This window comes from Mytilus galloprovincialis, chromosome 3, assembly GCF_965363235.1.
Source record: "Mytilus galloprovincialis chromosome 3, xbMytGall1.hap1.1, whole genome shotgun sequence".
NCBI lineage: Eukaryota > Metazoa > Mollusca > Bivalvia > Mytilida > Mytilidae > Mytilus > Mytilus galloprovincialis.
The window spans coordinates 110,641,750-110,768,907 of NC_134840.1; the positions used below are offsets into that span (position 1 = coordinate 110,641,750).

The window sequence follows — 127,158 nt, forward strand, 5'->3', positions numbered from 1 at the left end:
ATTTGCATAGGGTTCCGTTTTATGTAATACAAATAGTTTAAACAAAACCATATTTTTTACAAATCCATTTATCTTGAAACACATGTATTTTGAAACTAAGAATTGATATGATATGGCCTGATTAGTTCTAATTAACTCACTTGGTGAGATTCTTGTTAAGGAAAACATAGATGTTACACATTAAACAATAAGTGTGATCAGATCAATAAAACATATTCATAATGACATATAATACTATAAAGGTAAATAACAAATGTTCTTCAGAAAGCAATCTTATTTGGGTTTTTTATATTTTGTTCAGAAAGCAGTTACTGTAAATGTATCAATGATTGTGAGGTACTCCTGGGGTATTGTGTAAATGTATCAATTATTGTGAGGTACTCCTGGGGTATTGTGTAAATATATCAATTATTGTGAGGTACTCCTGGGGTATTGCAATGATAAAGAGCATGCATTTTGTAATCTGGTACATATTTCTGTATGCAGTGTTATTTAAAATTGCAATAATTGAACTTGCATTTTTATTAATTTTCATCAATCTCATTAATTTCTGAATTTAGTTACCTTGAAAAGTACCCTTAATTTATACTTTTCACGTGATCATAAGACAGGTGTATCATATGAAATGCATTTTGAAAGTGAGAAAAAGAAGACAACTCCATATTATAAGGTATATTCCATTGTAACTTCATGACAATTTTTTTTTATGTCCAGGCAGTATGTGAAGAATAATAATCCACTTCATGATGTACACTAATGAATTTGTGAATTATCAAATATAGATATGAGTAGCTTTTTGTTAGTGGAATCATATTACATAAATTGCATGATTGATATATGGAAGTTACTTTAGAAAATTATTTGTTAAAGACTACTTATCTAAAATATAGTCAAAATAAAATACAACAAAAACCAACAATGGTTGATAAGTATTCAAGAAAATACAATATAAATATCTTGAGGATAGCAGGAATGAAAATATCTATACCAGTATAAATGACTTGTGTTAAAAATATTTGTATTACTTGAAAATATCATTCCTGAAACATGCATAGCACTTATTGCTTTTTAACTTGTATACCAATTCCATCTTGACTAGTTTATCACATAATAGTCATATAAAAAAATACTATCAATATACCTTATAAAAATTAAATACTCACTGACAATTTGACTTTGGCTATTAACAGACTGCCACACAAAAGTTTTTATAATTGAATTGTTTCACACAATAAGCAAGATAGTTCTGTTGTAGGATTTGTTCTCCTTTACAAACAAATCAGTCTTTGTACACTATGTTTGTTTCTATGATTAATTAAATGAGAAAAAGTCTGTGCCCATAGAAGATTATGCTTATTGGTTTAAAAACCACAGTAGTACAAAATATAAAAGCTAACTTCAAATATATTTTGCACCATACATTTCACATTTGAAGTGACCAGTACTCATTTACACAACAGTTTTTATGCCCCACCTAAGATAGAAGAGGGGCATTATGTTTTCTGGTCTGTGTGTCCATTCGTTCATCAGTTTGTCCGTCCATCTGTCCTGCTCCAGGTTAAAGATTTTGGTCGAGGTAGTTTTTGATGAAGTTGAAGTCCAATCAACTTGAAACTCAGTACACATGTTCCCTATGATATGATTTTTCTAATTTTAATGCCAAATTAGACTTTTTACCCCAATTGCACAGTTCACTGAACATTGAAAATGATAGTGTGAGTTGGGCATCCGTGTACTGAGGACACATTCTTATTTACTATAAAATGTCTTGCCTGCTATACTTCATGTTTGAATTTTGTTGAAAGTCTTTCATATAAAGTTGGGTTTTTATCAATGTTCAATGTTATAAAAAGGTCTAAGTCAGATGAATCCTGCTAGTTGTCAAGTACAGCAAAAAAATTTTCCATACATCAAAGAAAGTTGACCTTTCCCTTATTGCTGACCACTGAACCATGAAAATGATGTATAGGTTAGATAATCACTACCTTACAGACATATACACTTAGCAATCACGCAGCACAACAGATCTAGTTTATTTTTGGCTTGTAATATTAGAGAAATGGACTTGATCACAAAATCCTTACATTGATCAATGGAAAATGAAAGTGAGTTCAAGGTCAGAGCTTCTAAGCTACACTGCTCTTTTTCATTTTATAAATTGCTTTGAGAATCAGTATCTGTGGATAGGCTTGACAGGAAACACACTCCCACCAATAATTAATGATTTCTTGTTTCTGTACTAGCTTTCTATAATCTGTAACTACTGACTATTTAAAGCACTTAAACATGTTAACATCAGTTATATATATAAATATAGTGACAAAATATTCAATATTACAAATGGCTTGCTACAATATAGTACAACTTCTTGTATTATCTTCTGAAGAAATACAAGGACAAGTAAATCCTGGCTGATGCCTTGAACCAAACTGTCGTTGACAATCAACGATATACTGTTCATACATACTGTCTAACATGTATGCTGCTTTGATCTGTTCTTGTCGAGCTGGTACCTCTAAAGCTTTGGCACATTCCAGGGAACAAGTCCAATGCATAAAAGGAACACATGTGTTTCCAAGGTAAGGATTCTTAAATGTGATCACTTTGTACCCTGGAATAAAACAAATAAACTAAATATGAAATATATAATAAGTCAAATAGTTAAACACCTAATAAAAAGAAATATGGAGTAAAGGTTTACTTTTACAAATTGAGACTTGGATTGAGAGTTGTCTCATTGGCACTCATACCATATCTTCCTGCATCTATACTATTAACTGTCAATGAGACAGCAACCCAAGACTAAAAAATCAAAATATATCTGAGGCCAACCTACTTGTAAGAAAAAGATAAATTACTACAATAAATATATCAGAAGGAATATTTTTTTTCATTCATAAAAAAGATTGATATATACATGTATAACAAAGTGTGTCATTAGCGGAACAGGAACTGCAGACCCTTTGAGAGCACGTTTAAGGTTTGCGGTGAGGTTCATGTGTGGTTTACTATTGTTCGATTTTTTTCTTGTGACATTACTGTTTTTTGTTATTCATCGGAGTTGCGGTTTTGACTGCCATCTTTATATCTTCCTGAAAAGGATATGGACTCGATAATAAAGTGTACCATTACAAATGCTAAATAATATATATGTCAAATCATAATGTACATAAATATAAAAGATATGTTCTAGTGAATCCATTACAGTGAAAACACATAAAACCCTACCCAAACCTTGATCTTAGATAAACCTACCTTTAAGATATATTCTAGTGACTCCATTACAGTGAAAACACATAAAACCCTACCCAAACCTTGATCTTAGATAAACCTACCTTTAAGATATGTTCTAGGGACTCCATTACAGTGAAAACACATAAAACCCTACCCAAACCTTGATCTTAGATAAACCTACCTTTAAGATATGTTCTAGTTACTCCATTACAGTGAAAACACATAAAACCCTACCCAAACCTTGATCTTAGATAAACCTACCTTTAAGATATGTTCTAGGGACTCCATTACAGTGAAAACACATAAAACCCTACCCAAACCTTGATCTTAGATAAACCTACCTTTAAGATATGTTCTAGGGACTCCATTACAGTGAAAACACATAAAACCCTACCCAAACCTTGATCTTAGATAAACCTACCTTTAAGATATGTTCTAGGGACTCCATTACAGTGAAAACACATAAAACCCTACCCAAACCTTGATCTTAGATAAACCTACCTTTAAGATATGTTCTAGGGACTCCATTACAGTGAAAACACATAAAACCCTACCCAAACCTTGATCTTAGATAAACCTACCTTTAAGATATGTTCTAGGGACTCCATTACAGTGAAAACACATAAAACCCTACCCAAACCTTGATCTTAGATAAACCTACCTTTAAGATATGTTCTAGGGACTCCATTACAGTGAAAACACATAAAACACTACCCAAACCTTGATCTTAGATAAACCTACCTTTAAGATATGTCTTAGTTACTCCATTACAGTGAAAACACATAAAACACTACCCAAACCTTGATCTTAGATAAACCTACCTTTAAGATATGTTCTAGGGACTCCATTACAGTGAAAACACATAAAACCCTACCCAAACCTTGATCTTAGATAAACCTACCTTTAAGATATGTCTTAGTTACTCCATTACAGTGAAAACACATAAAACACTACCCAAACCTTGATCTTAGATAAACCTACCTTTAAGATATGTTCTAGGGACTCCATTACAGTGAAAACACATAAAACACTACCCAAACCTTGATCTTAGATAAACCTACCTTTAAGATATGTCTTAGTTACTCCATTACTGTGAAAACACATAAAACCCTACCAAAACCTTGATCTTAGATAAACCTACCTTTAAGATATGTCTTAGTTACTCCATTACAGTGAAAACACAAAAAACCCTACCCAAACCTTGATCTTAGATAAACCTACCTTTAAGATATGTCTTAGTTACTCCATTACTGTGAAAACACATAAAACCCTACCCAAACCTTGATCTTAGATAAACCTACCTTTAAGATATGTCTTAGTTACTCCATTACAGTGAAAACACATAAAACCCTACCCAAACCTTGATCTTAGATAAACCTACCTTTAAGATATGTCTTAGTTACTCCATTACAGTGAAAACACATAAAACCCTACCCAAACCTTGATCTTAGATAAACCTACCTTTAAGATATGTCTTAGTTACTCCATTACTGTGAAAACACATAAAACCCTACCCAAACCTTGATCTTAGATAAACCTACCTTTAAGATATGTCTTAGTTACTCCATTACAGTGAAAACACATAAAACCCTACCCAAACCTTGATCTTAGATAAACCTACCTTTAAGATATGTCTTAGTTACTCCATTACTGTGAAAACACATAAAACCCTACCCAAACCTTGATCTTAGATAAACCTACCTTTAAGATATGTCTTAGTTACTCCATTACTGTGAAAACACATAAAACCCTACCCAAACCTTGATCTTAGATAAACCTACCTTTAAGATACAGTTAACTCTCGTTGTCTCAAACTCGGTTGACTCGAAATTTCGGATGAGTCGAAGTTTTCACGTGGTCCCGAACTTTATTCCATACAAAAGTATGTAATTCGACTCCTGATGAGTCGAAATTGGATGAGTCGAAATTTCGGTTGAGTCGAACTAAATCTACGGTCCCAAGGTTAACAAAAGCATTCAAAATTCATTTTTTATCTCGAACTAATACACATATGTCAAAACATGACCTCCAGGATTTAAATGGATTGAACAGTTAATCTGACAATACACATGTAATTAAATTTCCGGTCATTGACCACTGTATTGATTTATGACATGCTATTTCCATGAGTGTTTACCTAAGATTATCTTTTATAGAATTTTGATAAATAATTAGTGATACATTGTTAATGTTCATGAAAAAGTATTTAAAATGTTTACAAAACAATTAATTTGTGATTTACACTAATGAGCTTGGGTGTGTATAAAGTGAGGATTATGGCTTCCGTTGATGATCACCTAAAAACTACTCAAACGGCGTCTTTGATCTTGTTACATTTTCTTTTGAAGAGAAAGAGTGAGATAAAACAAAATAAATAGAAATCAAAATTTTCTAAATCTTTTGTATCCGAGAATAAACAATTTTGTCAGCTTTAACCGACCTGAATAACGAAACTCGATTGGAATTTACACTCTTGGAAAAGCCATAGGATTTTTTTTTAATTGAAACAATTGAATAAGTAAAAATAATGTCATTATAATAATAAAAGACTGTGACATACAAATACATCGATCTGATACTAGAATATCGATCCCCTTGTCATATTCACCCGGATTTATTTTAGCTTTACCAAGCTAAGCAAGAGTTGTGTCCCTTAGATTGTCGAACTTCCGGTGTTCGTTTGAGTCGAACTACGTGTATCTCGAAATATTTCTCTGGTCCGGCTGACTTCGACATAACGAGAGTCGACTGTATGTCTTAGTTACTCCATTACTGTGAAAACACATAAAACCCTACCCAAACCTTGATCTTAGATAAACCTACCTTTAAGATATGTCTTAGTTACTCCATTACAGTGAAAACACAAAAAACCCTACCCAAACCTTGATCTTAGATAAACCTACCTTTAAGATATGTCTTAGTTACTCCATTACAGTGAAAACACATAAAACCCTACCCAAACCTTGATCTTAGATAAACCTACCTTTAAGATATGTCTTAGTGACTCCATTACAGTGAAAACACATAAAACCCTACCCAAACCTTGATCTTAGATAAACCTACCTTTAAGATATGTTCTAGGGACTCCATTACAGTGAAAACACATAAAACCCTACCCAAACCTTGATCTTAGATAAACCTACCTTTAAGATATGTCTTAGTTACTCCATTACAGTGAAAACACATAAAACACTACCCAAACCTTGATCTTAGATAAACCTACCTTTAAGATATGTCTTAGTTACTCCATTACTGTGAAAACACATAAAACCCTACCCAAACCTTGATCTTAGATAAACCTACCTTTAAGATATGTCTTAGTTACTCCATTACTGTGAAAACACATAAAACCCTACCCAAACCTTGATCTTAGATAAACCTACCTTTAAGATATGTCTTAGTTACTCCATTACTGTGAAAACACATAAAACCCTACCCAAACCTTGATCTTAGATAAACCTACCTTTAAGATATGTCTTAGTTACTCCATTACTGTGAAAACACATAAAACCCTACCCAAACCTTGATCTTAGATAAACCTACCTTTAAGATATGTCTTAGTTACTCCATTACAGTGAAAACACATAAACCCCTACCCAAACCTTGATCTTAGATAAACCTACCTTTAAGATATGTCTTAGTTACTCCATTACAGTGAAAACACATAAAACCCTACCCAAACCTTGATCTTAGATAAACCTACCTTTAAGATATGTCTTAGTTACTCCATTACTGTGAAAACACATAAAACCCTACCCAAACCTTGATCTTAGATAAACCTACCTTTAAGATATGTCTTAGTTACTCCATTATAGTGAAAACACATAAAACCCTACCCAAACCTTGATCTTAGATAAACCTACCTTTAAGATATGTCTTAGTTACTCCATTACTGTGAAAACACATAAAACCCTACCCAAACCTTGATCTTAGATAAACCTACCTTTAAGATATGTCTTAGTTACTCCATTACTGTGAAAACACATAAAACCCTACCCAAACCTTGATCTTAGATAAACCTACCTTTAAGATATGTCTTAGTTACTCCATTACAGTGAAAACACATAAAACCCTACCCAAACCTTGATCTTAGATAAACCTACCTTTAAGATATGTCTTAGTTACTCCATTACAGTGAAAACACATAAACCCCTACCCAAACCTTGATCTTAGATAAACCTACCTTTAAGATATGTCTTAGTTACTCCATTACTGTGAAAACACATAAAACCCTACCCAAACCTTGATCTTAGATAAACCTACCTTTAAGATATGTCTTAGTTACTCCATTACAGTGAAAACACATAAAACCCTACCCAAACCTTGATCTTAGATAAACCTACCTTTAAGATATGTCTTAGTTACTCCATTACAGTGAAAACACATAAAACACTACCCAAACCTTGATCTTAGATAAACCTACCTTTAAGATATGTCTTAGTTACTCCATTACTGTGAAAACACATAAAACCCTACCCAAACCTTGATCTTAGATAAACCTACCTTTAAGATATGTCTTAGTTACTCCATTACTGTGAAAACACATAAAACCCTACCCAAACCTTGATCTTAGATAAACCTACCTTTAAGATATGTCTTAGTTACTCCATTACAGTGAAAACACATAAAACCCTACCCAAACCTTGATCTTAGATAAACCTACCTTTAAGATATGTCTTAGTTACTCCATTACAGTGAAAACACATAAAACCCTACCCAAACCTTGATCTTAGATAAACCTACCTTTAAGATATGTCTTAGTTACTCCATTACAGTGAAAACACATAAAACACTACCCAAACCTTGATCTTAGATAAACCTACCTTTAAGATATGTCTTAGTTACTCCATTACTGTGAAAACACATAAAACCCTACCCAAACCTTGATCTTAGATAAACCTACCTTTAAGATATGTCTTAGTTACTCCATTACTGTGAAAACACATAAAACCCTACCCAAACCTTGATCTTAGATAAACCTACCTTTAAGATATGTCTTAGTTACTCCATTACTGTGAAAACACATAAAACCCTACCCAAACCTTGATCTTAGATAAACCTACCTTTAAGATATGTCTTAGTTACTCCATTACTGTGAAAACACATAAAACCCTACCCAAACCTTGATCTTAGATAAACCTACCTTTAAGATATGTTCTAGTGACTCCATTACAGTGAGAACACACATTAAACAAAGAATAAATGTCAGCTATATAATCTTTCAGTATGCCCGCCACATCAGGGTCATTAAAAAAGTCTTTACGAGTTCCAATAATTGTCTTAGCTGCAAGAAACTGTAACATGTCCGGAGAAGTCGCTGGAAGGACATTTGTTCCTGAAGTCGGAATTATCCGAAAGTCTACATCTGTGTGATACCACATAAAAGTTGACTTGAAATAATTATGGTTGCCATGGCGATGGACGGTTTCAATGCCAGGCATCTCTAACAGGAAGCCAGGAAGTGCATCTAATTGGTTGTTGTCTAACAGGATTGTTTTTAATTTTGAACAGAAGGCAAGTGTATATGGCAACGAGTGAATCTGCAAACGGTTATTTGTTAATGCTAAATATTTTAATTTTCGTAAACGTCCTATATCTGGAGGAATGGCCTCTAAACAGTTATACTTCAATGAGAGTATTCTCATATTGTAGCACCGAAATAACTGGAAAAATTGAGAGAGAAAAAATTATTCATATAACACACAATATATAAAACAAATATAAATATATGTATCTTTTTCATAGTTCAGGTGCTTTGTTCATGAAAGATATTCACACATGCATGTACTGTAAGTAAGGATCTTTCTTCATGAATTGTTGTGCAAAAGAAGAGCTACTTATCACTTTCTACAATGATTGCCATTTTGTTTAATATGGTCTTTCTCCTGAAGTGAACTTACATTGAATTAACAGTTTGTCTCTCAATCTATATCATGTATATGGAAGACATAAAAAAAATCACCTATGCTTGAAATGTTGTATATATTTTTACTTTTTTACACTTCATTTTCTAGCTTTAAGCCACTTTATTGAAAGAAATTAGTATGAAGTTCTCTCTTAATCCTTTATTATATACAATTATATTGTAATTTTTAAATGAAGAACAGTAATAAAAGCCTTATTCCCATGCTTTTCGTTTTTTTCACGTATGTGCCTTTATTTTTTGCAATGAACTGATATTTCATAACTTTTCTTTTTAATTACATTTACATTCAATTTGGGTGAAATAAATTACCACTTTAACATGAGCAACATGACAGGTGCCACATGTGAAGCATGATCTGCTTACCCTTTTGGAGCACCTGAGATCACCCCCAGTTTCTGGTAGGGTTCGTGCTGCACAGTCTTTATTTTTGTAAGTTGTGTTTTGTGTACGCTTGTTTTTCTGTTTATCTTCTTCTTTTTTAGCCATGGCTTTGTCAGTTTATTTTCGATTTATGAGTTTGAACATCCTTCTGGTATCTTTCAACCATCTTTTTCAAATAGTTGTTGTGTAGTCATGGTCCATCCAAGATTTATAAATTGTAATTTGACCTCTTTTATAATTCATCTTCCCCATATATTTTTGGTAATTTATATAATTATTTTTTAGATGCATTGTAGTATCAAATTTACTAACCTCTTTAGGTAATGTTCTGTCCTCACGAAACTTAAATATACTATCTAAATGGAACTCTGTTATCTTGTAAAGCTCCACATAGGTTGTCAATAAGTTGTCTGAAATTTGTCAACAAAATTACATGTATATTAATCATAATACCACAAGGTGTTTCAGCTAACTATGTGTATCACTTGTGATGGTGAAATTTCACAATACATGCCATGAATCAACTATAAAATAACCATATGAATGATGTGTATATTCCAAAGACATATTTGGCAGTGATATTGATAGTTTTTTTTTTCAAAACTACCTCTACCTTTTTTTATTGGGAAAATATGTGTCTTTTTTTATCAAATTGGGAAATTTATAATAAACCATGAATTTGACTGAAACTTCAATTTGCAGACCCCCTTTCAAGAGTCAAACCCTGCTTTGAAACAAAACCCCTTATTGTCAGTGATGATACATAAATAGACCCTCAAATCTATAATACATGTATAGTCATTGTAGGCATGAAAAATGTATAAATGAGTGTTTTTCAGTTTGCATTCATGCACAATTACTACCGAGACTGCACTAATTGGGAAAACAGTTGTCTTTTTGGGAATAATTTTAAGCCATTTTTTTTCCATATTGGGATTCGTCACCAGGGGAAAAAGCCTTTATTCTCCAGTAATTTAAGGCAAACAATATCACTGTTTGGAAGGATTGGGAACTGAATGAAAGGTTGATGTTTTTTTCAAAGAAGGGGCTTATATAGACATGTATAGAGTATACAATTCATTTGAACTTTGTTGGATAGTTGTCTCATTGGTAATCATACCACATTTACATATAAACATGGGGATTCCAAATTTTTTAGACTGCTTCCTTTCTTAATGGATTTATTTAGTACAGTCATGACAGTGTATTCTATAGGTAATTACATATACTTGTGAATCATAGTGATATCAGATACAATCAACAACATATATAATTTACTCTGCTTCATTTAGAATCACAACACTAAAATGAGTTTTTACTGATTCAACAGTATGTAACTTGTATACATATATAGACAAAAATAACACACTGTCTTATGTTAAACTTGAACAGTTAAATCAGTTCAGGTATTTATATATAGTTTTTGTTGCTGTGAAAAAAATGAAAATGTTTATACTTATTCTTTAGCTATAAAGACAAAGTTAACATGCAGATACATGTACTAATCAAACATATTCAAAATCTGCTGCGGAGCTTTTAAACTAAACCACAACACAGTGGATCAGTACAATCTGGATCCGGTTCCATAATCCTCTGTGGGAATTGAATCCAGATCTAACTTACATATTGCACTCAACAAAGTGTACTTGAAACTTAGGAATCAGATCAAACTAAGGATTTCAGATCGGGATACCTAATGCGTTAGTGTGACATGCGATCTTGCAGAAACAGTGATTCTGAAATACAGACCTATAGGTAACCTATGATGTTGCTTTGAGTCGTGCTTACAAAGCTGAATCAATCGTTTTGGTTGGCGATGAAGACACACTGACAGGTACCATAACTCTTGTGGAACTTTCTGAAAAACAAATAAAACATATTTTCATCTGAATTTAGAAAAACAAATAAAACATATTTTCATCTGAATTTAGAAAAACAAATAAAAAACATTTTCATCTGCCTAAAAGGATTTTTGCTTAATCATTCAATAAATAAAACTTATAAGCATACATGGAAGTCAAATGCAACAGTCTTTACCTACTTTAGATAATATAAATTCAATACTCATAGGTTTTCGTGGTTCTGTTCACAACTTTGGTTGTTTTATGTACAAATTAAAATAAATTACATCCAGACTACTCTTTAATCTTCAGCCCTGTGTGATCTTTTGATCATACTTAATACATATATTTTGACATCCAGATGTATTCTGTAGGTTTTTGTATTGTTGTGTTGCTGTCCCAGTAATATAGCCTCTTAATCATAACATAAGTGTTACAGTGAAAGGTCAACCTTATTTCAAAAATGTATTCAGGTACATGCATGTGACATGTATTCAACTAAAAGCATAAAATTAGTTTGGTACATTGTACTATATTTGAGATTCTGAAAAAGAAAAATATTTTTAATATATATACTTAAAGATTTTATATCTGATTTTCTCATACATTTCTGGTGATTATCCTTTAAAAAAACATATTGAATCAATTAAATTGAGAATGGAAATGGGGAAAGAAACAAAAGGAGCAGAAAACATCCAAAAGGCAACAGCATGAAAAATGGGACTACAACCCAGAGAGAAAATCTTGCACTCAGAGACGTGTTTCAGCTGGCCCATAAACATACATGTGTAAACGTAGAAGGACGATTGAGGATATACATTTGTACATGTATACACCAAAGGGGAATGAATCGTAAGAGTTGGGTGTAACGTTCCCAGCCAAAACTTGTGAAAAGATTCTATTCTTAACTTGGTATAGAATCTTTTCACAAGTTGTGGCTGGGAACGTTACACCCAACCATCTTTTTCATTGTTCAATCACATGTTCTCTGTTTTGCCAGCGAAACATTTTGCGTACTTCCTTACCGTTCAGTTATGTTATAACTGTTAACAGATGTATAGTATTCGCTACATTGAAGACCTGTTGGTGACCCTCTGCTGTTGTTTTTTATTTGGTCGGGTTGTTGTCTCTTTGACACATTCCCCATTTCCATTCTCAATTTTATACCTATTTTTCTTATCTATCATGTCTATATAAAAGAGACGGCATGAAGTTTAAATGTATGCTTAATTACCTGAACAATATCATTAATATCAATGACATCATCTGAGCTCTTTTCAAGTTTATCTTGAATCTGCTTCCTCAACCCATACCAAACTTCAGGATGACAGGAAAACTTCTTGAACAATAGAAGTTCAAATCCATGATATATATTGGTCATTATTTGTATTTCCTGTGTCTGAAGTTCTTGAAAAGTTTTCTCATCACACGAATTTTGGCTAAACCTTACACGACTGACTCAGTATGATATGCCACCTCTTCATCATCATCCTGTCTGTTGACTATTGAAAAAGGGGAGATAATCATGTTATTTACTTCGAAGTTTTGTTTTGCAATTCTGAGTCTCCTTTATAATGAACAAATATTAAAAGTCCAGGATATGATAGGGAAATTGTTATTTAATCTTTTTTAAATAGAGAAAATAATATATTTGCTTGTGGACTAAGCACAAATTAATCCGGAATTCACACGCTTTGTGCTGAATATACACATATCCGTGCACTTCCGTTTCACATTCAAGGTCAAGCGAAGCACAGACCGCTTCGTGAGTATACCAAAAAGTTCTGGCTATGTCTGTTTGTAGCCGGCAATTAATATTGCTCTGTATATATTTCCCTGATAAACTTCACACATAGAAAAATTTAGTTAGTTAACTTATGTCCTTTCAATAAGAATTACTTGCCAAAAACGAAGCAAGCAAATAAATTTTTTATGTCCTCTTGTCCAGTCTTGACCTGTTGACTCGGAGGCTCTGTTGGTTGGGTTTGGCATGAGACAAATTATGACGTTCATAAAGGCTATTTTGATTTTCAGGAAACAAAAATTTTAAATACCCATTTAAGACGTCAATTATTTGAACTTGTTTAGATATAGAAGGGTAGCAAAGCCCTTTACAAATTACTTTAGTCGGGCATCAAACAGCTACTGTTAGCGTCAAATTTATAAAATATCATTGTCGTGATTTGTCAGAGATGACAGCCCCAAGCTATTTGGTATATCATAGTCCAAATAATTATGACGTCTGTCCAGGCTATAATATTTTATTTTCTCTCTTGAACGCCTTCCTACTACGTAACGCTGAGGCAATTTTTTACATCTGGACTTTGAGCGCAAATTTTGGGGGAACTTTGAGGCCTAATTTTTACATGAAATTTTCATTGCCAGCTAGAAATTTTTACGTAGTTACAAAGTCCTACTTTTTTTTGTACTTATTGATGCAAAACACTTCAAGAAATATTCAAAAGAAATGATTAAATAAGATAGGATTCCATTTGTGGTGGGCAAATATTTATTTTGTTTTCAAATTGGTTTCCCAGAACTCCCAGGAAACGTCACTTCTGGCATTGTCTGGTGAATATAAAATATTAAACTCGGTAAAATTTGATAGACCAGAATTTTAGGAACGTTCGATTTACAGTATCCGGAAATTCGGGTCGGTCAATTTGGAAATTCTGTGAAGTCATTGTGCTGAATTAATGGGGACTAAAGTTTATTGGGTGTGAACAGACCTGATACCCTCAAAATAACATTTAAATTTTGAGTTTAGGTGACATTTCATAGACTACAAATATAATAAGATAAATGACCTGCAGGGTAAAACAAGTTGAGATTACTCTGACGTCCAACATAAATATGAAAAAAAATATAAATGTACTCTGCCAGTCAGGATAGTGTTGTGTTATTCTATAACCATGATAACATTAGTTTAGATTGGTGATGTTATAGAAGTAGTATTTTTCATTGATTCATATCCATTTATCTTTACAGATCATGCCTGAGTACGGAAGACAGATGATTTATCCTTATACTGGGTTTGGGAAACTAGCCCGATTTAACTACAGATATAGATGGCACAATGACAGAATTCTGAGATTCAGAACCTACTTGTTACCATTTGTTATTTATCTGGGTTGGAAAATCCAGTCTGTATGTAAGTGATTGTTTCTAATTAACTCCATTTTACTCTTAGACATCTAGTGAACCAACACAGTTTAATTTTTACTTTAGGTAGAGACTATTAATTTAAGAGGATAAATTAAGCACTGAAGTAAAAACCTGGTATGTTAAATTTGACATCACAATGTTCATGCTAAATTTAGAATTAAAGGAAAATGACAAATAATAATGAATTCTTTTCACACAATATTAAGTATTTATATATGTTTGTTTTAGTGAGGGGTGGAGAAGACATGAGAGAGTACTGGAGAAACAAGAAGACAGAACGTCGTAAGTTTTACTTCTTTAACAGTTGGCCTAAAGTTCTATCTCAAAAGATCTTTTTTGATCTCAATATTTAGTCTTAACTTTGTTCTGGTGTAGAAAAAACAACTGATTGAACTGCAAAAGAAGAAAAAAAACTTACATTCAGGTTATTTGGACTCGGTTGGATTGGTATGTCAATTGAATTCATATTACATCTCCTCATTTTTATACTGACTCTGTTTGATTGTTTTCTCATTAACATTCATGCTAAAAATCAAAGATAACATAGTTGTCTGAGTATATTTATTCAGGTTTACCAAATTTGAGTGTGTATAGTACTGTCTTTTATTCAAAATTCAAATTGCAATTCAGCATGTTTAGGGTGCCAATTATACATACTTTAAGTAAGAAATAAGAGAAAATCTGGATTTGGCTGTGTTCATTTATGTTTGTTTTTAGAATTGTATTTAACGATAAGAAGAAACTCCAAGAAAGTGCTGTGGTCATGTGTAAACTACATAATGTAATCAGATATAGGTTCTGACTTTGGTGTTTCATACTGCTGCAAATTTTTTGTTTTAGCTAATGGTCCTTTAAACTTGTTAAACAATCATAAAATTGCAATGAGACCTTTATCATTAATCTGTATGACAATTTCACCATGAAAATTAAATTTTTATTTTCTATGAACTGAGATTATACCTGGCTAATTTGTATTTTGTATTTTCTCATTTCAGATAACTGGTTTGCACCTGTATCAGAATGATTGTGACTTGTAGAGACAATTTTACTTTCTTATTGATAAATTATCTGTGTTTCGTATTTCATACATAGAAATAAATTGAGTTTAAGATATAGATATTTTTATATTAATATATATAAACCTGTATACTTTGGTAAACAGTTTAGAAACTCATTGACAAAATGGTTTAGGTTGAGGTTAGTTAACCCTATCAACACTATTGTGGAGGGTTGAGCCAGTGTTATCATTAAGGCTATTCCATTAAAATTTATGTGGGAGGGTAGGAAGGGACTTGCAAAATATCCTTACCTCCAAAAACCATTTGAGATAATTTTGCTTAATGCCATAAGGGTAACAGACACTTACTGAAAAAAGACCTATTACCCACATTCCATATTTAAAACTTCCTTTGTACCCACCCACATATATTTTAATGGAATAAACCTCAAGTGACACAGTTACTAGCATATGTTTCTTGGTTTCACTATGCAGATCTCGGCCTAAGTTTAAATTGCAGGGAATATTTCATCAACAGTATATGTGTAAGAGCTAATTAAATTGCCTAGGTTTTCACAGATTTAATTGTCCCACCACCAATAAGACATACTGTATTGCTTATTTATTGTGCAAATTCTCTGGAGTACTGAATTTAAACCAAATAACTATTTATATACCAATGTATAAACAGAAGAAGATGCATGATTGCCAATGGGACAATTCTTCACTAGAGACTAAATGATGTAGAAATTAACATCTATGAATCAGCTACGGCCTTCAATAATGAGTAAAACCCATACTGCATAGAAGTCCGAAAAGGCCAAGAAATGAACTATATTGAGCATTCAACACCTTTTAGTTGCCATCAGTGGATTTATAAAATGTTCATTTAAAACGTACTCTACCTGTTGTATGATATAGCAGTTTTAGGTTCTTAACTCATTTGTACCAAGAAGTTGTAAAATTTGATGATAAATTAACCAGAGTCGGATAAAGGGAAACATTTGGTTGATTATATACTGAACCACTGGAGCAGGTCTCCTCTTAGCTTAGGTAGTCAGTGGGCCCCCTCTTATGAACATTTCTGAATCCACCACTGTAAACAATGATCTGGCTAGTTTTGAATCAGCTGGAGTATGCAGGACTGGTAATGTATAGCCAATGATAATTTGGATAACCGAATCATCTGATATAGAGAATTTCTATAGTGTTGTCTAAATATTTGCAAGGAGGTTCTAGGTTGCTGTAAATCAGCTGGAAAACCAGCTTGAATAGACAGAACTGTTTTGTGTTGTTAAGTATGCTGTCCTCCTGTATAAACCAATGATTTCAGCAGCTGTAAAAGTTAAAACTGTTAAAGTTTTGTTTGGTATGTTGTCTAAATGTTAGTCATGAGAAGGATCTAGGTGGCTGTAAACCAGCTGAAATAGACAGAACTGCTTTATTGTTGTTTAGTATGCCAGGGCCGTAACTACATTGAGGCAAATGAGGCAAATGCCTCATGTTTAAATTTCAAAAAAAAAAAAACTAAAACAAAAGATTTTCTTCATATGATTGTCTTCATATCAAATTGTTTTCACTGAAAGTGTCTTGCAAGAAGCAAGTCCTCTTCACTCTCTGATGTCGTCCCTGCATATTTTTCGTAATCCATGTTTCTATTTTACTTTTGGTTTTCAGAGTTGATGGTCTATTGTTTGTACTTTTGTGTCCCGGGTTTGTCTTTTTTCATTTATTGTCCTACTTAATGACTAGTCTGAGTGTTGATTTTCATTTGTAAATGTATCACACTGTGTAATGTTGCATGTCCACCGATGTCCAGGCATTATGCGAGAAAATATTTTAAGACTATACGATGCTACTGGACACAGAAAAAAGTGGTCAAACTGACTTTCTTGTATATAAAACCATACCCAATTTTTCTCAGTATGGATTGCAAAATTAGGTTTTTTCTGTAGGTGAGATATGCACAGAAGTGATAGATATGTATTATAAATATAGAAAATTGAATATCATAACCAAACAAAACAAAACAAAAACTGTATCATATACCCAAGCACCTGTGGATAAAACTAGATAGCTGACATGGTTTAAATTAAAGTAAGACCACCAATTTCCCGGTATCAAATCATTTGTTGAAAAAAAAACATCGATGTATTGCCATATGACCTTTTACATTCAAGGGTTAAATTTGCATTAATTCGTGTTCAGACCCTTTAACAGAAAATAAAGGAATATGAAGTACACGTGCACGGAAGCTAATCGCACACAATGTCAATGTATTGAAAAAAATACAAATGATCAAAGGTCAAAGTTTTTATTCCTGTTCTTCATCTTGATAGTTGCTGGAGGGTCTTCAATAATGAAAGAATCATAAATACCGTAAAACAAGGTCAATATGGTCCCTAGTGTCGCCTTGAGCAGTACTAGTATTTAACGTATATTACTGCACTAATGACTGTCACTATATTTAAATTTAGTCATAAAAAATCTCAAGTTAGCACAAAATTATACAAGACAAGAACAGACAGACAGATCCGGTATTACAGCTTTTACATTAATGCTAGCAAGACAAATCTTTGTTTGGCTTGCTTGCTTTGTTTGTATCAATGTTTGCTCAAGCATGGTAATTAAGATAGGCGGGGCTTCAGCTTGTATACATCATACTTAAATTTCATTGGACGTTATGTCGGAGGTTAAGGACACTAAATTTTAAAACATCACATGACATATTCTCACATGTTTCCTTACCTGTAAAAATACAATACAGACAGGATTCTACTTCGTCGAAATTATTTTCCTATTACGCCAGTTCATTTTCACAATCGTAGAAACGGAATACAATTTTTTTTCAGAGATCCAACTTAAAGACTGTCGTCAAGCACTTTTAGTAAAATAGCTATTCGAACACACCTACTCTGATTTTGTGATCCATTGGATAGGTATTTAACTTGACCCCTATATTTCATCTTTTAGTACTGTGATTTTTTTTATGTTATGAAGTCAACCTGTAGCTTTGCTATATAAAATGATAGAGTCTGAAGCGAGATGATGTATCAAATACTCTTGTTTTGTACATTTTCAAGACAAAATATTCATCTCAAACACACCCTAACATAAAAAAGGTGCACTCGATTTTCTCTTTTCGATACAATTGTTTCCCATTTTTTGGAATATTTTCTTGAGTTGCATAATAGAAGGACAGACATGGAAATAACTGATTGAACTAATAGATTGATATGTTATAAAAACCATATTAGGTCAATTAATGTTGAAGGCCAGTTTCTCAGCCTCATACAAGAAAAAATTTGTATTTTTCTTTCATTGACAAATTATTGTATTTTTACAGATGAGAAAACATGTGAGAATATTTGTCATGTGATGTTTTAAAATTAAGTGTCCTTAACCTCAGACATAACGTCCAATAAAATCTAAGTATGATGTATACAAGCTGAAGCCCCGCCTATCTTAATTACCATGCTTGAGCAAACACTGATACAAACAAAGCAAGCAAGCCAAACAAAGATTTGTCTTGCTAGCATTAATGTAAAAGCTGTAATGATCATGAGAATTACGATTTTTACTTTATCCTACATATCGCTCTTTTAATGTTTTGAATTTCCCTAAAAGTCTTAAATAACAATGAATCTATGTTTTTGCTTTGAGACCAAAATTATGATTTGTCGAAAAAATAGCTAAAAATGATTTACGTTTCTATGTAAGAAAGAGTCCGGGAAACGCTCAGAATGCACGATTTTGCGTTATTTTTCTCAGAGCTTCTAGGGGCCTTCAGCGGCCCCTAAGCCCCTCGCCAAAAAATTTTCGCCTCGCTACGCTCGGCAAACATATTTTGCCTCAGTATTAAAAGGGGCTAGTTACGGCCCTGTATGCTGTCTTAATGTTTTTTAAAGACATTCTGGAACAATTGGAAAATGCACAATTGATAATATAGTGTTGTTTGAATGCTGTCTTAATGTTTCTGTCAAAGACAAGCTAGGTAACTGCATGAAATAACTGGAAAAGGAAGATTTATTATAGTGTTGTTTTGTATGCTGTCTTAATGGGTTTGTTGAAGACAATCTGGGTAACTGAAAAAAATTGGAAAAGGCAGAATTATTATAATGCTGTCTTAATGTTTGTAGAGTGAATCATTTGGAAAAGGCAGAATTTTTATCGGGTAACGTTGCCGAGTATACTGTTATGTTTATGTCAAGGACAATCTGGATAAATGAAACAACTGGAAAAAAAACTATTATAGTGTTTTTAGCATTTTGTTTAAATGTTAGTGTTGAGGGGGGTCTGGAGGACTTCTAGTGTGTCTCTTGGAATGATGTATAAATGTTTGTTTCAAAGAGGACACCATTTAAGATTACACTTTAGCTGTCCTACCGATTTTAACTGATTCACAGATCATCCATGGTTCACACATTCATCGGTATTTAAGACTACACTATAGCAGTTCCTGTTCAAAGCTATATCCTATTTGACACAAACATAAGAACAACAAATCCAGTCTATACAAGCTAGATCACAGCTATATGCAGATTCTCTTTGACACAAACATGTAGACAGAAAAGCAGAAGTATTTTTTATTCCAGCTGGTTCACAACTGCCCAGATCATTATCGGAAACAAAATTATGACAACATATTAAACAGCACTATGGAAGTCCAGTGTATTCTAGATGGTTCACAGCTATCCAGATTCTCCTTGTCATAAACATTAAGCCAAAATTCCAAACAACAATATATAAGTCATTTTATTCCAGTTACTTCAACGTGTTGTCTAAATGTTAGTGTTCAGGAGCATCTGTATAGCTGTGGACCAGCTTTAAAAGACAGAAGTGATATAGTGTTTTTTAGTAGTCCTTATGTTTGTTTTGGGAAGGATATATAGGTAGCTGTGAACTGCGGTATTCACAGGACTTATATAGTGTTGTTTGGTGTGTTGTCTAAATATTACAAGATGGATCTAGGTAGCTATTATTCAGCTGGAATAGTAAATTTTATACAGTGCTGTTAAGTATGTTAATATTTGTGTCAATTAGGATCAAGGTAGCTGTGAATCATCTGAAATAGATAGACTTGTAAAGTGCTGTTTATTATTATGGTATAAATGTTTGTGACAAGAAGGATCTAAAGTAGCTGTGAATGAGATTACTTCTATAGTTTTATTTGACATGTTGATTTAATGTTTGTTTGAAAGAGGATCGGGGTAGCTGTGAACCAGCTGGAATAGACTGGACTTCTGTAGTTCTGTTTAGTATGTTATCATCAAGATTGTGTGAAGGAGAATATAGGTATCGCTGCATGTGAACCAGCTGATATTGCAAAACTAGAGGTTCTCGAGAGCCTGTATCGCTCACCTGACTCTACTTGGGTTTTTGAAATCATATTAAAAAAAAAGATAAAATTTGGCTACAAAGTTACAAAACTTGGTAATCACCTCATAAGGAACATTCATGCTATGTTGGGTTTCATTCCATTCAGTGGTTCTCTAAAAGAAGACTTTTGTATGCATTTCCCAAAGGTCCTATGTTAAACTAAACCCCCCGCTGGCGGCCATCTTGGATGATGGATCGGCTACAAAGAAACAGCACTTGGTCAGCATCTCATAAGAAACATTTGTGCTATGTTTGATTTCATTCCATTCAGTTGTTCTCTAAAAGAAGAAATTTGAATGTATTTCCCATAGGGTCCTATGTTAAGCTAAGTCCCCCCCCCCCCACTTGCGGCCATCTTGGATGTTTGATCGGCGACAAAGTAACAACATTTGGTCAGCATCTCATTAGGAACATTAATGCTATGTTTTGTTTCATTCCATTCAGTGGTTCACTAAAAGAAGTCATTTGTATGTATTTCCCATAGGGTCCTTATGTTAAACTATTAAAGTCCCCTGCTGGCGGCCATCTTGGATGATGGATCGGCTACAAAGTAACAACACTTGGTCAGCACCTCATAAGGAACATTCATGCTATGTTTGGTGTCATTCCATTCAGTGGTTCTCTAGAAGAAGTTCAAAATGTAAAAATTTAACGCGGACGACGACGGACGCCAAGTGATGAGAAAAGCTCACTTGGACCTTCGGGCCAGGTGAGCTAAAAAGGGCGGACGCTGCGTCCTGTTCAAACTTTGTAGCTAGAACACTGTCTGGTATGTTGTCCAAATCTTAGTATTTAAAGGATCTATGTCTTAATGCCGACCATGGTGGCTTCCAGTTCGTACTTTATCTATTGGCTACCAATATTTCTTCCTCTAAAACTGCTCAAAATGATTGAAAACAAAGATTTTCTGTTTCATCTGTAGAATGTCAACTATAACGTTTGTGATTTCCGTCCAGGTAGAACATAAGAGCAAAACTACTTATACGATTTCGGCTAATACCAATTAGAAAAAACTATCAAATTAAAAATTGTCAGCATAACAAATTCTATCTACCCTCAATTTTTTTTTATATAAATACTCGCAACCTGTTTATCACCCCTCAAATAGTGATTTTTTTTAAGTATTTTTATATTTCTTTGTCATTGTTTCAAAAACTAGAGCTACTGATTGAAAGTGCAAACTGGAGAAATTATCAGCATGACAAGATGTATAATGTATCCGCCCTGGTAATTTTAGAAAATAAATCTAATCTGGCACACATTTTGGAGTGATCGCCAACAGTGGCGGATCCAGAAATTTTCATAAGTGGGGGCCCACTGACTGACCTAAGAGGGGGCCCGCTCCAGTCACGCTTCAGTGATTCCCTATATAAGCAACCAATTTTTTTCCCAAAAAGGGGGGGCCCGGGCCCCCTGGGCCCCCCCTCTAAATCCGCCTCTGGCCAATGATTTTTTTATAGGAAAACAGAAAGGCTAAAAATGAAAATTGAAAAAAAAGATCAGCAGGACTAGATGTATCAAACTTGGAGACTTAAAATATCTGTGGATTTTTTTTTTTTGGGGGGGGGGGGGTTATTGGCCGTGAAATGTCATGTTTTTACAGTTTGTTACCGTTATCATGAAATATACCGAAGATAGGTAAAAGGTGCAATTTCAAAATTAAATGATCGTCACGATAAGACAATAAACAATGAAAATTTCAGAAAATAAAACTGTTAACCTGTTAGTTAATGTCCCTTGTATATACAAAATTCAAATGTTTTTCTGTGTTGTTTTTTTATGAACTAGGAAAAGTGAAAACTGCAAAAATGATATATCTACTCTAAACGACCTTTTTTGGAGTAAAGCCCCTAAAATGATGATTTCAAGTTATATTTTGAAAAGCAATTTAACATAATTGAAATTGTCATTTAACTCTTTATATAGTTATTACTCTTTCATAGTGCTACTGACTCAAAAGTGGCTACTGCTGAAGATACAAGTGAGTGAGACAGGGTCTTGAGAGTTCAATAATCTCTAGTGTTTTATTCTGTTTGTTTTTTTTTATATAAAATATAGATCTCTGATTTTTTCATACTTCATATGAAGTAAAAAGAAATCAGAGATTTGTATTTTAATTGAATTGAAATCCTTCAGTGCAAGCAAGCATAAAATCCGTATTTTTTTTTTGTCAAGCAAAAAGCGAAATCTTTTCTGGAACTTTACATTAAAATAAATTGCAGAAACTCTGAGTCAGAACATTTTTTTTATCTTCTCTCTAATTAAAAGTCATATCTTCGAATCATGGAAAATGCGCGGTGTTATTTTTTTCTTCTTTTTTTTCTCGCAAATTCATACCCCATTTCCCTAGAGTTAATTTATTGTTCTTACAGTAGTTTTAATTTTATACTGAATAAGGGAAACATAAGGACTTAGTCTATACTGGGAACAATATACATGCTCTTGGTCTATCAGTTTAACAAATAATATATACAGTTGTTCAGTACATCCAGTTTCCTGACAGTATTTGTTTCCGATATATTAAATTGAGACTTTATACTGACAAGTTGAATTGGTGAATGGTTAGGATCTTATAGTTTCTATAAATTTAGATTCTATTAATTTATAGAAACTATAAGATCCTAACCATTCACCAATTCAACTTCAGTGGCGGATCCAGACATTTTCAGTGATTCCCTATAAAAGCAACCAAATTTTTTTCCAAAAGGGGGGGGGGCGGGCCCCTGCCCCCTCCCTAAATCCGCCTCTGAACTTGTCAGGGAGCATATATTTATTTCAAACTGAGACTACTATAACTGTCTCAGTCTTAAGGCAACATTTGAAAAAAAATTAAAGCATAGTATATATAAAGGAACAAGAACTTCACCATATAGTTATTATTTCATTTTCCAAGTTTTTACTTATATTTTTAATGGATATTATTTACACCAAGATTTTTTACAGAAGATGTACTAAAGTGTGATTTAGTATTAAAAAATACTTGTTTCAATTTGATGTTAATTTTTTTCAAAATACTTAGAATTAAACATTTATTTACACTAGAATAAATCATTTCGTCAATTTTGGTCGGATCTGCAATACCTAACATGGTATATCCATTGTAAATTCCAAGATGGCAGCGTCCATATCAACATTTGGCATTTCTGATAAAGTATTTCACCAGCTGATCTTAGGCCATTAGTACACATACAAAGCTGTATTTACTACTTATGAGAATATGTAAGCACATAAGCTACTAAAGGGAATTAAAAAAAGTTTCATACGGTTGTATTTGTAACTAGAGTACAGAAAATCAAGAAGTCCTTAAAACTTGTGACCTCGGGAACTTATTTTCTGTGCATTTTTGAATTTTGATATTTTCTTTGCTTATTTTTTTTGTTTGCTTACCATTACAATTATATAAACTATTTACTGTCTTTCTTATCTATGCGAAGCAAGAAAATATCAGCTTAAACAGATTGGGAATACCCCCCCCCCCTTTTTCCCCAAAAAAACAAAATTAAAATAATGGAAGTCTGTCCCTCATGCGAGCGTTAATTTTACTGCTGTAGAAAAGAAAAACAAAACTTAGATTTTTTGTAATAAAAAGGGAAAAACAACTATTTGGAACAATTCTTCTAATATGGGGGTCCTACTATTTTTTATTATAAACGAAGATGCAAGTCCAGGAACATTACAAATGTCTTGTCAGATCCGGACATCCTGGCATTTAAATTTTTCAAGGGGTGATGCAGATAGGATTCCTCTAGATTTTTCATCTATTTGAAGGTGATAACTGATTATTTATAATGCTGATTATTTTTTAACCAGACGATATAGTATGATAAAAATCAAAATGGAGATATTTTATAGTGTCTTTAACAATATTAAGTGGGTAAAATTACTAGATTCAACTGGTGTCAATATATATCAATTAAATTAATTTGCATTGAAGTCTATGGAAAATCTAGATGATTCTTATCCGCATCAACTCTCAACATTGTTTACATAACACAAATTCTAATCATTGATTGGTCAGTTACATGTGATGTCACTGCAGATCTGAGACTTGTAAATGTTTTGACCATATATTTTTATCACCGGTATAAGGAAATAATTCGTAAATATAACTCAACATGCAGACATCTTATACGTTCAGGTATTTCACATCCAAAATTTTATGGAAATATTCTTTATAAAGCACAAAAATGTCAGTATTCTCCTCAGAAACTAACAAAACCTTTAAATAGACTTATTAAAAGGGGATATAGTTACGATACTGTTGTCAGGTCATTAAAGATTGCATATTTTGGCTTTAACATTGATTCACTGATAGGGTCTTTGCATCGGAACTAAACACATTTATTTCTAAAAAAACAGTTGTTGGCATGACACGGGTTATGTTCTTCTCATATATTTTATGATAGTATGATACTAAACCCCTAACGGGAGGGATTGTACCTGATATTCATATGCATGGATTTTTCTAGCATTCCACAGGGTCCGGTATTCGGACCCATTCCCAACGGCAAAAACCCTACATTTTTCCCAATTTTGGCAGCAAAATTCCCAAATGATCACAAAATTCATTTTAATCTTTATTATTCATGACAGAGATGTTTATTTTATTCAACCGCTAGCTTTATGTAAAAAAATCGCCAACAAGTAATGTGTAAATCCAAGTTGAAACATATTGAATGAAAACAACATTGACAAACAATGGCTGCCATAAATAAATAAACAGGAAGTGTGGGAATAAACTAAAACCAGGTCAAATCCGGAAACGGACAAGTATATAAATCCGAGTTTGTCAATCAAATACAGTAAATAAAAAATGAAAAGAACCAAACATGTGACAGCTATCATAGCAACACTAAAATTGAAAACTAAAAGATATATAAAAAAGAAAATAGAAACAGGATATATTTTATACAGAACTTAAAATATTTTATTTCACAAATTTTCATGTCAAAATCAAAAAAATGTAACAATCCTTTAAGAAGTTGGAACTCATTATTTTAATACTCAAATAAACTGAAATGCCATGTTGTTATATTTAAAAAACAAACAAGGTGTAGTCCTTACTTTATTTTCACCAACAAAAAATAATTTTATGAACTAATCACACTAAAACTAACATCTGGTATATTGGTTGTTTTTCCCAATTTCATTGAAAACCGCGTTAAAAAATTCCCTAAACTGGCCTAGGTCCTTTTTCCCAAAATACCCAGATAAACCCCTGATATGATGAAGACATAATCTTTCAATCAGTTTAATTGAGGTCTGGAGCTGGCATGTCAGTTAACTGCTAGTAGTCTGTTGTTATTTATGTATTATTGTCATTTTATTTATTTTCTTTTGTTACATCTTTTGACATTAGACTCGGACTTCTCTTGAACTGAATTTTAATGTGCGTATTGTTATTCTTTTACTTTTCTACATTGGCTAGAGGTATAGGGGGAGGGTTGAGATCTCATAAACATGTTTAACCCCGCCGCAATTTTGCGCCTGTCCCAAGTCAGGAGCCTCTGGCCTTTGTTAGTCTTGTATGATTTTAATTTTTAGTTTCTTGTGTATAATTCGGAGTTTGGTGTGACGTCCATTGTCACTGTGCTATTATGCATATTTTAGGGGCCAGCTGAAGGACACCTACGGGTGCGGGAATTCTCGCTACATTGAAGACCCATTGGTTGCCTTCGGCTGTTGTTTGCTCTATGGTCGGGTGGTTGTCGCTTTGACATATTCACCATTTCCTTTCTCAATTTTATAATACCTGATATAAGTACAGTTCTTTGGAAAAGTTTATTGAAATAATATAAGTATGTGCTCATTTGTACTAAATACATTTTTTTACAACACCAAAATTTTTGTATCACTTGAAATGTACTCCTCATTAAAGGGATATCTTAGTCCTTACATTGAGGGGTTGTTTCCAACCTATTAAAAACATTAATAATTGAAAAAGAATGTGAAGGAAATTTTACATAACTTCAGACTAACGTGAATTGTTCCTTTTGGGGTTCTGTTTTCCAAAGAAATTTTATGATGAAATTGGCCGTTTGATTTTGTCAATTTAAAAAAATTACTCCAGACACAAATACCTGAAATAAATCACAGGCAAACATACGCAAAAGTCCATGCAATAGCTTTCTTTGTAAGATGCATGCAACAATTGCACTCATTAATATATATTTGCATGGTACAGTCAGGATTCTAATTCGTTAAAATTATCTCCCCATTACACTAGTACATTTTCACAATTGTAGAAATGGAAGCCATTGTAGGTATGAAGAGCTGCCAATTTTGCTCTTGAAAACCGATAAATTTATCCACATAGCACCATTACGATCCTTATACGTCAGTTGTATTTTAAAAGACAAATATGTATCTACTAGCTAATGAGCATCAGTTAATGATCTTGTCTGCATTGATTCAACTTAAAACTATTGTCTGATCAGTTGTCAGGTGGAATTTTCAAAAATTTTAAACATTTAAAAAAATTCTAATTAAATATTTTCAGTGGTTGAAGATTATAAACACACAAAAAATTATATTTTTTCAAAAATATCCATTTTCATCATCCAACATAAAAGACTTGTCAAGTACTTTTAGTAAAAAAAACACCTACTCTGTTGTGTGATTCATTAGATAGGTATTGCACTTGACCCATATATTTCATCTTTTCGTACTGTGATTTTTTATGTTATTAAGTCAACCTGTAGTTTTGATATATAAAAATGATAGAATCTGAAGCAAGATAATATATATCAAATACTCTTGCTTTGTACGTTTTAAAGACAAAATATACACCTAAAACACGCCCTTACATGAAAAGGTGCACTCAATTTTCTCTTTTCGATTAAATTGTTACCCATTTTTTAGAATTTTTTCTTGAATCACATAATGAAAGGGCAGACATGAAAATTACTGAACTAATAGATTGATATGTTCTTCGTCTATGGTAAAAAAAAATTTTAAATTGGAGGTAATAATCAAATAAAATTGAGAATGGAAATGGGGAATGTGCCAAAGAGACAACAACCCGACCATAGAAAAAAACAACAGCAGAAGGTCACCAACAGGTCTTCAATGTAGCGAGAAATTCCCGCACCCGGAGGCGTCCTTCAACTGGCCCCTAAACAAATATATACTAGTTCAGTGATAATGAACGCCATACTAATTTCCAAATTGTACACAAGAAACTAAAATTAAAATAATACAAGACTAACAAAGGCCAGAGGCTCCTGACTTGGGACAGGCGCAAAAATGCGGCGGGGTTAAACATGTTTGTGAGATCTCAACCCTCCCCCTATACCTCTAACCAATGTAGAAAAGTAAACGCATAACAATACGCACATTAAAATTCAGTTCAAGAGAAGTCCGAGTTTGATGTCAGAAGATGTAACCAAAGAAAATAAACAAAATGACAATAATACATAAATAACAACAGACTACTAGCAGTTAACTGACATGCATTTTCTACATCCAACTTGATAGATACCCATGTCGTCGACGTGATATCTAATTGTTCAGCATTACTATGTAATAGATAAATTGAAAACTTATGCAAACGGTGTTTCTAAAATAAAACACTTCGTAATTGAGAAGAAAATTGTCGTTTTATTTGTTTCTATTAACTTTTAAAGTTTATTTTATTTTAGTAAACATTACAGTAAGCATTTATCGCCTTCTCTAACAAAGAGCTTTGATTCTTTTGTTCTATTTCAACTGGGTTTCCGCCTGGGTACATATATGAACAGCTTTAATTTGTTACCATACATGTGATGGAATGTGAAACTCAGAGAGTAAAGACCTCAAATCAGGTGGTTAACATTTATGTGTAGAAGTTGAGATCCACATATAAAACAACAAAATAGAATACAAGACAAACAAACAAATCATGTCCAAATATATATATATAAAGGCTTCAAATAAAAAAGGGACAAGATTATTTCATATTTTTTTACTTAGTATATTTAAAAAATTCCTATTTATTATGATTCATGATTTTTTTTCCCTTCATATTTTTAAGCTAAACAAAGTCAAGTCTAGGTGAAAAAAATAAATAATGAAAAGTTGATAAATATCTTCAGTTATGTGGCCAATACTCTAGCTGAAAATGTTGACTTGACAACCTGTCACTACTGTGTGAAATGGTCCAATCAAATCTTTTTTTAAATTAAAGATCATCAACTTGTATCCTTATGAGATATCAGTCAACTAGACTTGTAGTAGGGGTTGTCTTTTCAGTAATCACATTTATGCCGAAGTAAACCAAAGTCCTAAAATTCAGAATTAAATGTTAATCACTAAATTAATAAGTGATATTGGGTAATATATCCATGTATGTTTTTCTTTATTAGGATGTTATAACCCAATTTGATAAAAAGATTTCAGATTTATCATAGCATATATACATGTACATTGCATTTTCGAAATATGGCTGTGTTTAAAAAAACAAAATTACTCAAACTTTTCCCCTTACAAAAGTTTTGAGGCATGATATGGCTGGACCTGGGCAATGAAATTAAAGTTTTGTGCATTCTGTTTCTCAAAAAAAAAAAGGGATTTTAAAACAATTTTTAACCATGCAGAAATTGAAATCACATCTTCCTAAAACCTCCATGGGAATTTAAAGTGCTTGAGATCTGGTGCTTTATATAATGGTTTTGGGTCTCAAATACATGTACATGTGGAATAATAAATAAAATAAAGTTCATTCAATACTGTCCCTCAGTTAAACTGTGTAGAATTAAATCATTTGTTGTTGTGCAGATATCGACTGTCCGTTACATATTAACCAAAACAATTGCGTTAATTTTGGGATGACCTAAGGGGAACAACTCAATGATTCTTCCAAATTGGTTTTATATTGACATCTTCTGCAGTGTTGAAAAAAATGAACAGATATTATGGCATTGTTTTTAGCAGAGTCCATCATAACTTCTGTTAGTCACACAACACCTTATCATTATGTAGATATTTTTTGTCCATGTAAATTAATGCAACTATGACTATATGATAATTACTGAAGGGGAATAACTGTGTAAAAAATACACCAATTTTTCAACAGGAACAGATATTATGGCGTTTATCAAAAAGTCATTGGGATCTTTGGTTTTGAGGAAACAAATATTTGTTGACAACCTTACAAAACTCTTCTTTTTTTTCAGATTGATATAAATTAGGTCATCATGCCTATCAAGGATTTAGTTGCTTCCCTGAGTGACAATCCCTACTTTGGAGCAGGAGCAGGATTGTTTGGTATAGGAATGTTTACTGCCTTAGCCAGGAAGGGAACACAGATGGGTATGATACTATTCAGAAGGCACTGTATGATGAGTCTAGAGGTAACCAGCAAGGACAAGAGTTACTATTGGTTATTGAACTGGATCTCTATTTGTGGAACACATACGCAACATTTGAGTGTAGAAACATCATTCAGTCAGTCAGAAACAGGAAAAATAAACACAACATTTGACTTTGTACCAAGTCCTGGTAGCCATTTCTTTAGACATAAAAGTACATGGATTCGAGTTGAAAGAAATAGAGAAAAACAAATGGTTGATTTCCAGAGAGCTGCACCATTTGAAAGTGTAACTCTGACAGCTGTTGGTTTCAATAGAAGTATTTATTTTGACATTTTAGAAGAAGCAAGACAATTAGCGCTTCAAAAACAAGAAGGTAAAACTATTATGTATACAGCCATGGCTGCCGAATGGAGGCCTTTCGGATATCCTCGGAGGAAAAGACCGATTGATTCTGTTGTATTAGATGAAGGAATATCAGAGCGTATTATCAATGATGTTAAGGAATTTACCCAGAATTCCAAATGGTACATGGACCGAGGGATACCATATAGACGTGGATATTTATTGTATGGACCACCTGGTTGTGGTAAAAGTAGTTATATAACAGCATTAGCAGGTAATTTTAATAATTTTGTAATTGCAAAGTATTTAAAATGGAAGTTTTAGTTTCTCACTTCGTTATCTCATTAGAATTTTTTTTTTTTAAATGCAGCAATTTTTTTTTATATAAATTGAGTGAAATAGTTATTCATACATGTAAGTGTTAAATTCCATGTTATAACTTTCATTTTAACACAGAGAAGAAGACAAGTGGTGGTATTCTTACAAATTTGTGATGTAGAGTTTATTGAGGTTGCACTGTATAAAACCATTACATCTATATGTAACAATTCCATCTGTTTATTATCTAGATATAGGAAGATGTGGTGTTAGTGCCAATGAGACAACTCTTCTTCCAAGTAACAATTTTAAAAAAAGTAAACCATTATAGGTCAATGTACGGCCTTCAACATGGAGCCTTGGCTCACACCGAACAACAAGCTATAAAGGGCCCCAAAATTACTAGTGTAAAACCAACATTAAACATGTTAAAGTCAGATTCTAGAGACTTATAATACAATATTGATTGATTGCTTTCAGGTACATGTATACTGTGTTTCAGTTGCTACATTATGTACAAATGTACATGCTGGATATTAATGTATATCAGAATGAATTTAGTAACAAATCAGCTTGTAGTTCTGACAAAGTTGTCACTTGGTAATGTTTTTCATATAAAACTTTGTTAGCTGGATAAATTATAGAATAACTAATCGAAGAATTCAAATAGAGAAAAATATTCAACGAGTGACCGAACAACACATTAATTCACGAATGTGTGTAGCGCATGAGTTAATTATCAGTGTTGTTCGGTCACGAGTTGAATATTTTTCGATATTTGAATTCTTTAATTAGTTATTCTTTTTATTACATTGGCAAATTGTTTTTATACGACCGCAAATTTTGAAAAAATTTTCGTCGTATATTGCTATCACGTTGGCGTCGTCGTCGTCCGGCGTCCGAATACTTTTAGTTTTCGCACTCTAACTGTAGTAAAAGTGAATAGAAATCTATGAAATTTTAACACAAGGTTTATGACCATAAAAGGAAGGTTGGTATTGATTTTGGGAGTTTTGGTCACAACATTTTAGGAATTAGGGGCCAAAAAGGGCCCAAATAAGCATTTTCTTGGTTTTTCGCACCATAACTTTAGTTTAAGTGAATAGAAATCTATGAAATTTTGACACAAGGTTTAAGACCACAAAAGAAAGATTGGGATTGATTTTGGGAGTTTTGGTTTCAATAGTTTAGGAATAAGGGGCCAATAAAGGGCCCAAATAAGCATTTTTCTTGGTTTTTGCACAATAACCTTAGGTTAAATAAATAGAAATCTATGAAATTTAAACACAATGTTTATGACCACAAAAGGAAGGTTGGTATTGATTTTGGGAGTTTAGGACCCAACAGTTTAGGAATTAGGGGCCAAAAAGGGACCCAAATAAGCATTTTTCTTGGTTTTCGCACCATAACGTTAGTATAAGTAAATACAAATCTATGAAATTTAAACACAAGGCTTATGACCATAAAAGGAAGGTTGGTATTGATTTTGGGAGTTTTGGTCCCAACAGTTTTGGAAAAAGGGGCCCAAAGGGTCCAAAATTAAACTTTGTTTGATTTCATCAAAATTGAATAATTGGGGTTCTTTGATATGCCGAATCTAACTGTATATGTAGATTCTCAACTTTTGGTCCCGTTTTCAAATTGGTCTACATTAAGGTCCAAAAGGTCCAAAATTAAACTTAGTTTGATTTTGACAAAAAATGAATCGGTTGGGTTCTTTGATATGTTGAATCTAAAAATGTACTTAGATTCTTGATTATTGAAGTTTTTTGGTCCAGTTTTCAAATTGGTCTACATTAAGGTCCAAAGGGTCCAAAATTAAACTTTGTTTGATTTCATCAAAAATTGAATCCTTGGGGTTCTTTGATATGCCAAATCTAACTGTGTATGTAGATTCTTCATTTTTGGTCCTGTTTTCAAATTTCAAATTCTTTGATATGCTGAATCTAAACATGTACTTAGATTTTTGATTATGGGCCCAGTTTTCAAGTTGGTCCAAATCAGGATCTAAAATTATTATATTAAGTATTGTGCAATAGCCAGTCTTTTCAATTGCACAGTATTGTGCAATGGCAAGAAATATCTAATTGCACAATATTGTGAAATAGCAAATTTTTTTTTAATTAGAGTTATCTTTCTTTGTCCAGAATAGTAAGCAAGAAATATCCTATTGCACAATATTGTGCAATTGCAAGAATTTTTTTTAATTGGAGTTATCTTTCTTTGTCCAGAATCAACTTAAATCTTTGTTATATACAATATACAATGTATATACACTTTTTACTACCAACTGATAAATTTAAATAATCTTTACCATTCAGTGATAACAAGCAGTTTTTTTACATCTTAATATTTTATGATGTATTTAAATGAGTAGTTATTGTTGCAAACTCCATTAGAAATTTGAATTGATATCAGTTTTGAAAAAGGGAAACAGGGATGTGAAAAAAAAAGGGGGGGGGGTTAAATTTTTCTCATTTCAGATTTCATAAATAAAAAGAAAATTTCTTCAAACATTTTTTTGAGAGGATTAATATTCAACAGCATAGTGAATTGCTCAAAGGCAAAAAAAACCTTTTAAGTTCATTAGACCACATTCATTCTGTGTCAGAAACCTATGCTGTGTCAACTATTTAATTTTAGATTTAAAAAGTTTGAAGAAGAAATCTTTAATTGATTTGTAAAATCTTGGCATTTGTTTTGTGTAAAAAAAAACCATGTAATGTCAAAAATTTGATCACAATCCAAATTCAGAGCTGTATCATGCTTGAATGTTTTGTCCATACTTGCCCCAACTGTTCAGGGTTCGACCTCTGCGGTCGTATAAAGCTGCGCCCTGCGGAGCACCTGGTTTTTAAAGAAATTAATGTAAAACATGTAAGGAACTATATCTTTTTTCTACGTATTCACAATTTGTTTTTTGATCCGCTGTTATCGACGTCTTGACAACGCCTATTGTTGTATGACATCAGAGAGTGAGATAACGACGTTTATTTCACATGTGAAATTATCTGTATTTATTTAACTGGGAAATCAATGTAATTCATTGCAACCAATGTAATAATATAATACATCTGTAAACTTCACTGCTAATAATTTACTTCAATGCATATTTTACAGGATCTTTAGATTACAGTATATGTGTGTTAAATCTGAGTGAGAAAGGTCTGTCTGATGACCGACTGAATCATTTACTGGCAGTAGCACCAGAGCAGAGTATTATACTATTAGAAGATATAGATGCTGCTTTCTTAAACAGAGATTTAGCTAAAGAAAGTAAGATCAGTTTACAATAAAAGAGGAACAAAAGATACCAAAAGGGACAGTCAAACTCATAAATCAAAATAAACTGACAACACCATGGCTAAAAATGAAAAGGACAAACAGATAAACAGACAAACAATAGATGATCCTACAGTTTTTGAGAGGAAGTTTTCTCTAGCATTTTATCTCAAAGTCACAGTGAGTTCCTCAACAGGGAGCAAAAGAAATGCTTACCCCCACCTGAAGACAGCCATAGGCACTGGTTTGAATGCATTCTTTTAATCTTTTTTTTTTTACAAATTTCAGGAACAGTATTTTTAAAATAATTGATTATAGTATTAAAAAAATAAAGGACAATGTGGTTTTATATGGACCAAACAGATAATGATATTACATTGTACTGCTACTCAATGTAAATACAAGACTTGGCTTCTAAAGGAATTTTTCTCAGTTCCATTCATGTATTAGAACTAATATATAAACAGACATCATAATAAATAACCCAAACCTAACTGATAATGTGGAGACCATATATGATACAGTAAAATGTTTTATGTCAACAGTAGTTTTGATCTGTTAAAACTCTTTCCTTTAAACAATTAAATAGCTTAAATTAATTTTGTGTAACATTATTGATGTTAAACAAATGCCTCTCTTATTCCAGATCCTGTAGCTTACAGTGGAATGGGACGTTTGACTCTCAGTGGATTACTGAATGCTATGGATGGTGTAGCCTCAGCTGAAGCCAGAATTATATTTATGACAACGAATTATTTAGAGAGGTAATTTGTTTAAAGATTTCTTTACAAAATCATAGTGTGATTCAGTTAACAGCTTTAAATGTAGGTTTTCACTGATTTTTATCTCCCTTTTCAATGGAAACGGTTATGTAAGGGAGACAACTCAGAAAGGAAAAATAAACAAAATGTCTTATATTGGTAGCATACGATGAGGCAAAGATTCTTCTGTGATAGAATTATATTAATACTTGTTCAGTTTCATAAAACATATCTTGAATCAAGATTGTTTACAGTACTGTAAATATTAATCAGGATGTTGAAAACATTTTGATCCTTGGTTATGGTAATCTACATGGAACTAAATATATATTAAATTTCTGAAAATAGGATTCTACCATACAGTAATGAAACATTTGTTAATCTTTTGTATTTTTAGCTCACCTGGCCCGAAGGGCCAAGTGAGCTTTTCCCATCACTTTGCGTCCGGCGTCCGTCGTCGTCGTCTGTCTTCCGTCGTCCGTCGTCCGGCGTCGTTAACTTTTACAAAAATCTTCTCCTCTGAAACTACTGGGCCAAATTGAACCAAACTTGGCCACAATCATCATTGGGGTATCTAGTTTAAAAAATGTGTGGCGTGACCCGGTCAACCAACCAAGATGGCCGCCACGGCTAAAAATAGAACATAGGGGTAAAATGCAGTTTTTGGCTTATAACTCAAAAACCAAAGCATTTAGAGGAAATCTGACAGGGGTAAATATGTTTATCAGGTCAAGATCTATCTGCCCTGAAATTTTCAGATGAATCGGTCAACCCATTGTTGGGTTGCTGCCCCTGAATTGGTCATTTTGAGGAAATTTTGCTGTTTTTGGTTATTATCTTGAATATTATTATAGATAAAGATAAACTGTAAACAGCAATAATGTTCGGCAAAGTTAGATTTACAAATAAGTCAACATGACCGAAATGGTCAGTTGACCCCTTTAGGAGTTATTGCCCTTTATAGTCAATTTTTAACCATTTTTCATAAATCTAAGTAATCTTTTACAAAAATCTTCTTCTCTGAAACTAATGGGCCAAATTAATCCAAACTTGGCCACAATCATCTTTGGGGTATCTAGTTTAAAAAATGTGTGGCGTGACCCGGTCAACCAACCAAGATGGCCGCCACGGCTAAAAATAGAACATAGGGGTAAAATGCAGTTTTTGGCTTATAACTCAAAAACCAAAACATTTAGAGGAAATCTGACATGGAGTAAAAATGTTTATCAGGTCAAGATCTATCTGCCCTGAAATTTTCAGATGAATCGGTCAACCTGTTGTTGGGTTGCTGCCCCTGAATTGGTAATTTTGAGGAAATTTTGCTGTTTTTGGTTATTATCTTGAATATTATTATAGATAGAGATAAACTGTAAACAGCAATAATGTTCATCAAAGTAAGATTTACAAATAAGTCAAATGACTGAAATGGTCAGTTGACCCCTTTAGGAGTTATTGCCCTTTATAGTCAATTTTTAACCATTTTTCGTAAATCTTAGTTATCTTTTACAAAAATTTTCTCCTCTGAAACTACTGGGCCAAATTAATTCAAACTTGGCCACAATCATCTTTGAGGTACCTTGTTTGAAAAATGTTTCCGATGACATGGCCATCCAACCAAGATGGCCACCACGGCTAAAAATAGATCAGTGGTAAAATGTAGTTTTTTGCTTATAACTCTGAAACCAAATCATTTAGAGGAAATCTGACAAGGAGTTAAATTGTTAATCAAGTCAATATATATCTGCCCTGAAATATTCAAATGAATTGGACAACCGGTTGTTTGGTTGCTGCCCTCCAATTGGTAATTTTTAAAGAAATTTTGATGTTTTTGGTTATTATCTTGAATACTATTATAGATAGCGATAAACTGTAAACAGCGATAATGTTCATCAAAGTAAGATCTACAAATAAGTCCACATGACCTTAATGGTCAATTGACCCCTTAAGGAGTTATTGCCCTTTATAGTCAATTTTTAACAATTTTCATTAATTTGGTAAATTTATGTAAATTTTTACCAGATATTTTTCTCTGTTACTAATGGGCAAAGTTCATTATAGATATAATTGTAAGAAGCAAGAATGTTCAGTAAAGTAAGAACTTCAAACACATCACCATCACCAAAATACAATTTTGTCATGAATCCATTTGTGTCCTTTGTTTAATATGCACATAGACCAAGGTGAGCGACACAGGCTCTTTAGAGCCTCTAGTTTTATTTGATTAATTTGTTCATATTTAAGATTATGTATATGATTTAGGCCATGGAGAAATGAATGTCGGTTTTCCCTAATATAACATGTAACAATTATTGAGGCTGGCTGGATGGAAAGACCTTTCAATTTATTTTACTTTTTGTGAAAAATTAATTTTGCTGTACAGAAAATGTTGTAAACCTAACAGTATTTTTTTTACACTCAGACTTTTGGCTATAAGATATGTATTCCAAATAAATGATCGTTGAGCAATGTTGACACACTGTAGATATTATCAGGCAATTTCAAAAACATCATTGAAAATTGTCAAAAGAAACCCATCTTTGCTAGCCAAGGGTTACGATCCACTCCCGCTCTCTTCACGTGAAGAGAGCGGTAGTGGATCGTTACCCGTGGCTAGCAAAGATGAAAGAAACCAAGATATCACTTCTTTTTTCATCTGCCAAAAAAAATGCCCCAGAGAGTATAAATTGCCTCCTCAGTCCTCAGTGTTATTGTACACTTTTGCATTCTTATAAGCTATGCTGGCCATGGTTTCCAATAGATTATATATAAATATAAAACTGAATATCTGTATTTCAGATTGGACCCTGCTTTAATTAGACCTGGTCGAGTGGATGTTAAGGAACTGATAGATCACTGCACTACCTCCCAGCTAGAGAGAATGTTTCAGAGATTTTATCCCAATGAACCTGAATCAAATGCTCAAATGTTTTCACACAAAATACAATCGTTAGGTAAACATGTGAGTGCTGCACAAGTGCAGGGACTTTTCCTTAAACACAAAGACAATCCCGAGAATGCTTTGAATGATGTAGAGTTTTTATGGGCATCTTGATATTAGAAATAAATATTTTTATAGAAGTATTTGTTAAATTGATTTAAGAAACATGATAGGAGCTATAAAGGGGAGCAGGGACTTCCTACCTTACCTTACTATACTTATTTAACTGTCTGTTCAAAAAAGAAAAACCAATCACACCAAAACAAAAAACATTGATAAGACAAAAATTCTAATGCACTACGAAACAAGAATGTGTCCCCAGTACACGGATGCCCCGCTCGCACTATCATTTTCTATGTTCAGTGGACCATAAAATTGGGGTCAGAACTCTAATTTGACATTAAAATTAGAAAGATCATATCCTAAGGAACATATATACTAAGTTTCAGGTTGATTGGACTTCAACTTCATCAAAAACTACCTCGACCAAAAACTTTAACTTGAAACTGGACAGACGAACGAGCTATCGTAGGTGGGGCATAAAAACCTAAATACTGAGCAATACAATCCCCTTCCACGCTACCACCCTAACAGATAATGATCTTTGTATATTTTATTTATCTGTCATATTTTGTGGATGGATGGTAACCAATGTTTTTAAGTTTTCTGAATCTTCATTAACCATTTTGATAATGACCAATAGAATGACCAGTAAGTTGCAATTGTTTGTTAAGTTGGTCAACATTGGAATATGATGAGATAGAAGAAACATTATTGACACAGAAACACCAACAACAACAAAAAAGAGTCAGGAAAATAAATGATAAATCTATTAAAATTATTAGACATGTTAGATACATGTCACTATTCTAAATAACAGGCCGACACATTTCTTGACTAGTCCCAAGCAACTATGAACATCTTGTACCTATGATGTTGAAAAAGAAGGTGAGGGGATGTCAATTTATGACACAAAATCCTTAAGTTAAACAAAGGCAAATATCAATACGGTTACGTTTTATTGCTGTCCTTCATCATAAGGTCATAGTGAGCCTAACAAAAAAGAGCATAGCCTACAACTTCAAGACATCCCCTGGAAATGGCTTGAGTTAAATTTTTTCCTAGATGGTGAAAAACTACATCTTTACATTGAAGAACATGAATGCAGGAATATCAATAAACTAACACCCTAAATTATGTACAAAAAATGAACAACAAAAAACAAATATTTAATACATCAACAAAAAACAACCACTGAATTACAGGCTTATGACTTGGGACAGGCACATACATACAAAATAAGGCCAGGTTAATCATGTTAGTGGGATCCCAACCCTCTCCCTGGAATCTGGGACAGTAGTGTAACAGTGCAATATAAGAACAAACTTTAAAAATCAGTTAAAGAAGGCTTAACTCATCAGATGGATACAAAATAGAAATACTACACAGAGTGGACGTGGCCAGGTACTTGTGTATCCCAATAAAAAAGGGACACTAGATACATTTCTGAGAGTACTTGAAGTTACTGACAACTAGTTCAAAGCCATTAACAACTCATAAAAAAATCATGCATCTAAGACTAAATTATTAATCAGTACCCATCCAACATCCAATGAATTTAGTGGAAAGACGTCATAAACGGTAAGAGAAAAACATGACCTTGTGATACAGAAATGTTTTACTGCAAGAAATTTAGAATTAGTTTCATACAACTGTCAAATTCAAGGAAAAAGTTTTTTTTCTACCCCTTTTTTGTATGCAACTGGTTGTGACGTACTATGAGTTGATGGTATTAGGAGTGACATATGGCTGTACTCCTGACTTTTGTCTCCCTTTTGTTTATTTACACCTTGTTATGTTTAAGCCTTTTATAGATTACTATACTATATGGGTTTTGTTCATTGTTGAAGGCAGTACAGTGACCTAAGTAGCTTTGATCTACCATATTTTATTTCATGTGGACAGTTTTCTTGTTGCAATCATACCAAATTTTATTATTTGGTGAATGGAATACCAATTGTATAGGGCACATGTCTGTCTTGCAGAGTTTCTTTGGCCTTGACCATGACCATAAGTGTTCTTGGTTGAGTTCTTAGATGCTATAATAATGGAGAAGGTCAACTATATTTGGTGAATGAAATTATTGTCATAGGAAAAACTTCAGCAGGGCTAGACTATGTATCCTTGAGAATTAAACAATGGCACTGGCCTCAGATAAACCCTAATATAACATGATCATATTAACATGATTAAAGTATATATAGGGGGGGGGGGGAATTCTGAGATAAGTGCCTGTGGAATTGAATATGAAATTAAATATAATCAACACAATGTATTTTCCTTCACAAGAAACAAAATCATTAAGATAATGATCAATATAAAACTCTCTAACACAGAAAAATGTTTATGTGATGAAAAAAAAAAAAGAAAACCATTGCTACATGAAAGGAATGAAGACATTTTTATATTTTGACCCTCTTTTGAACTGGTCTTGTATGTCATTATGATTGAAGATCATTACCATATAAACATGACCCCTCTTGTTTATCTTCTAGTGCTTCTACATAGAACACATCTTACATATGTAAACACTGATTAACATAAGGTGTTTACTGGTAAAAAAATGTGTTTGGTGGTATACATGAATGTCATAGAATCTGTTGTATATCAATAAAAAGTAAATGAACAAAAAATGTACTGTAAGGCAGCAACCATTTGATTTTCTAGGGGGGCTATGGTTTTTTTTTCTGTACAAACTTTTTTTTTCGCCTGCGGCGAAAAACAATCTATTTTTTTGCGACAAGTCAAAAACAATTTTTTTCTTTCAATTTTAGCATTACATATAGTGGCAGCTGAGGGAGTAACAAACAATTTTTTTTTTTTCAGAATTCAAAACAAATTATAACTGGAAACAAACTTTTTTTTCCAAAAAAAATCATAGCCCCCCCCCCCCCCCCAGAAAATCAAAAGGTTGCTGCCTAAGTTCAACTTATAAAAGTTGTCTTTGTCAGTAGACAAATATCTAAACTTTTGTCAAGGTAAATTGTTAAATCATACGTTAGTCTACTAAGACAATAAATTCAGAGTTACCATAAATCCAGGGGCAAATCCATCCATTTTCAAAAGAGTGGGGGGAAAGTCCCAATACAGGAAAAAAGGGGGTTCCAACATTATGTCCCTGTTCAAATGCATTGATTGTCCAAAAAAAAAAAGGTGATGAAACAAAATGAAGTTCAAACTAAATAAATTACTGGTACTATATGCCATTGGATGCCACTTGCCAAATTAATTTTTGGTAATTTATATAGCTACTATTGTGAATTATGCTATTTGTTATCAGTTTTAGAATTTTTAATGCTTTTGCAATATTGTTCAAATTGTAAATTAAAAGAAAGTTTTACTAATGATACTTAGAAATCGTATTTGAAATGTGGAATAAGATTGAAGTTAAAAAACACTAAGTAATACTAGTATATCACTGAGGTAAAGAGCTTTTACATATCAGTGGAAAAAATGAGATCACCACTTTATAGTAAAATTTCTGTAAGCGTTCAATGATAGCTCAAAATTAAATTATTTATTATGTTAAATAGCAACATAACAACTTAACACTATAAGCTTAGTAACACGTGCACCATAAAAGTGACAAACATAGAAAATAATAAAAATTAAAACAACAAATCAAACACACCCCTAATTTTATATTTGAAGTCAACACTTTACCATCGATAGAAAAATACTGCTATGTTTTTCAACTGTGATTTGTGTACTGTCTATTATTCTTCAAGCAATGGTGTAACTGTGATGGTTTGACAGGTTTTTATTACTTTATTTCTTAAAAACAACAAGACTGTAGACAAGAATAGGACTTTTAGAAAAAACACTAAAATGAAAACACCCAAAACAATTTTTGAAAAAGCATTCACACTCAAATCAATAAAATTATGAACATTGAGTATAGATTTAAATAGACTTTCATATTTCATGTAAGATAACAGAAGTTACAGCCCTCCGCTAGAATTGGAATTTTTTTTTAATGAAAAATGAGATAATTAGACAAGAATTACCAAAAATATGGGGAATCTAGTAATACAACAAACAATATGAAAAACAGCTTGCTAGAAATAAGGAGATGTGATATAAGTGCCAATGTAGAGGTGGATTTAGGGAGAGGCAATAGGCCCCTCCCTTTTGTGGAAACATTTGGTTGATAATAAAGGGAGTCCCTGGTCAAGGCATGACTGGCACACCCCTTTTAGTCAGTCCCTTATATAAATATTGGATTATCCACTGCAATGAGATAACACTCCATCCAAATCCCAATGTGTGAAAAGTAAACCATTATAAGTCAATGTACGTTTTGCAACACAGAGCCTTGGTTCACAACAAACAGCAAGCTAAATGACTCGTGTAAAACAATTCAAACAGGAAAAACAATGGCCTTATCTATGAAAAAAACTAGAAATGAGAAACACTTATGAACCACTTCACCACAACAGGTACCTAGTCACACTCCAAAGACAAAAACCAGCTAACGGTCCAAGTTTGTCAGTTCAATGCAGGTTGGTGTCTTAAATTTTAATCAACAAGGATTATCGTATCCTAACGAAGGTCATGATTCTCTATCTAGCTCACTCTGCAATTAAAAATGACTACCTCTAAATAGACATTAGTGCTGGAAGTCACATTTAACATGAACCAATTGTATCAAAAATGAGGAATCTGCTGTGATTGTCAAAGGACAAAATGAACAATAACAAGTTAGTGTAAACAGCCACCATCAATGAGCAAATAGGTGTTTTGCATTTATTAAGCTACATGAAGCCTCAGGAGTGAGTAAGTATGACAAAATGTGAAACAATCATTATATCATTTGAATGTTGCTTTGTTAAAAGGATTTGTTAAAATACCTCTACAATTCATTTAAACCTTTGTTAAATGTGATAAACAAGCGCACATTACTGTAAATTTAGTCCCTTATACAGACAATCTCATTTTCAGTCAAACAGGATGTAAATAAATGTCCCTGTCCTGTAAAATAATATTTGATGAGACAGCAATCCTGTAACTCAAGTTTAACATGTACATGTGAACTTGTATATATGTCATTAAACATTTGTATTTGAAAACTGTTTACAAACATATATCATTGTTATTGTTATTTTCCAGGTGCTGTTTTTATGTTTTTAACTTGTTAGCCAATAGGACATATGATATGTTACCAAACTAAATAATAGAATGCTGTAATGTGGTGCTGTAAGGATTGTGTGGTAGGTGAAACATATTCAGATTTTATAGATAAAACTTTGTACTACAAATGGCCATCTTGAGGTCTCCTGTTTTCTAATGCTGTAAACTTTGTTTGAAAGGTTAAAAAGTTTACAATTTTGAGTCAAATATTAGTATTCTACACCTTATACTATAAAGCTTATTTTTGATACTGATAGAAACGGTTATACTTTTGAGAGGGGCCATTATGTCAGGCAACCTGCAGGAAAAGTTTTTAATTTTCAAAGCCTTTTTCTATCAAATTTTAATATTTTAGCATAAATTATTAGCAAGAAATAATTACTGGCATAGGCGGGAAAAGTTGGTGTTTCCATACTGCAATCTCAGGGGTGGATCCAGACATTATTGAAAAGTGGGGCGGGTCCCAACCCAGGAGAAATGTGGGTTTCAACTATATGTTTTCCATTCAAATGCATTGATCTTCCAAAAAAAGGGGGGTTGCAACCGGAGGAACCCTTCCCTTGGATCCGCCACTGACTCCCTACGTTATTATTTTATATTGTGATTAGATCTTTAAAAAAGTAATATGTAGGTACCATAAAGTTTGCAGTCTTTTAAACTAAAGCATACAAGTTGATATTATGAATCAATCCAAAATTGCAATTACTTAGTTTTCTTTTCATAGAAATCAGACAACAGTTATGCTCAAAACTTCAAGTTATATTCTTATTATAAATGTCTATATATAAAGGCTACATTTTTGCATTTGGGCCCTGATGTTAAATGAGTAATCTATCATGTCAAATTAAAAGTTTAAAAGTGAGAAAGAATTTCAGTCATGCAGTATAATATTACATAATGATGAAACAATAAACTGAGGTAAAACAAGGTCAAATTAGTAATTTACTAGGATAAGTAAAGCACTTATCTATAAATGATAAAGTTTGCATATGTATTATGTCACCTGGATGTGTATTGCCTGTAATTATAGATTCTCAATACACGACATATTAGCCTCAGGACTTGACCAAAAGATTTTCATTTGATTCATAATATAAATCTTGATGTGTTTAAGGATAAACTTTATTGAATTGGAAATTTTACTTAAAATGTGATTTATTGTCAGGTAATATTTCTTTATTTTTGTTATAATTTCAACTTTGATGCAAAATTCTTCATACAGTGAACTTGTTTGGAAAATACTGGTGGTATACTGACTAATTGTGAATAAACAAAATTAAACTTAGTGTACATTTACCAAGTTTGTCAATTTTATTGTTTTGTATTATGTATTTATGTTTCTTGAATTATAAACTATCAACACAATGAAATGAGTTAAAATACAAATTTGAAGAATTTATTGTGGAATGCTATCAAAAAGTTTAGTTGTCATTAAGTTTTTTTTTGTTAAGTGACTTTTGTCACCAGACACCTATTATGTTTCATAAATGCTTTTTTACTTTTTAGAAATGTACTAGGATACAAAATTCCTTTTTGAAGTAAACTGCCTTCACAATTATTATTTTTTATTACTTTGTTCTTTTCTTTTTCCATAAAAATAATTTTATAGCCTAGAGTTATCTCCCATTTTGCAGATAAACTGTATTAGAGTTGAAATTGTGATAAGCTAATTTAATTAGTAAAGTCATGTAATTAGTTTTCTGATAACCTTATCAGATAATAAATAGAGTTTTCTTAACATAATATCATATATTAATCAACTGGTTAATGAAGTAAACCAATGCTTGTTATTTCTTGACAGAGTTCATCATCTTATTTTTAATACATGCAAATTTGCATTAATGTGTTTTAAAAATAAGAAACCAAAAACTGGCATTCAAATTCACTACAGACTTAGTTTGTGATGAAGTGTCTAGATGGATTTCTTTTCATCACGAAATAGGCAGTCCAACATTGTAGTCACAAATGTAAACAGTCAAAAAGATTATTGTACAATTTGTCTTTTTCATGGTATCCGTTCAGATTAGAAAAGATGTGATTATTTGGTCAACAGAAAAATGTTATGTTATTTATTTGAATCAAAACTAATTTATACATTTCATCTAAATATTTATTACCAAAAGAATTATTTACTAAGTACTTCTCTATACCTTAAAAATGAGATGTTTTTGAGCTATTTAAATTTTCTTTACGAAATTTAATTCCTATCATTTAAATACAGGTAAGAGTGTTATGTCATTTTAGGGAGTTTATTAAAAAATATACTTTATCATTTACGACATGGTTGAGAACTACTTGTGAAAACATCTTATTAATGCAGTGTGGTTTAAAATACAAGTATTTATACCAACAAAATCCTTATGTGGGATGACACACACTTAAGTTTGGAATTTTAACGTGTAATATGTGAAAAATCTGTTTTTAATTTCACACAGTGTGTTAAGTAGTTAATTAGTTGTTGTTTATTAGTATGTGTATCTATACTAACAGGGTGTAATGGAGACGGGGAGAGGAATTTATTTGCAGAGAAGACAGGCGCTACGGAGAAAAGGATTTGTGTGGCACAAAGCTAAGGTAAGCCGTACTTCTAAAGATTTGTGTAGGCATGAGATTAACGTCAAATCTGTACACTTTTACTTTTAAACAGGGCTTTCCTAATACCTATAATGAAGGACATGTACCCGATAACTTAATATAAGCATGGTGCTTCAGCGACGTCCAGCATTACGGAGGAAAGGTTTTGTATGGCATAAGTCCAAGGTCAGTGTGTAACTATTAAGGATGTGATTCTATGAGGATTAGCTTCTTTTAGATACATGTAACAACAGGACTGTTCCTCCTGTTACAGGTATAAATCAAGGATTAACTAAACATAGTATATGCATGAACTTCCATTTATAAACTGGATTTTTGTGAAAACTGAATAAAAGATAAAATATTCTCAAAAGAAGTGTTGTAAAGTTAAATTCTGTAAGCAGTAAATAAAGAAATAAATGTGAAAGTTTTTTTTCATGAAACTTCTGTGGTTGAAACATAATAACTACAGAGGCTGAAATGATATGGTGTGTAAACTGGCCAAGGGGGCAAGGTTACCTCAAATTGATGAATCCCAAGTGAAATTTACTTCTTAAATTGACTTCCCCTCTGAATGGAGTGATTAAAAAATGTTTGGCACACAGGAAAGTTAATCTAGAGTTTAAGCTTGTGCTGTATGAAATAAGCTTGCAATGGCAATTTAGAGATCTCTTATTATTGACCCTGGTGTATCTGTCTAGGTATAGGTAAACATTTTATTAACCTAAATAGTTAGGAAAGAGAAACTCAATTTCAATGCAAATGATAAGGTGACCCCATAATGGATCTAGTTTACTATTGCGCTCTTTTTATAAAATTTTTTTTTTTTTTTTACTGAAATGTTCATGACTTATAGATTGTCATGACCCCCAATAACACATCTCAGAGACATCTTGGCTAAGGGCCTGTGTTTATCATTTACTATAATCAAAAATAAGTTTTCTTGATTAGGTTATCTTTTCAATTTCCTTATAAGTTACATTACTGTAATTTGTCTGAGTTTTTATAAGCTGTGACATAGGATACATGATGACCATGACCTCATTTGCATTGTTCATCCATAAATATTAAGGTTCATTATAGGGGGATCTCTCTCTAAATTTTTACAAGTATATAATCAATCTTTCCAGTTTCAACTTATTTTTTGACTATTGAAAATCTTTTAAATGTTTTATTTTAGAATTTTCTCGACCTTCAAGTATTCATGATCATTTATGATCAAAAGACATTTTCAGCCTTTGTTATGTAAATTGTCATCACATGTAGTATATTATGTTTAGGAGAGGTATTTGTGAAAAGTACCGGTTGAGAGGAGGTAAATAATTCTGAACCTCTCTTTACAAATATGAACTACTTGAGTTTCTAGGAGAAGGAAAATACTTCTCTCGACAGGTTTTTTGCAAATACCTCCTTTAAAACATAATATATTTGTTTAATTCAAACAAATTCAATAGCCATAAACCTTAAAGAAAACAGGATACTTATATAAGGTGTAATTCAGGGAAAATAAAAGTTTTGCTTTTGCCTTTGAAGTTTTTGTATTTGCATATAAATGTATTTTACTATTACATTTTTATTCCTGAAATCATTCATAAGGTATTATGCAACCAAAAATTAAAAACCAAAAATCAGGAAAAAGTAATTCAATTGTAAATGAAAAAAAACTAAAAAAATGAACCAATAAATTAAAATTAGAAAGAATATCATGACATTTCATCTAGGTTCACTGTCTATTAACCATTGACAAGTTAAACTAGAGTTATCTCCCATTATTGCAGATCATTTGACAAGTTATATTGTTTTTGATTAGTGTTGTGTTAATTGCAGTTAATTAATACAGCTGATAGACCAGGTGTGTTGTTATTTAATATCATATAAAGACAATAGGTTTACATAACTTCTGGTTGGTCTTGCTAGAATATTTACATATTTTAGTGTATGGGATATATAGGTCTAAAAACTTATGGTTGTAGCGTATGGCTTCCTACAATATATAGATATTCAAGTGTATTGGATAACTTTATTAAACATATTTTCTGGAAATGAACTAAAAATTTCTTTCTGTGTATTTATGGTGAGTAGATATTAAAATTTGAACATTTAACCTCAGTATAAGATTTTTTTATGCTTTCTTTTATGTTGGAATAGTTTCTGGAGAAAAAAAAATGTCTGTTTTATAGTTATACCCCGCATTAAAAAATGTAGGGGTATACTGTTTTACCTATGTCTGTCCTTCTATCTGTCACCCTGTCCATCCATTTTGTATCATTTTACACATGATATAAAAAAGAAGATGTGGTATGATTGCCAATGAGACAACTGTCCACAAGAGACCAAAATGACACAGACATTAACAACTATAGGTCACCATACGGCCTTCAACAATGAGCAAAGCCCATACCGCATAGTCAGCTTTAAAAGGCCCCGATATGACAATGTAAAACAATTCAAATGAGAAAACAAACAGCCTTATTTAGATAAAGAAATGAACGAAAAACTAATATGTAACACAAAAACAAACGGCAACCACTGAATTACAGACTCCTGTCTTGGGACAGGCACATACATAAATAAATAATGTGGAGGGGTTAAACATGTTAGGGGGATCCCAACCCTCCCCTAACCTGGGACAGTGGTATAACAGTACAGCATAAGAACGAACTATAAAAATCAGTTGAAAAAGGCTTAACTCATCAGATGGACAAAAATACAAGTGGACGTGGCCGGGTACATCCCAACAACAAAAAGACACTAGGAACAGATCTGAGAGTACTCGCAGTTATCTGACAGCTAGTTCAAAGCCACTAACAACTAATAAAAAAATAATGCATCTAAGACTAAAATTAGCCAAGTTGAAAATTTTCGTCACATTTTTCTCAAGAACAACAATACAAGGATTTCTGAAATTTGGTGTCAGTGTTTTTATAAGTCAGCTATACGGTGTGATGGGTTTTCCGATTCATCACTCAACAACTTCCTGTTTACAGAAATATTTCGGTGGGGGTATCACCAGTTAGCAGTAGCTCACAGTTTTACTTGTTTGATTTATTTGTCACTGGGTTTTGCAAATTTTTTGTATGGAAATATGTTGCAATTTTTTGGTAGGGTTTTTTGTTGGATCCCTTTACAGAGGGGGAATAGGACCTATGTTGGGACTCGGGGATCAAGTATTTTTTAGCTCAGAATTTCGGGATTGACCCTTTCAGGATCCAGGATTTCTTTTTTCGAAAGTCAGGAAGTCAGCATTTACATTTATTAAAATTCAGGACCTCTAAGGATTTCAGGCTTAAAATAATCCCCCCCCCCCTTTTACATGCCTGCATTTCACAAAAGTCTTTTGACTTAAATTCATGGTACTACACCTCCTTTGAAATGGTTTGTTAAAGCTTGTATAAAATTTGGGAGATTGATATGCAACATTAGAATCTCTTAGTGAAAGTGATCTAATGAGGTGTCACTCAAAGGTAATCTGATAGTTCTTAAGCCAAAAGCTGAACTATTTAAGAAATCCTTTGCTTATTCTGGATCAGTATTATGGAATGGACTACCACACAATGCGTAAAGCTCAAAACACTTTCACTTTTAAGCTAAGTATCAAGAAGTACCTAACACAACCCTGATAAGAAATATTTGCTACAATGTATATTTGTATATTTTTAGCTCACTTGGCCCTTCCACAGCTAAAAATAGAACATAGGGGTAAAATGCAGTTTTTGGCTTATAACTCAAAAACCAAAGCATTTAGAGCAAATCTGACATGGTCAAAGTGTTTATCAGGTTAAGATCTATCTGCCCTGAAATTTTCAGATGAATCGGACAACCCGTTGTTGGGTTGCTGCCCCTTAATTTGGTAATTTTAAGGAAATTTTGCTGTTTTTTGGTTATTATCTTGAATATTATTATAGATAGAGATAAACTGTAAACAGCAATAATGTTCAGCAAAGTAAGATCTACAAATGAGTCAATGTGACCGAAATGGTTAGTTGACCCCTTTAGGAGTTATTGCCCTTTATAGTCAATTTTTTAACCATTTTTCGTAAATCTTTGTTATCTTTTACAAAAATCTTCTCCTCTGAAACGACTGGGCCAAATTAATCCAAACTAGGCCACAATCATCTTTGGGGTATCTAGTTTAAAAAATGTGTCCGGTGACCTGGCCATCAAAATCAATATGGCTGCCACAGCTAAAAATAGAACATAGGGGTAAAATGCAGTTTTTGGCTTATAACTCAAAAACCAAAGCATTTATTGCAATCTGACATGGAGTTAAATTGTTTATCAGGTTAAGATCTATCTGCCCTGAAATTTTCAGATGAATCGGACAACCCGTTGTTGGGTTGCTGCCCCTGAATTTGGTAATTTTAAGGAAATTTTGCTGTTTTTTGGTTATTATCTTGAATATTATTATAGATAGAAATAAACTGTAAACAGCAATAATTTTCAGCAAAGTACGATTTACAAATAACTCAATGTGACCGAAATGGTCAGTTGACCCCTTTAGGAGTTATTGCCCTTTATAGTCAATTTTTAGCCATTTTTCATAAATCTTAGTTATCTTTTATAAAAATCTTCTCCTCTGAAACTACAGGGCCAAATTAATCCAAACTTGGCCACAATCATCTTTTGGGTATCTAGTTTAAAAAATGTGTCCAGTGACCCGGCCATCAAATCAAGATGGCCGTCACGGCTAAAAATAGAACATAGGGGTAAAATGCAGTTTTTGGCTTATAACTCAAAAACCAAAGCATTTAGAGCAATCTGACATGGGGTTAAATTGTTTATTAGGTTAAGATCTATCTGCCCTGAAATTTTCAGATGAATCGGACAACCCGTTGTTGGGTTGATGCCCCTGATTCTGTAATTTTAAGGAAATTTTTCTGTTTTTGGTTATTATCTCAAATATTATTATAGATAGAGATAAACTGTAAAAAGCAATAATGTTCAACAAAGTAAGATTTACAAATAAGTCAACATTACCGAAATGGTCAATTGACCCCCTAAGGAGTTATTGTCCTTTATAGTCAATTTTTAACAATTTTCATAAAATTTGTAAATTTTTAATAACATTTTCCACTGAAACTACTGGGCCAAGTTCATTATAGATAGAGATAATTGTAAGCAGTAAGACTGTTTAGTAAAGTAAGATGTACAAACACATCACCATCACCAAAACACAATTTTGTCATGAATCCATCTGCTTCCTTTGTTTAATATTCACATAGACCAAGGTGAGCGACACAGGCTCTTTAGAGCCTCTAGTTTATTTTTTATTTTCATTTGATTTTTTGACTACATGTATACATCTTAAACAGCATTATATCTTATGTTAATAACAATACATTGAACTACATGAGTGTAAATTAACTATGTGTAAATATCTGTTTTGATTGTATTGTAATTTGTATGTGAGGGCCTCAGGGAAGATTAGTTTATTGTAACTAACTGAGTTTACCCTCTTTAAATACAGAATTTATTATTATTATTATTATTATAAAATAAAATTGAGAATAGTACACCTCTCTAATAGTTAAAAAACCTCTGATAGTGGCAATACAGCCTTTTGAAAGTGCACAGAACAATAAAACAATTATAAAGAATTACTAAAAAGACATTTAAAGAATTAACATTTTCTAATCTCATTAGAAAAAAAGTTGAGCAAATGATGCATACAATATTGCCATCTGTATGGATGAAAAAAAAGTTTTAATGTAATTATAATGAAGTATATAACTACAAAGAAAATATTTGTGATTGATGGTGCAACTGACTTGCACCAGGTATACATGGTATCCGCTGCATGTTTTTATAATTAACAGCATCCTGCAGTAATAATCTATCATAATAGATATAATGGTCAGTGGTATGCTCATCTCAACTCAAATTGAAACTATCAAGAAAAAAGGGGGAAGGGTCAAAGGAAATTTGATCGATTCTTCTAAATCTTAATTAAGTATAAATGACTGAAGATTTTAAATTGAGAAACTTCTTCGATTAACAGCATCCTGCAGTAATAATCTATCATAATAGATATAATGGTCAGTGGTATGCTCATCAGAACTCAAAATGATGGCATCAAGAAAAAAGGGGGGGGTGGGTCAAATGAATTTAAACAGATCCTTCTTAATCTTTAATTTTTGATTAAATGGCTGAAGATTTTAAAATTAGAAACTACTTCAATGGTCAGTTGTATGTTATGCTGAACACAACTCAAAATGAAAGCATCAAGAAACTAGAGGCTCTAAAGAGCCTGTGTCGCTCACCTTGGTCTATGTGCATATTAAACAAAGGACACAAATGGATTCATGACAAAATTCTATTTTGGTGATGGTGATGTGTTTGAAGTTCTTACTTTACTGAACGATTTTGCTTCTTACAATTATATCTATAATGAACTTTGCCCATTAGTAACAGAGAACTATATTTGGTAAAAATTTACATAAATTTACCAAATTAATGAAAATTGTTAAAAATTGACTATAAAGGACAATAACTCCTTAAGGGGTCAATTGACCATTTAGGTCATGTTGACTTATTTGTAGATCTTACTTTGCTGAACATTATTGCTGTTTACAGTTTATCGCTATCTATAATAGTATTCAAGATAACCAAAAACGGCAAAATTTCTTTAAAAATTACAATTGGAGGGCAGCAACCCAACAACCAGTTGTCCAATTCATCTGAAAAATTCAGGGCAGATAGATATTGACTTGATTAACAATTTAACTTCTTGTCAGATTTGCTCTAGATGCTTTGGTTTCATAGTTATAAGCCAAAAACTGCATTTTACCCCTATGTTCTATTTTTAGCCGTGGCGGCCATCTTGGTTGAATGGCCAGGTCATCGGACACATTTTTCAAACTAGATACCCCAAAGATGATTGTGGCCTAGTAGTTTCAGTGGAGATTTTGTAAAAGATTACTTAGATTTATGAAAAATGGTTAAAGATTGACTATAAAGGGCAATAACTCCTAAAGGGGTCAACTGACCATTTTGGTCATGTTGACTTATTTGTAGATCTTACTTTGCTGAACATTATTGCTGTTTACAATTTATCTCTATCTATAATAATATTCAAGATAATAACCAAAAACAGCAAAATTTCCTCAAAATTACCAATTCAGGGGCAGCAACCCAACAACCGATTGACCGATTCATCTGAAAATTTCAGGGCAGATAGATCTTGACCTGATAAACATTTTTATCCCATGTCAGATTTCCTCAAAATGCTTTGGTTTTTGAGTTAAAAGCCAAAAACTGCATTTTACCCCTATGTTCTATTTTTTGCGGTGGCGGCCATCTTGGTTGGTTGACCAGGTCACGCCACACATTTTTTAAACTAGATACCCCAAAGATGATTGTGGCCAAGTTTGGATTAATTTGGCCCAGTAGTTTCAGAGGAGAAGATTTTTGTAAAAGATTACTTTAATTTATGAAAAATGGTTAAAAATTGACTATAAAGGGCAATAACTCCTAAACGGGTCAACTGACCATTTTGGTCATGTTGACTTATTTGTAGATCTTACTTTGCTGAACATTATTGCTGTTTACAGTTTATCTCTATCTATAATAATATTCAAGATAATAACCAAAAACACCAAAATTTCCTCAAAATTACCAATTCAGGGGCAGCAACCCAACAACCGATTGACCGATTCATCTGAAAATTTCAGGGCAGATAGATCTTGACCTGATAAACATTTTTATCCCTGTCAGATTTCCTCAAAATGCTTTGGTTTTTGAGTTAAAAGCCAAAAACTGCATTTTACCCCTTTGTTCTATTTTAGCCGTGGCGGCCATCTTGGTTGGTTGACCAGGTCACGCCACACATTTTTTAAACTAGATACCCCAAAGATGATTGTGGCCAAGTTTGGATTAATTTGGCCCAGTAGTTTCAGAGGAGAAGATTTTTGTAAAAGATTACTTTAATTTATGAAAAATGGTTAAAAATTGACTATAAAGGGCAATAACTCCTAAACGGGTCAACTGACCATTTTGGTCATGTTGACTTATTTGTAGATCTTACTTTGCTGAACATTATTGCTGTTTACAGTTTATCTCTATCTATAATAATATTCAAGATAATAACCAAAAACACCAAAATTTCCTCAAAATTACCAATTCAGGGGCAGCAACCCAACAACCGATTGACCGATTCATCTGAAAATTTCAGGGCAGATAGATCTTGACCTGATAAACATTTTTATCCCTGTCAGATTTCCTCAAAATGCTTTGGTTTTTGAGTTAAAAGCCAAAAACTGCATTTTACCCCTTTGTTCTATTTTTAGCCGTGGCGGCCATCTTGGTTGGTTGACCAGGTCACGCCACACATTTTTTAAACTAGCTACCCCAAAGATGATTGTGGCCAAGTTTGGATTAATTTGGCCTAGTAGTTTCAGAGGAGAAGATTTTTGTAAAAGATTACTTTAATTAACGAAAAATGGTTAAAAATTGACTATAAAGGGCAATAACTCCTAAACGGGTCAACTGACCATTTTGGTCATGTTGACTTATTTGTAGATCTTACTTTGCTGAACATTATTGCTGTTTACAGTTTATCTCTATCTATAATAATATTCAAGATAATAACCAAAAACACCAAAATTTCCTCAAAATTACCAATTCAGGGGCAGCAACCCAACAACCGATTGACCGATTCATCTGAAAATTTCAGAGCAGATAGATCTTGACCTGATAAACATATTTACCCCATGTCAGATTTGCTCTAAATGCTTTGGTTTTTTAGTTATAAGCCAAAAACTGCATTTTACCCCTATGTTCTATTTTTAGCCGTGGCGGCCATCTTGGTTGGTTGACCGGGTCACGCCACACATTTTTTAAACTAGATACCCCAATGATGATTGTGGCCAAGTTTGGTTTGATTTGGGCCAGTAGTTTCAGAGGAGAAGATTTTTGTAAAAGTTAACGACGACGGACAACGACGACGGACGACGACGGACGACGGACGCCGGACGACGGACGCCGGACGCCAAGTGATGAGAAAAGCTCACTTGGCCCTTCGGGCCAGGTGAGCTAAAAAGGGGGGTGTGTGAAATAAAATTTAACTGATCCTTCTAAATCTCTTTAAATTCTGTATCGAGCTTCAAAGATCTTAAATTAGAAACCTCTTATAAACAAACTTTAGTCTATAAATTTTACATTGACACATATTTGTGATAATAACTAAATTCTTTGTGGGTCCTTATTACATTACTGGAGCAGAACTCTTAAATACCCTGACCAGGTGAAAAGATTATATGGTCAATTTCACCTGATTTTATAGAACAGACACCTTGATCTGATTATCTCCTCTTAATCTTAATTAATTGGCTGTTAGGTTCACCTCCAGTGACTTTTCGTATATCTATAGGTGGTGTATTGATCTATAAATTTGGCTGATTAGTTTGCACCTGTAAGGTGATATTAAAACAGGAAATAGTTTAAATACAGGTAAATATTTTGACGCTTACATCAGGTTTAATTATTTTCAATTTCAAATGCATGTTTTAATAAGAAGGGCATGTCAATGAGTAATTTAGAAATCTAGAAATTTAAATGCATATTTTCTTTTTCAATGTATTAAATCATGCCATGCAAATAGTTTTCTGATTGCACAAAAATACAATGTTAACTTTCTTTACAAAGTTATAAACATTGTAGCTATAAAAAAAATCTTTTATTTAATGAAGCTCTTGACTTTTGAAATTTTTTTATGAGTTACATCAGAGAAAGAAGGAGTTAAAAAAAAATCGTTGATTAAATGATTCACTTGAATTTTTTCAATTTTTAATAAACTGTTTCATTGCCACAAGATGGAGCTAAAATTTTGTTCTTTGATTAAACGAATCGCTTGACTTTTTTCTCAATTTTCTATTAATTATATCAGAGAAAGATTGCATAACAATCGCCTAAAATTCTTCGGCACTTAACGGTAATTGAATCCGTTTCTTCATGTCAATCTGCACTAGTTTACAGAAATAAAAGTTCTAATCACTTTGTGTTTTACCTGCCACTATCTTATCAAAGAGAGTTTTGTTTGACCTATTTTCATGTAACACGAACTGCATACCTTGTTGAGAGCCTGTTATTCATTCTAATTAAAATAATATGTAAATTAATTGGATAATTTATACATTGAAACAGGGTAAGTCTGATAATATTGTATAAGTTATGCTTATCTTTATATATTAAATTCCAATTCAAATTTGCTTAGATAAAAAAAAATACCTTGTGAATGCTAAATAAAGTAAATGGATGTTTTAAAGCAAAGCTGAAGTCAGAATAACTTTAATCTTATAATGCAATTCAATTTATTCTGAAAAATAACTTAAAATAATTTTGTCCAAAATGAAAGCATAAATATAAACATTTACCCTGTTTCACTACTGATAGGGTCTCATATATTTTTTCTTTAAATTGATTGATTTATATGGTGCATTATAAAACAAAAAAATCGCTTATGAAACTTGAATGCTAGTTACTGTGATTATGACAAAAAGATATCTAAGAATAAGTGTCATGGAATAAACTGTAATTTTATAATTATTTTTACCCTAGCATTGTTCATTGGTTCCAAGAGTACTATGATTTTTGTATGCTCAACAAAATAAATATAGTATTCAGACTTTTACACAGAACAAGTAATATTTTAATAAAATATTTGTATGCTTTTTTTCAAACCTACAAAAATTGATGCCCTCAAATATGAAAGCCTCCAAATCATTTATTTTTACATACCTACCCAACAGGTTCATTTACTAACATTCCAATTTCTTCACATTTTCTAATAAAAATAGTTTTGCAATTATTTCTTTATCATTTAATTCAGTTTTTGAAATGATCAACAACGCTGAAATATTTTTACTTTTCTTGTGAATTGAGGAAAATAAGATAGCATTGAAAAAGATAAAATATATCTTGAAATAAGAGAGTTTTTATTATTTAGTGATATAATTATGATGACATTAATGATGTACTAATGAGACACCAACCTAAATAGACACAGCAAAAACAAAAGACATCTTGAAGTTTGTGTGTATTTAATACCACTTTCAATATATTTATGTAACTTCATGGCAGTCAGTCTGCTTGCTGCAAACTAAGAAATTATTCAAAGTGATTGTTGTAGAATGGACAAAAATGTGAGATTGATTATTGCGACTTCAGACAGGGCTATGAATCAATCAAATTAAGGTCATCACTCAAGAAATTTTACTTTGCCATCATGAGCTGATTGGCCATTATGACAAAAGTGTGTCAGAAATCATATCTGATATTCTTCCTAAGTCTTAATAACCTTCCATCATTGCCGAACTGAACAAAGAAATAACATGACGGGTGCCGTATACGATGCAGGAAATGCTTACCCTTCCGGAACACCTGATTTCACTTCCGGTTTTTAGTGGAGTTCGTGTTGTTTCTTATTTATTATTTAAAACTGTTGATGTAAATGTCCTTTGGTTTGATGAGTCTTTGTTAACTCCTTGGTTTTGATTGTTATTGTCTTCAGAAACAGATTGAAACATGTATATGTGTATCAGAATGCAAACTCTTATTATTGTGATATTCATCCAGTTGTATTACTTAAGTATTCACATTAATAAAAAATCTATTAATGATTTACCAATTTGCAGTTATTGGTTGAGGAATTAATTGAATATTAATTGAGAACTATTAGCTTGTAACAAAAAATGTGGATATATTTGAGTCCATTATACCATATATTCAAAAGATATTAGGGAGACAGTCCATTATTATTAATTTGTAGAAATGTAAGTGTCCAGTGATTATACTAAACTTTGACTTTGACCAGTCTGACTTGAAGATCCTTGATAAAACATATGTTAGAAAGAAATTGAGCAGAAAGTGGAAATGAGGAATTAAGTAGTACGTGTAGTTCCAATTTGTTGATTTATTGTTGATGTTTAACACCACATTCATCTAACTTGCTTATATCACAGCAGCAGGATTTTATTGGTTGAGAAGGCTGGGATATTGAGCCAGAATCCTTCAGGTTTGGCAGGCAAACAAGAAATCCTAGTAAATTAAAATTTGTGTTGAGCATGCTGACCCCCTCTAAAGAGAATCCTACAGAACACAAAAATATGTGGCTTCACGAATTGGAATAGACTTAAACAAAAGTTTAGATTACAAACAAATAATTGCTTGTAAGTGGTTGGCCACTGTTGTATAACAAGGAAATTTCCCTGAAGGATAATTGAGGGAAAAGTGGTGAGCGTGAAAATAAGTGGTTCCTATCAGTACTGTATATAATACATAATTTGTGACTTTGTGTTTTCAGTGCATTATGAATAAAAGTAAACTTTTTGTCTTTTCCAGTCCTTGTCACGACTGTCAGAGGGTGGAGGGAATTTATCGTTAAGTGCTGATAACCTGTCCTCTTGGAGACCAAAGAGTCGTAAGTATATATCGTCACATGCTTTAAACAGTGAAAAGTGCTAAGCTAATCATAATCATGTATCCCTTTTGCTTTCAGTTAAAGGATTTTATCCATTGCATATTTGTAGGTCCCACAATTAATAGCCATTTATCCTGACTCGAAGGAATTAAATTGACACTAATGGCAAAGATCTTTCTAAACATTTTTTTTTATGAAACAAAAGTTGAATCTTTCTCAAAGTTGCTTTTTATATACCAACATGAAACTGAGTATTCAATTGAGAGCTTAATTGTATGTTCTATAAATAACAAACAAAAAAAAAGATTGGTTAAGCAATCACTTATTGTAATTTTTTTGTTTTTTATTTATAGACCTTGAAATGGAAAGATATGCGGTTGATGTATTTAAATAAAAAGTTTCACTTGTCAATCAAAATTAAAAGTACATAATTACAAAAAAAAAATGTTTGAGTTATCTCCCTTTGTATGATAAATGATACATCGATGATTTAACGTAATCCATCAATATCATGCCTGAAGCTGTGACAGGATTTAATCATTAGACAAGTTTTTATAACCTTCAGTAATAAATCAGCTGATTTCTGTGGTCCACTTCTACATTCATCAGTGAGAAAGGTTTAGTTAGAATGATTAAGGTTTTTCAAAAATGATAAATTAATCCTGAAGAGTTATGTAACCAGAATTAGGATTTTTAACAGCAGTTCAAACTAAAACTTTCATTGTGGGAACCTTGCCAAGTTTATAATATCTATTTCAAACAAAAAAGTATTTGAAGCTATTTAAATTGTTTTACGTTTTTATGTTGCCATGAAATAGTTTGTCTACATTGTACTAAAAACCTGTAACATTTCAAAGATTTTATAGAGAAGTGTTTTATTTTTGGTTCTTATCTTTTTACTTTGTTTATATTGCATTCCCTTCAAGTTGAAATTTTATAAAAGATGTTTGTATAATTTTAATCTTGGATTATTTTTTCCTTACCAGTTTTTTCTGTAACAATACATAACAGTCGTAAAAATAAATACATTGTGGTTTTTATTTTAAGAAAATTTACAGGCTGATGTTTATTTTAGATTTATATTGGGATATGATCGTTAATGATTTAACTAGGGTGTATAACAGAGTTGATAATTTATGAGGACTTTGTAGTGAAATGTTTTCGGTTAAAATGATTATTATGTCATGGCAAAAAAATTAAATAGCCTTTGAAGACTTCATAATTATTTGGACTAGATGTATCAATGATGTAACCATGAGTCTTATGTGTGAGTGGTAAAGCTCTTTGCTTCTGGCAGAAAAAAATACATGCCTTTTCTCTATGATCTCATTTCCAACAGAATAAACCAATGTAAAGTAGGGAAATGCACTAGTGCACATGTACTAGAAATTCTAAATGCTAAAATGACAACATGCTTACTGAGTACTGCATAGGAGGCTCACAATTAAGGAAACTGGGCTGCTTTCTTTTTCAAAACTTTAATATTGAAATATTGTAAACTTGGTTATTCCTTTACTGTCACCAAACACTAAATGTTCTTTCTCTATTGTAACATGAAACTAACAATTAGGATATGTCATATGTTGTTTCATTATAAGGTCTAATGAAACAACTGATTTCAAATTTTCTTTCACTTTAAAGTGTAAAATTTATAAAGCAACTATAAGTTTTTGTTAAAAAAACTTAATATTAAAGCTTTTGTTGAAAAAAACTTCATATTAATATTTTCCTTGTGTGTCCTAGTATTGAGCAATTGGTAGAACAAGAGCTTTTGAAAAAAGGGAATTTGGGCAGAGGAATTCTGACCTAAGTAAGACGGACTTAAAAAGTTAATAAAAACTCGATCACCTTTAGATCTGCCCCATCAACAAAAACCCATCTTAACTTTGTGTACTTAAGAATGTGTCATACATGTTTCCGTGCATGTATTCTTTGTTGTGTATGATATTACTATCGTATCTTATTGACAAGGCTCCTTCTCAAACAAGGCAGATAAAAATCACAAGGTTAATAGTTTAGAGTATTGTACTGAATTGTCTGTCAGAAACAAAATAAGAGTCTAATTCATGTAATCTAATAAGTAATAGGATCAATCAAGGGTTTAAATATTAGTCAAAATATAAAGCTATTTATAGTAACACGGGGACAGCTGTTTGTCAGGTTTGTCAAAATTATTTTCTCTCGTTTTTTTTTCAAATTTAAAAAGTTTTGTTTTTCAAAATGTAAGTAAATAGTCAAAGTAAAATTGTATACTTATGTAAAATACTTGTTATATTTTTTACCAAAGATAAGATTGATTTAGAGTTTTATGAATGAAGTCTGTATTGATTTTAGATTTGTAAAGTTTCCGTATTGTTTACCGTGTTAAAGATCAAACTTTGGTATATTTTTATTCAAGGATTAGAACTTTAATGAATAAAGACCTAAGAACTTGAAGAACTTTAAGTATATTATTAACGTTACAAAGCTAAGTCACTCTGCCTGCAAAAAGTTTTAATTCTTACGGGGTATTTTACTAAACTTGTTTTAGAATTTGTGATTTGTACCTCACAAGATGTCACAGTTTTCCCAAATATTAGTTTTACTGACTCTTTTCTAAACGCTCATGTAATGCCTCAAATTTACTTTCTGGTATTTAATGAAATTTTTTATTCGCAAAAAACAGATAAAAACCAATTTTTGGTCATGGCAAATTCATTGACAAAAAAAACATGATCAAACATAATGAAAACTCGACAATATTATTTGACCTCAAATTTCTCAAATTCAGTGTCTTAAACTAAATTTATTAGATCCAGTACATCTCATACATGATATTGACTTGCTATTGGGTACATATTCAATTCAGAAATTTTTGTGTGGCGATTTTTAAAGAATAACTGAAAAATTTCCAAAATGATGTTTGTGGTTTAATTAGCCTCAATTCCTACATTATTTGGCAATCCTGAAAAAAAGTAAGTTTAACCAAGGAAAGAACAGAAATTTCTGCCAACATTACAGAACTAAAAAAATAATAATGAGATGTGGTATTATTGCCACTGAGACAAGATCCACCAGAGTTCAAATGAAGTGGTTGCAAGCAATTATACATGTATTTTTTTAACTCAACTTTTTCTAAGGGGTGACCAACTGAGGTAAAACAATTCTAAAAGGGAAGAATAGGAGAATTTTTGTAACATGAAAGGAGACCATTTAACCCATTATTCTTACAAACTATTCCTGGTTAAAAAAACAAATTATGGTTACCATGGAAACATATAAATCTTCAGAGTTTTAGTACAAGTTGGGTCATTTCAGCCTTAATCAAATAACAATTTCCCCCAACATGTACCTCTTTTTCAGTTTGCTATACCAGAATCTTTCCTTCACACAGTAGTTTGACATATTTAATAACAAATCTTTTATTGTACAATTTCTATACATCTACAGTAGTAATTATGTAGAGTAAAGATGTGTGACAAATTTGGTAAGTCTTTATTGGTGAGAAAATAAATGTTTTAGGCCGTCTGTTTTGAAGACAAATATACATCTCTAGTGACTAGAAAAAAAGAATAAAGTGTCAGGTAAATTGTGATTATCTGATGATCTCAGGTATTGAGATGGTTTGACAGCTGGAATAATTAATTGTGTGAGTGTAAATATGCACTCAGTACACACCTGAAATTTTGAAATTACCTGGGGTACAATACAAAAACAAGGGGACCATGTAAAGAAGTGGGCATGTATCTATAAAGTTGAGGTGAACTTGTATCATAAAATATTTAATGCCCATAAAGGTGCAAGCAAGGGCTGATTGTGCGAGGGCTGTATAGCCAGTCAAGGTCATTAAAAACTTTCACCTTATAATAAAAGATAGGCGCCAGATTGAAGGGAGGGCACCAGTAAAGGGTACGCATTTGAACTGTTGAGGTGAACTGGTATACTAAAAGATGGGGACCAGGTGTAGGGTAGGCAGTGCACCAGTAAAGGGTATGCATCTGAAATGTTTAGGTGCATGAACATGTATAATAAGAGATAGGCGCCAGATATAGGATAGGGCACCAGTTAAGGGTAATCATCAGAAATGTTAAGGTGAACATGTATAATAAAAGATAAGGGCCAGATATTTGGTAGGGCACCAGTTAATTAGGGTATTCATACAAATTGTGAGGGTAAAAAATGGAAGCAAGCCATAGGGGAGGGGCTCAAAAGACAATAAAGATAAAATTTATCAAAGGAAATAGAAAAAGTGTTAAACAAACTTCACTGAAAAGGTATCTACTCTAGATTTTGGACACTTATATTGTCGAATTGTTCTTTCAATGTTCGTGTTCTCTTTACAACAAACTCACAAAAAAGTTTCATTTTACTTCTATCAATATCATATCCATTGTATTTCATTCAGATTTTTTCCTTTTTCACAATTTGAAGCATGTTAGACATAAAGTGGAGTATTGACTTCATATTGTATTGGAAGTATAAGATGGTATAGTTACATGATAAGTATAGAAAAGAAAAGAGATCAGTGTTGACCTATAGATCGTATCTTGAGTACAGAAATATTGGTGTATTTATTGTTATGGTTCAATAAAACCTGCCAGAGGGTTATTCTATTGTCTACCTGTATTTGTACCTGATCATAAACAGCTGATTTTTACCTGGATTACATTATTTACCTTGTAGATATAAACTTTAATGAATTTATTAAATACATAAAAAAAAATTGGAAAAAGTTGTTAAGATATGGACTTGCACAATTTCTTATTTACTCAGGCTTGAGTTAAGTATTCAATTCACTGGAAAATTTATTTGACGATTTGTTGACGGTGTTTTATTTATAGATGTTTTGGGAACACGGAACTACTGTAGACAAGGTAGGGTTGTTAATGATTTATACGTAATTGTTCGAAATGATGTTCAAGTTTTTAAATTGAAAAAATATTGGTTGTTATAAAGTTTGAAAGTTTATGGGGGTATTGTGTACAGGCATGAAAGTTTACGAGAGTATTTATATAGAAATTGAAACCTCTCTAGACAGATGTCAATTTTTTTGGGGGTATATCTGCCATGATATTGATCTAAACTACTGTAAAACGAAAATAAAAGTTGAATAAAAGATTGAATAAAGTGCTATTAAGACTTGTATTAATCTGTATTAAGATATTACAAAAAAATAGTTATCTGATGAAAGGGAGTCAATCGTTTTAAGAAACGTAAATTTTATTATTTTTAGTTTCAGGGGAGTGATTTTTTTTCTGAGAAATAAAATAAAACTTAATTACATACAATATTTGAAAATTTGGATTTCAATAAACAAATATGTAAAACTTATTTTTTCATAATAAGAACTAACTAGAAAATTAGCTGCAGATTTGTATAGAAAAATTTGGATCAGCATGAAGTTATAAAAAAAATACTAAATGTTTATCAATAGACATTTATGGTCTCCTTTAGCAATACATATGATCAAAATTGCAATATGTTGTGTTTCATATACAAATTGTTTTTCTTTTTTTTGCAATGGCATTGTCACTTTGTTTTCGACTTGTAAGTTTGTTTAACCCTTTCCTATCTTTTGCTTCTCTTTTGCAACAGTATTTAAGAAGTAAAAGCATAAAGCAGGCTATCTCCATATAAAATTATCATGTGATTTATGTCATTTGGTGCTAAGCAGTAGGCTTCAGTCCTCTCTATTTTAATTCTAGCATCACTGACGAGTCTCATGTAGACAAAGAAGCGTGTCTGGCGTAAAAAAATATAATGCTTTGTATTTTTGATGAGTTTGCACATAATTTAACATGCAATAAGCTACATAATACATTGGAGTAAAGTGAAACAGAGACTGTGCATTTAATAAAGAACAATGAATATAGTGATAGAATATCCTCAGGTTTTTGTCAGCTGTTTTATCCCTGTATAAAAAGCAGATGATTATCACCTGTTTTACGTCTTATCTTTTTAATGCAGATTATACCAGGATTTATTGTTTTGTTTGGATTAATTTCCTTGTTGATGCATGAAATGTATTGACATACCAGAAGGTCTACATTAAATATACACCTCTTTAAATCATTATAATCAAACACACCTTTGATGCAATTTTTAACTGGACTTAACTTATGGTTTCACATCACCGGGGCTCAGGTTGGGTCTGTCTTTTCTATGTAGTCACTCTGGGTGCAGGATTTTTTTGCTGTGTTTAAAACCCATTGGTTGCCTTGGCTGTTTTCTGCTCTATGGTCGTGTTGTCTCTTTGACACATTCCCATTTCTGTTCTCAATTTTACTGTAGGCAGCTAATTCCTATCCTCTCTACCTGCTCACCAGGGGTAGTATGTTCATAACAACTCAAATTTAAAAACTCTTACTTGCTCACCTGGCTGAGCCCCTCCGAGGGCAGCCCATATAAAGTCACTCAAAACTAAACTCTCTTCCTGCTGACAGTGGACAGTAAATAACTAGCCACCCAATTTCAACCTTTTTACTTGCTCACTGTTGGCAGCCCATTCATAGCCAATCAAATTTAGCCCCTCTTTCTACTCACTATGTACAGCTCATTCCTAGCCCTTTTCTGAATTTACATTATAGAAACACTCAAAGCAATAAATTAGAAGCCAAGGGTGTATAAATAACTGCTGAGAATGTAAATTTGAATATTTTTGCTGTCTTTGTATTTTGGGTTATTTGGTGCCTAAGATGAATGTGCCAAATTTAAATAAACCAAATTAAACATTTTTTGAAAAAGAACAATGCATAATTTTGAGATATTTATATGTAAATCTTAATAAAACACAATACTTTATGACCTTTGAAAAAAAACAAAACAAGTGTGCTAATTATATAATTAGAAAGATAAGATCTTGTAACAGTTTAACAGTTTGATTTATTACCTGGTGTACCTAATGACGAAATTAACAGATTATTGTAACAACATCTAGATAGATAAAATCTAAATATTAATTAATATTTTAATATATTTTCTTTCTTGACATTATCAAAAACAGTTTTGTCTTTAATAGTCAACAACAATGAATTGAACAAAGAGTTTCTTCATGCTTATATCAAAATGACATATTGAAGCTCAGCGCCAAAATTTGACATACCAGAAAGTACCAGTTACTTATTATTTCTTGCTAGCTCTGCTAGTAGAATATATAAAAAATGGGGAATAAATTTCAATGAATTTATTTGTAAATGTATATAGTCTTGATATAAATAAGGAAACATATAATATAATGTCAATTAGACAGCAACTCAACACTAAAAATAATTTAATAGTGTCTTGTGTCTTGAGGTCAATAATAGGTAGCTATTTTTACATTGTGTAGTGATATACCCTTTTGTCGGTGCTTTACTTTTGCGCCAAAAAAATCTTTCATTTGCGCCACAAACAATATTTCATTTGGCCAAAATAAAACCTTTCAATTGCGCCAATATTACAGGTAAATACAGGTAAATAGTAAAAAACAAAAACTTTTGATAATACAAGTTTTTGTTTGCAAAATTAAATATATTCCTCAGAAATCAGTCGACATTAAACCACACAAGTAATGTTAAAACCGCAATGAAACATATATAATTATAAATCTTAGTGACTCTCTGTCTCAGCTTCAGTAATGAGTGTGGCATTTAACTCACCCCAATTATCCAGAGAAGTACTCTAGAGACAAATCGTTTAGACCAATGAATATATAACGCTTCCGTTATTGCTTACCTGAATTACATGTAAAATGGCGCAAATGAAGTTTTTATTTTTTGGTGCAAATGAAATATAACCTTGTGGCGCAAATGAAAGATTGTAATTTTCAAGAATTGGCGCAAATGCAATGCGCCCCCTTTTGTTCTGAGGTGGTGTTAAGCAAACACCAATCAATCAATTGTATTTACTTTAAGCTCACAGAAGGGAAAATGATATAAAATGACACCATCTGTAATGATGAAGATCTAATGACAGTGTTTCACCACTAGTAACTCCCTTTTGTCATTTTAGTCATTGTGAGATGTTAAAATTGAATATATGTAGTTAAATATAAAACCTTGAGCTTATATACTTATTCATACTGTTTGTTATAATTCAGGGTGCACTTTAATATTAAAGTATTCATCCATTCTTAAACCAAATCTACCATACAGAGCAGACTGTGTATTGACCTCTAGTGGTCTTGTGGTGTTTATTTAGGTCTCAGGTTGCTGTCCCATTTACATGTATATACATTAATTTACACATCTCCTTTTACACATATTTTTACCAAGTTTACTCATTGTGTTGTTGAAAGATAGAAATATTTGTTTGTAAATAGGCACTTTAATTGACAAATCAAGAGGCTGTTGGTCTAGAAGTGGTTATTCATGTCAAATTTGTGGTTCAATGTAAGAATGATCATAAGACCAATGACAGTGACTGTTTTTCTTAAAGATTATTAGTTCTTTTAATAAATTTTTGTCCTTCTTTTGATAAATTTTTGTCCTTCTTTTGATAAATGTTTGTCCTTTTAATGATTGTGTCAGATAAGAAGATAGTTTGTGTTTTCTTTGTGGATAGTTAGCTTCTTATTCATGAATGTTTTTGTACCCTGGGATAAGAGAATGAATGTTTTTGTACCCAGATAAGAGAATGTTTTGTTAGTTATGTTTGTCTAATGGCTGGTTTGTCATCGAGGTTAGTATTTTGTCATACCTATACAGATTGTCTACTTCCTGTAATTGTATTTATTTAGGCTATCTTTCATCAAATATTTTTTCCCAAGAAAAGATACTAGTTTTAACCAGCCAAATGTACAAGTGCTTGTCCCAAGTTGCAAACCTTGACTTGTTCTCGTTTGTCAATTCCTAATGTTATTTTGTTTTTTTGTGTTTTTTGTTTTGTTATTTTGAGATGTTGATATTGATGGTTGATCATTGATAGTATCAATTTGCTCTTTTTTCCACTCTAAATGACCTTGACATTGTTTATATGTACCCAGTATTCTATTGCTGAAGACCAGTCTCATAACTATGTGTCCTTGAAATGCTGTCTCATTGACCCTATACCCCTACATCTCTTTATACTTTTATGAGGTAATGATTTGTAATAGATTTAACTATTGGTCCCAGGATAGATGTAGTGCTGTGACTGGACCATAAGTTTGTTCTCTTACTGTAAATTCAGAAATTAATTATTGCAATTTTGATATGATAGACCAAAATGTGACAATTATTATTGCAATTTCAGGAAAAGCTGCATACAGATATATGTATCAGATTTCTGAATGCAAGTTCTTATTTTTGGGATACTAGCTCAGTCACATTATTTGCAATAATAAAAACCTTGCAATAGTTTCTAAATCTACAGTATATGTTTGTTCATCTTTTGCTGAAAATTTGGTCACCATATATAAACAAGGTCCATTAGTTTCTTTGAATATTTTACATATTCATTAACACATATTTGAATATTCATTAACCCAAATCTTATATGTAAATAACAAGTTAATGACAGTTGTAATGATATTACCTGGATAAGCTTGTCAATGACCAAAGATAAATTACTCATACAGGTGTAATGTAAATACCTTTTTTACCTGTCGATGACCACATGTCCTACAGGTGCGATGCATATTTTATCTACATGAACTTGTTGACCATAGATAATAAAGTCGGAGATATCTTCTACAGGTGTTTGTAACATTATCTTTGTTATTTATTTACATTTGAAGAGAATGAACTGAATCAGAAATAAAGACAGAAATAATTTTAGAGTTAACTCCCTTTGTGCATGAATTTATGATAGTCTAAGATTTGAAAAGACTTTTGATCAGAAATTTCTTTCTGTTTTTGCAATGATTTGTATCTTGGTTATTGTAATGCAATATGTTTTTTTTTAACATTTGTACAGAAAAGTGCTAAAAAAGAAGTTGACCTCTGAAACCATAATTAAAGAAAGAAAAAAGAAGAAAAAAAACAACATATATACTTATTTTTAGTCTAGACACAACCATGACAAATTTGTCCAAAAAAATATCTATAAATGTTGATCAACTGATGTTTATATGAAAAACACCTTATTCAGCAAATCTGATCATTTTTATTACAAAAAGAAATCAGCGATTTCGATTTTAAGTAAATATTTAGACAACTGTTTACACCCTGTTTCTAAGTGATAAATGTTTCAATAAAGATGTCTAATTGTCACCTTACATAATTTTATAGTAGCCCCCTTTAAAACTGATCCTGTTAATCAGATTTATAACCTGTGATGTGTATGGACAATAAGTAAATAATGGGGAGACAACTTGTGTCAATGAAATGATTTGTAAAGAGTTTCTAAAGGTCTAATTTGTTAAAATCAAGGACTTTTATATAGTTGGTATAGGATTGGAATCTCGTGGACTGTTTGAATACATCTATGCTTATAATAATACAAAGCTTTAGTTGATTTGGATCTTATAGAAAAAAGTAGAGTTATAGTTGATAAATTCCCAACATTTGCTTCGTTTTAAAATAGCTGTTTTAAAATACCTTGTGAAAATCATTGTACACCAATATTTCAACAAATTTACATATATAGTACAAAAATAATTAGATGTTTCATTATAACTAAGTTTATGATTTTAAATTATTACATGCTGTTAATTGATGTTCCTTTTACCTAAAATAACTCTAAAAGTCTTTCAGTGAGAAAGGATTGATGAAAAATAACATAGATAAGAGAAAATCAAGCTGAGATTTTTACATTCACACATAATTAAAAGATATAAATCTGAGAAAAGGTTGAGTAAATCTGGAATTAGGTAAGATCATAGCAAAGCTTGGGTTGATCTAAAACAAGACTGAGATTGAGAGAATGAGAATGAGATGAGATCATACAAGATTCTATAATTAACATGGTAAAACAGCTGCATGATATGATATGACAATGTTATAAACATCTTCTTTGTGTCAGATAATAAAATAAACAATCAGGCAAACATCTGCATTGAGGCTGGGGATGGAGGTATGAAATGAGAATCATTTGACATTGATATTTATAAAAAAATAAATGCTAGGACACACATCTGCACTGATGCTTATGATGGATGCATGGGTATATACATGTGCTGCAAACTTCTGAATTTTACTGATAATACAGTCTTTTTCCTGTTCATATTATAGGCACTTATATATTGAGAAGGAGGGTAAAAGTGTGATCAGTTTATAATGTTAATTAACTAACAATTAAACAAATTACTCAATAGCAGCAGGGGCAGGGATGACAACAGATAAGAATACCTTCAGTCCCTTAACATTTTGAAATTTCATTTATTGCCTTTTTTTGGTAGATCATGGCCAAACATTATTTTTTGCTTTCACAGTATTTTTTTCTCCATAAAATTGCAGGTAGCCAGTCTACCTCCTTATTTTCTCAGTAATATCTTTGCTATTAAATAAACCTCTTCATTACCCCACAAAAATATTGTCATTGTTATATAACCTCACAAGAAGTTTTTATTGTAATACAGTCCCCCCCATTATCCCCCTAAACAATTCCTGTCTTATATTCACCTGGTCTTAAGAGGTTTGTACTTTTTGCATCTATAGATGTTTAATTAATCTGCTCTGCCATAAAGTTTTAACTGGCAATTATTTATAAAAAAAAGTTTGTTTTTGTAAAACTATATAACATTGTGTCAGAATTCTGTTTTAACAGAGAATAATATGATATTTCAATAATTTAGGCAATAAATAATGAAATCTATTTTTTTCATTAATATTTTTCATTAGTTATTGTCTAAATTATTGAAATATAATGAAAAAAATGTGGGGATGACAGTTTATTTTAGCTTTAGCTGTAAATGCATACTGCTACTTAATTCATCTCTAGAATGCAGAAAATTAAAAGGGACTTATAAAAATTAACTTTTCAAAGGGTTTTAAATTATATTCACGGTCATCAACATTACATATCTATACCAAAGTTATCTTTGAATGATGAATTAAAGTTTAATAGGGGTTAACATAACACAAAAGGAAGTGGATGTTGTGAAATTAAAGAATCTAATTAGCACAGACTAACATACCGGTAGTCTAGGCAAACCACATCTGGTAGACCACTTTTGACAGACGTCCACGGTTTAGATACTGTTATGAACTTTTAACAAGTTAGATAATTTGATATAGTGTTATTAATCACACCCATATTATTTTTTGAAATTTAATATTACAATTATCGCACTGGTAGTTATACTTAAGTTTGCCATCTTTAGATTGTTTATGAAAAAATAGGGGTTGCAAATATATAATTATAATATTGTGAAGTTATTCAGATTACTGTCAGATGCAATGGTTTAGAATATCCATCAGTTTATCTGTAAATATTTTTTTACAATCATCTATGTCACTTTTGAGAGATTGGTTTACCCTCACAGGTAAATGATTGAAATTCCTCAGGCTAGTCCTGTGATGCAATACCACATAAACCTAAAGTAATTACATATCACTTGATTGAAATCTTTTAATGTCTGACTTATTAGTGAAGTGTAAATCTTTTGAACAATCAAACTCTTTTCGTTGAAATTAGTATTTTGTCTAATTTATTTGGTCATGAAGCTTTGAAGATCAATAAACTTATAGTTCGCATGAACTCTTAGACAACAAAGAAGTAGGTAAAATGTACTAAAGATTATCTGCATTGTAAAAATAAATGAGGTCTGAGTTTTCCTCAGAAAAAAATGAATCTGGCCCATGGATTGACATAGTGTTTGTAGCAGGTGTGCATCCAGGATTAAAAAAAGGGGGGCATCTAGAAAACCAATCTTTTGAGTGTAACTTGTAAAAAGTCTATGCATTATCATGTAGCTCCAATAATTTGGTGAGAAAATGTTCTGAAACTTTCAAAGATCTGTAATCAATACAGAAGTCCCCAAACGAAAAATAAAAAATACCTTTGAAAACACTGATCAATGAAACACCTTATACCTTTGTTAAATGTTAACTTTTGGATAGCTTACCCATATATGATAATGATGCATTGGTCTTAAAAAAAATGTGTGGTGATTAAAAACGACTGAAACTGAATGATTGTATTCAAAGTTTATTTGTACATAAATGTTCATTTGGGAAAAAGGCAAACATTTTTAGCAGTAATCCTTGTTGATGGCAATGGTCCAGCCAAAACTATTATAAAGTTCAGTCTTACCCAGTTTGCCAAGGAGAGTAAACACTTTATGTTTCAGTAAAACTTTATGTATAACATTTGAGTTTGTTTCTGACATCAGCATGTACATTATGATAGAAATAAAAATCTTGAGTTATCTCCCCTATAGAGAACTTTTTTGAACATAAATGCAAATGTAGTTTATGTTTTGAATTCGAGAATAATGCAAAGGACAAGGTACGATAAGCATCAGAGAACGGCCCCCTAATTTCGTTCAAATTAAAAGTGACTTGCTATTAAATATAATACATTATTTTTAAAGTTTAAAACCTATATTTTTGTAAACATCAATAGATTTTTCAACTTCCGTTGATATTATTCATGCCCTGTTGCTGTAAAGACCTCAAGATTCTGGAAAAGGGCAGAAAAATGGCAGTTTCCAAGCCTTTTTCTGCATTTTAAACTATGAGCGTACCTACGACCCACGATAATATTTATACCAGGCATTCCTTGAACATAAATGTTGATGCAGTTCAAATATTTTAGTGGGTCGTAAGTACGCTCATAGTTAAAATTCAAAAAAGTGACAAAAAATCGTCGTTGTTTTCATTGAATCATCGAAATTTTTAACCGAACTGCGGACCGGAGATGATTTCCGGTATATACTAGATCCGACGACGGAAATGTATTCTTGCTACGCTATAATAATGGCTAGTTTCTTTAGGAAGAAAAATAAACATATTTGAGACAGGAAAACAGGATATTCCTTTACTCATTATTCTTGAATTTAAAGTGACATTTTAGCAGACCGTCGAAATATGACCCAAAATTAGACGGAACTGTGATAAACTTCAGAGAAATACTGGGAACGTAATTGTGAATGAATATAATAACTGGTTCATACTCAAAAAGTGCATATACGTATTTTGTTTCATAATTGACAAAATCGTCGCCCTGGAATGTTTTAATCTCCGTTGACCTTTTTGTGAAAAGTGCTTTCTTTCACGTCCGCATTTCTACCAAGTATGGCATGCCAAGTTAACATTTTAGACAATCATTTAATAAAAATACAGATGGCGAAAATAAACTACAGAACTGTGAATAATAACATACATTGTTATTCATATCACATAAGTAGACACCATGTGACAATTTTAATTAGTTAATTGTGTAAGTGTAACAATAATCAAGATTAAACAAAACTATCCAACACTTTTATGATCTAAATTATGTATCTTGAGTTAATATTTTTTTGGTCATAGTGTTGAATTTATTGGACTTATTATTTGTAATTGTCACCTGCCTTCCCGTTGTTCTATCTTGACGACAACGCGTGCTACTTCGTATTTCTTCTAAAATAACAGCACTACATGTATAATGAATTTAAACATATTCAAAAGAATAAAAGCTTCTTTTATTTTTTAATCAGATATTTACACGTCAAAGAAAATAAAATAAGTATTGAATATGAAAGGAATAAAACTCATCATAATTAAAGATATCTTGCTTGTAAGACGTGTGTTTCGCATACAAAAGACTCATCAGTGACGGTCGAATAAAAAATGTCAAATGACCATATTAAAAAGGCTCAAAATTCCGATTTTTTTTTTTTTGTGAATAAAGGTTATTTATTCCTGAATATATTATCCGTAGTTTTTGCAAACAATATACAGTTTTGTTAACAGTTAATAAAAGTGACTATTTCAATAATAATTCGTGTTTACACAAAGTGCTAACTTTTGGACATCATGTTGCTGCATGGGTTGTTTGTTTCATTATTTTTTATTGTGCTATACCTTAAAAGGTTACAGTCCGTTGGAAGACATATTACCCTAACTTGACACTCCGATCCAACTAGTTTTTGTTCTTACCCCTTAATGCAAATTGATTAACGGAAATCAGCAAATACCAATTTTTAAGTCTTAAGTTTGACCATCCCGGTGTCAGAACCCACGATATCAGGCGTTTTAATTCATTTATTATATTTATTAAATTGTACAATGAATTAATAAAAGGGTGCATACTGTAAGAATCCATCTTATATGAATCCGCGCTTAAACATACACATCCACCCACAAGAAATAACTTTTGCAACATAGAGTGGGAGGCCCATATTCGCCGGGGACACAATTTCGCCGTTTTATGATTTTGAGGTATAAACACTTCAAAGGATGGCTGAAATGGAAGAAAATATGCCGATAAATTATAATTTTATAACAAATATGATTATTTTTTAAACTTTAACAAAATTACGGCACTAACTGCAAAAGATCGAAAAACGGACAACAATTTTCGGTCAATTTCCTGAATGAAAAACAGGATTTTCAAAGATTTTTTTCTTAGTAATTTTTTGACTGATTGGCCTAAATTTCTGTTTTTTATACCTTTGAAATGTCTGCTGTTCATCTATAATGAAATTTATTTGATAAATATTACAAAAAGCTGCATTTATTTGGTTTTAAATAGATGTGTAAAAACGGCGAATATGTGCCCCCCATTGACAAAACTTCAGGAAATTTTAAGCACCCTTTAATTTAACTTTACAGATGATTATTTTCAAACAAACATGTTTTCAAGCTTAGGAATGTTTTGCATTTGAAGTTATCTTCATATAGAAATATCAGTATACTTCAAAAACATAACTATTCTTCTTCTTTTTTGGAATTTTATTCTCATACGCACTTGTCCCGGTCTACACTTATTTAGTTTTTATACATTGACATGATATTTGGCATACAGTGTATAGCCATGACTCAAATATCATAAGTCTAATTTTGTTTATTTTCTTTGGTTACATCTTCTGACATCAGACTCGGACTACTCTTGAATTGAATTTTAAATGTATGTATTGTTATGCATTTACTTTTCTACATTGGCTAGAGGTATAGGGGGAGGGTTGATATCTCATAAACATGTTTAACCCCGCCGCATTTTCGCGCCTGTCCCAAGTCAGGAGCCTCTGGTCTTTGTTAGTCTTGTAGTATTTTAATTTTAGTTTCTTGTGTACAATTTGGAAATTAGGTATGGCGTTCATCATCACTGAACTAGTATATATTTGTTTAGGGGCCAGCTGAAGGACGACTCCGGGTGCGGGAATTTCTCGTTACATTGAAGACCTGTTGGTGACCTTCTGCTGTTGTTTTTTCTATGGTCGGGTTGTTGTCTCTTTGATACATTCCCCATTTCCATTCTCAATTTTAATATCATTATGACATTTACCGTTGATCTCAAGGTCCAATTAATTGACCTTTAACTTTCATGGTTAAATGATTGTCCAACCCTTAAACCATATATGTTCTTACAGGCTATGCCAGTTTCTTTACTGCACAATAGGCTTAATTTCTTAGGTCAATTAATGCCTCGTTAATAACTCCAAAAATGATTTATACACCCCCCTTTTTTGCCTTGATAAGTCGTTTCTAATTCACCATAGGTTTTGTACCCATGCAGAGGACACATTCCAACCCCTACATCATATTAAATCGTAATTGCCTGGATTAGACATTTTATTCCACACAATGTCTGTAAGTGGTACAAGTCACGTCTCTTTCGTTCCATTAACTGTTAAGTATCTTTAAAAGCTGTTCAAACTCATCTCAAATCATTAAATCCTATATATTCTTGTTTTCATGAAAAGACTTTCACATTGAAACAAAGATTTTGTAGTGGTCTACAATTTAAAAAAATGTTTGATGTTGCTTAGCAAGATGTGGGATTCTATACTCGATATAGAATTCGTCCAAAAAATAATGATAATCTAGATGTTTATATTATAGTGTAACACCGTATTAGGAAGTATATTCTTAAAAAATAACTAAGCTCATACTTATAAAAATATAAAGAACCTATTATTGCATAGTTGATATGCACTTATTATGTAACTTAGTTGTTGATCAGCGTGTAGTGACCTACAATTGAACTAAGTTTTCATTTCTAACTAAACATGTTCACAAACAGACAATCTGCATTGCATTCAATTTAATTTGTTCAATAAAATGACTTATTGATTTGTAGTTGGCTTTAATTCAAACATGTTTTGCTGTTGCTAAACAACACTTGTGTTGCTATGCTCAATACGGAATTTGTATTTAAAAGAATAAAAAAAAGATGTATATGAAAAAATATTGGAATGAAACACCAAATGGAAAGAAAAATCTTCAAACAACAGCTTAATTCATACTTAAGAGGGGCAAGCACCAATTTTTTTAACCGTTGCTAGGCAACATTTCTGTTGCCAAGGTTGTTTTTAAGCATATAATAAACAAAATCAAAGGGTATTTTCATTTGTGACTTCAAGTTCTTCTTGGACAAACAATATCATGTGCAAATATTTAAATTTTTACTGATAAAGCAATTAATATGTGATAATTTTCATTCTTAATAAAAACCGTTGCTAGGCAACCTTCCTTTCACCGGAACACAATGAAATCATTATTTTTTCAAGTGTCTACACTAAGACCATCATTGATATCAATTTAAACTTATTTGGAGAGGGGGCCAAAAATAGCCCTTATCATACCTTGTCCTTTAAATACTTGATATATTTTCAATACATATTTCCTCCTAGAAAAACTTAGCCTTTCTGAAAAACATGTCAGAAAATCATATAATATTTGAAGAAGCATGAGATAAATATGAAAAATTACTATACTTTTGATAAATTGATGAATCCATATTATATTGTATATGATATATTTTACATAATTACTGAATAAATTTCACATGTTCATTCAAATGTCAATTAAATCAACATATACTCTCAAATAACTAAAGCAGGTTTGTCATAAACAATCAAATATTATATTGAAAAGAAATGAAATACCTTTATCATCATGAATTTCAGAAAAATATAAATATATGTTATATAGATTGAAGGGTATAAGTTTCAAGCATTTTTTGTCATACATCATATGTTTGAATTCATTGTAAGATGAATGAAAATTTCAAGTGTTCTCTGTTTAAAGTGTTGATTTTGTATAATATGTATGTAAAAGGTGTTTATTTACAATGTCAAGATTTCAAAGGAACACGTTGGCTTGATGTTTAAACCTTAAGGGTCAGTGTACGATAGGACTCGGTCAGAAAGTTCTGAACTTTTTTCTATGTCAATTTAAGGTATTTCCAAGGTGTTTCAGTTTTTACTAATGTAGGCTACATATATATGTTTTATTCACGTCTTTTTTAGTTTTCAATGATTTAGAGATTTTTAAATTGTATAGAGATAAAGATTACATAGGTTCAATCTGATTGAACTTTGCACCTTATTTTTTTTTTGTCTTACACAATTTCTGTATATATGTACTATGTTCCTTTTGAGTCCATTTTAAGGAAAATGTAAACATCTTTTTCTTGTATGGACACCAGTGAGTCTAACGTTGAAGGATACACTTGCTTGAAGATACTTGTTTTGAACTTGGATTGCTGTCTAGTATACATTTCCTTTAAATTTATTCATTTTTACAGGAGTTTTATCCTCCTTCTTTGATTCATTTTTTGTTTTTAAATATAATGATTGTTTGTCATAAATGTACTAAAATATGGTGACAAAGACAATTTTTTATGAAACTAATCATGTTTTCCTTTAGGGATATGCAACAAGTTATAGTTCAATACAGTTTAAATTTACAGGAGAGTAAGGGTTTAACCAAAAACAAAAATAATTTCAAAAACACCACAAGCAATTAAGTGGTTGAATTAATGGTCCTATTTTGTATAATCTTGAACAAATTCTTCACCACAAAAACAGCAATTATAATCATTATATTGCTGTGAACACCACATCATACCCAATATATAAATGTCTCTTTTTTATATTTGATCATTGAAAATATTAATATGTAAATTGCACTTGCTCACACCAATTGTTCCTTTGAAAAATTCACTGAATAATATGATTTGTTTTGGTCTTATTTATATCAATTAAATAATTTTCTACAAAATGAAAATCTCAACCTATGAATATATTTATGCAGTCTAAAAAAGTATGAAAAACTAATATATCTGATCAAGGACAGCAACCCATCATTACGTTTTATACATTGAAAGGTACAAATTATTAATTGTTTGCCTAGCATCCATATTTGCTGCTTGACAGTCTCTAATTCAGAGGCGGATCCAGCCATATTTAAAAAGGGGGGTTTCCAAACCCAGGTTAAATGGGAACGTTCCAACTATAGGCCCCCATTCAGATGCATGGATCCGCCACGCCACTGTTATTTATAACCATCAATAAGTTACACAATTGTACTGTAAAATGGATTTTTTTAGGGAATTTACTTTTTCTTAAGTGCCAAACATATTCCTTTAGTTATCATGTCATGTGTTACTTGTCCCTTCATTTTGATCTTCCTAAATAAGTAAAGGACAGGGTATGATGAGGCTACTTTTACGTCCCATCAATTCCAAAAATCAAAAAGTATGATGATCAATCTACCAAATTACACCCTTTTGGATGTTCATAAAAGATGAGTCTAATTTATACAGTTTTGAATTTTGTCTTACAATTATTTGCATTAAGACTTCTCGTTTGAACTGTTTTACATTGTCATTTCGGGGTCTTTAATAGCTGACTATGCAGTATGGGCTTTGCTCATTGTTGAAGGCCGTCTGTGACCTATAGTTGTTAATTTCTGTGTAATTTTGGTCACCTGTGGACAGTTGTCTCATTGGCAATCATACCACATCTTCTTTTTTATATTTAAACTTCTTGAATTAGTGAAAAACTACGAAAATAGCCTTATTTTGGGATCTTGTAATAATTATTTTGATATGAGCAACATCTTAACCCCAAAAAAAGATTATTTACTACAAAATGTATTTTATGATGATGTTTATGTATGTAAAATATTGTTTTTGGGGGTAAATAAAGCTGTTGCTCATAGCTATTTTGTCCAATATTAGTGTCCTAAATGGTCATTTTGAGTGAAATATGTCAATTTTAACATGTTTATGGCATCAAAGTGACATAACATGTAACCTTTCTGCACTGAAATGTTGATATCATATTAACCTAGTCATTTGTGGCTAAAATTAACACCATTTTAAAAAGCTTGAATAAGTTTTAGTTTTTCAATTTCAGGGGCTAAGTAATGGGCCTTTTCATAGCTCCTCCTTTACTAGAACAAATGATATTCATTCTTTATAGATTATGGTTGGTCATCTCAACGAGATCAGTTTTCTCGCTTGAGCTGGTATGGCGAAAAAAAAGAAAGAAAGTGAAAAAAGCAATCAAGTTGAGATGACCAATAATAATCTGTTTATCCCTATTTTACCTATGAGAGTATGTTTCTAGTTTCATTAACAACGGCATGTGCGCCCTTAGTTTTAATCCACACTCTACTTGACTGGGAAAGGAAATTATCAGTCAGTAAAGATCAAAGGAAAATTTCTTAAAATAGTGACAATCTATCTTAATCATGGAATTACAAACAACATACCTAATGAGAAAATTTCTAAATACACAACTTGTCTTAGAAATAAGTGCATAGCCTCCTGCCATTTGAAAAAAAAGATATGGCATCAAAAATTTGAAAAATTTCAACCTGTTTGTTTTTACGATCCTGTGTCTTACCCAGATGTGTACAAGTATTGTGTCATAATTCTTGACAAAGCTAATTTCATGCTTGGAATGAATTTAATCTGTTCTATAAAAAGACAACACCTGAAAAAAAACCACCAAAATATTTGTTTCTGATGATATATATAGCTAATCTTATGCTTGGAATGATATAAAAAGACAACACCTGAAATAGACCCACAAATATTTGTTTCTAATGATATATATAGATAGACACCTGTCTGATGCCATGGTAAATACACACCTGAGATCTGCTGCAATACCTATATCTCCAGGTAAAATGTGCATTATAATCATAGTTTATATTGATTCTTATGAAAACAGTTTATAAAGTTTAATGCAGTTTAATAAAGTTTTTATAACAATGTCATGGCTGTCAAAATGATCACAACATCCTCTTTCTTAAAATAAAGACACAAGATTGAATAGTTCCCTCTTTGTTTTTGTATATTTACCAAAACTGAAATCAGAATTCAGATTTGGCATTCATTCTTCTTAAACAATATATGTCTAAGTTATCAGGTATTTCTGAAAGGAAACACAATATTAAATATAGTTTGAAAGTATAGGTGAAGCAAAAGAAAAATATGGACAGAGTGAAAGAAAACATTAAGGGGTGAAAAGGAAAAAAGTATGAGTGAACTTGAAGGGATAAAAAAAGTATGGGTAAAGAAATGGGAAAGCATTGACAAAGAGAAAGAAACTGAAAGGAATGTAGAAGAGAAAGAAAAGAATGGACAAGAAAAGTAAGCGTGTATATATATGTAGACAAAGAGATTGAAAGTTAAAATGAGAGAAGAGAAAGAAAGACACAAACACAATAACAAAAAGTACAGGCAATGAGATGTATACTATTTAGTCTTGTCTATTCCTTAACACTTTGTATATTCTTTGATTCTATTATTATTGTGAAGTAGAAAGGAAAAAAGTAGATTTTTTCAGCTTCTCTGGTCAGCTGCTGTTTAATAAAAATTGTCCTTACATTCCTTACCTCAATCCAAATGTGGCATGTTTGTTTATTTTGTTTTCTTTAGAAAGAAAATTATTGGTTAGAGGAGAGGGGTATATTTTTACTCCAGAATTGACAAAATGATGATACTTTTCTATCAAAATTTGACAGATATTCTTCTTTGTCCCTCCTTTGGTAATAAATAGCCCATGGGGACATTTATAAAAAATGAGAACTCATTGTTGCATTTTTTATAACTAATTGTATTTTAATGGGTTTTTGATTAAAGTTGTAACTTATAGTGATCATTTATGACCTTGATAATACATTATATAAGAATATTTTTATAATTATATATTTTGACTTGCCCAGAAACTTGAGCTTGAAACTGTGAAATGGATACAAAATTTGATTTACATCCAAGATCTGTGTTTGGTTAGTGTAGCAGTGTAACTAATTATCTCTCAATATAAGTATACCAAACACTTTGAAAATAATACTAAAATATCAGCTAATGGAAATGAAAGGATATATGGATCAAATATCTTTGAAGTATCTGTATAAATTTCTTAAATTTTTTGACCGCCTCCTTTTGATTGGAAGGGGTTGGGGGTCAATTCAATTGGAGGTAGAAATAGTCTACCTGAATTTAGATTCCCTTTAAAATTTGAAGGGGTATTTCTGCCCATGTAACTAATCAAACCTACCTATCCATCATGGGAACAGGTAACCAGTTAGACTGTTTACCTGTGCAATGATTCACTGTGCTGAACAGAATGGATGAGATGAGTTGTATAAAACATTAGTAGTAGAAGCATGATAAACGGATCTAGTCGTCAAAATATTTGTAAAATAATTTATAGACTATTAAGGAATAAATAAACATCGAAATTTAAAAGTGCTTATGGATATTGTTTATAAATTGTTTTAAATAATAGTTAAAGTGGAGTTACCAGTTGAGCTCGTCTGAGAGTTTTATTACATGACAGTTTTATTCATCAGGGATTGTAAAACCGTTTTTCTCTTCATTGGACTTGTATTCATCGAGGATTGTAAAAATGTTTTTATTTTCTCTTCATGGACTTTAAGATGACAAAGACCATATATATTGTAGCACTTAAATTTGTTTTGATTGTGTAAGTTAATGCTTTCCATCCATGGGATCAGACAAACAATCAACAAGAGGGAAACATGCAATATAAGAATTAGATAAAAAAGTGATGATCTTTTTTTTCTTTTTTTCTTTTATTCATGCACTGAAATATGATGTGATCTTTTTTCTGAACTTTAATATTTTATAACTTTTGGATTTTGTGTGTGGATTTGTCTTGGAAAAAATGAAAAAAGAAAGCAGATGTCAATTTTGAGATTTTACGAATTTAAAAAAATTATCTGTTTATGAATTTAAATTGAAATGAAGGGAACAATGGATTACAAATTATTCCAGTATAAAAAGGATTTAATTGACATTTGTTCTGAAGAATCAAATGAGGATAGTGACCAGTGTCCAGAGGAGTTAATGGACAATGGGCAGTGCCCACAGAAACTATTGGATACTGACCAGTGTCAGACAGAAAGGGAACAAAAAGAAATAATCAGAAGTTCTATGCATTGGGATGAATTTTTTGGTAATTTAATTTTACATTTTTATATTGGGTTTTCGTTATTTTGACATTTGATTGAGTTCTACATGATGTTCAGTGACACATTTTAGACTTGAATTTAGAAACAATAAATTTTATTAAAAACATAGAGGTTTGGAAAGGGACAGTTTGAATTACATGTAGTATATTTTATAAGTAATGGGGAATGATATGGAATAGATTAGAGGAAATGATTTTGATATAAGATTTGTGGGATAGAAATAAGGTTTGTTCAGACTAAATCATAATCAAATTTGAATGTCTAATTTAAATATTTTAAATATCCCTAATGGAGCTTTAAAAAAATCTGCATTTATTTATTAAAAACATGTCATTTTTTTAACCGTTTGTTTTTATATATTGAAAGTTCTGTTCTGTTTTGTTGTTGTTTGATTTTGTTATTTTGTTCTTAACTCTTTTTTATGAGCTAAGAAATAGGGAAGGGGGGGGGATAAAAATTCAAGCATTATAATGTGTTTGATGCATATAAAACTGAAATGAACATAAAGAAATTTACATGATATCAATTGGTATAGGTATATGACTTATCTTATTGGAATATCATAAAGAATAAAGAAGATGAGTTTTACAGAGATCAAGGTCTCATTGCATATCTTAACGGCAATAGAAGATGAATTCACTTGATTGCATCTGTGTGTACAAAAAACTTTTATGTAATAATTTTCACATCTGATATGAACTTTTCATGTAATATGTCTAATAAAGATAAGGCAACGAAAGCAACCAGATAATGATAGTGGCAAGGCTTATTTACATCAACTTGCAGGGAATTCTGGGAATTGTTTTAGGGGGTATAGTCATACGCAAGAGTAGTCATATGAGAGTGTAGAGTTTTGTGGGGTGAGTTAATACGAGGTGTGGTTTAAAGGAAGAATTAAAAAAGGGGATGGGGATTCATTCAAAAGGATGTATAAGTAATAAAAATTAATGTACAAAGGATATATATTATAGTGAGGTTTTCTCAAAGGGTTGTAGATGGGGTTTTGGAAATACATTGGAACTAAAAACTAAATTTGGTAACTATAAAGAGAAGTGAATTGAGAGTGTGGGTCATTTGTAAGTGAAGTATAATTGACATTGTGGTGTTTAAAAAAGAGTGAAGTGAAGCTTTGGGGTGTACTCAGAGTACAAAAAGTATAATTGGTTTAGTGCGGAAATTGTTCAAAGGGACAGAGTGAGAGTATAGATACAAAGATATAGGGGTTTACAGGGAGGGATGAGTGAAAATTCTTTCAACTTAAAACAAAGACAAGGGTTCGAGCAGTTTTATAAATGGATTGGAATATTACATTTACTAAAGAGATTTTATGAATTAATTGATTCAGATGATGATTTAAACTAACGAGAATAATGAACTGAAACCATAATAGTATAATTCATAGGTTTGCGCTGGAAAATAAGGATAAAAAAGAAAAAAAAAAATGTTTAAAAAACAACTTGAATTCCCAATTAAAACATAACATGGATTATAAAACAAATAAAAGGAATTGTTTTAACTCAGCTTGGTTTTAACGATTTAATGCAAAACAGATGAACATTCAATTCACTTAATTTTAAAGAAGCAGAAACATGTTAATTTGTAGTAATAAACAATTACTGTGTAGAATATTTGCAAATTAAGCAAATATTTTGAGTTATCTCCCATATTTTCATTTCAAAGAAGATGAAATACATTTTTGTCAGTGTTTAGGATTACTAATTGGTTGCAAAGGAATGCATGTTAGATAAAAAATAAATAAAGTATAGTTTATGTGTGCTGGTTGTTCCTAACCCTTAAGTACTTTAGTGGTGTAGCCAATGGGAAAAATTTGTACACAGTGGATATGGGAGAAGCAATTATAGTAAGATTCTTCTTGGACTTTTTTTTTACGAAATTGTTTGTAAGCACTTGGCCCAGTGGCGGATCCAGCCATTTTAAAAAGGGGGGTTCCCAACTCAGAGTAAAGGGGGGTTCCAACTATATGCTCCCATTCAAATGCACTGTTAGGCCAAAAAAAAGGGGGGTTCCAACCCCCGGAACACCCTCCCCCCTGGATCCGCCACTGTGGCCTAAGTGTATAGTTTTTTCTTGTCCACAACATGAGACTCATGTCATATGAACCTAGATAATATTACATATATAACCAGTAATATTCTGAAGTTTTGTTTGTTTACATGTCTGTTTGTTTGCCAACCTCCGTTCCTTCTTGTTGATGGAGAGACAACTCTCTGTTCATGCATTACATCTCTGTATTGTTTTAACACAGTCAGCTATAGTTAAGTGTGTATACTGTGTCAGTGCCAATGAGAGGCGAATTATTTGTTTTTTTCTCTTCATTAACTTAGTAATACAAAGCAATGTGATCAATTAGTTATGGCATGCTTTGGTTTTGAAGTATTTTGTGATTTCTCCTACTTCAGCAATAAATTGTTTGTAGAATCAAAAGAACAATTCTCGTTCATCCAAGTGTTGTGTGATTTTTTCCTACTTAAGCAATAATTTGGTTGTTGAATATCAAAAGAAAATTCTCAGTTTTTTTTACTTAAAGACTTATCAATGTATAAATGCAATTTTCCTCACTATTTCGCTTACTGGAATATTTTTTGAGTTTTTTGACTGTACGATTGTCCTTAATATGCTTAAAATAATTGCAACTTGAAGATAAGAAAGCAACAATCATTTGACTCTATTTAAATCAGACTCTTCATACTACAGTAAGCAGTGGCAGATCCAGGGGGGGGGGGGTCTGGGGGTTGGAACCCCCCCTTTTTTTTTAAGCCGATCAACGCATTTGAATGGTAGCATATAGTTGGAACCCCCCTTTTTAAAATGGCTGGATCCGCCACTGGTAATGTGATCAGTGCTTTCCCCACTGGAACAAAAAACTCATATGTATTTAAGCATTTTCATTTATTTGAAAAAAAATCAGCAATCATACGTTTTTAAAATGTTATAATAAACTGATGAAGACATTTTAGGGTGAAAAAGGGGATGATTTTATAAAAACTAAATTTCCAGTATGTATATTTGTCATATTGAAAATTCAGAAACTCAATTGTGTGCATTTATCATTGCATTTTTTGAAGAATGGACAAAAATGTTCTCTTACATTTTTGGGGTTTTTGGTAAAAGCTTCATACAGATATATGTATCAGATATCATTATCATAATTCACATAGATATAAACCATTACTAATTTCTTAATTTTCATCACTTAAAGTCTGGAACATCTTTAATGAAAAGGTTAGCATCAGACTTTTTAAGTGTTAAAAGGTCATACAATGTCATAGTTGGCTACCTTCATTTTCCCTTGTAGGAAATATTTAATCAAACTTCTTAATTCTTTATAAATACAATCTTTTAAAACCTATAAGTAAATTTCTTAAAAAGGAAAAAAGGTGTTGAAGCGAAAAATTTGCCATATCTTTAGATATGGTTCTTTCTGTCTCTTAATGGATTATTTCCAGATAGAGTAACTTTGACACTTTTATTTCTTCTTTTTGTCAAAAGTACATACCACCAACAAGTATTGAAATTGGAGTGATGTAGTGAGGTAGAAATTCTATATAAATATTGGACATACTTTACAAGGTCAAGGGGTCACAGAGTGTCCAGTTCACATTCTTGTACTTAACTGTCTATATAGATAATTTTACCTGCAGATCCCCAAAAGAATAAAATAAGATGTGAATATAAATAACTTTTTTCAAGACAGCAAAGCAACAATAGATATGAAATATTTATATATTCTCGTCCCTCCCCAATTTCAGTTGCATTTTTAACAACCCTCGTAATTTCAATCAATAAATAAATCCAAACCAAAAATGTATATTAAAGAAAATTAAATGAATTCACAGTATAAACTGTATAATGGATCAAATGAATTCTTTATCATATGAGAAGAACAGATAAATGATTGAACAATTTAAGGTGAATTTGTCATTGAAATCAGTAGCTGAAGTAGTCCTCCTATCTGTTAGTCTGCATTCCTTAGATAACTTGTATTCAGGCTCCTGACCCCCTCAGAGGTCCATCGTACAAAGTGGGCCCGATATTACTGATTATTGAAGTAGAGATGGCCCCCTACACAGGTCTTGAAAAAAAAGATATTAATTTTATGATTACGTAATTGATTAAGGACAGTGTTTGCACACTTTAGGTCTTAAGATGGACAGACGATGAATCCTCTATTATTTTTGAAATGATTATGAAATGATATATGGTTATGACTAGGGATTGATGAATTATGTCAGGGTTTTAATGTATGATAATTATTATACCTGTATTTCATCAGTGTCATTTCTACAGGTAAATTACCTTTCATCTAATTTAATACAAATCAGGTAGAAAATTTATGATTTTGTGGTGAATTAATTTAAGGGGGGAGGGATAGGGTATGTTGACATTAGTACTAAGGAATGGTTCATATTACTTTTATATTTGTAACAATTGATGTTATACTTTTAAATTCTCTAATTAAAACATCAAAGTTACCAAATATACGATTCACCTTTGAGGACTAAGGTTTGGTGAACTTTTAAGAGCACTCCGCTGTCCCCTTATTTAGGCATTCATTGACAAACTTTACATCACGTCTCTGAGCATCACGTTCAGAATTAAAGAAAAATTTCCTTTTTAAATTTCCTTTGTTTGTGATTTATTGCCTGTTCAAAATTTCCAAGGTAATTAAGAATGGAGAAAATAACATTTAGAGTGTTGGAAAACAAGGTTTAAATTATATATTCTCGCCGGAGTTCATAATGGATTGAGAATTGTCCATACTATTTCATTAAATCAAGCATAAATATAACTCTTCATGTTTATTTCTATCAAGTTCAAATTGGTAAAGAAGATCATGTCTTTTTTTCTGTTTTTTTCAGAAAATTTTCAGTTTATAACATGTTTTACAAATGAGTGGACAAAATTGCAAACTATTAAACCCATGAAAACATTTGCTCTAATCCCAAGTTCTCCTGATAAAAAGTCATTATCTTAGGATACAGATAAAGGCTTCACAGGAACTCTTGTAGGCTATGATTACTAGATACAAGTAAACCCCCTCAGAGCTTTAATATACCTCATTTCTTTCTAATTCAGCCTTATCTTTAGGTTTCCAGCACTCTACCAGACCATTTTCTTTACAACCTCTAGCTAATTATAATTACTACACTCCCACCAAACAAAGAATTGAGAACCTATGCAGCCCTTTCAATTTTCTTTTATTGAGGATTTTAGTACTCCATGAGAGGATTTGGCCCCTCATTTTTAGCTTTTCTTGGTTATTTTAGCCCAAAATCAATTTCTCAGCAGTTTCTGTTTGATGATTACAGCCCTTGCTCAATAAACCACTAGCAGGCCCATTTCTCAGCAGCCTCTTGTTAATTATTTCAGCACATGATCAGTGGACCCCTTTCAGGCCCCTTTCTCTGCAGCCTCTTGTTGATGATTTCAGCCCATTATCAATAAACCCCTAACAGACCCCTTTCTCAGCAGCCTTTTGTTGAGGATTTCAGCACATGATCAGTGGACCCCTTTCAGGCCCCTTTCTCTGCAGCCTCTTGTTGATGATATCAGCCCATGACCAATAAACCCCTAACAGACCCTTTTCTCTGCAGCCTCTTGTTGATGATTTCAGCACATAATCAATTAACCCCTTTCATGCCCCTTTCTCTTCAGCCTCTTGTTGATTATTTCAGCACATGATCATTGGACAATGATAACAGGAAACATCTTTATAAACACAATTCTTCTTTTGTTTATATGTAATTATAAATAAATCGGTGTTTTGTGATGATGTCCAGTATAGAACAGGTACATTTACTTACAATGCAGAAAATCAATAATCTTAAAGTCAAAATAAGAATTGTTTCTTGGTTATTCCAACCAGTATAACCATTGGCGGGAAATTTTAATGAATTTTGGCAAAAAGATGGTGGGGGTTAATAATGAGTATAAATAGTTTTCTTTATTTCTAGCTAAAGTTATCTCTGTTTTAGATTTTCTATTTTACGCATTAGGTTTGGTAATGGATGTTTAATGTCCAGTGACAAATATAACACACAGATTTTGTTATTTAGACAGAGAACACATTAATGTGATATGGTAATGTTAGTCCTGCTTTGTACTGGTCTTTTACTGCTTATAGTTCACAAGATAACATACAACTTGATGTCATCAAGTAGAAACCTCACTTTAAGAAATAGAAAATACCTATTTTGATGTCTTTTTAGTTTAGAACCTAGCCACACATTAGACCAACTACTGGTACCTGCTGGTACCTGCTACACCTTAATTGTTAACTGTTATTTGTAATGTGTCTAGTGGCAAATATTTCATGTATGTTAAGAAAGTGCCACACTTGAAGCAAACTCACTATTTTAGACCACCGAGGCTTTTCGTATCGTTTGGTTATAATTGTATTCTTTCTATAAGTAAGATTATTAAAAGTATAGTGAGCCACATATTAATATTTTAAAATGGTCAGTGGTCTTTGTAATATAATACAGCTAAGAATTGGATCCACAACTTGTTTATACTCTGGATTCAATGATTGTTATTTGATTAATGTCCAGTGGCAGATATTTGATGCATATTTACATCATCTTTGTTGAGATTTTGAAGTAAAATACCACATGACGTAAATTGTTGTTAATATTTTAATATGGTCAGTGGTCTTCAGCTACATTACATATTTTTGGTTGTCACTTTGACATAAGACATTATGTATTGTCACTTGTACTGTCAAACTGTCTTTTTAATCTTATAATGCTGTTGTTTTGTTGAAATAAGGACATTGCTTTATGTTTTATCAGTTGTACTTTTAAAAAGGAGTAGCTGTGTTTTCATTTATTTTTTGTGGGTTCCAAATTTTTTGGAGCAGGGGCTGATTCAGACAGGGTCCTGTGTTCTGTCACCCCCCAAAATTTGTAAAGCATGCATGGGTTAATGTCCTCCTCTGAATAATGTATATTTCAATAATTCAACCTAAAAATATTCATGCAGCTTCTTTCTGCTAAATTTAAGTTTGCACCCCCCCCCTGTCCCCCCTTTGGATGGGTTTTTGGGGGGGGGGGTGGAATGCATTTTCATGTATATTTTATTTTCATGGTTTTACAAACTTCAACTGATGATACAAGGCAATAGAAAATTTTTACTTCATTAAACATTTGAATCTGTACCCTAAAAATCAATGAAATTTGAATCCAACAAACAATTATGAATCCACAGTATGTAATTTTCTTATGAATATTGTCTCCTGTTGACTAGGAGTTTTTTTTTTAATGAAATCATTTTATACATGTATTTAGTGTTTTGAAGAAAATAAAAAAAAAATGAATTTAAGGATGTTTTAGCAAGGTACTCATTGATCATTATTGGATTCAAATCCATGTGAATTCTTAAAGTTTTAAGTACTTTGTTCCACTGATTAGATTTAATTTGACATCCAGTAAACATCTGTATTTTAATTGACCAGAAAAGATTTGAACTTAATGTGTATTGACAGTGTCTTACAATTGACTAACAAGTAAACATCAGTACTAAAAGTGAGGGATAGTTGGAGAGGTACATGTGCTTTCTGACATAAAAAGGCCAACACACGGATGTAGGCCCATGAAACTGGTAAATAAAGGCTCAGGTATCAGGGTATGCCTGTCAAGACAGTCAAGCCCGAGTAAGCAAACACTGAGAATTTTCTTCCCTAGGAATAGATTACCTTAGCTGTATTTGGAAAAAACTTTTTACATTTTGAGTCCTCAATGCTCTTCAACTTTATACTTTATGTATATCTTTTTTCTCTTTATTTATCCATGATAGAGTTTTTTTGTCTCAGGTGTACAAAATTGTTATCCGGGTATCTATGATAAGTTCATTTAGGTAATTTTAGGCTCAAATATAACAAAAATATTTAGATTTTGTTTTCAACCCTTCATCCCAATTTAATTTGACATGTGGTAAACAGCTATGGAATGCATTTTATTTATATTTTCAAACACACCAGTGACTCTTTTTCTGCATGGGAGTAAACAAACATTGATGTGAACTGGTCATGCAAATTGGAGAGATGGTGCAACTTGTTTTTTGCAACTGTTTATTTTGACATGCAGTAAACATGTTAATGACATGCCGTCTGCTAACATTGGATGTGCATTACATATATAATTCATATGATTGTTTACAGATTGGTTTCAAAATTGACATCTATAACTAATGAATTAATTAAAGTTTGTTGGAGCCAGTAACAGGCATCTGTCAGTGTGATGTACATGTTTATACAATTAAGGCTAATATCAGGGACATGGATTGGAATATTGAACATATATCCACATAATTTGACAACAGCGGTTTTTCCCCGTGTCATGTTTTTAATATGCAAATAATTGTAAAGTATTAGTTATGTATCACTTTTCACCTATTTTTCATGCACATGGTAAAAATTAAACGTAAAAAAAGTATATAATTCATTACAAATGTTCTTAAAATGAATAAAATAACCTAAAAGTGTAATTTTAATGATTTCACCTACTTTTAAGCCTATCTGTTTTTTTCTCTTTGGATGTTTTGACAAGTTCAGGTAAAATTAGATTATTGGTACACCTCACTGACTGAGACAACATTCTAACCACAAATGAAAAATTTTGAGACATAAAGGAATAGAGATGACACCATGGGGGCGATCAAAAACTAATTACTATATAGACAACACCATGACCGAAAAGAAAATGACAGAAAAGAAGCAAAGACTACACAGAAAACTAACACATGAGCAACACTAACCCCATCCCAAAACATTATGTGTTCTCATTTTAAAAGCATATGTTTTAGATATGAAATTATTCAGCAATGTATATGGATCTAGATAAAAATGAGCAAGGGTTGGGATTTTAACTTGGGAATCTAATGGATCCTGACAGTTTTGATGGATGTTACTTTTATTGATAATTTGTTTTGGCCTCCAATTTTGGGGCTCCGATTTCAACATGTATAGACAGGGACTTACTATTGTGCAGGATTCAAAGCATTTACCAAATTTAGTCCTTTCTGATCCAAGGCAGGCTTTCTGTAACCTGACAAAGCAGAGAACAGACCTAATAGGTCAGGCACCTGCAATGTGTTTAAAAAGTGCTGAATAAGCTTTTAATTGTGCGATTAAATTGGTAATAGATTTTAGTTGATGCACTTATTTCTAACAACAAGGGAACAATGTGAAATATCATTAAATAGTATCTTAAATTATTGAGTTAATATCAGGTAATTTCATGCAGCGTGATTTATTATAATTCACATGTTAAAATTATCTATGCAGAAATTATATAATCCATGGAGAAAATGAGTGTAATTTGTTTCATCTGACAGGGAATGAAAAATAGCATGCTATGCATAGACAGTAAAGATGCTGCAGAAATGATTGACTCATTGATATATACTTAGGTTTTGAACATCTGTTCACATTTACATAGGGGGAGACAGGAAATGCCAGGGCGTATACTTTGAATTAGGATTTGGAAAAAAAATTGTAGAAAAGATCTCGAGGCTCCTCATTTTACTTGGGAGACAGGAATTGGGAGATATATTTTGAATTGAGGAATTTGAAAAAGATTATATAAAATAGGCTCCTCATTTACAAAGGAGACAGGAATTGAGGGGGAGGGGTAGGGGAGAGGGCTATACTTTGAATTGAGGATATTTTTGAAAATAATTGTAGAAAAGAGGCTCTTGACATGGGAGGTATGTGTCCTGAAACAAAGTGGCACTCTATAAGAAGTATGCTGTAATCACATAATGACAGTTTTTTGGCTGTATCATAGATACATACTCTGAAATGCTATTCTGCTCTGACATATAGCTTATGGTACAATGTGGTTAGTGACATTCTCTTTTCCACTGATTGAGGTAAAATGGATGAGTGCTTAGTTAAAGTGAGTTTTAACTGTTTCTTTTATACTAACAATTATGTCCAATTAGTTTTTTTTGGGAACTTATCTAGGCCCATTGTCACAAAGTTTTCTTGTACAAGATTACTGTATCCAACTTTTTGATGGATTTTTTACAGTGAAATTGTCAAAGAAAACAAAAAAATAGAATCTAATCCTGTTGTTCTTGTAACTTGGATGGACTTGGATGGGAATTATCATAGTGCAGATGTTTGTTTTACCAAGTTTTTGAAGAAATCAGCAAAATTATCTATCTAAGTAAAAGTAAGATTGTTAACAAAGCAAACAAGTTTAAGAGTTGTCCTTTGAAACTTTTTGGTTGACTTATTAGTTATATTGGTAAATTTGATGGTTATCAGGTTATAGTATTGTGTAATATTTTTTGACATTGAGTTACTGTAATATTATAGTAAACAAATTCTGTTAGCAAATTTATTTTAGGCGCAATGTATCATACAACATTTATGACCTTGCTATTCAAATTAATCTATTTAAATTACAGCAGCTGAAATGAAAGTTAATTAATTTTCAACTGTTTTAAAAATAGATACAGCAATTGGTTTGAAAAGGCACAAAAGATAAATAATCTTTAAAAAAATAAGACAAATGTGAATGTATGCATTTCATTTAAGAAAACAAACTTGTTTGACCTTGACATAAACACTTCCATTCTATTAAAAGTTGAAAGATCATGGTTGAAATGGTATTCTCTTCATCATATTTTTCTTATGTTCAAAAATCGTAAACCTTGGGCATGTTGGGTATCTCAAATTTATTATCTTAGCTTTTTAACCGGATTTTTGTGACAAAAATGTCGGTTATTGATTTGGGGATGTACGGCGGGCGGGCGGTCGGGCGGGCGGGCGGTCGGGCGGGCGGGCGGTCGGTCGGGCGGGCGGTCGGTTGGTCGGGCGGGCGGGCGGGAATCAAATGTTGTCCGTGCATTAACTCATGAACCGTTCAACCAAAGCTTTTAAAATTTTAATATGTTGTTACTGACAACTAAATGAAGGTCAAGTTCAATAATGGCGATTTTGACTTTTACCGTTCAGGAGTTATGGTTCTTGAAAGATTGAAAAATGGAGTTTCCAGTCGTGTCCCTGCATTTACGCATGAACTGTTCTACCTAAGCTTTCCAAATTTTAATATATTGTTACTGATGACAAAATGGAGATCAAGTCCAATAATGGCGATTTTGACTTTTACCGTTTAGGAGTTATGGTTCTTGAAAGATTGAAAAATGGAGTTTCCAGTCGAGTCCGTGCATTTACGCATGAACTGTTCTACCTAAGCTTCCCAAATTTTAATATGTTGTTACTGACAACTAAATGAAGGTCAAGTTCAATAATGACGATTTTGACTTTTACCGTTCAGGAGTTATGGTTCTTGAAAGATTGAAAAATGGAGTTTCCAGTCGTGTCCGTGCATTTACACATGAACTGTTCTACCTAAGCTTCCCAAATTTTAATATGTTGTTACTGATGACAAAATGGAGGTCAAGTTTGATAATGACGATTTTGACTTTTACCGTTCAGGAGTTATGGTTCTTGAAAGATTGAAAAATGGTGTTTCCAGTCGTGTCCGTGCATTTACGCATGAACTGTTTTACCAAAGCTTCCCAAATTTTAATATGTTGTTACTGATGACAAAATAAAGGTCAAGTTCAATAATGACGATTGCGACTTTTACCGTTCAGGAGTTATGGTTCTTGAAAGATTGAAAAATGGTGTTTCCAGTCGTGTCCGTGCATTTTCTCATGAACCATTCAACCAAAGCTTTTGAAATTTTTATATGTTGTTACTGATGGCAAATTAGAGGTCAAGTTCAATAATGACGATTTTGACTTTTACCGTTCAGGAGTTATGGTTCTTGAAAGATTGTGAAATGGCGTTTCCATTCACGTTGTTGCATTTACTCATGAACCATTCAATCTAAGCTTTTCAAATTTTAAGATGTTGATACTGATGACAAAATGGAGGTCAAATTTGATATTGACGATTTTCACTTTCACCATTCATCAGTAATGGTTCTTGTGATATTGCCAGGACACAAATAAATATTAATAAATCCGGTTTGCTGTCGTTGTGACAGCCTCTTGTTAAGTGATGAGACTAAAAATCTGGAGAGGAGGTTAGCAGAAACAAATGAGAAAGGTTTATAAATTAAAACAGTATGATCTTCACAGTAAAATTAAAATGATGGATCAAGGGGATACTAGTGATGAACATCTGTTCTGGGAAATTTTAGGGTTAATGGAGAATAAATGCAGCAATAAATTATATATGAATTATGTGAAGGTGTAAATTTCTTGACTTTGTTAAAGTTAAAGTATATTGATTTTAACTAAGTTGATTATGATTTTGGGAGCCTGAAGAAAATTGAATTGACATGTTCATTATAGTTTTACTTCTGGTTAAATCAGTAGAAAATTAAAATATAATAAGGAATGCATTATAAACTTAGCTTTTTTAACCTTGTGAATACAGTAGATACCAGTGACCCATTTATTCTATATAATTTAACAACTGGATTGAATGTTTGAATAAAAGGATATGTGGAACTTATCAATGAGACAGCAATGCAACAACACAAACAGACAAATATATATATATAGACTTCAATATCTAAGGTCCTTTTATTGCAATAGGATCCATGTAGGCTGCAACCCTGTGTTGTTCCTCAACTCTAATATAGATAATAGACATAGATTTTATAAAAACATTTCCTTATTAAGTCACATGATTTTAAACTCATGTCCTCATTTTATTTTGGTTTATGAATTCCAAACTTGTGATGAATTAAACAATGAAGGCCATTAAAGCTGTCAAATATTTATGTTTGTGACATAATGTTAATGAACATAACACTTCATAAATTTCATGGATTCAACATGCTTTTCTTGATTTTATAATACATTCATCAGGATTGCTCAGACCTAAAAAATTTGACAGCCAAGGAGGTATTGATATCTAAGAACTTGAGGACTGACTGCAATAACAAAACAGCAGTAAATTATTATTTGATCCTGGCAATTAAATATGTTTTTTGGAATTTAGCCTGAATACTAGTCTAGTACTGGCTTGCTTGTCATATTATTTGAATTGAATAAAAAGATGAAATGTTTCAAAGAAAATTGACTGTCTCTTTCAAGGCCTTTGATTGTTTTACTTCAATAAGAACTTTCACAAGATCCTAAATTGAGCAGTCTCTAAACAGTCTTTGACTTCAGTCCCTATAGTAATAATGGGTATAAAAAAAAATGAAAACAACACCCATTTTAAATTTCATACGTCTGCAGCGCTTTTCTGTATTTACCTTTATCAGAAACGCTTAAAGATGAATATTTGAAAGCCAAGGATTTACATAAGGACCGAAAACATTGAAGAGCTATAAACCAAAAAGGACCTAAAAAATCATAGATATCATGTATATAGAATGCAGTTAAGTCTCTAGGGAAAACTAGTTTAAATCATTTAAATTGTATTGTAGTGTTTACTTATTTAAAAATCTATTTATCTATTTTATTCTTAAAGTTCATAATCTTGTCCAATAAAAATTGTTAAAGTTGATAGTTTTTAATCAAATAATCAATAGGTGGGTTAATTGAAAAGCCAATAAAAATCTTGTACAACATAGACAACAACATAGACACACTTAAAAAGTCCTGTCCTAAATCAGCAACCTCCTTGTGTCATAATGTGTTTTGTTCTATTAAAGAACTTTTGGTAGTCTTTATAATTTTTTGTTTTCAAATAATTGTCAAAAATACTTGACTTTTGCTTCGATGAAACAAATATGTTGACCTATAATGTCTTTTGTGTGGTCTCTTTTGGTGTATACCCCTCATTCTTTACTACTAGTAGGTAATTAAGGTACACATATATATATTAGAATAAAAAGAGAATCTGCACTGGCTTTATAAAGTGTTAAACAGACACAATTATTTTCTCAAGTAAATGTTAATAAGATACAAAATGCTGGCAGAGTTTGCATTATATATATATAAACTGACATTTTTAGAAGTCTAAAATGTGAATATTTGCATATAGGATTTTAATTGATGACTGTTCCGGAAATGCCATATGACCAGTATGTCAATCAAATGATGACAGTATTTGTTTTGCTGCTTTAAAGTGGTTACTAGTATTAGATGCAATGAATGTTTGCACAGATATAGCTTTACTTTCTTTGACCCATGGATGTCTTTTGGTTTGCTGTTCAGTCTATGACATCATACCCATCTTTTATGCATTCACTCTAGGAGTCCATATTATATTGCATTCACCTTGTTCTTCTGTCTGTTCATCCTACAACTCTTTCTGTCACACATTTCTACTGAATATAATCACTCCATATTTAGTCAGACACAGTGGTGAGTTGTAATGTGTGAGCCCTTTTCAAATTTGTCAGCAGCCAACTTCCTGTGTTCAGATACCATTAATCACGAGTGTAAATGTGCATTCTTGTCAATCTGCTGTAGTAGACTTATCTGCATTTAAAACGCCCATAGGCGGATCCAGGGGGGCCTGGGCCCCCCTTTCATGGGAAAAATTTGGTTGATTATATAGGGAATCATTGAAGCATGACTGGAGAGGCCCCTTTTAGGTCAGTCAGCGGGCCCCTCTTAGGAAAAGTTCTGGATTCGCCACTGACGCCCTATATTTCAATGATGCGGTCAACCGTTCTTTTATCTGTTCTGCTTTTTGGTCTATGATAGTGTCACTGTCTTGCTACTAAACAGGTCAATGTATAAATGTTACAATTCATGAATTTGGAAGTATTGGTGTTGAGGTCACAATATTCCTTTAAATATTCTGAAAAATATAACAATTGTTTTGGTAATTATTGTTCAAGCTTTTTTTAAAACTATAAATATTTCTTCAAGGAGGTAAGAATTCTTTGTGACAAATGTCAAGGTCACATGTACTATTAAAAATCTCCTTATATTTTTAGCTCACCTGGCCCGAAGGGCCAAGTGAGCTTTTCCCATCACTTTGCGTCCGGCGTCCGGCGTCCGTCGTCGTCCGTCGTCGTTAACTTTTACAAAAATCTTCTCCTCTGAAACTACTGGGCCAAATTGAACCAAACTTGGCCACAATCATCATTGGGGTATCTAGTTTTAAAAATGTGTGGCGTGACCCGGTCAACCAACCAAGATGGCCGCCACGGCTAAAAATAGAACATAGGGGTAAAATGCAGTTTTTGGCTTATAACTCAAAAACCAAAGCATTTAGAGGAAATCTGACATGGGGTAAATATGTTTACTAGGTCAAGATCTATCTGCCCTGAAATTTTCAGATGAATCGGTCAACCCGTTGTTGGCTTGCTGCCCCTGAATTGGTCATTTTGAGGAAATTTTGCTGTTTTTTGGTTATTATCTTGAATATTATTATAGATAGAGATAAACTGTAAACTGCAATAATGTTCGGCAAAGTTAGATTTACAAATAAGTCAACATGACCGAAATGGTCAGTTGACCCCTTTAGGAGTTATTGCCCTTTATAGTCAATTTTTAACCATTTTTCATAAATATAAGTAATCTTTTACAAAAATCTTCTCCTCTGAAACTACTGGGCCAAATTAATCCAAACTTGGCCACAATTATCTTTGGGGTATCTTGTTTAAAAAATGTGTGGCGTGACCCGGTCAACCAACCAAGATGGCCGCCACGGATAAAAATAGAACATAGGGGTAAAATGCAGTTTTTGGCTTATAACTCAAAAAACAAAGCATTTAGAAGAAATCTGATGTGGGGTAAAAATGTTTATCAGGTCAAGATCTATCTGCCCTGAAATTTTCAGATGAATCGGTCAACCTGTTGTTGGGTTGCTGCCCCTGAATTGGTAATTTTGAGGAAATTTTTGCCGTTTTTGGTTATTATCTTGAATATTATTATAGATAGAGATAACTGTAAACAGGAATAATGTTCAGCAAAGTTAGATTTACAAATAAGTCAACATGACCGAAATGGTCAGTTGACCCCTTAAGGAGTTATTGCCCTTTATAGTCAATTTTTAACTATTTTTCATAAATCTAAGTAATCTTTTACAAAAATCTTCTCCTCTGAAACTAATGGGCCAAATTAATGCAAAGTTGGCCACAATCATCTTTGGGGTATCTAGTTTAAAAAATGTGTGGCATGACCTGGTCAACCAACCAAGATGGCCGCCACGGCTAAAAATAGAACATAGGGGTAAAATGCAGTTTTTGGCTTATAACTCAAAAACCAAAACATTTAGAGGAAATCTGACATGGAGTAAAAATGTTTATCAGGTCAAGATCTATCTGCCCTGAAATTTTCAGATGAATCAGTCAACCTGTTGTTGGGTTGCTGCCCCTGAATTGGTAATTTTGAGGAAATTTTGCTGTTTTTGGTTATTATCTTGAATATTATTATAGATAGAGATAAACTGTAAACAGCAATAATGTTCATCAAAGTAAGATTTACAAATAAGTCAACATGACCGAAATGGTCAGTTGACCCCTTTAGGAGTTATTGCCCTTTATAGTCAATTTTTAACCATTTTTCGTAAATCTTAGTTGTCTTTTACAAAAATCTTCTCCTCTGAAACTACTGGGCCAAATTAATTCAAACCTGGCCACAATCATCTTTGAGGTACCTTGTTTGAAAAATGTGTCCGATGACCTGGCCATCCAACCAAGATGGCCACCACGGCTAAAAATAGAACAGGGTAAAATGTAGTTTTTTGCTTATAACTCTGAAACCCAAATCATTTAGAGGAAATCTGACAAGGAGTTAAATTGTTAATCAAGTCAATATATATCTGCCCTGAAATATTCAAATGAATAGGACAACCGGTTATTGGGTTGCTGCCCTCCAATTGGTAATTTTTAAAGAAATTTTGCTGTTTTTGGTTATTATATTGAATACTATTATAGATAGCGATAAACTGTAAACAGCGATAATGTTCATCAAAGTAAGATCTACAAATAAGTCCACATGACCTAAATGGTCAATTGACCCCATAAGGAGTTATTGCCCTTTATAGTCAATTTTTAACAATTTTCATTAATTTGGTAAATTTATGTAAATTTTTACCAAATATTTTTCTCTGTTACTAATGAGCAAAGTTCATTATAGATATAATTGTAAGAAGCAAGAATGTTCAGTAAAGTAAGAACTTCAAACACATCACCATCACCAAAATACAATTTTGTCATGAATCCATTTGTGTCCTTTGTTTAATATGCACATAGACCAAGGTGAGCGACACAGGCTCTTTCAAGAGCCTCTAGTTAGGTTTATCAGCAGAACTTGCACCTTCTCTTATGTCGATATAGGACAGAATTGCTGTCAAGATTTACAGTGGAATTACATGTTATTTATTTATACATTCTCTTTATATTTTCAGGTTCATCACTAGAACTTGCGCCAGCTCTTTTATCAATATATGACAGTATTGCTGCCAGAACAAATGGTGGAATTACACGTAGTATTACTAATGGAAATAATCAAAACAAGAAAATCGCTACAGACAATCAGAGTTCTGCTGTAAATGTGGATGATAATGATGAAAGTGTGGATAATCTCTGCAAAATGGCATCCACCTCATCAATTGTCAGTGTGGATCAGGATTGTAAGAAACGACCATTAAGTATTAGCTCAATGTCATCCTCATCTTCATCATCGTTAACACGCCATACACGTAAACGACCAAACTTAACTCCATTTGATCAAAGATCTTCAGGTGATTTTGACGATAAAATAGAATCAACCAATAATAATTTTAGTGATAGGTTGGACCATCTACTGTATATTGATGACGATGTACCAAGTGGAACGACAGATGAGGAAATGTCTGTTGATACGGATGCTGGGAGTAAATCTAGTGCAGAAACGAACTGTGAACAAGTACTTACCCCTAGTCAGTCGAAAGATAGTCTCATAACTCCATCCCGTTCAGCACAAACTGAGGAGGCATCAGAAACAAGTGTTCAGATTCAGGACAGCCCAGAACCCAGTATACAGAGACGGGACAGTACCAGTCCTCAAAAATATGTCTCCTATGTTCAAAGAGTAGTGACGGAAATCATTGAAACTGAGAGAATATACATCAACAATCTTAAGGATATATTAGAGGTAGGGTAATGCTTTGTGTTTGTATTTTAGAGCAACTAGAGGTATATAGGAGGGTTGAGATATCACAAAACATGTTTAACCCCACAGCATTTTGTGCTTATTCCAAGTCAGGAGCCTCGGCCTTTGTTAATTTTGTATGTTTTATACATTTTTGATTTTTGTTTAGTTATATGTTTTGGAGCTTTAAGAGTTTATTTATCACTGAACTAGTACTCAGTTTTGTTCAGGAACAACTGAAGCCTGCCTTCTGGTGCAAGGTGCTTGCTGTCCTTAGGCTGTTTTCTGCTTTAGTTGGGGGTTGTTTTTTGTTTCCATTCTCAATTTACTAACATATGTTTTAACTATGCATGAGGCTACAACTGAGACCCAAAAGCTAAAGGTCTGAAACTCATTTCACAAAATATAACTAGTTACAATACTTGTAAGTCATGAACATGTCATTATAATTGATGACCAACTTTTGTCTAAGATTTTTGTGAAAAGAGATGTTTATGAAGTTGTTACATTTAGATAGAAAACAATATCAGTAACGAAAGTGTATATATTATAGATGGTTTCTGTAACTGTGTCACCCTGAGCCACCTAACATTTATATACAATGTATATATAGTAGGTTAATATATAATATATGTAAATATAAGTTTCCCAGTATAGAATTTCAGACATTATTTTGATATTTTGCCAGTATAAATCTCTCCATGACATGAACCCATTTATTTTATGTAAATATTGACCTATTATGTAATCAAATGTAATTGATTTTACCCAAAATGTCTTTGTTGTTATAGGTGGCAAATGATTTAAAAAAAACTTTACAGTTATATAAGAACATGATGTACCCACTAAGATTAGTGACTTTAACTTGATAAGGAAATTTTTACTTTTAATGAGAAAGTTTGAAGGAACATCTTTACTTTTTAGAAGAAATGTTGAAGGAATTTTTTACTTTCTTAGGAGAAAATTTGCAGGATATTTTTACTTTTTTAGGAGAATATTTGAAGGATATTTTTACTTTTTAAGAGAAAGTTTGAAGGAACATCTTTACTTTTTAGAAGAAATGTTGAAGGAATTTTTTACTTTCTTAGGAGAAAATTTGAAGGATATTTTTACTTTTTAAGAGAAAGGTTGAGATTTTTTGTAATTTTAAATTATATCTAGTAAACCTTTGTGTAGAATTGATATCAGACTGCATCATAAATACATCTCCTAGTTAGTCAGTCAAAAACAGTACATTATTGTAAAATTGTTTGTAAAATGCTAGCAATCTCACCATAGATGTTAACAAAATAGCAAGGCTGATTTAGGTATCAATCTGTAATAAAAGATGGTCAACACAGAGCAAATAATATAAATAATTGATATGAGTCTTGTCATTAATGAGATTTAAGTTAATCTCACAGTTGATCTGTTAAAAAATTATTTTAAAACCATTTCTAATATGCTGAATATATAATAATCTGCATTGAAGTCAAACCACATGATATATAGATATAAGAAGATGTGGTATGAGTGCAAATGAGACAACTCTCTATCCAAGTCACAATTTGTAAAAGTAAACCATTATAGGTCAAAGTGTGGTCTTCAACACAGAGCCTTGGCTCACACTGAACATCATTCTATAAAGGGTCCTATACTATAAATACTTAAAATATAATACAAGAATTATCAAATGGTTGCTCCTTTTAAAATATAAATTAGAGATGTCTGTCATCAGAAGTAATACTTACACACATGCAGTTTTAAATTAAACCTTGGGGAAGATATTGTTATTCAAGATTTAAGTTTTAGTTGATGTTTAATTAAGAATTGAAGGCTTCTTTTTGTAATTTTATTTGGATTTAAAAGCATTGATCAAAGCATATTTTCTAGAAGCTTCATACTAAAAATGAGTGCAACTAGATCAAAGCTTTAACAGTCATATAAAATTACATAAGGAAGCATTTAATTCTTATAATTACTTTTATATGCCACAACATTAAAATTACACAAGTTTTTCATTTGTTTTCTTTCATTTATTTACCTTCACATTATAGTGACCTTGTCATGATAAGCATGTTCATTTATGAATATTGAATTTTATTTAGAAGTACTGTGAGTGAGTGAGTGAGTTTGATTTTGGAATGCCTCACAATTGCTTATATTTTTCCAATCAAAAGTACAAATTCTAAGGAAACATACATGTAATGTTATTATTAGAGGGGTAGATATAAAAGAATTAAAAGAGAAAATAGAATATGTAAACATTGTAATATAAATGCGGTTGAAGATGAAACCCACTTTTTCTTAAAATGTAAAATTAATAAATCTTTACGTAATCAGCTTCAAAAAGATATAAATAATATATGTCCAGAATACTTTAAATTGTCATAATATAATAATCTTTATTCTCATAAACCATAAGGTACATGGTACAGAGATATACATACATATAGCAATGAAAACAAACTTATTTATAATAACAACTTATACACAAACATACATACACACAGGCATACACTAACTATCGTTAAATACACACATACACATATATCAGTATGTACAGAATATACAAAATGGGGGTTATGTTATTGCCTAGAGAACAAATGATTTATTTATTTGGCGTATAAATCTACATAGTTTTTCTAATTTAAATTTGTTAGTACAAACTCATTATTTCTTTGAATTTCAAAATATTTGGCTTTTGCCACAAATTTTTATCAATTAGTTTTTTTCTGTTATTTTCAAATAATTTACATTCCAGAATATAATGATATTCGTCACCAATACAGTTATTATTACATTTCAAACATTTTCTATTTTCCCTTTCTATACCATTCCACCGTCCTGTTTCTATAGGAAGTCTATGATTTGTGGTTCTAAACCTGCACAGCGTATAGATATCTTTATCTTCCAATATATTTAAAAAACATTCAAACTGAAATGTCTCCTTAAATAATCTATAATTTATAGATTTTGGTGAAACAGATAGATTACAATTAATTCTATCTTCATTTAATATTAATGCAGCTTACTGTTCCATTTATTAAAAAGTCATTTGCACTGAGGGGAGTGGACACAACGCCTGCATAAATATAACTGTTTTACCACTTTATATATGATGTTCAATATGTTTAATTTTTCCATTGTGTATATTGTATTCTATTGTTTGTATATGCCTTCAACCCCCAGGGGTATAAATGTGCATTTCATAAATAAATGAATTATTAAAGAGAAATGCAGGAATTAAATAATTGAAGCACAGTAATGCTAGTTTCTGTACGGAACCTGTAAAAGGGTATTTTCCTGATATTGATATGATACCGGTACTTTTAAATAGGGACCTTTAAGATATGGACATGGATCTCTATCCCCTTTCTTTGTGTCACCTTTTGTCTAGACCTAACACATAATATTACCCGTACTAATTTACAATCTCTTTATCATTCAAGTGATTTTATTGCAGTATTGTAAAATCACACTAGATTCAGACAAAATATTTCTATTGTAACACCTCAAGTGTTGACATAGACTAGGGGTGTGACATGGGTCACATTTAATCTCAATATTCTGCAGAATGACACACTATGGTTTTGGTTAGGAAAAGCATTGATCAGATATTGGTAAAAATAGGTGTGTTTATTTGACAAAGGCCATCATAGTTTACGCTACATTTGGAAACTATAGTGTTTATCTTATTAGGTCTTTAAAATTCATATATTTGATGTTTTATAGGATCATCAATGCACTTCCTCAGAAATTCTTTATCAATGATTAAAAATTATTTATATCTCCTTTTCATAGACATTTATGTAAACAGGTGTGAATCCAGGGTTTTGGAAAAAGGGGGTTTCCTTGGCATTAGCCAACATTTGAAGTGAAGCGTAAAAAGTTGATGCATTTATCCAAAAAAGAAACTTCATAACAAAAACCCCCTCATCTCGTTTAAATCTCTTCTGGTTTGTGTTTCTGAGGTTATTCCATAGATTTTTGTGTGGACTAATACTCTAGAGAATTGCTGAAGATTTTTCTATAAAAAATAACTTTAAAAGAGAATTGTTACATTTTATCCATTGCTAATATTTACATTATGAAAAACATGTATTACATTCTGAATTAACAATGAGTATGAACCTAGGATGTGGAAACAATGAGTTTCAAACTGCCACTTAATACCCATGTTTATAATGATATTATTGTTTAAAGAATACACCCAATCTAAATATAGTACTCTTCCTTATATTAACAAGCCAAAGTACCGGCATGTTTGCTGAGAGAAGCAAGGCATTTGCAATTTTCTGTTATGTTTGCTGATCTCTGCTTCAGTCTGTTAATCCCTCCTCTATGTGGATAAAGATTTGCGGTAACATTACTGTAAAATTTAGCACAGATGCCAAAAATTGAACATGGGAATGTAATATTGCCAGCCATCATGGTATTTGATAGACATGTATACATAATTTTATATTTTTCATTTTTTTTTTACAGTTGAAGACCAATAGGGCAGTTAGTAACCTTAAATACTGACATTTGTATTTCCATGCATTAATTTGGGATTCATCAAAAGCTCTCCAAATATATGTGACATTTTGTATTTTCAGGGTTATATGGGATTTATCAGGAATTCTCCAGAATTGAAGATTTCTGAGGACCATATCTCTGCACTGTTTGGTAACATTGAAGAAATCTATGATTTTGGAAAGTAAGTCTAACATGTCAAATATCAGAAAAAGGGAGATAACCTATGATTTATCTTTAGTACCAGTCAATCTTTGAATTGTATTATTTGTATGAAAAGTGTTGGGTAAACATTGACGAAAAGAGCAACCTCAAATCAAACAAAAGATAACAAATAGATATTTCCATTAGATTATCTAATAATAGACAGGTTTTCATGATATATTTTCAGCAAGCTATCGACTTCAAGTTACCAAAACTTAGACATATAAAGACAAATTTAAATGTGAGTTAAGCACTATGTAAAAAAACACTTCGACTAGCACTAGTTGAAAGTATTAGAATATTATGATGTATTAATTTTTTAATATATATTTTACAGAGATTTTTTACATGACTTGGAAATGTGTGGTGATGATCCAGTTAAAGTAGCTGAATGTTTTGTGAAGAATAATGATGGCTTTAAAATTTATGCCCAGTATTGTACTAACTATCCCAGGTATGTAAACATGAATTTAATGTGTACATGCTTGTGATACAAAATGTTTTTTGTCCAGTGGCTGATATTTCAGGAATATTCATGATGGGAACAATTTTTACTATTAATCAGTTAGTTGGGTACTTCAAAGGAGAATTGCTTGTATGAAGGACAGGAGTTGAGAGCATATTTTGAAACCACCATGGTTGATGAATCCACCGTAGTTTGAACCATGTTTGGTTTTCTTTTGATTCTCTTTACCTGAAAATTAAGTTAATATACCATAAAACATTGATTTCTCTTTTGTTAATCTCAAAAATCCTGCTTCTTTTTTGTGTGTTTTTTTTTGGTGATAAAACATTGTGCAAATTATAGAACAACATTAAGAACAGCTAAAATGTGATGTCTGAATTGAACTTTAACCAATGAACATGTAACTACAATTGAAGCAAATGTTGTTAACATGTTGAGATAAAAAAAAAAGTTGAGAATAGGGCAGTGGCCAAAAATTATTGATGTTTGATGAGCAAGTTTTTTCTTTGAAAGGATCACACTATGATAATGAAAGATTCTGTTCGTTTTTATTTCAGTGCTGTTGAAGTATTAACCATGATAATGAAGGATCCTGATTTATGTGAAATATTCAAACACCAGCAGTTGTCTCTAAACCACAATCTACCCTTAGGAGCATATTTACTTAAACCTGTTCAAAGAGTTCTTAAATATCATCTTCTTCTACAAGTAAGTACCTCTTGTAGTCTCTAAACCATAATGTATCATTGGGAGCATATTTACTTAAACCTGTCAAAAGAGTACTCAAATATCATCTTCTTCTGCTTACCTACCGTAGTCTCTAAACCACAATCTACCATTCGTAGCATATTTACTTAAACCTGTCCAAAGAGTTCTCAAATACCATCTTCTTCTACAAGTAAGTATCTCTCAGAGCAAAACATCTGATTGCTTGATCGATTGATGTTCAACATCAAATTTTACAGGCATTTAAACAATCTCAACTATCAATTTGTATGCTTTGATAAATCAATGAGAAGTTTTAAGAAACATTGGATAAAAATGTCTGATTATAAATTACCTACATAAAAAAGTAGTCACAAAAAACGTAGCCATTAAATTTTAATCTAGGTTTTATTTTTATTTTCTTATTTTGCAGAATATTCTAAAGAATTACAGTAAATCTGAGCCTGGTCATGACACCCTAACAAAAGCTATGGATCACATGACCAGTATGGCACATCATATCAACGAGATGAAACGTAAACATGAACATGCTGTACGAGTCCAGGAGATACAGAGTCAGTTAGAGGACTATGACGGGGAGGATCTTACCAGGCTTGGAGAACTTGTTTTAGAGGTTAGGCTTATTTTTATTACATTTTCATGCTCCATGGACCATGAAAGGTTTCTTAGTCTTTATTATTCCCTATGGCAATGTGGTGAAGGGAATATTAAAATACTGGACCTCTTTCTATCTGTCCATTCCGTCATACATCTGTCTTTGTTGTAAGTGTTCTCACACACTTTATATTTGCCTAGTTTTTATTTTAGTTGTTATCAATAGAAAATCAATGACCTTTGAAAAAAATTATGGTTTTCAATACTATTGACCCTATAAAATATATTGTCAATGTTTTGCTAATATAGTTATCATTATTATGACAGCTTTGACTCGAGATTTAAAAAAAAATATGTGTTTTCCTATGATACAGTTGTACAGAAGTTCTTTTATTGTAAAAGCTTAAGATTTCTTGGAAGAACTGAGCAAGAATGAAATTGTTTTCTTATTTTATTTTGAAGAATTAACTCTATGAGGATATAACACTTTCAGGCTCTTACACTAAACCTAGCCAAAATTTGCTTTGAATAAACAAATTCATAATTTGAAATATGTTATGGACATTCTTGATTTTAATCCTATGAATTGTATGCTTCTGAAAACAAAATGAGTCTATTTGACAAGAGGTTGCATTTAGTTATTATAATATCATTTTTAGGGGTCTTTTCGTATTTATGGTGCTAAAACCTCAAGACAAGTGTTCTTATTTGAGAGAGGAGTTCTTATTGGCAAGCGCAAAGAAGATGGAATGCTGCTTTGTCGGGTCATGATTCAGGTAATTTACTATTTTTACAGAGGACTTTTAAAAATTGTACTAATTCAAACGTTGCTGTTGATGGATAATTTTATGCAAACAATTCAATTGGAAAAATGTTTACAACCGGCACAAAAATTATGAAATTTGATAGTAAAGTAAGTTCGGAAAGGAATTATCTGTGATCACATATTTAGTTATGTACCAACATTTATTATCCTAACTAAACAAAGGAATCGACATATCCGACTGTTTACATACAATGCAAGGACACAACTTGATAGATAATGATGAAATTTTACACAGTTGTAAAACACTATCTGAGAATATAACATACAAACCAACATGTTTTTTGGTTTTTTTTTATGCCCCACCTAATAGTAGAGGGGCATTATGTTTTCTGGTCTGTGCGTCCGTTTGTCCGTCCGTTCGTCCGTCTGTCCCGCTTCAGGTTAAAGTTTTTGGTCAAGGTAGTTTTTAATGAAGTTGAAGTCCAATTGACTTCAAACTTGATACACATGTTCCCTATGATATGATCTTTCTAATTTTAATGCAAAATTAGAGATTTTATCCGAATTACACGGTCCACTGAACATAGAAAATGATAGTGCGAGTGGGGCATTCGTGTACTGAGGACACATTCTTGTTTTTTTGTCTTTTTTAATGCAGGCCAGCATGTTAAAGGGGAGATAATCTATTTTATTTATTTCTAAAATGCCACATATATATATATATATATATATATATATCTTGTAAATGCAACTACTTCTTATAACTAGCTTGACAGATATTGATGGATTAATTTCACAGTTGTAGAACACTGACTGAGGATGTGTTTAAAGGGATATAATCCTGGTCCAATATATGTAAGGGGAAATAACAAATGTAATTACTTCAAAATATTTCTTTGAGATCACATGTACACAGAGATTATTAAACATTTGTTAAGAATTGACATCAGTATTGCTTTTACTCTTGAAATTCTTTTCTCTATATGTTGTTCTCTCTATTACAGTGCTCTAACTTGATGTTGGTGGAGAGTATACCAAAGGAACCATTGAGTTTCCAAGTCATACCCTTCGATAACCCCAAAGGTTATATTACATTACAGGTCAGTCAAAGTAGCTATTGGTAACCAGGACAAATGTATACTATTAGGTCAGTAGTTTCAAAGTAGTTATTGGTAACCAGGACAAATGTATACTATTAGGTCAGTAGTTTAAAAGTAGTTATAGGTAACCAGGACAAATGTATACTATTTACAGGTCAGTAGTTTCAAAGAAGTTATTGGTAACCAGGACAAATGTATACTATTAGGTCAGTAGTTTAAAAGTAGTTATTGGTAACCAGGACAAATTTATACTATTTACAGGTCAGTAGTTTCAAAGTAGTTATTGGTAACCAGGACACATGTATACTATTTACAGGTCAGTAGTTTCAAAGTAGTTATTGGTAACCAGGACAAATTTATACTATTTACAGGTCAGTAGTTTCAAAGTAGTTATTGGTAACCAGGACACATGTATACTATTTACAGGTCAGTAGTTTCAAAGTAGTTATTGGTAACCAGGAGAAATGTATACTATTTACAGGTCAGTAGTTTCAAAGTAGTTATTGGTAACCAGGAGAAATGTATACTATTTACAGGTCAGTAGTTTCAAAGTAGTTTTTGGTAACCAGGAGAAATGTATACTTTTTACAGGTCAGTAGTTTCAAAGTAGTTATTGGTAACCAGGACAAATGTATACTATTTATAGGTCAGTAGTTTTTAAAGTAGTTATTGGTAACCAGGAGAAATGTATACTATTTACAGGTCAGTAGTTCCAAAGTAATTATTGGTAACCAGGACAAATGTATACTATTTACAGGTCAGTAGTTTCAAAGTAGTAATTGGTAACCAGGAGAAATGTATACTATTTACAGGTCAGTAGTTTCAAAGTAGTTATTGGTAACCAGGACACATGTATACTATTTACAGGTCAGTAGTTTCAAAGTAGTTATTGGTAACCAGGAGAAATGTATACTATTTACAGGTCAGTAGTTTCAAAGTAGTTATTGGTAACCAGGAGAAATGTATACTATTTACAGGTCAGTAGTTTCAAAGTAGTTATTGGTAACCAGGACAAATTTATACTATTTACAGGTCAGTAGTTTCAAAGTAGTTATTGGTAACCAGGACACATGTATACTATTTACAGGTCAGTAGTTTCAAAGTAGTTATTGGTAACCAGGAGAAATGTATACTATTTACAGATCAGTAGTTTCAAAGTAGTTATTGGTAACCAGGACAAATGTATACTTTTTACAGGTCAGAAGTTTCAAAGTAGTTATTGGTAACTAGGAGAAATGTATACTATTTACAGGTCAGTAGTTTCAAAGTAGTTATTGGTAACCAGGAGAAATGTATACTATTAGGTCAGTAGTTTAAAAGTAGTTACTGGTAACCAGGAGAAATGTATACTATTAACAGGTCAGTAGTTTCAAAGTAGTTATTGGAAACCAGGAGAAATGTATACTGTTTACAGGTCAGTAGTTTAAAAGTAGTTATTGGTAACCAGGAGAAATGAATACTATTTACAGGTCAGTAGTTTCAAAGTAGTTATTGGTAACCAGGACAAATGTATACTTTTTTTATAAGAAATAGCAAATTTTTATTGTGTTCTACCATTGAAATACAGAAATCTCCTTTTAAAAATTTTACCTAAAAATCAGTCATGATATTATGTGAATTTTGTATTTTAAGATAAAATTTGAATCTGATACGGATTAGCCTGAACATAAAACAAATTATTCATGATAGACATGCGTACATATTCTTATATTTTAGGCAAGAAATTTAGACACGAAGAGAAAATGGTGCCAAGAAATAAAAAGATTAATTATTGAAAGTTTTAAAGGGAAAATTCCCGAGAAGGTCAAAGGTCTTGTAATGCAACTTGGTAAAAGTCGTGAAGAAGGTAAACTTTATTTTATTAATGTTTAACATAAATTTCAATACAGAGAACATCAGAGATTAGAACTTATAAAAAGTTTGATTTAAAAAAAAAGATATACGTAAAGATCTAGACACAATTGAATATTTGGATGATATGCAAATTGCTTTGAATAGAAGAAAATTGGTATTAATTTTTATAATTCTATGCCAAAAAAGCTGGTATTGAAACATGCCTTTTATCATACTGCATAAAACATATATTGTATATGTTTGCTTCGCAAGATTCCTGTAGGATTCCTCACTATTAAAAATATATTTTAATGAATTTCAGAGGCAGCTAAGTATTCTACGGTAGATTCCCGTAGAATTTCTCACCAGACTGCCCCTGAGTACCTGGAGAGGAGGCAGAGATTGAGGAGGAAGTCAGGGACTGCTATACTGACCGATCTACTTAAACCACAGAGAGGCAAGAAAGGCCAGAGAAGGGTAAGGTCATTTAATGATGGATTGATTGCTGCTTAAGGTGGTACCTAACACTACAGGGAGATAACTCTGTAAAATCAGCTTAACGTTTTAATGACGTTGTAAAAGGAATATTAAGCTTCTCAATGATCAAAATTGGTGTTTGTCAAATTGCTAAATAACCAGTGTAATTTTTCTGACAAAACGGCTGGTTCAAAATTGTTAAATTTTTTATATTTTTGTTAAAGTGTCAAAGTAAATACTTTGTCAAAATTTTAAGCCAAATTAATTTTAGTTAAGGTGTTGGGTACCACCTTAAGGATGTACTTAGGTGAGGTTTTGGAATTCATGTCAAATGTTCAGACTCCTTGGTGTTTTTCAATACAATACAATACTAGGTAAAATATTTTGCCCCATAACACCCATTTATTTTTTCATATAAGACTTAATGGCTCATGAAAGGTTATTTACCAAAATTTTGGAAGATTCTTGATTTTCGATCTTTTGTTTTGGGACCCAAATAATACCAATGCAAATATAAGGTAAAAGTTCGATTCAACCTTTTCCAGCCCTATTTTAAATCTCAAATATCTCGAAAAGGAGGTCCATGACCTATCAAAATTTTTAGCTTATTTTTATACTTAAAGAATGCTCTACCAGCTTATAGTATCAATTTTAAATTCTTGATTTATTAATTTTCACCTAATCTCACCCAAGTACATCCTTAACGGGCAACAAAGTCTTGATGTAGGATAGCCAATGTGACTGCTATCTTACTAAGACCAAATGGCATCATAAAACAAGAAACAATACAAATATGAAGAAAATGTCCAATTTTTTATTTTTATAATTTTCAAGAATTACAACAAATACAACACATTCATACAGTAATATTTAAGCAATACATTTGAATATCTATTTATTATTTATAACAATAAACATTATTGAAAGTAAGATTATATATATAATATATATATTAAAAGAGATTAATAATGACATTAAAAAGATAATTTTACTTAAACATTTAGCATCACTGTTAAGGTATTCTGAATCTCATTTAACCAATAGTAAAGCCATTTTTTTAGCTAAAATTGCATTTTAATTGTCTTTTTAGGCAGAATCAGTGAGTCCTAGATCTGTAAGTATTATATATATATAAATTATAAAAATACACCTTACACTTATTTCTTGACTTTTTTAGTTATTCTGAAGGCTTTCAAGTGAAATATTTTATTTTTTTTAATTTTATAAAAGGACAAATGTGTACACATTGTATTTTAATTTGAATTTCCAGCTTTTTGTAACCAATACTTACAACTTTCATGCTATGGCCTGTGTTGATATTATTTTCCTAGAAAGTTATATTCAAAGTTACAAATGACAACTTTTGGTATAAAATGTGTATCAATGTAGAATGAAAGTTCAAAATTTTCTTTTTTTGCCCTGACGATAGTTTTTCTCTGACTTATGAGTTTTGAATATGCCTTTGTTATGATCCCCCTCTTTTCTTCCAAATTTTTGGACACATTTTACAGATACATTTTTTTATTATTACAGAGTCCACCTCCAGAAAGAAAAACCTTGACCCACTCTCCATCCACGCCTAGTACAAGAGTTAGTATTTCTTCTTATTCTTACATTATCTTAAATTAGTTTTAGTGTTTTTTATCAAATTTTAGTATTCACATTCAGTTTAAGTTATAAAAAAAAATATTAATACATGTGATAAAATTTATTTACTGTCGCTTTCTTAAATAAAAAAACAATTGTCTGCAAGGTTTAGAAATCAATTTGTATACATGTATTTGAAATATTTCTAAATTTTTGTCAGAAAATTATCTGAGTTATCTCCCCTACACTGATATGAAAATTTTGCAGGTTTCAGATATCGATTTGTTCTCAGACTTGTTACAGTTATTTGATTGATGGTGAGAACAAGTCCAGCATTAATTAACATGAACGTTTCTACCATGTTATGATTGTTTAAACAATTTATCCACTGTTGGCCTGTCTATTACTTAATTCTGACCATTACTCTCATAATTTTCAACAGGCTTGTGGCTTACGTTTACCTTAAAAAATTTATCAGTTCATAAGCATGATGATCATGGCTAATTTTGGTTTTGAAAAAAGGAAATAACCAGTTGAATAAATTATATTTTAACTTTTTGAATTCTTATGATTGTTCCATAAATGCATGCTGTTATTTTTCATCGGCCATTTTGAATTGTTCAAGCATCTTTACAAATGGTTATATATTTTCACAAATCAAGGTTATGGCATGAACATTTTATATTAAAATTAACATTGAAATAATTTAACACTGAAGCAGTAAGTTGGGTAGAAAGTGGATACACAATAAGCAATTTTTTCTGAATTTATATAAGGTAATTTTATTTTCCAATTTTTGAAACATTAAGGAAAAGATAGTTTTCCTATTTTTTTTATCATCAATTGTTAATAATTTGAAACTTAATGTAACTATATATTAAAATTTTAAGTTAAATTAATGAAAACTAGCTCAAGAATAAGAATAAGAATTATGCATTTGACATATACTTGACGTTCATTATTATTCGTCAGATACCAATTTTCATGGATTTCATGGCTACAGGTGAACCATAAACTGTAAAAAGTAAAATCACAAAAATACTGAAATCCAAGGAAAATTCAAAAAGGAAAGTTACCAATCAAATGGCAAAATCAAAAGTTCAAACACATCAAACGAATGGATAACAACTGTCATATTCCTGACTTGGTAGAGGCATTTTCTTATGTAGAAAATGGTGGATTGAACCTGGTTTTAAAGCTAGCTAAACCTCTCACTTGTATGACAGTCACATCAAATTCCAATTACCAGTATATGTAAAGTTCAATGAGTTACAAATATTTTATGGTTTGTATGCAGTCTTTTGCTAAACCACAATATCAAATATCCACGAAAATGTAAGTTTTCCTCATCCACTAACATTGGTATCCACCAAAATAAATGAATTCATAGTAATCCATAAATTAATATCTTTCTGTATTATGAAAATCATGAATCAACAATAGAGCCTTCTTATAGGCTAACATTGGGTCTTGTTCTATGTAATGGTCAATTATATGTTTTTTCTCTGATATTGAAAAATACAGGATAGAAAAGGTAAAAAAAAAAAGGGTAAAAGCTTTCATTGTTGGAGCAGGTTAATTTTCATCATTCTATAAATTTTAATTATAATCATAATTCTGGCAATCAGTGAATTGCCTTGACATTTTTCTTCACTCTTTTTAATTGTTATCAAAACATTTTAGAACTGATAAATGACAGTAATATTTATATTTTTCAGGAGGTGTTAAATATTTCCAATGTAGACACACCAACTTTACATGTGCCTAAATCTGTCTCGCCAACAAAAGTTGGAAGAAGTATTAGTTTTAGGCAGGCTTTAAAACGTCAGCCTTTGAGATCTGTGGACTTTGGACCCTTAGATGACAAAGAGAATACCTCACAAGTTACACAAGAAACACCAACATCATCTAGGAGGTCTAAAAGTTTCAAACGTGCAACCAAATTGAAACCATTACTCTCTGTATCTAATGATACATTGGAATCCATTACTCCAAACAGTCACGAACAAGATGCATTTTACACACCGTCAAAAAAATCGGCAGGACTGGAGTTTTCCTTCTCTTCGCCATCAACTCCATCTGAAAATTCAAGTTCACCTAAAACATTCAATAAATTCATGAGGAGTGAAACAGAAAAACTGTGCAATGGAAATTCAGGGTCTTTGTCACGACACAGTCGTTATTCTAGTATGCCGGTATTAAATACTATGGAATCGTCATCTCCGTTACTTCGTAAACAGAGAAAGTGTAGTGAAGAAATCACTAGTCAGGAAAACACTTCAGTGGTGAAAAAGAGGATATTTGATACAAAGATGTACTTTAAGAGGGCTGGAAATAACAGTCCAGATCTTAGGAGAAGAAATAATTCCGTTTCGGCTTTTCACGATTCTTTCATAAAGAAATCAACAGAAAACTTATCCAGGAAATCAACAGAATGTTTATCACAAAAAGTGGGACCAATAACATTAACAAAACCTCGACCATTTATATCATCACCATTTGATAAGCCTAAAAAACAAAACATTAAAAAGTCTTTATCATGTGGTGCTGAATCAGGGGAGATAATCAACGAAGATCCATGGGAACGTAAGACCTCAACACTCGTGGTCCCACAGAATCATACAAGGACCCATTCTATTGGGTGTGAAGGGGATATTGATAAAATGGACTGGCTTGTTTATGCCAATAGAAATTCTCTGCCTGTAAATGGATTTGACATTGGACCAAAATTGTATAAATATTGTACTCCACCAAGATCAACAATGGATTTAGCTCAGGCTCAAATAAAACGTGAACATTTACAGGGAGATAACTCAGTTAGGATACAAAAGGGAGATAATCATCTAGATTTCATAAAACATATGTCTAAAGGTTTACACTTTCCATCAGACAAATCAAAATCAGACAATTGCTTGGATGACAATCATGTAAATTCAGAAGAACTCAACGATTTTCCTAATTTTGGTGCTTTACCCGTTGTAAAAGTTGCTAAGTCACAACCGAAATTAAACAGGTCGAATTCTAACCCAACATCAACATTACATAAACATCCATTGCGACATTTCAGTAGTCCTTCATTATGTGATGATCACCATATGGTCAAGGACCATGAACAGATTATAGCGGAAATGGAGGATTATTTGAAACGTTCAGAATCTACATCAACAGTCAGTTCGGTAAAATTTCCTTCCAATGTCACAAATAACCCTGTAGAAATTGAAGAAAATAAACGAGATTCTTGTGTTTCTAATTTTTCGAACTCTTCATACGAGAGTACAGATACAGCCCCAGGTTCGCCAGGTGTAGATAATTTTATGGGATCACTGAAGCATAAAATACATGATTTAAAACAAAAACTGTCTCATAGACGTTCTGGTTCATATGACAATCGGGATAGCTCTGATAATGAATTAGACAATGACAAATTAAAACCTAAGGAAACCAGATCAAGTTTGTTGTCTTTGTTTCATAACAAAGCCAAAGAGGGTACCAGTACAAATTTACAAACAGTTTTACATGCTGGTGACTGGGGTAGTCCTTCCATCGGCCAAAGAATGGCTGAACAGGAGCCTACCTATATCGACATAACATTGTCTCTTACTCGACCAAAGGATAAAAGTGATCAATATAAAGTTGATGTTAACGGGCAAACAAACCCTACCGAAAATATTCAAGTTGGAGACTTGGAGGCATCTGAAAACTTGCATCTTCAAAATTGTGACTCGGCTTTCTCTATACAAGGGGATATGGCTTTCGGTAATAATATTGATGAATCACCTCGGAGCCAGAGTAGTGATGATAAATATGAAATCAAAAGATCATTGTCATCAACAGACAGTATTTACGAGAAACAATTTTCCATTGCTTTTGATGATGGGGAACCTTTTCGTGACTCTGCTGTGTATTGTGAAATGGACCCAGATCAAAATGCTACGAAATCAGACTTAAAATTACCCAATCGTGTTCCTATCAAATCATATGTACAAAAAATTGAGGAGAAAACTCAACCTATTGCGATTCCTGTAACTAAGGTAAAACAGAGAGAACCTGGTGCTATTATTAAAAAAAGACTGGAAAGTTTGCATACAAATTGTTACAAGGCCAGCAGTCGCCCATCTAGTGTTGAACGAGAACTCAGATTCTATAGCAGACCTTCAAGTGTTGAAAGAGAATTACGAATATCTAGTCGTCCTGCAAGTGAAGAAAGACAAGTTAGAAGTGTAAGTGTTGATAAAGAGTTACCTCCACGATTGTCCGAGTTTGACCGACCCTCTCTACGTAGGGAGATGTCGGATGCCACTTATCGTCTTCCGTCACTAAATCGTTACAGTGATGAGATGTCTACGACCGTGTCCACTAGTAGACTTGACCAATTGAACATTGATTTGAACAATCTAATTGTCATGAGAGGTTGGGTAAGACAGTTGATTGATAAATTTCAACAATCTAAGAACTGATTTATGGTCATGGTAACATTTTTATGAAATAGTTTATACTTATTATATCACTAATGACTATGTAAAGGTTCTTTCAGCATGCTTGTGATTAGTAATAGTGCTCTGTTGATTTTATAAATATATAGAATTGTTGTTAACTTTTTTACATTACACATTTGTTATTGAAGCAAAATCAAATCTAGTTTTTATAATACTTTAATATGAAAGTGTATACTTTCTGATCTAGATAATCAGTTTCAAAAGAAATGTTTTCGAAAAAAATATGTTTCGAATAAAAATGAAATTTAAAACAAGTACAATGTACAATATATTTACACTATAGATCCTATGGATACAGGAGATTGGTATGCATTGATTGTCAAATTGTTTTAGTTTTTTTTATCTTCTGTATCTTTTTTGTTTAAAATTGTAAATGTTTTACAGAACCAAGCTGTCTTTATTTTAGTGCAATATTTATGGTGTTCTCATTGATAATTTCTATTGAGAGACTATGAGTTACCAAATGTTGATATTTATGTCTTCTGATTTTTGGTTGTATTCATTGACAGATTCAAGGTTTACCGATCAAAAGCAATTTGATACTGCTAAAAAATTAAATTTCATGTTTTTTTGGTATAAAATTGTCCAAAATCTATTTTGTCTCGCTGCTGTAATTTTCTGAAATTAAAGAATAGCCCATTTTCCAAAATATCGAGTCATCCCCTGTAATCTGACTTATTCTAAACACAGTCTGTTTGGGCACAGTTTGACATAACTGCCAGTGACCTTCAGATTATTATTGCTGCTGACCCTTGTTATGTGTGATAATCATTTCTCTGCTGATATTTTTTTTTTTAATAAAATGCCAACTTGATAATAGTGATAATAAATGGAGAATGTGCGATGTCATAAGTTTCAACAGGACATTGCTACCAAAGTACTTATATCACGTCACCATTTGTTTACACTTGATTATTTTTGTTTTTCAAGTGTTAAATTCTACTTGTGATGTTGTTATAAAGCAACTGTTTTGTGCTAATATTGAAAAGATAGATTTATCACTTCCATATATGTAGCTTCTTGTCAGACGTAAAAGAAGTTGCACTGGTGACTAACTTGAATCATATAAGTTAGTTTTTCCTTTTGCTGGTTACTTTATTTCCAAAATTTTGTAAAACACTATCCAAATTATATCAACCACAGGATGACAACTCTTCAGAATGAGAGACAACTAAAAATTTGCCAAAAGAAAATTGGTCTTTAGGGACCATAAGCAAACCTGTTTTATACAGATAATTTTCCAATTTTTATGCCCCACCTATGATAGTAGAGGGGCATTATGTTTTCTGATCTGTGCCTCTGTTCGTCCGTGTGTCCGTCTGTGCGTCCGTTCGCTTCAGGTTAAAGTTTTTGGTCAAGGTAGTTTTTGAAGAAGTTGAAGTCTAATCGACTTGAAACTTAGAACACATGTTCCCTATGATATGATCTTTCTAATTTTAATTCCAAATTAAAGTTTTGACCCCAATTTCACGGTCCACTGAACATAGAAAATGATAGTGCGAGTGTACTTACGACACATTCTTGTTTTGTTTGTTTACAGAAACAAAATTTGAAGATAACTTCGTTAACCTCCTTTTGATAGGCCTACAATTAGTAGAATTTTTTAACTTATTTTTTGTTTGCTTTTGCTTCTCAATTGTTTTTAATGGGTTTTTTTTTTTTTGGTGGGGGGGAGGGTTGTTAAGAAGTAAGAGTTTGATAAATTGATTATTGGTCTTTTTGGGGAATTTTAAAATTAAGTCACATGTTTTTAAAGCATGTTCAGTTTAACAAAATATGGCTGGATACCAAGATGAAAATGATATTTAAAAGTCATAAATTCTCTTGTATTTCGTAAACATAAATAAAAAAAACAGTCTTTAGCATTTGAAGTAATGGTCAAAGACATTTAAAAAACATTTCACACATTATATGTATTAAATCTTTAACCTTTATTGATACTATTACACGTGTTTAACATTTGAAGGTGAAAAATTAGTAATTCCTCCTATGTAAACATGTTAATGATGAAAACAATCTTCTGCATATAATTTCCAAAAGTGGACAGTTTGGAGACATTTTACAATAATATGTGTTTAACATTAAAGGATCAGAATATTATTAATATGCAACATTTTAATGTGTTATTTATTATGAAAGTGCTATGCAATTTATTGTTGTACATATCTACTACTGTACAAATGAATCCATGATTTTATTAAATTAACAATCAGCTTTTTTGTTTTAAAATAGTCCACACAGAATACAATACAAAACGCATATATTTTTTCACAGTGTTGCAAAGATTTTTTTGTTTTAATTGGGGTGAAGATGGATTTCAAAACCTTTGATATTGATGGCTTGATTATAGTTATCAACTTTCCAGACATAACATAGATCACAGCATATTACACTTCCTATCAATGAACATTTAGACATGAGGATGTCCATCATGACTTGTGGAGCAGGATCTGCTTTCCATTCCAGAGCACCGGAGATCAGCCCCACTTTTTGAAGGGGTTGATGTTGTTCAGTCATTAGTTTTCTATGTATAATACTAATTATATTTAAAATTACTAAATTTAAAGAGCGGAACTAAATTATCATTCAATTATCTACCTTGGGGACCTCACAAAAAAGATACCGGAAAAATATAACAGATACTACAACTTTAAAATATACAACTATAGTCTATACTTTCATGCTATATATATAAGTGATTGTCTAGAAAACGAAAAATAAAAAACACAAATAATACATTATGCACAAACAGAAAATGCACAAACAGAAAAAAGACAATGAGAGTTGTTACATATCATTTATAGTTAATCTACACATGATTTAAATTTTTCTTTTAAAAGCATCTAGATTTTCCCATTGTGTTTTGTATACTGTTGTTCGTCTCTTTGATATTATTCCTTTTTTACCATGGTGTTGTCAGTTTTTATTTTACTCATGAGTTAGAATGTTCCTGGACTGGTATCTTTCGCTTTCCTTTTAAATATTAGATGGTTTTAGTATCTTTTCTTAAAATATCATCGAAGTCATTGTTTAATATTTAAAGTAGGAGTTATTTTCCTTTTGATGACAATCATAAACAGAATTCAGAAGTTCAGTGCCCACAAGCTCTTTTATATACACATTAGATTTGATGCACAGCAAGCTGTATGAAAGATTCACAAAAGATTAACAAAAACATTTCCTACTTGATTTTTTTTTAATTACTTCAACCGTCAACCGAAGCCAGATTCGGTCACTTTGGGAGGCCTTAAACTTAAGATTAATATAAAACATATGAAATTGTATTTTCTTTTAAAATTAGTTAACAAGAATACAAAAAAAGCTTTCTGCCCTTGAAATGTAGTTCCATACATTTCTCTATTATTCTATAATTCCTTTCATATAATACTGCACTTACATTTGTTATTACATACTAACTGTAAGATCGATCGAATTATTGATAGATGTTGTTTAACACCAAAGAGAGTGATAGAAAAAGTAAAATCACAAAAATGCTTAACTCCGAGGAAAATTCAAAACGGAAAGTCCCTAATCAAATGGAAAAACCAAAAGCTCAAACACATCAAACGAATGGCTATCAACTGTCATATTCTTGGCTTTGTTCATGCATTTTCTTGTGTAAAATGGTGAATTACACCTTTTTTTTTAGCTATCAAGACCTCTAACTTGTATGACAGTCGCATCGAATTCCATTATATTGACAACGATGTGTCAACAAATCAAACGGACACAATAGGTAAAAATGTCATAAATAGGGGAACAACAGCAACACGAACCCGACCAAAAACTTGGGGTGATCTCAGGTGCTCCGGAGTGGTAAGCAGATCCTGCGGACCCGTCGTATTGCTCATGTATTACAAAGCCGATAAATAGTATAATTCGGTAGGTCACATTCGTGAAAAGGTAACGGGATTATACTCACGACATAAGGAACATCTCCGATATCATTTGTGAGACGGATATTCCATAACGATCAACCAACTCGTGAGGATGTCCGTAAAATGTACGATATGATGACTTCAACTTCACCATTTGGAACTCTTGATTTAAAATTAAAAAGGCACAATTGGGAAGCTGAAATCATCTCTTATCGTAAAGATTGTATTTAACCAATCCTCATAGTAAATTTTTAGATATGAGTCCTAATCAAATGGCAAAATCAAAAGCCTAAACAAATCAAACGAATTAATATCAACTGTCATATTCCTGACTTGATATATGCATTTTCTTATGATGTAGAAAAGGGTAGGTTGAACCTGATGTTATAGCTAGCTAAACCTCTCACTTGTACGACAGTCGCATCAGATTCCATTATATTGACAACGATGCATGAACAAAAACAAACAGACATATGTATATACCTGTCCCAAGTCAGGAGCCTGTAATTCAGTGGTTGTCGTTTGTTTATGTGTTACATATTTGTTTTTCGTTCATTTTTTTTTATAAAAATAAGGCTGCTAGTTTTCTCGTTTGAATTTTTTTACATTGTCATTTCGGGGCCTTTTATAGCTGACTATGCGGAATGGGCTTTGCTCATTGTTGAAGGCCGTCATTTTGGTCTCTAGTGGACGGATGTCTCATTGGCATCATACCACATCTTCTTTTTTATATAATAAGTAAAAATATAAAAAAAAATAGGAGTACAGCAGTCAACATTGTGTTATAATCTTAATAAAAAATAAAAACACAAATAGGATAATCAGAAGAAAATATGAGAGTTATAGTTGAAAGTTACCCAGGAGATTGTAAGCATTTTTCAGTGTGGACTATAAATTAAAAACAATAGCACTGAAGGCAATATTATAAATAGGAGATATAAAAACTATGATTATGGACAAAAGATGGATAACTAAAATTTCAAATATTACTTGACACATTGACAGCCTTTAGTGAAATAAAACGTTTTAAGTTTCAATTTTCAAGACATCATTTCTAGTGCATATATAATTAAATTCATGAACAATATATAATTTTAGTATTGGTTAACGATTAAACACTTACACATAATTTTGTAACTTGAATATCTGAGTATTCAAGAGGGACGAAAGATACCAGAGGGAGAGTCAATCTCATAGATTGAAAATAAACTGACAACGTCATATTTCATTTCACTGATTTCTTAAAATGTACATTGAGAGGATTTATAGACTATTGTGCTTTGTTTGACTCAAATAACTTTGTGATTTTATTTCGCTGATCTAGATAAACTGAGAAAAGAAATGGGGAATGTGTCAAAGCGACAACAACCCGACCATAGAGCAGACAACAGCTGAAGGCCACCAATGGGTCTTCAATGTAGCGAGAAACTCCCGCAACCGGAGGCGTCCTTCAGCTGGCCCCTAGATACCTACTTTATCAATTAGGAAAAATCAATAATTGAGAAGGACTGTATCATTCGGGTTAGCTTTTTTCAAGATGTTTTGTGTATCTCAAAAGTAGCGATCGAGTCACCAAAAAAAGGGTTTTGAATACAATCTTTGTCCCAATAAAAACAAAAGGGTCTGCAATTTGTATTGTATTTTGTGTGGTGTAATTAAAGAACAAAAAAGATGATTGTTAATTCAATACAATCTAATATATGTACAACAATAAATGTCGATGCCACTGCTGGGGGCGGGGGGTATTACAAGCCCAGTAGTCAGCAATTCTGTACTTCAACTTCGTACTTTATTTGGCCTTTTTTTTTTAACTTATTGAATACGAGTATCACTGATGAGTCTTTTGTAGACGAAACGCGCGTCTGGCGTTAATACAAAATGCAATCCTGGTATTTATGATGAGTTTATTCTCATAGTACGTTCATTATAAATAACACCTTAAAATGTCTTACATTAATGATATTCTTATCCTCAAAGGTTAAATATCTTTTTGTCAAATATATTTGTATCCATATGGAAGAGGAAATTACTCATTGTTCACAATCAAATGTTAAACACGCGTACAATATACATGTAATAGAATCATTAAAGTCATAAGAAACCTCAAATTAAAAAAAAATAATGCATATGTTTTATTATAACTCAATGGATAGTTTTGATTATAAAACTTATGTACACATACTTTTTTTGAAGAACATTTCTCAAATTTGTTCATATTTAGAAGAAGTTTAAATTTATGTTAATTGCGTCCTTCCAGGAAGCAATTCCCCGACATATTTTCCGTATGCAGAGTGACCTCAGTGTGACCCATCTCGTAAAAATCCGGTGCTCAATATCCATGCTTTTTGTTGATTGTCGACAAACAGGTGACAATCGTGAAACTTCGGCTTCAAAACATGAACTTTAATTACCTGCCATATTTTAACAACAATGACCGATTGAAAAAAAGATTGACGATTATATGAAATTATGCGGGGAAAAAAAAGGTAAAATCGTGCACAGAAGACTGAGTTTATGATGTTTGTATGCATTGGTTCAGGAATTGGAATAACATAATTTATCACCGGTTACTCGTTTTTTATGACTTTAAACGTTTAAGATTTAATGCATATAATATATGGAATGATTTTATAACGTCTTTGACCCGTACTTAATATACAGCAGACTTTTTAAGACTTTTATCATAAAAGAAAAAAAAGTACTATATATGGCTTGTGAATATCATTATCATCTTTGCATGGCGCCAAATTTGGTTACACTAAATATGGTTCAACAACACATGACAATCAGTTAATATATTAAAATCCATCAGTTTAAACATATTTATTTATAGTGGATTGGGAAACAAGTTTTGCAACTTATATCAATCCCTTTCCACTTTGCGGATGCGAGTGCTGCCTTGTGACGGCATTAGTCTACACTTTTTCGAAATCTACAAGGGTGTCTTTTACGTGCAAGAGATATAACCTTCTCTTAACACGGGTCAGCTATGTATCATCTCCTTCTGACGGACTATCATTGTTTCCTTAAGACCATACTCGCAAATGATGTCAAGGGAGAGCCGAAAATTCAGTCCCTGAAATGTTCATCCCGGACCGGAAATCGAACAAGGAACCTTTGTGTTAATAGTCCGATGCACTAACCACTATACCACGGCTCTTTGTTAAAATCCATTAACAAAAAGTCTTCACATTAACCTCTTACTTCCTCAAATTTATCCCTCTCACTTGAAAAAATAAAGGTTTTAATGTAAATACTTGCAATATTGCAAGGAGGTTAAGTTACCTTCAGATTTTTTTCTACTAACACCTCATATATATATATATATATATATCATATATATACAATGTTTATGAATTTGGTATGATATATATGTTTGTATGTTTTGTATTGTCTTGGTATCAATCCTGTAATTTTGGATTTCAAACCAAAATTACTTACTTACTTACTAACAAACAAAAACCAAGGAAATTCTTTTGTTTGAACTATGGTTTGCTGCTAGGTAAACTGCTATACAGTTAAACACTATTGACATTATTTGTTACATGTGATTCATGTGTTTAACAATTTATGAAATACCATGGTCATCCTTTGTTTTAAAACTAATAATAAAATTAAACTTGCACTTAATTAACCATTGTGGAATAATTATGTAAGTCTTAAACATGAAAGAAGTCATACATAATGTCATAAAAAGTCGAAATATTTATAAAGCTGCAACTATATTATAATCAACAGTGTCTCACGTTTATGTAAGTTATCTTTGTCGGATTTTCTGATTGAATATCTGCTGACAGAAAAACCGAGTAGGAATTAACACTTGACAAAAATAATAATCAAGTGTTAACAAATGATGACGTGATATGATCTGATATAGTACATTGGTAGCAATGTTCTGTTAAACCTTTTGACATCCCATTCAGCCTTCTCCGTGTATTACATTATCATTTTGATCAACAAGGTTGGTAAAGGGTTATTTTCGTGCAACGTGTTTTGCCATTTTTATTTCACGTGCAGCCGTGAAAAAGGTTTAGTTCGTTATTCACCGTGTTTTGTGAAAATGGTAAAAAGATCAACGTTCAGGACATTTTTAATTGTTCGTTTATCATGATATGTCAATTTTATTTCGCTTTCTTCTGTCACGCAGATATCCCCTTTACGCCCTTATCAACTAGGCATTAAATTAAAAAAAAAATCAAACAACCACAGAGAAATTGGTTTTATTAGTAATAAGTGTTTATATTTTTGGTAAGAATAATATGAAGGTCACTTATGATTTTGTTGAGCTGTGCCCAAACAGACTGTATTCAGAATAAGTCAGAAAACAAGGGATTTCCCAGGACTTTTAAAAGCGGGCAATGATACCAATTTATAGTTACAACAAACCGAAGTTAATAAACGGCACCAGTGTCTATAAAACGTCACCAGTGTCTCAGCAGAAAGTTGGTGAATCAATGGTGTGTCAAAAAAAGTTAATCGGAAGATACGAAGACCTTGTTAATAAAATTCCGTATCAACTTTACAAATAAAACACAATGATCTTAAGTATAGATTCTAGATACTGACGTTAATTGTTTATCATCTTAATAACGTATTATTGTATTCTATTTTGTCTTTGTAAATTATTACTTGTAATGGTTTTATTTTGTTGGTAGTATCCATTTGACGGGGCTCGGATACATCCCGTCATTGTGTTTTTGTGCTATGGTACAAATTTTATGTTATTATGCAATAGTATTTTTTTGTATTCTTGTATTTCTTATTGCTAATGGGCTTTGTCTGTATGCCCTCCTTTTTTTGTTGACATATTTTTTTTATATAGCTATTAAGAATATGACACAATATTGACTGCTGCACCCTTGTTGTTGAAATTCTTACCTATCATGTCTGGTTGTTATGTTAACACATAGTTGACAATATAATGGAACTTTCTGTAAATGTCATGTAAATTGTAGGTTTAGCTAGATATAAAACTAGGTTTAAACCACCATTTTCTATATAAAAAATTCAGGAATGTGACCGTTTTCACGGCCGACACTCGGCTAACCGAGAGTTTGGTCGGTTAATCTATATTGAGTATGCGGCTATATCGGCGGTTGGTCTGTTAATCGGGTTGGCTAAAGTCTGTTAATCAGGTGTTATCGAGAAAATCATTGAAAGTTCAGCATGTTTCATTGTATAACTTTTTACATATATTTTAATCATAAAAAATATTCATGTCTAACAAAACAATTCAATGTACTGAATCCAGTGGTGTAATTATTATTTTTCTAGCTTCAATGTACGATCTATAAAATGAAAAGGCGGGTTACTCATCAATAAATTTATACACATTTTACACACACAAACTGTACACAAAATGACACGTTGGTTTAATTTACGTGCATGAAATATTTTGAACATCGAAAAAAGACAGGCATTATGTTTGTTAACCATACTGAAATCATTGTGTGAAAAATCTTCACGTAAATCTGTATTTTGGTGACATAAATCAATCTTTATTTAAAACCTGGTCTGTTAATGGGTCGGATGTATAAAACCCGGCCTGTTAATTGGTCTGTTAAGAGTTATGAATGGCAATAAAATTATTATTGCTATATGGGGTGTTATCGGATCAGGCTCAACACGAGCGGCTAAAATATACGGAAACAACACATAGGCAATGAAACATAAAATATACGGAAACAACACATGAACAATGAACAATTTAAACAAAGGAAATTGAAAATTGATAAAAACGGTTTCAAAAAGTGTAATATTAAATTAGTGTTAATTTCATCCAAGAATGGTCTCATATGTCATGTAGATTCTGTTAAATTGTCATAAATGACACCAACTTGTCATCTACATTGGTAACCAGTATATAAATCAGAGATAAACGTCGTAATGTAACTAAACATCAGTAAGTAAAATATATTGGGATGCTATAATATAAAGAATAGAGAAAGAATAATGAGTAAGATAAATAAATGGTAAAAGAAAACAAAAGTCACGGGAGAAACGTGACATAACAATTTAAAGAATACAGAAATAAACAACACCCCCAATCCGAACCCTCATGGTATACACGATAATCTGAATGGAGTAGCAGAATATAGAATAATAGATAAGGACAGTAGAGAGTGATGCATTGCTAAAACAGAGAGAAAAAATAATAATTGTTTAAGAATACAGACATGAAACACCCCTGGGTGTTGAAACAGTAACGGATTGCGATGTACTCATATGGGTGACAAATGCTAGAAGTTTACATGCGGACAACTGCCGTTCTCCTCTACACTTAAGAAGAAAGGAACTAAACGAAATAAAATGTATTAAAACTTAAGATTACCAAATTTAGCTGCATTCGCTCCTTTCCATTTACTTCTTGGGAATGATTTGTAAACAACATATGATTTAATAATAGAAATAAAGAACAGATTGGATGATGCTTACGAATTAGGGTTTAACGTCCAGTGACAAATATCATGTGCATATGAGAATGACAACACGTTATATGCACTGGACAGATGAACACTTTATATTTATTTTACCGGTACCCTGTGCTGTATTAGAAAGACACTTTCAGTCGGATTTGAGAACGTGCTTCTTTGAGCAGACACAAAAATTGAGGAAAACGTTAATAATAAATGCATGCATATTCCAGCGGCCAATCCATATCACGCTATATTGAAGTGACACATCCTTCAATAAAATGCAAAGAAAGTCAAAATAAAAATGCTCTTACTAGTAAATCACAACCGAAATGAATGACAGACGGACATTTTTTACAAAACTTAATGAACAATTGAAATAAAGATATTTGAGGTTTGCGTTATTTCGCAAAGGTTTGCGTTATAACACAAAGGTTTGCGTTACAACGCAAAGGTATGCGTTCTATCGCAAAGGTTTGCGTTATATCGCAAAAGGTTTGCGTTATAACGCAAATATAGGAAGAAAATTTTAAAAAAAATGTGTGGCGCTAATTCGCTTCTGTAGGATACTGTTGCACCGTATTATCATTTTTTTTTTTACTTAGGAACATCTCATTCTTAACTTTTTCTATGGGAAAATATAATATAAAGGTAGCAAAAATAACTGAGGCTAAATAACTCTTAACTGACACAATTTCAATTGTCCAACCCATTAACAGACTTTATTCCCATAATTTTCACTAAAACGTGGTAATATTCACGTTATATTACAATTATGAAATATTTACCATTGTAAATTT

General features: G+C 31.9%; 3 protein-coding genes across 6 annotated transcripts; 2 read left to right on the forward strand and 1 right to left on the reverse strand.

Moving 5' to 3' along the window:
* Positions 1 to 2,142: 2,142 nt before the first annotated feature.
* LOC143069777 (uncharacterized) lies at positions 2,143 to 12,895 on the reverse strand. The gene is made up of 5 exons (XM_076244555.1): positions 12,617 to 12,895; positions 11,291 to 11,399; positions 9,854 to 9,951; positions 8,378 to 8,897; positions 2,143 to 2,611 (listed from the first exon to the last, which is right to left on the reverse strand). The coding sequence occupies exons 1-5, from the start codon at positions 12,761 to 12,763 to the stop codon at positions 2,349 to 2,351; spliced, it is 1,137 nt and encodes a 378-aa protein (XP_076100670.1). The 5' UTR covers positions 12,764 to 12,895; the 3' UTR covers positions 2,143 to 2,348.
* Positions 12,896 to 24,009: 11,114 nt separating this feature from the next.
* Positions 24,010 to 37,994, forward strand: LOC143069778 (mitochondrial chaperone BCS1-like). The gene is made up of 5 exons (XM_076244556.1): positions 24,010 to 24,142; positions 30,076 to 30,829; positions 33,994 to 34,149; positions 34,802 to 34,919; positions 37,713 to 37,994. The coding sequence occupies exons 2-5, from the start codon at positions 30,097 to 30,099 to the stop codon at positions 37,966 to 37,968; spliced, it is 1,263 nt and encodes a 420-aa protein (XP_076100671.1). The 5' UTR covers positions 24,010 to 24,142; positions 30,076 to 30,096; the 3' UTR covers positions 37,969 to 37,994.
* Positions 37,995 to 41,585: 3,591 nt separating this feature from the next.
* On the forward strand, positions 41,586 to 118,282 carry LOC143069780 (uncharacterized). Of its 4 annotated transcripts, XM_076244558.1 has the most exons (16): positions 41,586 to 41,670; positions 43,024 to 43,124; positions 45,535 to 45,618; positions 57,955 to 58,033; positions 98,597 to 99,324; positions 103,902 to 104,002; positions 104,360 to 104,476; positions 105,046 to 105,196; positions 105,627 to 105,827; positions 106,468 to 106,584; positions 107,579 to 107,674; positions 109,391 to 109,520; positions 109,830 to 109,984; positions 111,075 to 111,098; positions 111,518 to 111,574; positions 113,290 to 118,282. In XM_076244558.1, the coding sequence occupies exons 2-16, from the start codon at positions 43,101 to 43,103 to the stop codon at positions 116,026 to 116,028; spliced, it is 4,803 nt and encodes a 1,600-aa protein (XP_076100673.1). In that variant the 5' UTR covers positions 41,586 to 41,670; positions 43,024 to 43,100; the 3' UTR covers positions 116,029 to 118,282. The 4 variants fall into 4 exon arrangements, with proteins under 4 accessions (XP_076100673.1, XP_076100674.1, XP_076100675.1 ...); XM_076244559.1 differs by lacking the exons at positions 41,586 to 41,670; positions 43,024 to 43,124 and adding an exon at positions 44,194 to 44,209; XM_076244560.1 differs by lacking the exons at positions 41,586 to 41,670; positions 43,024 to 43,124; positions 45,535 to 45,618; positions 57,955 to 58,033 and adding an exon at positions 62,728 to 62,886.
* The last annotated feature ends 8,876 nt before the right edge of the window (positions 118,283 to 127,158 follow it).

What these genes read in the sequence shown, in the direction of transcription:
- LOC143069777 (XM_076244555.1), bottom strand. Translation starts at nt 12,763, where the DNA reads ATGACCAATATATATCATGGATTTGAACTTCTATTGTTCAAGAAGTTT. An exon ending in ACATCATAGGTTACCTATAG is followed by an intron (nt 9,952 to 11,290) that starts GTCTGTATTTCA and finishes GACAAATTTCAG; the next exon opens with ACAACTTATTGACAACCTAT. An exon ending in ACAGAACATTACCTAAAGAG is followed by an intron (nt 8,898 to 9,853) that starts GTTAGTAAATTT and finishes CAATTTTTCCAG; the next exon opens with TTATTTCGGTGCTACAATAT.
- LOC143069778 (XM_076244556.1), top strand. Translation starts at nt 30,097, where the DNA reads ATGCCTATCAAGGATTTAGTTGCTTCCCTGAGTGACAATCCCTACTTT. An exon ending in TTATATAACAGCATTAGCAG is followed by an intron (nt 30,830 to 33,993) that starts GTAATTTTAATA and finishes CATATTTTACAG; the next exon opens with GATCTTTAGATTACAGTATA. An exon ending in CAGAGATTTAGCTAAAGAAA is followed by an intron (nt 34,150 to 34,801) that starts GTAAGATCAGTT and finishes CTCTTATTCCAG; the next exon opens with ATCCTGTAGCTTACAGTGGA.
- LOC143069780 (XM_076244557.1), top strand. Translation starts at nt 81,062, where the DNA reads ATGAAGGGAACAATGGATTACAAATTATTCCAGTATAAAAAGGATTTA. An exon ending in GCATTGGGATGAATTTTTTG is followed by an intron (nt 81,276 to 98,596) that starts GTAATTTAATTT and finishes TTATATTTTCAG; the next exon opens with GTTCATCACTAGAACTTGCG. An exon ending in TATTGTACTAACTATCCCAG is followed by an intron (nt 104,477 to 105,045) that starts GTATGTAAACAT and finishes TTTTTATTTCAG; the next exon opens with TGCTGTTGAAGTATTAACCA.